Source organism: Meles meles, chromosome 5 (genome assembly GCF_922984935.1).
Source record: "Meles meles chromosome 5, mMelMel3.1 paternal haplotype, whole genome shotgun sequence".
Lineage (NCBI taxonomy): Eukaryota > Metazoa > Chordata > Mammalia > Carnivora > Mustelidae > Meles > Meles meles.
The window spans coordinates 119,850,207-119,960,727 of NC_060070.1; the positions used below are offsets into that span (position 1 = coordinate 119,850,207).

General features: G+C 48.1%; 1 protein-coding gene and 1 pseudogene across 4 annotated transcripts; both read right to left on the reverse strand.

Annotated features, from left to right (window-relative positions):
* Positions 1-19,394: 19,394 nt before the first annotated feature.
* On the reverse strand, positions 19,395-101,950 carry PPARD (peroxisome proliferator activated receptor delta). 4 transcript variants are annotated; one of them, XM_046006427.1, is made up of 8 exons: positions 101,826-101,950; positions 97,938-98,021; positions 33,416-33,646; positions 25,230-25,384; positions 24,340-24,478; positions 22,858-23,060; positions 22,245-22,695; positions 19,395-21,498 (listed from the first exon to the last, which is right to left on the reverse strand). In XM_046006427.1, exons 3-8 carry the CDS (start codon positions 33,543-33,545, stop codon positions 21,251-21,253), a joined length of 1,326 nt encoding a protein of 441 aa, XP_045862383.1. In that variant the 5' UTR covers positions 33,546-33,646; positions 97,938-98,021; positions 101,826-101,950; the 3' UTR covers positions 19,395-21,250. The 4 variants fall into 4 exon arrangements, with proteins under 4 accessions (XP_045862383.1, XP_045862384.1, XP_045862385.1 ...); XM_046006428.1 differs by lacking the exon at positions 97,938-98,021; XM_046006429.1 differs by lacking the exons at positions 97,938-98,021; positions 101,826-101,950 and adding an exon at positions 76,826-76,897.
* LOC123942483 lies at positions 55,990-56,686 on the reverse strand (annotated as a pseudogene).
* Positions 101,951-110,521: the final 8,571 nt, after the last annotated feature.

A 110,521-nucleotide genomic window follows, 5' to 3' on the forward strand; every position in this document is an offset into this window, starting at 1 on the left:
GGGGCGGGGCTTCGTGGGGCAATGGGTTGTTGTCTGCGGACCCTCACCTACATTCCCGCACTGCTCCCTGACTGTAGGGTAATGAGAGGTGGACGCAGAATGTATGTCAGCTATCCTGTTGTTCTTCAGGACCCAGGCATCGTTTAATTTTTCTTGATGTCCATTTTGTATGTAGGGCATGGACTTTGCGATAGGATTTAATCAGTTTGCCACCCTACCTTGACGTCACCTCTTCCACAGGCCATCAACTGTTAACCACATCAGGGTTTCAGTCCTCTCCAGAAATATTTGATACACAACTACCCCTGAGAATGGGGTGGTAGTAAAACCCAACACTACCTACATGGCCAAAGTCCTTGCTGTGAACTTCCTCCGGAGGTCCAGGAAGCCGGCTTGCTCCGGGTTTTTTATCAGGGGCCGGGGGGGGGGGGGGGGGGGGGGGGGGGGGCTCCACCTCCCAAGGTTTCAGTTTAAGGAAAGCTGCTGGAGAAGGCGGGTTTCCAGGGAAGTGGAGGGAAAGGAGGAGGAATCACTGCAGAGGTTAAAAATAAAGAGAGAGAGGATGGGGTGCCTGGGTGGCCCAGATGGTTAAGCACCTGCCTTCAGCTCAGGTCATGATCTTAGGGTCCTGGGATTGAGCCCCACATCGGGCTCCCTGCTCAGCAGGAAAGAAGAAGAATCCGCTTCTCCCTCTCCCTCTACCTCTACCCTTGCTGGGCTCTCTGTCTCTCCCTCAAATAAATAAAATCTTAAAAAAAAAAATAGGGGAGAAGAGCCCCCACAGCACCTGTAAACCTTACTCTGGGTTCCAGTTTCTAGTTACCGTTCCCTCAGCTTCTGCAGCCACACACATCCATTCATTCAATAGACCTTGACTGAGCACCTAGGGCTGGGGATTCAGGGAACAAAGCAAAGACCCTCCACATTGTCGCTGACATTCTAGAGAGGAGAGACAACTACTAAGGAAACAATAGAATGTTTGATTGTGATTAGTGCTTTCAAGACGAATATAGCTGGGAAGGGAGATAGGGTGAGGTAATTTTAAGTAGGTAGTCAGGCAAGATGAACCTGAAGAAGATAAGGGAGCAATTCAGATAGAGATCTGTGGGGAGGCCATTTCAGGCAGAGGGGACAGCACGTGCAAAGGCCCCAAGACATAGTGTGGCTGGAGCAGAATGTACTTGCTAGAGTGTAATCAGAGAAGAGATCAGAAAGGTAACTGGGCTAGATCTTGTGAAGCCTTGAGGGCATAAAGAGGACTTTGTTTTTCACTCTAAATAGTATGGTAAGCCAGAAGAATATCTATTTTTAAGTAATCTCTATACCCAACGTGGGACTTGAACTCATGACCATGAGAACAAGAGTTACATGGTTTAGGGACTGAGCCAGCCAGGTGCCCCTGAACGGTAGGGTAAGCCATAGGAATATTTTGAGCTGGATCGGATTTCCACTGAAGCCATTTTTTCCCCCAAAACAATTTCAAGGGAGGTGTTGAGAAAGACTAAGGAGTATTTCCTAGAGAGTGACTGCTTTGTAAAGGCTTAAATAGCAGGAAAAAAGTTTTTTGCCAACATCTCTATCTCAGGTTGGCTGTTCTAACTTCATAGAAAAGGTCTTTGGTCTTCAAATGACCAGCTGTTTGGGGGGAGTGGGGGACAGGCCCTGACAAGTAGTGGGTAGGGTCAGGAATGCTAAATAAACTTCAATGCCTTGCCAGTTCTCCACTCTCAGCTTTATACCATGATGGTGGCTCTGGCTCATGCCCACTAAGGTGGACATTCTAGCCAATGGGAAGGAGAACAGGAAGGAAAGTTCTAAGAGTGGTTCAAGAACCCTGGAGGCCCTTTCATGGGATCCATGATGTCATTACTATTTTCCTAATACTAAGATGTTATTTGCCCTCTCCACTCTCCCACTCTTAGGAGCATAAAGTGAAGCTTTGCCAAGGTCAAGTGATAGGTGGTATTGCAACAGAATGAAGGCAGAAACAACCCTTGGTTCAGGGGGAGGGCATCTGGGCTATGAGCACTCTTTAGATACCAGCAATGATGGCTTAGATGCATTTTATTGGTTTTCTTTCAGAATCTTACAAAAGAGCAAAGTTAAAAACCAAGTCCCTGGCAAGAGAGTGAACCTTTTGTCTTTTGCGAGAGCCCTCCACCTCTTCCCTTGCTCCCCAGCTGTGCTGGTGCTACGCTCCATGGGCATGGAGAGTTTGCTCCTTTCAGCCCCCACCAAGCCCTGAGAGGGAAAAGACTTACCACCTAGCAATCCCTGCCCCTCAGCCCCAATCCCCACATGTTGATCCTGGTTACAGAAGGCCAAGGTAGGAATCACTGGAATCCAGTAAGAGTTCTGAAACCCAGAAGGCCATGGCCAAGGCACAGTCCATGAAGAACACTTCGTCTTCCTGCTCGGTGCCCCCCGGGAACCCTGCTGGGCCCAGCACCTGGGAATAGAGAAAGAAATCAGTGAAAACCCATCAGCTTCAACCCCATTGCCCCAGAAACAAGGGAGTCAAGGCTGGCATGTAAGATCGGGCAGGTTGTACATAGTACAAAGATGCTGCATCCCAGCAGGTGCCTTTATCATTATGGACATGATGTATGGCTTTTACATTTATCACTGACATTTATTGTAAACATGACCAGCAGACTCCCTGTCCCATATCCCTGATGTTACCACCTCAATCCCAGAGATCAGCTGCATACTCTCAGTCCAGGGAGGATCAGAGGTCAGGGCTTCATCCGGGAGCTGGTGCAGATAAATGCAATCAGACTTGAAGGGGCAGTGGCCATTCCCTTGCATGAAGAATCGGCACCGGATCTGGCTAGGAGAGGACAAAAGGAGAGAAGACTGTTGCCTTCAAGCCCTGTTGCCCCAGGGGGAAAAAAATGCTAACATGTAAGGTTGGGTATGTTGTACAATACCACAAGGGTACCACTCTTAGGCAGCCAACACTGGTTGGTGTCAGGATATAGATTTTACTACATTTATTACAACTATTTTCCAGCAGATGGCAGTAAAATGTCTTAAGGGATGTCTTTCTCTAAGTCCCCCAAGGTCTACTTGGGGGCAGCAGTGACCCTGGGAATCTCTTTTCCTTCTTTGAATGAAGTTTCAATAATACCACCAAAGGAGCGAAATGTCAAATACAGGAGAAGTTTGTGGGCCACCAGTGATCAGCTTATGTAAGACCTGTTTCCTTCTTGCCGAGAAGGATGGATGAGAGGGAGAAAGAAAAGGATAGAGGGCCTGTTAATAGCCTTTTCTCTGCATTATCACTCCCTGCTCTACACCTTTGAGTCTTACCCACTTCTTGCAGCCCCAGGCTGAGTGTAGGACCCCCCTGCATTTCTCTTCTTCCTCCTCCTATTTACCCAAACCTAGCGTCAGACAGGACCCCCTCCATCTGGACAGCCTAAAAAAACCATGCTCTCAACCTGTCCAAATCCCCCATCAGCTCCTCTCTCTCTGCGCTCAGGTGATAGTGCCATTCTGTGGCCACCTATGCTGAAAATATTCACTTTTTTTTTTTTTTAAGATTTATTTGAGTGAGAGAGAGAGAGCGTGCACAAGAAGGGTGGAGGGGTAAAGGGAAGGAGAAGCAGATACCCCACTAAGCAGGGAACTCAATGTGGGGCTCAATCCCAGGACCCTGAGATCATGACCTGAGCCGAAGGCAGACGCTTAACCCGCTGAGCCACCCAGGTGCCCAATATTCATCATCTTAAATCTTCCTTCTCCACCTCACGGCCAGTTGGCCACCCAGGTTGAGCCCTTTTTCCTTTTAAGTCCATATCCCCCCCGACCCCCTTCCTCCCAGGATGCACTAGGAGTCAGAACGCCTGGGTTCCAGCCCCACTTTCTCACTGAAGTCATAAAGACATGCCTCAGTTTCTTCTTCTGCAGCACAAGGATCGTAAGACACCCTACTTTATGGAGCTGATAATATGCAAAGTCTGTTCTCCAATTAAGCTGTACCTCTTCTCCTAGCACCCCCGGGCCTGGGTGCTCCCTTCTGGTGACTCCTGACTGGTACCCCAGATGCCAGTAGTTGCACACTTTGGCCTGTCTCTGCCTGGAGTGCTCTCATTTCTCTCCTCCTGAGGGGCCCCTACTTCTCTTCCAACACCCAGCTCAAATACTTCCTCCTCTTTGAGATTCACCCAAGAGTTTTGTCTCAGTCATTTTGTTGATCTAGCTGTTATAATCCACAGACAAAATCCAGGTGCCTTCTCAAGGAGGTTGTATGTCTCACAGGTAGAGATAAGATCTTTTTTATTTACCCTTTATCCAAATATACTTTGCATATGTCATGCATAAGTAACCCTTTGGGAAGGTGGCATTAAGAAGCTTTAATTGTACCTAATTCCAGATATAGATGTGTGCCCACCCTCCCCAATGGATGAAAACTTACCCACCTTTTCCCTTGCTCCAAGGGCTGACCTTTTGGTCTTCTCAGAGACCCCATGTTTTCAAAAATCATCTATGCAACAACATGTATTCATATCAATCTACCGTCTTGCTTAAAAAACGAACAAAAAACAACAAAAATCAGAAGTAAGAGCCAAGCAGGGCTTCTCGTTTTGCTGAGAAAACCAGAGTTGGCCAACATTGACCTTGAGCCAGGCTGGAAGAGACACTTGGGCTTGATCTGCTGCTGCCATCTCAGCCAATTTCCAAAATAGTGGAAAGAGCTCACAGCCTCATCTGCCATCTCCATCACTCTGAACTTCTAGGATTTGGGGGATCCCAGGCTGGGAACCAAGGCTGTGCAGGAGTGGAGCAGGGGCTGCCTTCCCCTCTCCCCTAAGTGGTTATGGTCCTCCTGACAGGCTCACCTGGTCCGAGCCTTGAAGTTCCTGATGAGCTGCTCCTTCTCAGCCCCCTTGCTCACCCAGAATTTGTGGGGGATGATGTAGCTGGAATGGACCCGGCACTGAGGACAGGCCCTATAGACATGGTAGGGGCGGAAAGTAGTCATGAACCCAGACCTCTCTGAGGGGTTTCCTCCCTTCCTGCCTCCCTCCCTGCCTCCCGGCTCCTCCTGAAACTGACTTGATGACGTCCAGCGGGAAGTTCTGCTGGCTCTTCCTCCAGGTGCGCAGGCAGCTCAGGCAGTGGGCATGGCTACAGTTGGGCAGGATGCCAAACATCCGCTCAGCCTCTGGCTTGTCCCACACCTTGTCCATGCAGATGCCACATACAATATCCCGACTGTCCTGCTCCCTCTGCAGCCACACGAAGGGGCAGAGCACATCCATATTCAGCCCCCCGCCTCCCGCCCAGACACACTGCCGCCCCAAATACAGCCCCGGGGACCATGGAACCCTCCTTCGGCAGGGCTGGGTGGCATAGAAGTCCAGCCAGGCATCCTCTGCCACTGCCCCGCCCCCGCTACCTGCTGTACCTTCTGGTCCAAGCTCTGAAGTGGGCCCACGAGCTCCGGGACTGGGTCTGACAGGGGCTGATGTTCCTGGGAGTAGCTGTGTTCGTCATCGGCAGCTGTTGGGGGAAACTGGATCCATTCATTCATCTACTCATTCAGGCAACATCTACCCAGCATCTGGTGCACACCAGTCTCTACAGGTACGCGACGTCCGGCCTCCAAGTAGCTCAGAATCCAGGCAGCATTGTAAGTCTCTAACACAACCATTGAGGACCATGCTGTCCAATAACAGCTGCGTGGCTAGTGAGCACCCGAACGGCAGCTTGTCTGAACGGAGAGGTGCCGAAAGTGTAAAATACACAGGAGATTTTGAAGCTGAGTACCAAAAAAGACTAAAATATTCCATTAATAATTTTTTATATTGATTACAGGTTGGGATAATATTGGATATATACTTTTTGATAAATTGGGCTAAATAAAATATGGTATGAAAATTAAACTTCACCTATTGCTTTTTACCTTTTTTTTTTTTTTAAGTAGGCTCCACACCCACACCCAGCATGGAGCCCAACACAGGGCTTAGACTCAAGACCTGAGCTGAGATTCAGAGTCAGACGCTTAACCAGCTGAGCCTCCCAGGTGTCCCGGCTTTTCACTTTTTTAACATGGCTACTAGAAATATTTAAATTGCATATATGAATTGTGACCACTTCGGAATACAGTTTGGCAGTTCCTCAAAATACTAAACATGGAGCAACTATACGATCCAGCAATTCTGCTTCTAGGTATATACCAAAGAGAAACGAAAACATGTACGTCCACACAAAAACTTATACGTGCACACTTATATCAACATTATTTGTAATAGCCAAAAAGCAAAACAAATGTCCATCAACTGATGAAAAAAACACAAAAGGCAGTATTTTCATACAGCAGGAGATTATTCGGCCATAAAAAGGAATGAAGTACTGGGGGTGCCTAGGTGGCTCAATCAGTTGGGCAGCTGCCTTTGGCTCAGGTCATGATCTCAGGGTCCTGGGATCGAGCCTCACATCAGGCTCCTGCTTAGCAGGGAGTCTGCTTCTCCCTCTGCCTGCTGCTCCCCCCCACCCCCGCTTATGCTGTTTCTCTGTCAAATAAATAAATAAAATCTTTAAAAAAAAAAAGGAATGAAATACTGATCTATGCTTCAACATGGATGAACCTAGAAAATGTTATGCCAAGGAAAAGAAGCCAGCCATAAAGAGCCATATGGTGTGTGACTCCATTTATATGAAATGTCTGGAACAGGCCGATCCGTAGAGACAGAAAGTAGTTTCGTGTTTGCCAGTGGCTGGGGGGGAGGGGGGAGGGGAAGGGACTGCTAATGGGTTTCTTTCTGGGGTGATGAAAATCTTCTAAAGTTAGATAGTGGTAATGTTTGCACAATTCTGAATATACTATAGTACATTGGATTGTATACTTTAAATTGGTGAATCTGAATTTTATCTCAACAAAGCTGGTAAAAAATTATATGTGTGACTTCTATATCAGCTGGACAGCGCTGAATTAGAGCAGTAATTTAAAAAATAACCACTCACATTTACTGTTTACTCTGTGTCCGGTACTGTGAGCTAAGTACATTACATTTATGAACTCACTGCACCTCATAAAACCCTATGAGACAGGTACTGTTATCAGTGTCCTTTTGTAGATGAGGACATGGGTGTCCAGAGAGGTTAAGTGACTTATCCAAGATCACACAGCTGCTAAGAGGCAGAGCTGGCCTTTGAAACTAAGGTGGCTTGACTCCACAGGCCCCATGATACTCTGCTTCTAGAACATAAAGACAGAGCTGGAGGAAAGTTTCCCTCTAGCTGGGAAACATGAAGTGAGAAAGGGATAAAAGAAATATAAACCGGGGCACCAGGGTGGCTCAGCCGGTTAAAGCCTCTGCCTTCGGCTCAGGTCGTGATCCCAGGGTCCTGCAGTTGAGCCCCGAATCAGACTCTCTGCTCCACAGGGAGCCTGCTTCCCCCCCTCTCTCTGCCTGTCTCTCTGCCTACTTGTGATCTCTGTATGTCAAATAAATACAGAAACATAAACCTTGCTCAGAGATAACACAGGAACCTTGGTCTTGGATCCCACTTGGGCTGCCCATCCCACCCCCCCACCCCTGGAAGGGCCCCTGATGACTTACATGATGGTGAGAGGGATTTCCAGGAACCGTCTTCAACCTCATTAGCCTTGCTGGCCAACCCTGCCAGGCCAAACTCCCTGCCCCAGCAGGCCCTGGGCCAGTCCCAGCCCATAGCCACAGAGGGCAGATAGGTAGGCTCGGAGCCCCTGCGGGTCAGCCCCAGCCGGGGTCTTGGCAGGGTGACACGTGGCTCCGAATGGCGCCGGCCCCATTCCAGGTGGCCAGGGGGCTGAGGGTGCTGATAGCTGCATTGGGAAAGAGAAGAGTGAGGAGACACAGACACCCCCCACCCCCCCCCACCCCCCCACCAACCCAGGGCTCAGAGCTAGCTCAGCCTAGAATTTGGAGCCGAGAGGGGAGAAGAGGCTTTGGGAAGATGGATGGTGAATGGAGGGGGGGTGGTTCTTCCTGTGTCCCCAGTCCTATTCCCCACTCGGGGATAGCAGTGCTTACCTGCATTGATCTCCATGGAAGCAGAAACCTCGATGGAAGTATCTGCAGACCTGGGACTTCTTTCTGCCTTGTGCAAAGTAGTAGCTCATTGCCCAGCGACGGGCCCCTCGGGCAGAGGTCCTAAGAGATTGCCTGAGTCAGGCTCAGCCCCGTTTTTAGCTCCTGCCTTTGTGATCCTTAGGCAGAGGCTGTAGGATCTGAGAGCACAGGCTCTGGAGTTGGTCCTGTGTTCAGATCCTGACCTTCTGGGGTGCCTGGAGTGAGCAACTCATCTTCCCTAAAGCTTGGTTTCCTCATCCTTAAAATTAGGTTAGCAATGCCTCATTGTTGTCTCAGGGTTGTTGCAAGGGTTCTTTAAAGATTTTTGCATAACGCACGTAGTGGGTGCTCAGTAAATCACACTGATTACTCTTCCTTCCTCCAAGCAGAGTCTTGTGGGCTCTGGAGTCAGAGCTCTGGGTTCAAATTCCAGTACCAGGGCCAGCCTCATGGGCACAGATCTGTGTCGTCACACAGGGGTCCTGCACTTGCTTTAATGATCTGCTCTATCCTCTTAAAAAAACACGTTTTGTTTATTTGAAAGAGAACAGGGTAGGGGGCAAGGGAAGAAGGAGAAGGAGAAGCAGGGTCCCCTCTCAGCAGGAAGCCTGATGAGGGGCTCGATCCCAGGACCCAGGGATCATGACCTGCGCCGAAGGCAGATGCTTAACTGACTGAGCCACCCAGGCGCCCCTGAAATGATTACATGTTTGAACAAGGGCCCTGATGTTCATTTTGAACTGGGTCTCACAGATTCCTTAGCCGGTTCTTCCTGATACTGCTACTCTTTGGTTGTGTGAGCTTGGACAACCTTTCCATTCCTCAGTTTCTTTATCTGTAAAATGGGGATAATATTAGTACCTATTTCATGGGGTGAGGTCAAATTTAAATGACACAATATATTTAAAGACAATATATGGAGGCATCTGGGTGGCTCAGTTGGTTAAGCATCTGCCTTTGGCTCAGGTCATGATACCGGGGTTCTGAGATCGAACCCTGCATCGGGCTCTCTGTTCAGCTGGAAGTCTGTTTCTCCCTCTGCCCCTCACCCTGCTCTCATGCTCTCGCTCACTCAAATCTATAGATAAAATATTCTAAAAAAATTTAAAAACAAAGACAATATATATAGTAAGCCCTCAGTAAACATTAGCTCTTTTCATCATCATCACTACTACAAGGGCTTCTGAGGGAGAAGGTGGGAGGCAGAAAAGGAAAGGAGGAGGATGGGTTGGGCAGGTGTTTATTGAGAATCTACTATATGTTCAGGCCCGGGCCTGGGAATGGGGACAGTTGTCCACTCTTGTCATGTGCTTCTTTGCTTTGAGGTCAAATGAGACCACACATGAGGTGCCCAGGGCATCAGGAATGGGGATGGTCTCAAGAGAACACAGACCACTAGCCCAAGTTGACGGTCCACCTTAGAGCGGCCAGCACCATTGCCCAAGAATGGCCAGTGCTGAGCCCTGGACAGAGAAGCAGGCAGAGGGAGGGGATGATGGACGATAGCTCCCGCCTGCTCCGGGCTTGTTGGGGAAGGTGCCAAATCGTGGGTCATATGGTCCTTCATTTACAACAACAGCATGGAACTCCCAGATGAAGAACCTGCTTTTGGAGCTCCTGTTGAAGCGACCAAACAGAGAACCAAGAAATAGGGCCACGACTAGTGGGTGGGGTGTGAGGCATTCCCCTCAGACACAAAATTTCAGGGGATGCCCCCCAAAACCTAACACAAGAAATCCTATCTTAAAGATCAAAATACATGCCCAAGAATTTCTACCATGACCAAAATATTAAACTCATAAACAAAGAGAGGATTCAGTCCCACACAAGTTACTTGATTTGCCTCCCCAGTCCAGGCCCCTTAAGAAGGGCACAACCAATCCAGGCCAGCACTGGCCGTGATGAAGACTCAGCCAGGGACAAACAGCAGGCAAGGTGGGGACTGACTTTTGACAAGGTGGCTGGGGAAGGCCTTGGAGGAGGCGCAAGAGGTAATAATTATTATTCCAGATAGAATGTTCTGTTGTTACATAATATAATGATAATAGTAGTATTGTTGCTTTTTTTTAATTGCCTTGGAAATGTGGGAAACCACTGCATTTCCTTTTTTTTTTTTTTTTTTTGAAGATTTTACTTATTATTTGACAGAGAGAGACACAGTGAGAGAGGGAACACAAGCAGGCAGAGAGGGAAAGGCAGAAGCAGGCTTCCCACTGAGCAGGGAGCCAGATGCAGGACTTGATCCCAGGACCCCAGGATCATGACCTGAGCTGAAGGCAGACACTTAACGACTAAGCCACCCGGGCGCCCCAGTATTGTTGCTATTTTTACGGAAGCTATTATGAGGGCCAGGAGCGTAATGTAAGATCATTAGACAGTAATTTTTTTGATAGACTGCTACGTAAATTTTGGCATTTAATTCAGAGGAAATTCAAGGAATATTCTTGGGTACGTGTGTGCTCTCTCTAAAATAAATAAATCTTTTTAATTTTTTTTAATTTGAAAATTATTATTTTTTAAAGATTTTATTTATTTGACAGAGACATAGGGAGAGAGGGAACACAAGCAGGGGGAGTGGGAGATGGAGAAGCAGGCTTCCCACTGAGCAGGGAGCCTGAGGCAGGACTTGATCCTAGGACGCTGGGATCATGACCTGAGCCGAAGACAGACACTTAACCAACTGAGCCACCCAGGTGCCCCCCAAAAATCTTTTTTTAAGATTTTATTTGCGTATTTGTCAAAGAGAAAGCATAAGCAGGCAGAGTGGCAGTCAGAGAGAAAAGCAGGCTCCCTGCTGAGCAAGTAGCCTGATGGTGGGACTCAATCCCAGGATGCTGGGATCATGACCTGAGCCCAAGGCAGTGGCTTAACTGACTGAGCCACCCAGGCGTCCCTCCCAATAAATCTTTTTTTTAAAATTGAAAGTAGGGAATGTCTGGGTGGCTCAGTCAGTTAAGTGACTGCCTTCCGTTTGGGTCATGATCCCAGGGTCCTGGGATTGAGTCCCGAGTTGGGCTCCCTGCTCAGTGGGGAGCCGGGTTCTCTAAGCCTGTGCTCGCTATCTCTGTCTCTGTGTCTCTCTCTAATAAATAAATAGAATCTTTAAAAAATAAAAAATAAAAATTGGAAGTAGAAATTGATGTTGAACCCTGGCTTATTCTAACAAAAAGTAACATTTATCCTGGACACATGAGCTTTTGGAGGTGGGGAAGGGTCAGGGGGTGGGGAGAGAAAAAACGACTGTCCTATCTCAGAAGAAAGTTTTCTAAAGAAAATTCTTTGTTATTTAAAGCTGACAAAGTATGTAATATATCTAAGTTGTTTTGATCAATTGAATACTACTAATAACAAAATCCAAAAAAAAGTAAGTTTCACAAGTATTTTTGTTACAGGAACATAGACTATTGTCATCAGTAAAAGACGGAATCTGAGAATAGAAACATGTTAAGATAAAATCCTGTGGGGCAGTGAAGTAGAGAAGGCATTCAAGGAAAAAAAGGAATTATGTAAAATTGTAAGAGCCTGTATTTGGGGCACCTGGGTGGCTCAGTCAGTTAAGCATCTGCCTTCGACTCAGGCCATGATCCCCCGGGATCCTGGGATCAAGTTCCAAGTCAGGCTCACTGCTCAGCAGGGAGTCTGCTTCTCCCTCTGTCCCTCACCCTGCTCTTGTGCAATCTCTCTCTCAGATAAATATTTTTAAAAAACCTGTACAGCCTGTGTGTGTGTATACACACTTATAAAATACATATATTATATATATAGTTAGATGCCCCTGGATAGATGAAAGAAAAATGTACTTATCCATAGCCACCCTGCTCACCTGCCATTTCCGGTCAGCTGCCCACACACCAAGTTCATTGGCAGGACCCACAGCCAGTGGCCCGGAATACCTTGGAATGAGATTTCTACCCAGAACTACAGATTGCCCTAGCCCAGTGCTCCGTGATGCCTGCTTATCATTCTCACTGCCTGGCTTGGAAAAAGTGAGAAGCTGCTGCAGGACTGAGGGCAAGTTCTTGTGGGCTCGGGGCTTTGAACACATCCCTCAAAATCTCGCCTCAAGGGCCAGGCTTGGAGAGGAAGGATTCAGAAATGGCAAAAAGCATGTGATTTAGTGATGTAACTTCTCTTTAAACACATCTTTTAAAAAGCTCTTTTGGATTTTTTTCCCCAAAAGTAATTGTTTTATTATAAAGTGGGACTATTTGTAATACTTGAAGACATGATCCTCTTTGCAACAATTTATGTGATGATGCAAACCACTAGGTAACTTGGTGCCTGGACGGGACATGTGGTTTTCCAGATTTCTTTTAGGAGGTTTTGAAAGAGGCCTAGTCTGTAGGTTTCTGCTCTCAGTTACAATGTGGGGAGTAAACCAGAAGAGGCTGGGCTGGGGTAGGGACCAGACCAGTGGGTGACAAAGTTCGGCAAGGTTGGGGAAGGTGGAGGGAGGGGTGAGGGGTGAGCTGTTAAAGAGAGCCACCATGGAAGGTGGGGGGAGGTAACCCTAGAAGAGGAGCCAGTAACCCTCAGAGGAAGCACTTTTGGTCTCCTCTTCAGTCCAAGGATGGAAATCCGCTGGAAGGGGAGATGTGCTGGATGGCTTTGCCTTTCCCCAAGGACCACCACTGAGGCCAATCTCCAGAACTGTCAAGAGCAGGGCCACCAACTATCTCCTTCACAGGCTGAGCTCAGGTCATGATCTCGTGGGATGGAGCCTCTGTTGGGCTCTGTACTCAATAGGAAGTCTCCTTGAGGATTCTCTCCCTCTGTCCCTCCCCCAATGCTCTCACACACTCTCTCTAAAATAAATATATCAATCTTAAAAAAAAAAAAAAAAAAAAAAAGGCTCTGGTAAGTCCTGCAAAGGAACCTGTTCCATCTAACCCAGCATTGCTTAAACCTGTTTTTACTGTTATTTGTTTGGGCCCTCCATCCACACACATTAAGCATACCAGTGAAACACATTTTGCTTGTGGAAACATCAGACCAGTTTATTTAATCCTCGAAACAAGCCTTAAAAGTCAGGAGTCATTTTTTGTTTTCCAAATCTGAGGCTCAGAGAAGTAGGACTCAGAACAAGAGCTAGGACTCAGGTGTCCTCATTCAGCTCAATTTTTCTCTAGGTAACCAAGATTGGCTTGTCAAGGGCAAGGGCTGCCTGTTTTGGGGAATTTCTCAAGCCAAGCTCTGAGGCCAAAGGGGAGGGACAGAGCCAAAAGGCACAGGTAATCCAGGCCTGGGGAGACAGCAAAAGGGGCTTGGTGCTTGGGGTGCTGAAGCAGTGAGCATACCCAAAAGAATGACTTTCTCATGGTGTAATGTTCAACATGACCTGTTTCCATTCAAACATTTATGAACATCTGGCTCCCTGCAAAGTGCCGGGGCTACAGAGGTCATAGGACACCAGATCCCACCCTCTGTTTGGGGTTTCTGAGCAGAGAAATCTTTGCTGAGTTGAAGAGAAAGAAGGCAACTGGGGAACGGTCAGACCATGAGCTAGCCCTGACTGAGCTGGGCAGCCTTGGTATACCTTTTCTCCTCTCTGGTCCCAGTTTCCTCCTCTGGACTATGAGGGTATGGGAAATAATCTCTAGACCCTTCCAGCATCGGGGTGGGGGCAAGGAAGCCCCTCCTCCCCCTGATGCACCCCACATTCTTAGACACTGGGCTTTCGAAAGCTAGGCCAAACCTCAAAGCCTTTTCCCCCACCTTCCCTGGGTTCCACTGAGACCCCGAGCCCTACCTGCATGGCCGCTGGGAGCTGGGGCTCTCTCTACCGTGGCGGCTGCCATCTTCCTCTGTGGAGTCCATTCCAGCAGCAGCCCCTAGTGAGAATCAAGCAGGCTCCTCAGGTGCACCTTTATCCCTCCCTCCTCCGGCAGGGCCAAAAGGAGGAGGGGCTCCACAGCCAGACCTGCCCCCTCCCAAGGCTCCAGGCCTGCCGGGATGGAGGGCAGAGGCAGGAAAGCTGGGAGGGTTTAGGGGCCCAGCCCAGGCTCCAGGAAGTGGAAGGGATCGGGCATGAGGACCTTCAGGGATCCCTAGGTGATTACTGGAGGAAACTGGGAAATGGTTAAAATTTCAAAGATTTGGAGGGACAGGGTGAGGAGGATATGCAAGGACCTGGGACCTAGGACCAAAGGCCCAGGAGGCTGGGAGTCTCAGGGCTGAGGAAGTGCTTTGTGGTGTCTCAGAGGGCTTTACAACGGAGGAACCCAGAGCGGGGCCTCGCTCAACTCCAGGGCTACGTAAACCCCACATGTGGAGCTGAGCTTGGTGGGGAAATCAGGGTAGGGAGGGAGACTTTGGAGCGTTCAGGAGGTGGCGGAAGCCAGGCGTGGGGTCCAGGGAGGGCCATCCAGAGCGGCCAGGTCCTGGATAAAGGCTCTGGGGACCTCTCTCCAGGACCAGGATGTTCTTTCTCTAGAAAGTCACCGTGGCCTGCTCTATGCCACTGAAGCAAGTTTGCTCTCCTGGGCACAAGAAATTGGACTAGAGTCGGTGCCTCGGCAAGGGTTACCACGAGAGGCAGCCAGGAAGGGGCTTGGCAAGCCTTTATCCAACAAGGAAGCCTCAGATTAGATGACAGGCCATCCGGCAAGCAGAGCCTCTCTCTCGGGCAGGATAAACGCCTGGTGGATTCATAGCTTGTCATGGGGAGAACCACGGGATGGGCCCAAGGAGGGTGGTGAGCTAGGGAGGGGGACTGTGAGGTTTAGGAGTCTTTCCTGTTCTATTTATTTTATCATTTTTTTAAAGTAATCTATGTGCCCAGTGTGGGACTCGAACCTCAGGACCCTGAGTTCGAGTCACACTTTTCTGACTGAACCAGCCACGTGCCCTTTCGTGGGTTCTATTTCTAAGCCACCCCTGCCCCAGTTCCATCTTACTCCTCCAAAGCCCATGCTCTCTCCACTTGACTGCACTGCCCCCTATGGTAGAGAAGTTTTAAAAGACCAAACGAGGAATTTCACTTAAAAATTAAAGGAACAATTTAAGAATTGAATTTAAACAACTTATGTCTGCCAGTAAATTGAGATCATAGATTGGGACCAATATTCTTGGACATCTTTGTTATTTCCTTTACTTTTGCTGGATCAAAATTTTTATAAGACCACTGCTCCGAACACTGAGCTATGGAGCCCACTTTGGATCGAAATTATTTTTTTTTATATCCAGTTTTTATTTTAATTCCAGTTAATTAACACACAGTGTTATGTTAGTTTCAGGAGTACAATATAGTGACTCAACAATTCCATACAACACCCTGTGCTCGTCACAAGTGCCCTCCTTAATCCTCATTCACCTGTTTCCCCCATCTTCCCACTGCCTCCCAAGCAAATCATCAGTTTGTTCTCTAAGAGACCTTTCTTGGTTTGCTGATTTTTCCCCCTTTGCTTGTTGGTTTTGTTTCTTAAACTCTGCATGTGAATGAGCTCATATGGTATTTGTCTTTCTCTGGTGGACTTAATTTCGCTTAGCATTATACTCTCTAGTTCCATCCATGTCATTGTAAATGGATTGAAATTATTTAAAAAAATTTATAGGAGCTGCCGATCTTCCCTCTGTGGAGGCTGTGCCCATTTATATTCCCACCAACCGTATGAGAGTGCCTGGTTTTGCACACCCTTGCCAAAATGATGTTATCATACTTGTTAGTGTTTCTTAACTTGGTGATTTAAAAAACAGTATGTCATGTAATTTTAATTTGTGTTTCTCCTACTATGGGTAAAACTGAGCATCTTTTCATATGTTTGTTTTTTAGGTAGACACTATACCCAGTGTAGGGCTTATGATCAAGACCCAGAGATCTAGAGTCAAGAGTCATATGCTCTATTAACTGAGCCAGCCAGGTGCCCCAGGAATCTTTTTTATGTTTAAGAGGCATTTCTTTCTTTTTTCTATCTTTACCCATTTTTCTATCAGTTAGGGACCTTTTACTTATTGATTTGTAGGTGTTCTTTATATATTAAGGAAATTAGCTCTTTGTCTGATTATGTCACACTTTTTTTACAAGATTAATTTAAAATGTCTTCGGGTTTTAGTTCTGGGAATTAATTTCTAAGATGTATATATGGTAAGGTTTTTCATTTTTTATTTTATGGACTCTGAGTTTTGTGTACACTGCATGAAACTGAGAAACTTGTGTGTGTGTACAATAGACTTTTGAAAGGTCTATCCAGTTGAAGATATATAAAAATCTTTTCCCACGTGTTTCTTCTAGTTCTTTTTTTTAACACTGTAAATAGTGTATTTGTTGACTGTTTATGACTGAGCCCAAGTGTATCCATTTTCCTATTGATGAACGCTCTTTTGTTTCCAAGTTTTTGTTATTGCTGCAGTGAAAACCTATGGGAGTCTGCTGTGTAATTTGGTGGTTTTCACCCTAGACTATGGGGTCAGGTCGGCTTCTCCAGGAAGTACATTTGAAGGTTTACCTGCAGGACACTCAGGGCTGGGTGCTCTTTGGAACAACAGCTGTAGGGAATTGGAAGGAGGCAGGTTGGGGTAGAGAGAGAAGTTTAACTACAAGGCAGTTGCTGCGAAGCCTTGCCTCTGGCGCTGGAGTGATCCTTCAAGCTGTCCTGTACTGGAGCTAGGTGGCTTGGCCTCATACCCCCTGTTGGCTATAGGCTGCCCCTGGGGGGTGGACTTATCCGGGGCAAGGCAGCTGCCTTCAGCAAGAGCACTTTCTTGAGAGGAAGTGGGCTGGGAGGCCTGCAGCCATGGCAACTAATGGCTAGGTTCTGAGGAATGGAACCTCCCTGACCGCTGCCGCCGCCGGCCCCCACCCTCCCAGCAGCCACAGGCACTTTAAGCATACTAGGTTTTGCCAAGCTGCTTTTCAAGATCATACCATTCTACTCCCTTCTCAGTGTCTAGGAATTTGTGCTGCTATTCTTCCTGCTGATGTTTTCCATCTTGGGGTTTTCCCATACTATTTTCTGGGTAATTTCAATAGGTCTTTCGTGAGGTGCAAAAATGACTTCTGTGGTGGTGTCTAACTTGCTTCTTCTTTTTAAAAAGATTTTATTTATTTATTTATTTGAGAGAGTGAGATAGTGAGAGAGAGCACAACCATGGGGGGGTGGGGAGAGAGAAACAGGCTTCCTGCTGAGCAGAGAGCCCAAAGCAGGGCCTGGATCCCAGGCTCCTGAGCTCATGACCTGAGCCGAAGGCAGACGCTTAGTCAACTGAGACACCTGGGTGCCTCTTAGCACTGAAGTTTTTTTTTTTGTTTTTTTTTTTTTAAGATTTTATTTATTTATTTGACAGACAGAGATCACAGGTAGGCAGAAAGGCAGCCAGAGAGAGAGGAAGGGAAGCAGGCTCCCCGCTGAGCAGAGAACCAGGCTCTCTGCTCGATTCCAGGGGCTCGATTCCAGGACCCTGGGATCATGACCTGAGCCGAAAGCAGAGGCTTTAACCCACTGAGCCACCCAGGTGTCCCTAGCGCTGAAGTTTTAAAAAGCTATTACAGAGGAAGTAGCTCCTAATTCTCTTAAGGTCACTTTCTTCTCTTTTAGTCTAAATATTTGATTCATTTGTCCTGAGCATCATTAAAAAGAGATGGACTTGCTCCCCAAGTTTTACTCCTGGGGAAAAATCAGGGGTCCTAAGGCCCCAGATCAATATGCCTCTTCCCAGCTGAGTGGCCCCAGGCACACCTGCGAAATCTCATTGTGCGTCCTCAGCTGTAAAGGGCAGGTGATAATATTTGCCTGTAGGGTAGTGGTGAGAATTAAGAGGTGAGTATGTAGAACGGCTGGCACGAAATAGGTGCTTAATAAAGAATATCACTTAGTGATACTAACAATACTTCTCTTTGCAGCCCCGGAAGCCAGGTACCAACAGAAAACTCATACCGAGACGTACCTTGTCCCTGAACCGAGCGCTATCTGGTTATCTGGTATCCTGTGTTCTTACCTCTTTAGCGCTGCTTAGAGGACTGGGAGTTAACAACTGAGGCAGTCTTCCACTTGACATGAGCAAAATAAATCAAGCAAACCAGAAGATTCCATCCTAAGCAAGACTATCCATTTCAGAGCCGCCCCTGTTCCAAGCATTCCTCTTCCTCCTCCTCAGGTCCCCCTGTTCCCCTGGGACTATCACTCTCCTGGCTGAGATGAACCTGGGTAACTGGGACTTGACAGGGTTCAGATCGCTGTGGATCTCCCAGACAACAGGGAGGCAAGTGTCAGACTTCACCATAGCCTTAAGCTTGAGCCTACTGGGGCCGCTCACCTCGAGCTGGCGTCTGTACTTGTGCTGGCTTATCGCTGTCTCTGGGCGCCTTTCCCACTCCTCCCTGTGCTCCTCTGTACCTTTGGGGCTGGAAGTCTGCACACTACATTTCCCAGGTTTCTTTAAGGTTGTTTTTTTTTCAATGGGAGGTCCAGGGAACAGACTGGAAGACAGGAGGAAGGGAGACACTGCCTCTCCAGCCTGTACTCTGATGGTGCTTCTGGCAGGAGCGGCTGAGATGGCCCTCCAGACTTCCTGCTCAGGGGAGGAGGTCCCGGGGACAGAGCAGCATTGGTGATCGCCAGTACCCTGGCAGCCCTCAATGTCCTGTGTGGCCTCTGGTTCTGCAGTCACCCCGGAGGGTGGCTTTGGGCTCCCTATTCCTGCAGTGTCCTTGGGGATTCTAATGATGTTGGCCACTAGATGATCCCACTTCCCACACAGCCCTGGGGCTGAAAGCATCTGCCCAGCTCCTAACGGATGGCCTCCATTTCCCCTCTTTGGATCTTTCACGCCTTTCAATAGTTCAGTCACACTTTCCTATAGTAAATTACCCACTTCGAAATGCTTTGGGGTGCCTGTTTTCCTGGCTTGACAAGCACCAGTCTACCCTGAACTTGCCTCTGCCATCGAGCCCATGGGCTGCAGAGTGCCGAGCTCTCCTGGAGCCTCTGTGAAGGTGGCCCCCCAGGAAGTAAACGAGGAAACTGGGGTGCTGGCTGAAGAAAGTCCTGGTCTCTTGTGGGGGTGGTGCCTCCTCTAGGGCCCTTTGGAGACGCTCCCCCGGCCCTCCTCCCGCTGACCAGGTTGGTACCACGACACCAAGGACTCATATACTGTTCTCCCCCTTGTCCTCCAGATGCTCTGTGCAAGGCAGGGACCTCGGTCCTCCGCCCTTACTGACATGTGGTGAGGAACAGGTGATGGGGAAAGACAGATCAGCCCTCCTGGCCTGTGCCCCAAAGTCGCATTTGCCCAGCCCAGTTTCCCTCTTCCTCACTGGATAGGGAAGAGGGGGCGGAGTCCAATCAGCCCCCAGGAAAAATACCTATACAAAACAGTGTTGGCCTACATCAACTCTTAAATATTTAATTCCCATTTATTTAAAGTTCTGTCAGTCTGTGTACACTATTTATATTAAAAACACAGGAAGCTGGGGCTCCTAGCAAAAATATACATTTCGATTTTGGAGATTGTGTTCAGACACTGAGAAGAGCTGTATCCTCAGCACCAGGCCTGGGTGGGGGAGGGGGTGCGTGGTGGCGGGTGGCGGGCGGGGGCAGGCACAGTATCCCTCCCTTCACAGCGCTGGCTCAAAGGGAGCACCCCAACCCCAATCCTTGGTCAGCTGAGCGTGGGGGTGGGAGAGAGAAGAATCTTGTCAGTAGAGAATGATCCTGGGGCCTGGAAGGCAGGGACAGACGGACAGGACTCTAACCTCAGGTCTTCCCTAACCTTTCTCAGAGACCCTCCACCAGTCCCTGACCCTTCCAGGACAGTTTCCTTCCTGGAGAAGCAGGTTGGGGGCGGGGTGGGGGCTCTCTGACTTTCTGCTCAGACACAGCATCCAAGCTGGGCTGCAGTCTCTCCCCTGAGGCTGAGTACTTCACTTGGGAGGAAAGGAAGGGCAGACCCGAGGGCCAGAGAAGTAGGACTGGGCCTGCAAGGTCCTAGGGTCACCAGAGGCTGTGTAGGCGGAGTTCCCAGCGACTGGCTGGACTGAGTGTAGGGGAAGGGGAGGGCAGCACGACTATTGGGACGACTATTAGGACAAACGGATGTCACACTGAGCGGGATCAGTTACCCCTGGCACCTCCCCGCTGAGCAGGTGCTGGGCTAGTTCAGCAGGACACCCCTGCGCAGGGCCCTCTGGCCCATCTGCCTGGGGGAAGGGAAGGGAGGGGTGCAGAACCAGGTAAAGTGATTCAGTGCTTGTGTGTGCTGGAGTGTTGTGGGTGTGTGCACGGGGAGGTGCGTGAGCTTCATCAGGGCTCCTGGTTGAAGCTGAGGCCCAGGAACTCCTGAGAAACAGGAGTCATGGTTGGTGGCTGCTGCAGAGTGGTAGGAGAGGGGGTGCCCATGACCCCCAGGCCTGGGCTCAGAATTAAGTCCGCCACCTGCTGCATTTTTGGCCATTTTGGCTCTGCCTCCCTCGAGGCTTGCTCCTCTTCAGTGGGGGCCCCCACCTGGGAGGGAAGCCTGTCTCCTTCCAGGCTGGGGGTGTCCCCTGGCGGCCAGCGCAGGGGACCATCAGGGATACTGGCCTGGCAAACTGGTGAAAAGAAGAGAGGGCGTTGCTATCAGTGTGGCTGGGGTGTGTTGCTGGAGAGGGGTTGGCTGGGTAGGGGAGGGCAGTGACAGTCTGGGGGGGCATCCTGGCCCTCAGGGCAGGGCCCCGGTGACTCGGGGTCCATTGCTGCAGTCAGCCCAGGGCCCACATGGCTTCCCCAGGAAACCGGGCCTAGAGAGCTTAGTGTTTCTTTGGCTGGCCCGAGTCCTTTGCTGTGCAGACAGGAGAAGGGAGGCGCCCACCCCTGCACGTACTGTTGGTGCCAAGGGCAGGCCCATTCCCCCCTGTTCCTGGGGAACAGAGGACGGGAGGGATGAAAGCAGAGGACCTGTTCCATGCTGCTGGTGAAGTAACACAAACTGTCTCCCAGAAAGAGAACGGGGACAGACACAGGGATGGGGAGAGAGAGAAAGGAAGGCAAGGGAGGAAGGAAGAGGGAAACCTACAGAGAGACAGAAAGAGAGAGCGAGGGAGAGCAAGGAAATCAGAGAAGAAAGAGGATCTGAGAGAGAGAGGCAGGTGAAGAAGGGGAGGCAGGGAACGCGGGAAGCAGGAGGCCGTGTGTCTGAGTGCAGGAGCAGGGGGGTCACGGTCCGGAAAAGTCCCGTGGGTGACTTTTCAGTCCCAGCGCCGGTGGCCTGCCCCCTCAGTACATGTCCTTATAGATCTCCTGGAGCAGGGGGTGCAGCGAGGTTTCCGTCTCGGTCTTCTTGATGCGCTGCATCATCTGCGCGTGCTCAGTGACCAGCTGCCGCAGGTCGGCCATCTTCTGCAGTAGCTTGGGGAAGAGGTACTGGGCGTAGGGGTGGTTGGCCTGCAGGTGGAACTCGAGGGCACGTAGGATGGTGTCCTGGATGGCCTCCACCTGGGGCACATTTATGAGGCCTGGCCGGTCTGTGGGGACACAGGGCAGAGGTATGGGAGAGAGTCGCGGAGGGGGAGGAGGAGTTCCCCTACCTCTGCCCTGGGTGGGTGACTTGGCCCAGAGGACAGCAGACCCGCTGCCGTGACAGACCCGAGCCCCGTACTATCAGTGACTGCTCCACAGAGAGTTCTAGTCCCTCCGGCCCATCCCCTTTGCTTTTTTGGTTTTCTCTTCTGAGAAAGGGGAGTATGACCTCATGGTAAAGAGACTCACTGTCTGGGTCCAACCCCCATTCCCACCATAGACTAGCGAGGAGACTGTGCACTGGCCACTCCCTGCAGGCTCTCTGACTTTAGTTCCATCATCTGTAAAATGGGGTGATAGAAATGCCTTCTGCACAGGCTGCCATGAGAACCAAGTGAGTCATCATCTAGGAAAACGAACGAGAACAGTGCCTGGCACGAAGTAAGCTCTATAGCACTGTGAGTGTGACGATTATTCTATTTATTGCATTGGGATCCGAAAAGTGGAGGCAAAATACGAAGAATCATCCCCGTGAACATGTTAGCGTATTTCTTCAGTCTTGTCTGCCTCCTCTCCATTGGGAAGAGGGAGCTGGTCCTCCACGCTATCAGCACCTCATGTGTCGCGCTGCCATCATCACACGGGCACCGCCCCACACTGTTTGGGTTCAGGCCGGTGCCCCGCGGTGAAGGCCCAATCCCCAGAAGGGCTGGGTGTGTGGGGCAGGCCCGCCAGCCCCAGCCTCACTTACCTCCACAGAGAATGATGGCCGCAATGAAGAGAGCCAAGTCACTGTCGTCAAGTTCCAGGGCATTGAACTTGACCGCAAACTCAAACTTGGGCTCAATGATGTCACTGAAGGGCTTCCGGAGGCTCCGCAGGAACTCCCGGGTGACGAAACCAGTGCCGTTGGCCACCAGTAAGCCATCCTTGTTGACAATGGAGGCCAGCATGGCGAAGATGGCCTCGTGCACACCATACTTGAGAAGGGTCACCTGATCGTTGAGGAAGAGGTTGCTGAAGCTGGGGATGCTCTTGGCGAACTCGGTGAGCTCCCGCACGGTCTCAACCGTGGTGTACTGGCAGCGGTAGAAGACGTGCACGCTGATCTCCTTGTAGGGGGGCAGGCCGTTCACCAGCTGCTTCCACACCAGGCCCTTCTCTGCTTGCCACAATGTCTCGATGTCGTGGATCACAAAGGGCTGAAAACCAGGCCCCATTAGAGGCCAGGCCTTGGGGGGACCCCTGCCCATGTGCTCCCCATACCCCCGGCCTACCGGGAAGTAGCCCAGTTCTCCCAGAAGTCAGGCGGGCGGCAGGCAGGGCCTAGCGCCCAGGCAGCCAGGCTGAGCAGTGACACTCACCGCTGTGTGGCTGGCCTTGCCGGTGAGGATGCCACGGGCTTTCTTTTTGGTCATGTTGAAGTTCTTCAGGTAGGCATTGTAGATGTGCTTGGAGAAGGCCTTCAGGTCAGCCACCTGTGGGTTGTGCTGATTCCCCTCGCTTGCCGTCAGCCCCGCCACCAGCTTCCTCTTCTCGGCCTCTGGCATCCGGCCAAAGCGGATGGCTATGTGTGGGGTAGGGGGTGAAGAGAAGTCATCGAGGAGCCCAGGCAGGAGCCAACACCTCCAACCTCCTTGTCTCACAACAGGTACGGAGGCCAAAAATGGAGACCCACTTTTTGAGCCCAGGACCCTCAGAAGCTCTACAGCCAGCACATGGGAATACTGGGGGGAACCCTCCCGAATGTAAGCTCCAGGGGGACAGGGATTCTGTCTTGTTCATAGTGCCTGGCACATCAGGGCCCTAATTCAGGGAGTTGGCTAAGCCACTGTGGCTGGAAGGCAGTGTGGTGTGACAGGTGGGAAGACAGTCTCTGGTGTCAAAGGCCCATGCCTGAGTTCCAGGAGGCAGGAAGAGGAAGGCTATTTCACCTTTATTCATAAGAAAAATGGGCTAATACTGAAATCTCACTGGATTGTCAAACAATTAAATAAGAATATTCATACAGTTAGCACTAAAAAATTAGTTATCAGTAATGAACAGGATACAAATCTGGCTTCTCTACGAGAAGTGAGAAGAACTGAGTTGGCCTTGAGATCTCCTAGGAAATCTGCTCAGCCCACCTAAGGAACAGAGCCTGGGAAGATACAGACTGGAGGGAGGGACCAAGCCCCAGACCTGCCAGGCCCCAACACAGAGGAAAGGCTTCAGTTGGAGGGCTCAGGTCCTGCCACCATCTAAAAGGCAAGACAAGGTAGCTGTGGGTGGAGGCATTTAAACAAAAAGTTCTCCCCAATCCCCCGAGGTGGGGTCTGACTCAAGACAGGCAGAGTGGGGGGCAGATGGGCCTCTGTGCAATCCTACTGTATGGGATCTGAAGACAATACTGTAGGAGGCCCAAAGTGCAGGGCAGTCTCTGTCTCCCAGGAGTGGTCAGCCTCCAGAAAACTCCTGTCTGGCTGTTGGCAGCGGACACCAGTGGTCACTCATGGCTCCTGCCTGCCTTCACTAACCAGCAAGGGCCCAGGGGATCCCAGGCTTTGGCAGTGGCTTTTTCCGCTGTCAGGTCATCTGAGACAGGCTTGGGGTGCTGGGAATGGTGTTTCCAATGCGACTAGAGCTGGGGTCAATTCCCAGTGAGCCTCGGGGATTGAAAGCGGGTGACCACTCTGGGCCCGGGCCCCAAAGCGGGTGTGGAGCCGTCTGGGGAAGGCACTTTGGTCTTGGAATTCCTGCACATTGGGCATGGCTCTGAGGGCACCCTCACCCCACCTCAGCAACCCCTTCCCCTGCCACCGCTGAGCCTGGTTTCTGGCCGTGCCGTGCCCGGGGCCGGCTCTCACCATTGTGTGACATGCCCAGGGCCACGCATTTCTGGAAGCGGCAGTACTGGCACTTGTTGCGGTTCTTCTTCTGGATCTTGCAGATCCTTTCGCACTTCTCGTACTCCAGCTTCATGCGGATCGTCCGACGGAAGAAGCCCTGGTGGGGGGTGGTCACAGAAAGCTGAGAATCCTGCTCTGCACCCTGGATTCTGGGATGTCAGGGGCCCCAGTGCTGTGTGTAAATGTCAGAATTCCTGAATTTTGGAAGTTACAGGGGGAAATTTCTTTTGGAGGGGAGGGAGGAAGATAGAAAATAACGCTAAAGTCTTTGAGATATATCTATCTATATCTGTATCTATCTATCTGTCTAATTCTTCATTTTAAGTGCTTCTTTGTGTGTTTGGTAACATAAAATTGTATCATGGCTAACCTGGTTTATTCGTAAATGTATCCGGTTCCAGGTATTTTCTAGGCAGTGGTTTAGTAAAATAATATGTACCATTTTAATGGGTGTGCAGTTAGGAGGATGAACCCAAAAGCACCCCTGGAGAAAGAAATGTAAATTTTCTTTTCCCTCCAAGAGGCCCTCTTGAGCCTTGAGGTGCAGGAAGCACTTGCCATCAGCGTGATGGCTGAGCCCAAGCCCCTCGTTCTGTTCTAGAGCTACGTCTCCAGAGGGCGCCAGCAGCCAGCCAGCCCACGTGAGGGGCTGGGGCGGTGCCCAACAGGGCAGGCCAACAAGGGACATGCCGGACCCAGAGCGGAGGCCTGGAAGGAGCCCAAGGGCCTGGCTGCCTCCGGGGTGGGAATTCCGCAGCAGGTACTGTGAGGGCCTGACTTCTCTGGCCGGTCAGCTCTCCATGTAAACACAGCCCCAGCTGCCAACCGCCACCCGCCACGGGCCCTACCTTGCACCCCTCACAAGCGTGAACACCATAGTGGAAGCCTGATGCCTTGTCCCCACACACACGGCACTCCATGTTGAGGCTGCCACACGAGGCCCCGTCACAGCCCATCTGCAGCTGGTCCAGCAGGGAGGGTGGCGAGGAGCTCCGGGAAAGGTCTGTGGACACACGACACAGGGATGCCTTCACCTTTGGCTGGGACGAGGGCCAGTGAAGGTGACCAGAGCCCACAGGGGCACGGTGAGGGTTGTAGGGGAGAGCCCACATTTCCCAAGCGGCCCTCACTCAGCTCAGACACTTAAGAGCTAAGTACCGCAAGCAGTCAACCTTTCTGAGGGGTGGTTCCTTCATCGAGAATAGGAGGCTCTTCCCTGGACCTGCCATATAGCAGGTGTTTGGGAAATGGCACTATCATTACCAGGGGGAAGTCAGAGCCTTTCTGGGCTGTACTGACCACTGGGCAGGAAAGAGGGGTTATGTGTGCATGCGTGTGCATCGGGGAGGATGACTGTGTTTTGGGGGGAAGGGAGCAAGAGGAGGAAGCAGACAAGATCTCTTTAGACTGAACTTGAGAAGTAGCTCTCATAGCGTGAGAGGCTCCACCGTCTGGGCCCATGTGGGGTTGTACGGAATGTGTGTGAGGGAGACCAACCCTCTATCCACCTTTCCCAGGAAATTCGACTCTTGGGTGGGCTCCAGAGATGCTATAAAGGGTCTCTCAAGAAGTTCCAATCTGTTCTTTTTTTCTTTTAAAGATTCTTAAGTTATCTATTTGACAGAGACACAATGAGAGAGGGAAACACAAGCAGGGGGAGTAGGAGAAGGAGAAGCAGGCTTCCCACAGAGCAGGTACCCTGATGTGGGGCTCGATCCCAGGACCCCGGGATCATGACCTGAGCCAAAGGCAGATGATTAAGCCACCAGGTGTCCCAAGAAGCTCAAAGCCACTCTTACGAAACTTCTTGCTCAAGCAGAAAGAAGGCGGTATCAGTCACGTCAACTGGGCAGCAAACTGAATTTCCCCAGGTTTTTTTTTCTATTAAGGGTATGGGACATTTGAACCAGGTGTTATGAGTGGAAGCAAGGAAAGCACTAGACCACACAATAACTTCAGGTGTAGGTGCTGTCAGATGACACGGTAAGAATCTCTGGGATTCTCTTTGGAATCTCTCCCTTGGACACTCAGCAATGAGCCCAGCCCGAGCCTCAGTCTCCCGGTCCAGGGCCAGCCACATGACCCCACACGCCTCCTGTCCTGCTTCTGCCACGCTGGCTAGAATTTGCTGTTCTCTGCTCTTTCCTGATGACCGAGCAACCTCCTCAGGGGCGGGGCCGAATCCCCAGACCAGAAAATCACTGGCTCAGAGCGGGCCGGTTCTCAGGGAGACCCACACCATGGAGCTGAGCCCAGGCTGAACATTTCCCAGGCTGGTACTGTCCCCTGTCTGTCATCCAGAGAGCACCAGGGAGTCCCGGGCTGGCAAGAGCAGGGGCCTGAGGTGAAATGGCCTGTCCCTCCTAGGGTCTTCACTCCCAACCTTCGGTCATTCCAAGGGGTGTAACCATCTGCCTCAGCCTGCAGATGGGGGAGAGTGGGCTCCGTCTCCTGGGCACCATGCCTGGGAGGGCAGAGCCCCTCTGGTTTTCTGCATAGCCACCACATGACAGTCCGTGTGCATTCACTCAGTGCTGGGAGCCCTCTACCAGAATGTAAGGGCCACCGGGCAGGAATGCTGCCCCCGGGTGCTGCTGCGGGACAGGGAGCAGGCATGGAGCAATGACTTTGGTGGAGTGAGTGGACTTCGAGCTCCCTGGATCGGTCTTGCGCTCAGTGCCCACTGGCTGCAGGGGCTGGGCAGTCCCTGCTGCGCCCGGAGGCAGCCGAAGAGAGGCAAGAGAACTCACGATATGAGCTGTTGTGGGAAAATGAGATCACGTGTGAAAACCCTTGGTAGAGATGAGCAGGAGAGTTTCTGGCACTTCCTCCTCCAACCTGTGTGGTCTGTGTGCAGGTTCACTTTATGTCACTTCTTGTAAGCAGCTGTGTTTTTGTGGCTGACACGTCTGCCTCCTCTGCTAGACGGGGACATCTCTAATCACACTGCCTTTGGACCTCAGAGCTCACCTCCAGCAACGAGTCCTATCTGCAACCACCAATCTCTTGGTGGTGCCCTCCTTGCTCTCCCTCCTGGCCCCAGAGACTGGGCAGGCATCTAGGCATTTGCACTGCACGTGGCCAAGCCACCCTCTCCCTTCATGCAGCAGACATTTGATGAGCACCTGCTGTGTGCAGGGAAGGATCCAGACCTGCCCTTGACCAGTTGAGGCCAGAACGAGGTGAGAAAGCTGGAGTATGGTGTGGCCAAGGGCAACATAGGCCAAGAAGCAGGCAGATGGTTCAGGACTTGGAAGTGCCCACCATTCAAGCAAGAGGCTGTTGGGAAAGGTGACTGCTCCCCTCTCTGGGCTCAAAGATGAGATCCTTGGGAGACTTCCAAGTCGGCTTCCAGATGCTTGGGAAGAGCAGGCATGAGGGTTAAGAATGTGACTGAGTTCAAACTGGTGTCTTCGGCTCAACCCCCAGCTCTGCCCTCTGGGCCTCAGTTTCCTACTCTGTAAGATGGAGATGACAGAGCATCTACCTGAGAGCCATGGTGAAAAGCAACAGAGGTACTACAGAGAAGAGCCCTAGAACTTGAAAGTGCACGTGAACAGCATCATGAGTTAGGACAGTGCTTGACAGAAAGCTGCAATTCTGCACTCCCCAAGCTGTGTACCCTACACAGGCAGGGACCGTGACCTGTCCTCCTCCTGGGTTGTACCTCCTCCCCAACAACTTCATGGAAATTCAATGTGGTGGGCGGGGCGGGGGCGGTGCCTGGGTGGCTCAGTGGGCTAAAGCCTCTGCCTTCGGCTCAGGTCATGATCCTCAGCAGAGAGCCTGCTTCTTCCTCTCTCTCTGCCTACTTGTGATCTCTGCCTGTCCAATAAATAAATAAAATCTTTAAAAACAAAAAAAAAAAAAAGAAAGAAATTCAATGGGGGGGATGTCTTATGAGGCCCAGAGAGTCCCCAGAACCAGACCAAGCCTCCTTTCGTATCCCCTGGTCTGCCACTGGCCCGGGGCTCAGGAGCACTGGGATCACTGGGAACCTTGGGAGAAGCCAAGAAGCTCCAGTCCCACCAGCCCCTGGGGCAGCCTGAGCTCTGGATCCTGAGGAGATACCCGGGGCGAACATCTCAGAGGGAAGTGCCAGAAACCGGACTGTGGGGAAACAGGCCCAGGGCAAATATCAGGTCGCTGGGCTGTGGCTGTCCTGGCTCTGAGTCATGAGCAGACACAGGCTGCAGAACCTGAAAGCAGTTGGTGATGCTTGGTGGTGGCCGGTTAGGGGGACGGGGGCACCCCCTGCCTGTATGGAATAAATTTTGGAGAATAAAAATAACTGCCACAGAAGGCGGAGCGAGGCAGGGGAGATGAGGCGCTGGGGTAGGCAGAAGCGTACGTACCCTCTGGGGGTAGGCTCTGTGCTGGAGTGCATGTACAGTGGGGATACGGAAGTGGTGGCGGCTTGAAAGCGGGTTTTCTTTTTCTTTTTTTATTTTTTAAGATTTTCTTTATCTATTTGACAGAGAGAGAGATAGAGATTAAGAGAGAGTACAGATGCAGCAGAGAGGGAGGGAGAAGCAGGCTCCAAGCTGAGGAGGGAGTCTGATGTGGGGCTTGACTCCAGGACCCTGAGATCATGACCTGAGCCGAAGGCAGGCACTTAATGACTGAGCACCCAGGTTCCAGGAGTGGGTTTTCTAAAGATAAAGGTTCTGTTTCTTTCTGGCTGACCACCTGGCTTAAGGGTTTATTCCTGAATCTTACCCAAAAGTAATGATGGCAGAATGCTCCTCATTCTAGGGACCACGTTCTGAAGGCCCCACTGCCTTGCCCATGACCTCCCGGTGTGAGACTGGGGTTCTGAGAGGCCACCCCCCCTTACCAGGAGTCCCTGCCTTGCTGCCTCTCAGGTATGTTGGGTGGGGACATGGGCCATACCAGTCTGAGGGCCGTCTGCCAGCACGGCGGCTCTTCCCAATCAGGCCAGCACCATCCTTCCCCTGGCTCCTCCTCAGTTCTCAGGAAATGTACTTGCTCACCCAATGGCCATCATCTGACCCTTTCATAGGTGAGGTTAAGTAACATGCTGACAGTGGCATTGGCCAGATTGTTAATTTTATGTGTCACCTTGGCCAGGCCATGGGACCCATGATGACCAGTTTTTGGTCGAACACCAGTCTAGATGTTGCTGTGAAGATATTCTTTAGATGTGAGTAACACTGAAATCATTACTCTCCATAATGTAAGTAGGCCTTGGGCCAATCAGTTGAGGGTCTTATGAAAATAGACCAAGGCCTCCCTAAGGAAGATGGAATTCTGCTTCTGGACTGCCTCCAAACTCAAGCTACAGCATCAGCTGCCCTGGGGTTTCTGGTCTGCTGGCCTGTCCCGCAGAATTCAACTTGTCAGCCCTCACAGTTGTGTGAGCCAAGGCCTTAAACACACATACACACACACACTCTCTCTCTCTATGTGTGCACACATCCTATTGGTAATAACCTAGAACCATCCGACCCCTGGGGCTGAGCTCGTACTATTCATTACTACTAATCAATAATTCATGACTATGACAAGCGATGAGACAGGTCACTGCTGAGGATGACACCAGGCCATTATTGGAATGTTCAGACTCAGCGTAAACACTAAGCTCAACACCCAGGGAGTGAACTATCAGTTGTACCATCTTGGATTGCAAGTTCAGCAGACACTATTGACCTTGCTTGCATCATTTCCGCATGGAGGGGAGTTCTCTCGTGTATCTTATCTCTGTCACTGGAAGTATGCTGTTGCCAGAGCTGTGACAGTGGCCAGGAGGGTCAACACTATTTACTTCGCTGGCAGAGTCCCACAGGCAACTAGCTGCTGAAGACAGGGCCAGTTCTGTGGGACTCTGGAGCTGGGTTATTAAGCAGCCTCCTTACTTCTGTTGTCCTGTTCACTTGCACAGTGGGCTTCTCAGGGCTAGCATGCAGTCTTGTCCTCCACTGAAAGGCCAGCCTCTGCCTGGACACCCACTGAGTGCCTGCTGAGAGAGGAGGTGCCAAGGCCAAGAGGAAGGACACTTGGTCTTCCTCAGCCCCAGCTCCATATTAAGACCCCTGACCTCCTCCTAGGGTGTGGATGGGATGCCCATCACTGAAGCAGGAGGGGACAGCTGCCCCCACCCTTACCCAGCTGGGGGACCCTGGCATGTGAGTTCCTGGTTAGAGTGCTCATGGTGAGGCCTGTCCTGCCTGCCTCTCTGTCAGATGCTGAGCTCGGGACAGAGCTGCAGAACTTCTGAGGGGTCAGAAGGGAAGCAAACTGCGGGACCTTCCTGCAGTTTCAAGGCTCAAGGCTGTGTTCTATCCTCCTGAATTCCTGAGGATTCCAGAGGCCCAAGCCATAGACTCATGGGGCAGGGTAGAGAACCTCACCCGGCCAGCCCTTGAGGTGGGCAGACTTTAAAGGGAGAGGCTGAGACTGGAGAAGTGATGGCACCAGCGAAAGCTATCGCTGATGGTCATAGGCTTGAGATCCCTGCCCTGGTTTGTGTGATTCCTGACACAGGATGAGGCTGTGTCCCCAGGGCCCCTCACCTGCCGGCCTTTTTTGGGAAACAAAATTACTTTACTTTTTAAAGAAAAGTGATGCGTTTGTTTCTTAAATGGTGAGAGTACTGCAGACTTGAGAAGAACACGTAATGGCGCACACCACCGCGTGACCCAGCCTCTCCACCATGATCCTACTCCTCTGAGTTAATGGCACAGCCTTTTGCATGTACACTCTTCTAGTGCCTTCCATGATACTTAAAGAAAGATTTTTAAGCAATGGTATCCCCCATTTGGCAGGAGCTCTTTCTCCCGCTGGTAGATTCAGACCCGCCCAGTCCTTGTTAATGACTGTACAGCATTCCACAGTCGGTTTTTCCCACAGTTTACATAACTGATTCCCCACAGATGGGCGCTTGCCCATTTGTTGCTTCTCTGAGCAGCGCTGCAGTAAGTGAGTGTGGAAATCTCTGTGCGCTTGCAGCAAGTATTTACATGGGATGCATTCCTAGGACAGGGGACTGCAGGGTCAAAGGAATGAAAGAAGTGCTTGCTTGCATAGCCAAGCCGCCCTTCCACCCTGGGTGGCTGGAGGGCCATGTCTTCCGCCTCTGGCCGCAAGAGTCTTCTCTGTTAATCTGACAGGCTAAATGACATCTCATCTTGAAGGTATCTTCTTTGATGAGTAGACTGAAAAACACTTTATTTTCCGGCCATCTGTATTTGTCCAACCGTGAACTGCCTGTTTCTATTTTTCTGTTGTTTATCTTATAGAATTTACAGGAACTTTTCCTATATAATGGCTTTAACACATAATGATTGTGTTAACCCCCTCCTGTTTCAATTATTGAACAGGGAAGTCTTTCTAGCTCTACTTCATCGATTTATTGGTAAATGGAATTCATTAAAAATCACATCACATATTGGGGGGGTTGGGCAAATTTTTTCCCAGACAGCTCCCTGTGTGCCCTAAATCCCACTGATAAAGCTCCCCGAGAAGCCATCACCATGTCCACCTTGCCCCATCTGTGCACCCAGGCCTTGCACTCTGATCTGCCATTAATAGCAGTATCATGTGGGGATAGGGTCCCTACAAGGATGTAGGGAAACTCCAGGACAGGTCATTACTGTGGAGGTAACTTCTGTGGGCCTGGCCCCAGATGTGGGGACAGAGTGGGCCTGGCCAGGTGGTAAGGCCACAAATTCCATGGCCTTCTCTTCCCTTTTCACTCTTCCTCAGTGACAGACCTTGCTCATTCTTAGCCTCTGGTGTCTCTCCTCTGCTGCCTAACCCTTCCTGCCCATCTCAATTTCAGAACAGTACATGTTATGAGCACTGAGTGATTGATCACCAGTCAGCCATTCCTCTTCTGGGAAAGGCTCTAAATTCATCATAGGGTCTCTAATTTCATCCCAGTGACCAGCCAACACACAGGTTACTGCAGGGGTTGGGGGAGACTTTCTCTTGAGTCCTGAAATCACACCTAGCCCACTTCGGTTATTCCTGGAAGGTGGGATCAGAGGGATGGGATCATGGCCCTTCCCTTACTCTACCCACCACGTGCCCTTAAGAGGAAGCAGCTCAGCAAAATCCAGGAACTTGTTTTACAGGTTCAAAGTAGTACGGCTCCAGGATTTGGGCCTTTCTTAACTATAGGCCAGGCAGGAACCTGCTCACCTCAGCAGCCCTGCCCTACCTTAACTCTGACACAGCCCTCCAGAGACCATCCTGTGGGGTGGGCCTGCTCCTCTGCCCTCAATCACAACCTGTGGCTGGGATCTCCTGCAGCTGAAACCCGCGGCCAGACTGGGATGTCCCCTGCTGGAAGTGCATCCTCTCGTGACCCTGAGTTCCCCAAGAGGGTAAGGGAGCAAGACTCAGCCGAATGTGCTGGCACTTAGGTGGAGAGAGAAGGAGAGAAGCTGGGGAAGGGGCAGCATCAGCAGCAGGGAAAACCAGGGGCCAAGGAGTGGATTCTGGGTGCCCCTGAAGGTGGACATAACACGATGATGATGAAGATGGGGAGAGAACAGCACACGGTCCCAGGGAACCGACAAGTGCGATAAGAGAAGCTAAAAACTGGCTCGCTGCACAAAAGTAACCTTAATTACAGTCATTCAGATGGGCCGCTTAGCACTTACTCCTAATTACAGGGCCGCTCCGTGATGTGTGTCATTAGCACCAGATCAGTGGAGCTGGGCGCTGCGACTATTTGTTACGATCACAGGTACAGCTGACCTTCCCAGTGTAGGTTAACGCAGACTGGCTCCAGGTCCCCTGGGCGGCAGCAGGGGAATCATATGGATGACGACATGCATCCCAAATGCTAACTCACTGAATTCTCATGAAAGCCCCTGTCCACATCCCCTACAAGCTGTCGGTTTCACAGAAAGAAGAAGTGCACTGGCCTGAAGTCCTGCTGCCGAGAAACACCAGCACAGAGCTGTGAACCCCGGCTGCCCGGCTCTGCCCCTCTGAGCCCCATGATGCTGCCTGCTCGGCCCACTCGGTGTCCTCTGCCCTATGTTCCCTGTTGCCCACTCCTCACCTGTATAGCTGCTGGAAGGAAGAGAGCGCTCTGGTCCTCCATTGAGTTCTGGGGTTCCATCTGCCTCTGCCACTTCCTTTTTCTCCTCCTCTTCCCGGATCTCAGGGGCTTCCCCCGGCAGCTGCTCCATGGCTGATTTCCCCTCGGCGCCACGCCTGCAGGCCCGCTCATAGCTCTGGCATCATCTGGGTCTGAACGCAGAGGGACCTCTACAGGGCAGCTGCCATCAGCCTGGGCCAAGGGGCAGACAGGAAGAGCGTGAGAGGGTGAGAGAGGAGGGCATGCGAGAGGGCTACCACTGGCAGGGGGGCAGTATGGAGGTGAATCCCCTGCTCCGCTCCTTCACGGCAGGCACGCCTCCTCCCTGTAGCTCTAGCCCACGGGCTCCGCTCCTTGTACCCCGTGTCCCTTCTCCTCCTGCCCTCTGTCCACTTGGTTCCCGAGGCAGGTCTGGGGGGTTTGGAGCAGTCTCCACGAACCAGACAGGGTGACACACCCCTGCACCCTCTTTCCCTCCTCAGCCCCATCCTGCTCTTTGTGCTAGAACAGAATGACTTCAGGGGCTTTTTCCAACTCTGCAGTCCTCCTCGAGATCCTAACACGCATCATGCCTCCTAACCCCCGTCCTTCCCCTCCAGCACTCAGGCTCTCCTATGCCACAAGTTTTTTGTTTTTTTTTTAAATGATTTTATTTATTTGACACCGAGAGATCTCAAGTAGGGAGAGCAGCAGGCAGAGAGAGGGGGAAGCAGGCTCCCCGGTGAGCAGAGAGCCCGATGGGGGGCTCGATCCCAGGACCCCGAGATCATGACCTGAGCGGAAGGCAGAGGCTTAACCCACTGAGCCACGCAGGCACCTTATACGCCACAAGCTTTGAAGGGAGTAAGTCCTGTCCTTCCTGTGTTTGGGTGTGGGGGGAAGAAAAAAGACCCAAGGCTCTGTTAGGTGTTAGGCTTGCAGCTGGCAGATTTGCAACTAGACCCTCAGCAGCACAGCTGGCAGGTAAGGGGCCAGGAGCTCTGTCCAGGAATCTTTCCAAGGTGGGGTCCTGGGTGGGGACTCCTGCACGGAGGAGGCAGTTCTGACCCTCGGCAAGTGACATACTGCCCACAAATGCCACCACTGGTAAGACTATGAGGTGTTGTCGGGGGTGGGGGAGTCATCCTGGCAGGGACCAGCAGGGAGACGCCTTGAGAGTGGAGTGGATTTTGACAAGAGATGGCATGGAGCTTGTGTTGAGAAAAGCATGAGAAAAGACTCAGAGGCAACACAGCAGGGAGCAGTGAGGATCCCAGTGGCCACAGAGCGAGCCCTGTGAGAGCGAGGATTTGGAGGGATCGCTGGGAAGGTGGGCTGCATCCAGGCACGCATGAGCAACTGACTCTATCCCAAGGCAGTGCAGGCTGTGGGAGGATTGAGAGCATTATTAAAGACCTTAATGCTTTAGGGAAATCTAAGCATCTGTGGGCTTTCTAGATGTGCCACAGGCAGCTTGAACATAACCTATCCAAACAGAACCCACCATCTGCCCTCAAACCCACCCTTCCTCTGGTAATCCCTACTTTAGTGATCTGCATTGCCCATCTACCCACTTAGCAAATCCAGAAGTCAGGGGTCAACAGAGACTCTTCCCTCTCCCACGCTGCTCCACACTTGCACACTTGGCCGGACACTGCAACTACTGGGGAGTTTTTCAAAATAGGGATGCCTGGGCCTGTCCCCAGAGATTCTCATCAAATGGTCTGGGGGAGCTGCCTGGGCACTTGGGATCTTTGTTTTTAATTCTCCTGGTGATTGTCACGTGCAGCCAAGCTTGAGAACCACTGCTGCACAGCAAGGCTGCTTCCAGCCGACAGTAAATCTTCCCTCTCCCAGCAATCCTTTCCAGGAGGCTTTCATTTTCCCTTGTTTGGATGGACAACAACCTCTTCCAGTTTGTCCACGAAAGGCAGTTTGGAAATTTGGCCCTAGAGTCTAAGAGCTGGGAAATTGGGAATGTGGAGATGTGCTGGGCATCCTTGTTGATCTGATTGATGGTCATGGGAAGGGATTCAGTTCACCAAAGGAAAAACAATGTGTCAAGGGAGGTCAGGGGCATAGGCGCCAGAACCAATTGAGCACTGGCCAGGCGCAGGACAGACATGGGACAACCAGACAATGTGGAGTAATGGGAAGGGCTGTTTCACCGGGGCGGGCTCAACCGTGTCAAAAGCTGCAGAGTTGAAGGCTGATAAACTGACACATGACCCCTGGGTTCAGTGACCGCCAGGTCATCAGTGACCTTGTGAGGCAAGTTTCAGTCAAGTGGTTAGGATGGAAACTGGGACTCTGGAGAATAAGTGGGAGGGAGGGAGGCAGTATGGCGAATGGAGACTCGGTTTTTGGTAAATATGTCAAGGAAATAAATGTACTGGCTGGAGAAAGTGGCAAAGTCAGGAAGAAGTTTTTTGGACTAGAGGAGACTCGAGTAAGCCACGGGTAGAGGAGACTCGAGTAAGCCATGGGTAGAGTAGAGGTCTGCAGAGAAAGACCATCTGAAGATTCAAGGCGGGGAAGCTGGGACAGAATGACTGATGGGAGGGGACGAATTCAAGGGCACAGGAGAAAGAATATACAAAGAAGTATCATGGCAACTGGGCAGGGGGTTGTTAAAGCTCATACCGGATGGGATGGCCTCAGTCTTTTAGTTAATAAAGTAGGAGGGAAAGTTGTCCACTGAGAGTAAAAGATGGGACTTGCAGAAAGCAAAGAGGCTGGGTGGAGGCACTTGGGCAAACATGACACAGAATTAGTTGGAGAAGAATAAAAAGAAGTATAGCAAAGCCACGATAATTAAAACAGTGTCACACTGGCACACGAATAGACAATCAATGAAAGAGAATACAGAGTCCATAAATAGATGCTAACAAATACGGAACGTTAACACGTTATAAAGACAGTACTTCACATCAAAGAGAACAAATGGGTTCTCCAATAAATGGTAATGGGACAACAGAGTAGCGATCTGGAAAAATTAAGATGGACCCCGACCTCAAATATTCTATCAAGATGAGGTCCCAGTAAATAAAAACAATTTTTTTTAAGTTAAAACAAAAATACAGGGGTTCCTGGGTGGCTCAGGGGGTTAAGCCTCTGCCTTCAGCTCGGGTCATGATCTCAGGGTCCTGGGATCGAGCCCGACATCTGGCTCTCTGCTCAGTGGGGAGTATGCTTCCCCCTCTCTCTCTGCCTGCCTCTCTGCCTACTTGTGATCTCTGTCAAATAAATAAATAAAATCTTAAAAAAAAACCCCAAATATATGCATTATTGGACACCTCACTCACTCAGTCCATGGAGCATGGAACTCTAGATCTCAGGATCATGGGTTCAAGCCCCATGTTGGGCACAGAGACTACTTTAAAAAATTATATATATGTACAAATATACACACACACATATATACACTTTCAACATGGTAGAAACAATCATAACAAAAAAAGATAATAAACTGGGGAAAATATGGGCAACTCTCATCAAGGGGCTAATTTCTCTAAAACATTTCCTATAAACAAGAGGCCAGCAACTTCACAGATAAATGGGCCTGAGATATGAAACATGTATACAGAAAAGGTACCCATTTGAAAAGCTGCTGAGCATCACTCATTAAAAAAAAGAAATACACAATACTCAAATACACTTTTCAGATCAGATTAAAACAAATGGTAACATGTTGCTAAACACATGGGGAAACATAATCTCACACAGCCCTGATGGAGAGGTAGGCTGGCATGACCTCTGAAGAGGGTAACTTGCTTACGTTTATCTAAATTACAGGTGCACATTCCCTATGACCCAGAAATGCCACTTCTGGGTTTTATCCTACAGTTTTGTTTCCACTTTAGCAAAATAACAGAACTCTCCTTTAGTACACGGTTATCCATTACAGTACTATCGGACTAGTAAGAGGCAAGGAACACACCAAATGTCTATAATCAGGGGACAGGAATTCTATGCAGCCACAAACAAGAATCATGATGTTTATGGACAAGAATGGAAGTATCTTCATATCTCCATCCATATATTAAAAAGGGAATAGAGTAACTTGCAGAAGGAATTGAAGAGCTACACCTCATGCAAAAAAGATAAACCAAAGTTTGTGTTTGCTTGTGTGTGTATGAGCATGTGTAAGGCAGGAAGGCTCCAGAAGAAATGGGAATACTGGTCGCCTCTGGGTTGCTAGCAGGAGAGAGGTTTTTTCACAGTATCTTTTGTGCCTTTTAAACTCTGAACTACAGGCATGTTATCTGTTCTGAAAAGCATTTAAACTGGAATAAAGAGGCAAAACCTACAAATGATAATGTGGAAGAGGAGAGGGAGACAGCTGGAGGTGCTCAGGCAAATACAGATGGAAAAACGTCTGAGGTAACCACTACGATACCATAAATAGCATGTGTGGTTGCCAAATTACTACAGTAGAACAGGAAAACTTAGAAGTCATGTAAAACTCTAGCTTTCTGACTGCAAAAGCCTCACAGATGGGACACTATGGAGACACAGAAACTCAATGTGATGTAAGGTGGATTGGATCCTAGAACAGAAAGAGGACAGTGGTGGCAGAACTGGTAGGACTGAATAAAATTCTCTTTAGTTTGTAGCACTGAAACCATGTTCATTTCTTAGTTTGGTTAAGTGTCTGGCATTTTTGTACGATGTTCACATTAGGGGAAGCTGGATGAAGGGCACATGGGAACTCTGTGCGATCTCTGTGAGATTTCTGTAACTCTTCATTTTTTTTCAAAATAGAATTTTTTTTTTTAAAGCTTGAAAACTCCTGGCTTTCTGTCTTCTCTTGAAAATTGGGCAGACCTGACCACTGGGTGCCCGCATGGTGCCGACACCACCCTGGGAGCTGAGCAGTGGCCTCCCCTTTACCTAGACAGGTGCTAGTCACTGACACCCACGGTTCTGGCTATTTCCTGCAGGGTCACTTCCCTGGCTGCTTTGCTCATGCCCACTGTGTGAGGTGTCCCCTCCTGCAGGAATCTGAGTCTGGTTAGCATAAATCAGTTCCTCAAGGATCAATCACTGGTCATCAAATTAGACCCGGAGCATGGCGGTTCCCGCCATGTGGCTCTAATTACAAGGGGCAGCCTTCTTGTCTGCCCAACGCCATTCCCCCTTCTTCCTTACTGAGGCCCAATTTTTTGGATCAGGCACGTGCTTAGTCAAACACTCCATTTCCCAAGCTCCCCTACAGCTAATGTGTTCACGTGAGACAATGCTGACCAATACATAAACAGAAATCTACTGGGAGGGCCTTCTGAAAATAGGTTTTTCCCTGATCAGAAGAGACCAAAGTCTACCTTCCCCTTTTCCCCCCTGGGCCAGGAATACTGGCTCTGGAGCTGGAGCAGCCGCAGACAGGTTAAGAGGGTGGGCCGGGAGGAGAGAAGGGGTCCCGAGCCGCTGTTCCCCTAGCCCTGGAATGCCTGTCTCCGGACTCCCTGCTGTGGGAGACAAGGAAACGCCTGTTTCACAAGCCCTGTTTGCCAGATTTCAGCTGCAGGCACAACCCTGACGGAAACAACGTGGTATCAGACACTGAGCTAAGAGGAGAATGGGCTCCTGGGAGGGGGCTGGCGCCAACACTGGGAAAAGGACCTTGGCCATGATCACCGGGAGCAGTCTGTGGAGATGGTGGCATGTAGTAAACGCTCCAAAAACATCAGTAATTCTCTGAGTAACAAGGACCAGGGACACTGATTCGTCCTGCTCCACAGGACTGAAGAGGGGGCAGCATGCTGACAGAAGGCTCAGATGTGACTCCCACGAGCTGCAAGCACAGTGGTGGCAATGGCCACAGGGTAAGTGGCGTGAGGCTGAGAACAGACTGTTTCTGGCTCTGCAAAGCTTGGCTGTCAGTGGACACAGGGAAATGCACACCAGACTGTGGTGATGAGAACTGGGGAGGAAGGACATGAAGATTTGGGGTCCCCCTTAGCAGCTGGAAACAGAGGAGGGAAAACTATAACACGGCCTCATATAGATAATTTGACAAAACCTTTTCTCGCTCATTCCCTCACACCCTCTGATCCTCTGAGTAACTCTGGGGAGATGGGACAGAGTTCATGGTCAGTCCTGAGTCCTGGAAGGGGGTGGTGGGAGCTGACTGAGTGCCCACTACACATCATGTCTGGTGCATGGAAATGAGGCTCTGCTCCATTCTCCCAAGGTCCCGCAGCTGAGTCTTGTGAGCTCCCCTGGGGAGGGAAGTGACAGAAAGCTCAGGCCTGTGGAGCCTGTCTCTTGGAGAACATGCCAAGGATAAAGCAGAAGACCACAGGGTCTCAGACATGATGGGGTCTGAGGCTGGCCAGGCTTCCGAAGAACTGCGGGAGGTGGGCCGCCTCACGCATCTCTGACACCTTGAGCCTCCGCTTCTGCTTCTGCCACCGGCAGAAGGTTATTTCACATGACCAGGGGAACTGTTATCAGTTTTGGGGGGATGGATGCTTCTTGAAACAGATGTGGATCTGGGCTCTGGCTAGAGTTCTGGATTTGGGGCCAGGGGCCCTGGATTCCAGGCGGATGCTCCTCCCCTGACTGGAGCTGTCCCTTCTGGTTGTGACCAGCAAGAGGGGGAGGGGAACAGCAATCTGGTTGTTCTAAAGCCCACGCACATCCCTTGGGCTGTTTCATATTTAGATGGAACCGCTGTGCTGTAGCCCATCCTTGCTTTTTTGCCAGAAACCACATTTTCACACAGCCCCAGCTGCTCCATTTACAGCTGAGGTCTGCCCATCTGCCTGCAGCCAAGGCCACCCCACTGCCACTGCTGTTCTCAGCTTGCTTGGTCAGGGGTTACTCTGATCCCAGGGTCCTCTCCTGACCCTACTGGGCCCAGACCCGCAGGCTGGCCATTTCGCAGGGGGCTGCCACCCCATTACCATTATTCCTACAGTGGACCTTACTTCCCTTCCTTTCTGCAGCCCTAGCATTGAAGCAGAACACGCAGGCGCCAGGTCTAACTTCGGTGTGGCTGGGAAGCCCAGGGTTTTCCTGCTGCGACCCCCCATTACTGGGCCAGAGCCAGAAACCCCTGATTGTGTCCCAGTGTCAGCCCACTTACGAGGTTGGTGCTGTCATTAGACAGGACAAGGGTCCTGAAGCCAGAATGAGGAGGTGCTGTTCTGCCGCCCTCAGACACAAAATGGAGTCTCTGGCGAAAGAACTTCTTGTAAAACAAATGCCCTACCACCCTGATTCTGGCACGTACACATGTGTGTTGTTTGTATTCATGCTCACACAAGCCAACAGGGCAAGCAAACCCAGTGCTCCCACTCTGGTACCCACTTATTTTTTTTTTTTTAGATTAGTTATTTGAGAGAGAGAGTGTGTGTATGTGAGCAGGGGAAGGGGTGGGGGAAGAGGGTGAGATTCTCAAGCAGACTTCATGCTGAGCATGGAGCCCAACGTGGGGCTCGATCCCATGAGTGAGATCATGGCCTGAGCTGAAACCAAGAGTTGGATGCCTAATTGACCAAGCTACCCCTCTAATACCCACTCTCTTCCCCCAAGAAGAATGCCAGACCTTCTGGGAGGGAAGGCAAGGGAGGCGCACACTGCATCCACTTGCCATCAGGCAGGTCTAGTTCATGGGCAAAGGTAATTAGAAGCTTAGCCCAAATGACCCAGAGCTGTACAGAGGCCTGGTCTGGTGTCCAAGCAACAAAGCCGCCTGGGGCCCTAATCCATCCCCCAAGGTCTAGACATCCTCAGGAGGCGGAGCGCCCCTGCCACATACCGGCAGGCTGCCTGCTCAGACTGGGGTCAGGCAAGGTGCTGGAGCCCCACTCATCTCTCAGAGCTGTGGTACAGCCTGACAGGCTTCTCCCTGCACCAGAGCCCAAGCTGGGTCACAGCTCTAAGCCTCCAGCTCACCACCTCCATCCCAGCAGTACTGGCTTCCCTTCTCCCGGGGCTTACTATACCCCAGGCTCTTTGTGTCTGGACATATAATCCTCCCAACAACACTAACAGTCAAATACTATTACTACATCCATTCAACTGATGAGGAATTTGCGCACAGAGAGGGAAAGTAACTGGTTCAAGGTCACACAGAAATCAGAATAAGGTCACAGTAATTGGAACAGCAGGACTGGAGTCCAGGCAGGTTGGTTCAGGTGTTAATCACTGCACTATGGGCCTTGCAAGCGGTGCTAGGTAAGTCTGGTATGTCCAGAAGATGGTATGTCCCTGCCCTGCTGGATCTAGAAGCTGCTCTTAACCACGGTCTGGAGCTATCACTGTTGAATTCTTTGTCTAGCCGCCAATCCCCAACTGTTTATCTGTCAAGAGTATCCTGGGTCAAAGTCCTTCTGGATACTCCCTGCCAGAAAATGACTGCTGTGGGCTAAAGACAGCTATAGGCTCTGGTCCCTGGCTCCTTCTCCAGGCATCCCACTCGCCCTGTGTGCCGTCACCACTTTCTGACCGTACAGGCTCGTACTGGCCTCAGCCTAGAATGCTGCCCCCTCCACTTCTTTCCTTCAAGAGTGGGCTCTCCTGCACCCCCTCCCTGAGGAGGAAACGCTCACCGACCAGCCTCATTCTGTTCCTTCCTAAGGCAAACCTGAGCCGGGCCCTCCAGATCTGCGATCACTGCAGCAAAGTGCAATGTCAGGCAGCTGGTCTGGCCTCACCATGCTGTTACCAGTTTCCCAGACAATGGCCTCTGTCTTGCTGAGGTAGGTCCCTAGCACCTGGCACGGGGCCTGGCATTTAGTGGGTGCTCTGCACACACTTGCTGGACGAACTCACAGATGTTAACCTTAGGCATAGTATTTTCAGTCCTACTTGCCATTGCCACGGTGCCAGTTTCTGTGTTAATTCCAGACGCTTCTGCGTCCGGCCTGGATTCAGATCTTGGCTCTGCTCCACCCTCTTTGGGACTCCGGGAAGAGACTAACTCTTCAGGAGATCCTCAGCCCAACATTTGGGATGCTATTCCCCAAGCTGAACAGTTGTCAGAAGGATTAAATAACCACACAGCCAGGGCTAAACAATGCTGAGTATACGGTATATGTCCGGCAAAGAGGGACGGTGGCTGTGGCCACGATCGTCACGGTTGGCTCATCTTAAGGGATGATAGGGAGCAAGTGACACTGCAGATCTAGAAATGTGCTAGCCCCATTAGGAATATTAGGAATAGTCCCATTAGGAATAGGGAAATGTCCCTATTCCAGGGACCTAAGCAGACCCAGAACTTCCCAATCCCCTGCCTTATAATCAGCTGTGTAGAAGAGAACCGACAGGGAGTGCCCTACTCTAGGCATGTGCCTCTCCTTCAGAGAGCTGGACCCAAACCTTCCTCTACTTCTTGTGCTCCCCCACCGCAACGCAGATGACCAGTTGCTGCTCTTTCCCCCATCACGCCACTCCAGGAGGATGAGGGTCAGCAGTCTCCAGATCAAGGGCAGAGGTTGCCCCATTTCCCTGGCAAGTGCTTTCAGGATCAGCAGTGAGAGAGGCCATGGAAGAATGGGCCTGCTTGACTCTGTCCCAAGCTTCCCAATCAATCATTAATCCGGGCACTGACCCAGTGCCCTGGTTTTCCAGGTCAGCAACTCCATGGGGCTCTTTGCTTCCCATTTGCCAATCCAGGTCACCCCACTCCTTTCAGGGCATAGGAGAGGCCTGTGTGGCCAGGAACAGCTGGCAGGCCACCTGAAGCCAACCCCCGAGAAGTAGTGTGGGGGCTGGTTTTATTCAGAGAGATCGGGAACCAGAGAAAAGACAGGCAGGAGGCCACCCTTGTCCCTTACATTATGTAATTTTTCCGGTAAGAGTCAGGCCCCTAAGCCCTGCAGAGTGGAGCTAGCTAAGCTAAAATAGAAAGAAAAGCCACCTCAGGCAGTTACAGAGTGTGGCAGAGAAGAGATGGGAGGTGGGTGGGAAAGAGAGCTCTTCATCCAGGATCCGCCCTGCCTGAGTATGCTGGGAGACCCGGACCCCCAGCCATCACCTTTTCCGCTGTAAGGGTTAAGGCGCTGAGCACTGCCCTGGCTGTCTTGGGCTGGAGCTACTGAAGACCAAGGACGTATCAGAAATCTCCAGTTTGGGGGCACTGGGGTGCCTTGGTCAGTTAAGAATCTGCTTTGGCTCAGGTCATGATCCCAGCGTACTGGGATCGAGCCCCGTGTTGGGCTCCTTGCTTGGCAGGGAAGTCCACTTCTCCCTCTTCCTCCCCCCAGTTGTGCTCTCTCATTCATTCTCTCTCTCTCAATTATATAAAATCTTAAAAAAAAACCTACAGTTTTTATAGACAACAGAATCTCAGCGATGTTGAAACACATACACAAGGCAAAAGAAACAAAACTGGAAAGACATGGCCCAAACTGTGAATGGTACTTTTCTCAGAGGGGTCCAGCTGGGGGTGATTCTTATTTTCTTGTATTTTTCTTGTGTTCTCCAATTTCTTCACCAAGAGCATAAGTTACATTAATGATGGGGGTGGGGGAGATGTTTAAAGAAGTGTGGTGAACAAAGAAAACTGAATCATACGCTGAGATACTAATGAGGTAAGAGAAAGGCCTGCCCAGAAAAAGACCCAGATCTCTCCTCCTGGAAGCCTGAGGGAGGAAGGAGGATGTATCACTGCTCAGAGAAGCCTCCTGAAGTAAGGGTGGTTGTGCCAGCAGGCAGGGGCCACACCAGGGGACCTTTCCAGAATGTTTCACCCGAGGACCTCAGGTGCTATGGCTGCTGGTGCTGTCAGTGCCCCTCCACTCTTCTTCCGGGCCCTGCCAGCTGCTGCCAGCTGCTTTCATTCACTTATTTAACAAATATTTGTTTAGTACCTACTATCACACGCCGGGCTACATCAGGCAAGTAACCAACACAAATATGTAACTAGGAATGACAACCAGTGCTCCGAAGGACAAAGACCAAGCACAGCAGGATCACACTCAGAGCGTGGTAGCCTAGTGTGGGTGCTCAGTGGATGCCTCTGACTGCGACGTGGGCCTGCAGGGTCCTGGGGCGGTGAGGAGGAGAGATGTGATAAGGCCCCACGGAGAGAGGAGGATGGCAGGGCCCCTCTGAGAGCACTCTAGCTGGTCTAGCTGGGGCTGGAGATCACCTGGGGCTTCAAAGGGCAAGCTGAGGATGTGGGTGTTTATCCAAAGAGCAGCAGAGTGCCTAGGAGGGCTCTGAAGAGGATGGACATGGGCAGCATCCAAGCTGCATTTAAACATGAGCTGCTCTGGCTGCTGTGGAGGGCCGGCTGGAGATGGTTTCAGTCGGGTTGAAAAGCCAGGGTAACAGCAAACCTAGCTGGGCCACCAATGGGAAGGAGAAGGCTGCCTCCCAGAGCCCTGGAAGGCTGGGCATGGGACGCAGCTGCCTATGCATTCCCGGGAAGATCAGTGTGACAGAGCGGAGGGGCGAGGCTCCTGCATGGAGCTATGTGCTTCTCCAGCTGCCCCATTTGTGCCTTCCAAGTAAAACATTAGTGCGGGCTTAGATGACCTCCAAGGCCCCTTCAGGCTCTGACATCCTTCGTTCCAACCCCCTCACACTGTCCTGGTCTTACTGATTCCCAGCTGTGACAAACACACACGCGTATCTGAGGAGCAGATGTGGCACTTGCTATGAGGCTGACTGCCACAAGTGGCCATGTTCCTGGGCCTGACCACTCCATCCAAGACCCCCAGACTCCCAACACATAGCTCTCGTGCCCCACACACTGCACTGTGGACCAGCAGCCCTGCTCTGGGAGCTATGTGGTTATAACGCAGGGGCCAGAGGTCACTACACATACCCTTTTCTTTTTAAAACAACAAAGACCGGGACACCAGCCAGCTCTTTAAAGTTCACAGAACGCCTTCATGTACACAATCCCGTTTAATCAACCCTGTGGGAGGGCGGCAGACAGCACTACTGTGTGTTGAGCACTAGAATGGATTATTTCACTTTAACACCGCGATGACCCTCCAAGGGAAGCTCTAATTCCTGCTGGCCACGTGAACGAACTGGGTGAGGGAACAGAGGCTGGTGGTAATGGGGGGATGCGTAGCACATGGAGGCAGTGCCAGGTCTAGTGAGAGGGAACGAAACTCGGCCCAGCCCAGGAGAAATGAGCCTCACAGTTGGAAGGGGGAGGTCAAAATGGGGGTCGGCAGGCATGAGTGACTTCTGAACCTCTCTCAGGGGAGGGGAGACAGGAAAGAACCCTATAGCTAAGCCAACATTGGTCAGTTCTGTCCAGGAGAAACTGTGGCACCCAAGTTCAAGCTTCACCTTTAACAGTGTTCATGTCCTTTGACTCTGTAATTCCCCTTATAGGAAAATGCACTGGGCTGTTCAGTGCAGTGTTATTTATAATAATGAAACAATATTTTATAATTAGGAGAAATATTTATAATGAAAAAGAACAGAAATGACTCAATGTCCAATAGAGGAATGGTTACATAAATTAGGCATCCCCTGACAAATGGAGTACCACTCAGCTATGAAACTTACACTTCTGGACAATATTTAATAACTTCTTTTTAAGTGAGAAATAATAAAATACAGAACTACACAGATAGCAGGATTCCCATAAAAATGACCAGAGAAAGAACGGAGGCAAGTTTCCTCGTATGCGTAGATGGTAAGTGATTTACTGCTTTTATGTGGCTGTACTTTTTGAACTCGATATACCAAACACGTATTACCTTCACCTTACACTTATCCCATCACTATATGCAATACCGTTGCTGGATCCTCCCTCCTTACACCTTTTCTTACTTGGCTCCTAGGCTTGCTGGCTGCTCCGACACAATCTCTTTTGCTGGTCCCAGTCAACTCCCAGTCTGAAGGTGTCTCTCGTTTTCCAGCTACACTCGCTCCCTGCATGATCTGAAGCTGGCTCGTAGCTTTCAATACCTTCAATAAATGTGTTGATGACTCCCACATTTAGTTCTCCAGTTCCAGCTTCTCTGACATCTCCACATGGATGCCCAGTGGTATCCGAACAGAGCCCTTGACCTTCTTCCAAGGTCTTTTCCATCTCAGTGAAGGTCATCTCCAACCTTCTAGTTGGTCAGGCCAAAATGTTGGAGTCAGCGAATCCTATGGCCTCTGCCTTTAACAAATATGTAGAGCCTAATTACTTCTCACCACCTCCACTGCCATGATCCTGGTCCAAGCTAACATCCTCTCTTGCCTGGATTATTCCAACAACCTCCCAACTGGCTTCTCTGCTCCAGGCTTCGCCCTCTACTCTCCACGCAGCAGACTGATCCTTTTAAGTCCAATATTGTCCTTCCTGTGACCAGATCCCTCCAGGAGCTTCCTGCCCATCTCTACGGTGGCCTGTGAGGCCTTCCAGAATGGGTGCCCTGCCCTCTGGCTCCCTTCCTGGCATACTGTGCACAGGCACATGGCCTCCCTGCCAATGGTATTGAATGCAACAGGGATAGCTTGCTGCAGTGTCTCCGCGGCTGTTCCCTCCAGCTGAAATGTACTTCCTCAGGGTTTTGCTCCCAGGTGACAGTCAACCCAGCAATGGACCCATGAGCCAGACCCAGGTGACTGAAAGCTCCTCACCCCCTTCCTAGTCTTTGGAATGTGGATTCTGTTTGCCTCTCCTGCTCCCCAGAGGCTGTTCCAAGGACACAGCCTTGAGATAGTGATGTTATTGAAAACACCTGCGTGGTGTACATGACTGACTATATAGTTAAGGTCTCCTGGTAAGCGTTCAAGATTTGGTGGTGGGGTGGGGATCCATTTGTCTTGCTGCCACCCACATAAGCCCTGCAAGCAAGCTCCCTTTCCTTATTCAAACTGTCCGGTGCTAACCTGGAGTGGCCTGCCTCTTTCTTCGGCTCTCTGCCCTCTGCTCGAAGTGACACCTGACCACTCAATTTAAAACCATCCCAGCCCACCCTCAGGTACTTCCATTTCCCCTCCTGCTTCAATCTTCTCCATAGCTCTCACCACTGTCTGGAATGGTGTAAATACACCCATATATGTATATACATACATATACATATATGTAAGTATTTTAAAAGACTCATTTGTTTACTGATTGTCTTTCCCCAAAAGAATATAAACCCCACAAGGCAAAAATTTTCACCTGTTAGAGTCACACTGATCTTCAAGTCTTACAGCCATGACTGGCTGATAGTAACTGCTCAATAAATATGTGCTGAATGAATGAATAATTTTTTATAATTGAAAAAAAGATTTCCATTCATGACCGGGCCTCAAACAGCCCCACAGAGATCTGGTCTCAGTTTCAGTTTTCCAAGAGTATCTGAGCCTGCTCTCCAGACCCTTCCAGTCAAGGGAGGAGCTCATCAGGACCACAATAAACTAGCAGAAATGCAGTGCAGGGGAGACAGGGAGTCCAGAATCAGCTGGCTGAGGGTACCTCATTGTGGTCGAGGCCAGCTCTTTTGCTAGTCTGTCAGGTGACTTTGGAAGGCAGTGGTTCATTTTTCTTGGCTTAATTCTCTCCCTGGGGAGTGAGTATTGGGGCATCTATCTCCTACCTCCTGTTGATTCTAAAATCCTCTCACTGAGCAGACCCCATGGGTAGTAGTCACTGGAAAATGGCTCAGGTAACTCATAGGCTTCGGCTCCTCTCAGGGCAGGGGTGGGAAGATGGTGACAAACCCTCCAGTATCTACACTCCAATCATGGAGGAAGGTAGGCTGTACCTACCACAACCTCAGGGAAAGCTGCACACAGACGGGGAAGGGGGTGGGGAGAGTGGCTACGTCTAGAGGAAGAAGAAATGATTTCTGTTGGAGGCCTCAGGGAGGGTTCAAGGCTAAGGAGAGCTGGTTTAAGATCATTAAGAAATGATCTTAAAAGTAAAATGTGCTCAAGAAAACATTTCAGAATTCAGAGAGGAAAATAAAATCAAGGAGGGGGGAGACTGCTTTTTAACTATAGACTGAGGGCTGGTTGTTCTAGGTGGGGGAAATGCAGGGTGTTGGGCCCAGGAAGGGGGTGGGTGGAGAGAGACACAAGCAGACAGGGTGGCAGGGACCAGAGAAGGCTGGGGAAGGAGGTCATAGCCAAACCACAGCACAGAGATCCTCTTGCAGCTCTCACGTGGGGCCTACCCAACTTCTGCGTTAAGCGCACTGTACAAAGTGTTCCTACATGTCAGGCATTACTGTAAGCTCCTTACATTAGTGACTCCCTGGGGCTTCGCAAGTGGGAACTAGGAAGCAGGTACTATTATCATTCCCATTTACTGATGACAAGACAGAGCAGGGAAGGCTGAAGTAATTTCCATGCGCAACAGAGCCAGGATCAGGACGCAGAGCCATGAGCCAGTCTGCCTTCAGGGTGGGAGCTCTCAGCCTCTCTACTGGACTGCTTCTCGCCCCCACTCCTGAGTTCCTCTGATGCTAAAAAGGCTCCTGCATCCTGGCGGGTGAACCCATACTCCAACAAACCTCCACTCCTGGTCGGGTCCATTTCCTGGTCTCTGGTCATCAAGTCCTGACCTGCACCTCTCCCTCCCCTCAAGCCATCCTGTCCAGAGGAGACCTCAGTTACCGAAGCAATTGTCACTAGACCTGTTCCTGACCCTCCTCCTCCTTTGTTTATCATGCTCTCCTATTGTGTGGCTCCCAAAACCTCCAATGGTCAAGATGAAGCTAGAATGTTGGAGTGGTAATACTTTAAACCTATCTTTTCTCCTAAATAGTAAGGGGCCAAAATGTCATGAGATGCTTTCCTCTAGGTGCTGTTCATTAACCTCTGGATAAAGCAACTGGACAAATTACAGTGACTGCCCCGGTCCTGCTGAAATCCAGACCCCCAGCATGACTCTTCTCTGTCTGGAGATGAGAAGAGAGTGGAGCAGATACAGGAGAGGGGAGGCAAGTAGAGTGTTATTTCAGGCCTATATGACAAGTGTACTCCCAGCTCGGTCTCTACTATGCTGTGTACCTCTGGGTGACCTTCTAACCTCTCTGTGCTCCAGTTTTCCCAACTGTGAGATGGGGTTAGTATCCACATGCCATCCTGAACGGAAGAAGCAAGGCTTGGATAAGATAATCAATGTGAAAAACATTTGTATTATACAATTCGCACACCAAAATATCAATGGCTGTGATCTCTTAGGGGTAATATTTGTTTCTTCTCTTATTGCTTATGTGATTTTTCTAAATTTTCTATAACGAACATGCGCTATTCAGTAAGCAAAAAGAAAAAAAAGTTTTAAAAGCATGATCAAACACGAGACATCGTTATTTTCGAGAAACGAGATGAAGCAGAACAAGCCGAAGAAGTCAATCTCATGATGTGACATTCTGGCACATTCCTGCCACGGAACTCTCTGCAGAACCCCAACCCCCACCAGAGCAGCAGACGGTGCACATGTGTGGCCACGGCAGGATGGCCCTGACACGCCGCTGGGAGGGGATGGCGAGGGGTCCCTTCTCACATCTGCCACATACCCATTTTGTTTAAGACAATGTACACAGCCGATACATGTTTGCCCAGAAACCCAACAACTACTAAGGGAAAACAGTCCGGAATGGGAGAGAGGAAGGAGGAGTGTGATGGTGGGGAGAGTAATAGCTTTTAGAAGTATGTAGTTGCAATTGTTTTTAAAAACAGGCATCAAGGGGTGCCTGGGTGGCTCAGTGGGTTAAGCCTCTGCCTTTGGCTCAGGTCATGATCCCGGGGTCCTGGGATCGAGTCCCGCATCGGGGGGGGGGGGCGGTAATCTCTGCTCAGCAGGGGGCCTGCTTCTCTCTCTCTTTCTCTCTCTGTCTGCCTCTCTGCCTACTTGTGATCTCTGTCAAATAAATAAATAAAATCTTAAAAAAAAAATAAAAATAGAGGGGCACCTGGGTGGCTCAGTGGATTAAGCCACTGCCTTTGGCTCGGGTCATGATCTCAGGGTCCTGGGATGGAGCCCCGCATCCCAGAGCAGAGAGCCCGCTTCCTCCTCTCTCTCTGCCTGCCTCTCTGCCTACTTGTGATCTCTCTCTCTGTCAAATAAATAAATAAAATCTTAAAAATAAATAAATAAATAAATAAATAAAATAAAATAAAAATAGAAAAATAAAAACAGGCATCAATGTCTTTTGCAAGGGAGCTGAGAAGAGCCAGGAGTCTCCTTTAAATACTTCTTGCTTTCTCCCTAACGAAAGCTCTGGATCTCACTTGAGTGAAACCAGCTTGGGAACCAAGGGTGAATATGGACACCAGAGGAGTCAAAGCTTGTCTGGTGTTGGATCTCAAAAGACATTTTCAGAACTTGCTCTCTGTTCTCCCTGTCCTTTTCCTTCTTTTTAAGATTTATTATTTATTTGAGAGAGTGAGAGAGAGAGAAAAGGGGCAGAGGAAGAGAATCCCAAGTAGACTCTCCTCCCTGAGCAGGGAACCCAACATGGGGTTCAATCTCATGACCCAGAGATCACGACCTGAGCCGAAACCAAGAGTCGGACGCTTAACGGACTGAGCCACCCAGGTGCCATCCCCCACCTTCAGCGCTTTCAAGTGCACACCTATGTGGTTGCTCTCTAAGGTCCTAGATAAGGGCTCAGTTAACAAATATTTGAAAAGCATGAAGCCCCCCCAAAGAGGAAACCAGAACCAGAGGTGAAGGAATGAAAGCGCAAATCAAACAAGAGTCTTCAAGTCTCAGGAACACCAGTACATACTTTTTCAACATCAAAGCCCCTTGGAGAGTCAGAAAACTGGCCCACGCCCTCGCCTTCCAATTTGCGTTATCGTTTCGGCGGCAGCTTCTGGATTGTACACCTGCACGACAGATAGCCTTCAGAGCTCTCAGTGGGAAAGCTGGTTAAAAAAAAAAATCTGCTGTCTCACTTCTCAGGACTCAGAGCCAGGACGAGGGATGCGCAGGACAAGATGGGGAAATACCGGGCGTGGAGCGACAGAAGGAGGACACCTGGGGAATTCATCCAGAGAGCGGAAGGCCTCACATGTTGGGTCATGTCAGGCTCGCAGTGTGGATTTCTGCCCTCTCTGGCAGGAGGAAGAAGGAGCTCTCTTGGAAAGAATCAGGTGAAGTACTACCACTGTTCCCTGAGTGCTACTGCACTCAGTAGTCTTGTCTATAGACACCTCTGTTCCTCTGGGGTTCTCTCCAGGGGGACCCTCTGTCCCTGCCGACCTGGCTGCCAGAGCCCTAAGGGGTCTCTCCAAGATACAGGGCCCAGGGAGGCCATCAGCTGAGGTAGAAGAACTCCCCAGAATTCCCCTCTGGGCCCACAAGGCATAGCTTGCTCCTGGCCAGGCCACTGTGGTCCTGCCCTGGATCTGGCCACTTCCCGGGAGGACTGTGAAGATGAACAACTCAAGGAGAAGCAGCAGGAACTCAGGAAGGCTGAGTCTCCTGGACTCTCAGCTCCACAGCAATAGGACAACAGGGTCCTGACACACCACATCCTGCCTGAGCCGGAGCCACTGTTTTCCTCACAACTGCTCACTGGAAGGGCATGAGGAACAGATATTACTCACCACGTGCTCAGGTGCTACTTGCTTTGGAGAGAGCTAACTGGGAAGATGTCGGGTGGTGGGCTTGTGGGCTGCCAGAGCAGAGGGCCGGCAAAGCGGCCCCAGAGGAGTCCAGAGTCACTGCCGTAGCCTTCCTTTCTTCTTGCCTCCTTGAGAACCTCCACCCAACTCCTAGGGCGTCCAGAGCACGCAGACAGTGTCTCCCCGCCCACAGTGACCTGCTTGGCAAGGTTCTGCACACCTTTCTCCCATTAATACTGCCTGTCTCCCTCCCCACCCCCAGGAACCCGGGCGGGCTGAGGGAATATCCCCTCCACCCATCTCGACTGCCCTTGGAATTCACGGGCCAGTCTGGGGATCCTGGGCACTGACTCCAGCATAAGCCAAGGCCGCGTACGTGAAACCTGCACTTCCCTGTCTAGGGAGGCAGGGGCTGGAACTGCGCCAGGGCCTCACCTTTGTAACATCCACACAAAAGCATTTATTCCAAAGGTGGCTGAGTAGAGTCCGAGAGCCCGCTTACCAGCTTGCCTGAGTTGCCCACGCCTTCCTACAGCACAGCCCACCACATGCCGGAGAGGCGCCTCTCTCTTCCCTCTCGCCTTGGATCCTGCAAGGGCTGGTGCAGTGCTGTGTTCTGAGCAGCACTAACGAGTGCCTGGTGCCACCAAAAGAACGATGGGGCGCCTTCGAGGCAGCAGACTGTCATTAAGGACAAAGGCAGGGTTCTGGTTCTGAAAGAACAGCTTGGGAATCCTAGCTTTGTCACTCACTAGCTGAGTGGCCTTGGGCAAATTGCTTTACCTCTCTGAGTAGTGATTTCCTTTTATGTACAACTACTCACCCCAGAAAGATGATGTAATTTGCCTACGGTTTTGGGGAGAGATGGCTGTAGAACTTGGTCCCCCGCCCCAGTTTCCTGGCTTCCAGGGCCTTGTTGACAACACCAAGATGCTTCTGAGCAGCAGGTGCAATTGACAGAGAAACGCATCGGTGGAAAGTTCCTTCCAAAGTGCTCTGCCTTACAACAAAAGCAGCCTTCCCAGCCAGCAGTTTAACTAGGTGATTCAAGTTGGCATCACCTTTACTGGGACCAACTGGGGCCATCACACTGCCTGATGTGGAAGAACAGGAAGCACTCATTACCTATGTGGGTTTGCACCAAAAAATGATAACCGGAACTCTATTCGCAAGGAAAGGACCAAACAAATATGGAATGTGGACAATCGATGACACAGTGTCAAGCAAATGCACAGACTGTTAGCACCTGATGAATCTTAGTGAAGGAAGTAAGAGACATTCACCACACTCTTCTTTCAACTTGCCTGTAGCTTGGACCTTTTATTAAATGAAAAGCAGAGAGGAAAAAGGCTGTTCTACCTTCAGCTCACCCATGACTCTCAACAGAGACTCGGATGTATCGTGTTCCATTCCCTACCCAGTGTCGGGAATATAAAAATTCAGGCTTCTCTGCTTGTTGTGCAAAGCTTGGCACAATAATGATCTCACAGGGTTTTTGAAGCTCATCTTCCACAAAACTCTAAACCATGAACCACCGTCAGCCACAGCTTTTTACACACTGCTTCCAGACAGCCAGCCATTAGCTGGAAACCCATTTATTGAGCCAACAACTTTCACAGAGTATTCTCTAAGGGTCATGCACCCACCTTGGGTAAAGGCACCAAACTGGGCCCCAGAGGCATTATAATGGACCAGACTTGGTGGCTGCCCTGTGGAGCTTACCTGGTAGGGAACCATACAATAGTTGGCACAAGAGTTGGCTTTTGTCAAGTGCTGCCCTGTGATCTTGTTCTCTCTCTCTTTTTTTGAGTAGGCTCCACACCCAGCATGGAGCCCAATGTGAGGCTTGAACTCATGAGCCTGAGATCAAGACCTGAGCCAAGGTCAAGTCAGATGCTTAGCCAACTGAGCCACCCTGACTTGTGATACCTCTTGACTATACTTCCATACAAAACTTCCTTCTCAACATTTCTTAGGAAATTTATCTGTTTTATTTAATCCCCAAACTTGAGAAACATCAACTGAAAAGTTGGGAAAACAGGAAAAAGTATGATAATCCCCTGGTGAAAATTAAAGCTTAAAAATCAATCTGGAGATATTACTGGTTTGAAAGACTCCACTGACTTCAAGCCAAAGCAGGAGCAAGAAGCTAACATGCAGAGTTGAAGGTTAAGGCTGGCAACCAGGACAGGAGTGTGAAGGAGAGAAGTGGTCACAATCTAATCGAGTCTTGCTTGTAGCCACTGCCATGCTGTATGTGTGTATTTATGGCCCTGTCTGCCATTAATGGTGAGTCATTCTTGCAAATATGTATTAATATATTTAAATACATAGTATGTACAAATCTTACTAGTACCTTCTAAGAAATAAGTCTAGAAGCAAAGAAAGCCCTTAAATGGGCAACTTTGACACATGATTTTTGTGTAGTGCTCTTAATTTTGTTAGGAGATCCACCTGTTAGGTTATCCAAATACTACTTAACTACTCAGTAATGTTCAGTGGCATTTTCCAGTGTCTATTTGATATGGGAGAGATACAGACAAAATATATGAGTATTGTGGAATTCTAGGACACAAAATCAGAAATGGATCTAAAATCTGAACTAATAAAGCATCACTGATTAGTAAAAGCATTAACTAAATCAAAATTGGGGCAAGCAAAGTATTTTCATCACTACAAAAGGAAATGAGCCTATATGAAGTAACGTGTGCCTTGATGTCCAACTTGAAGATGCTTTTGGAAACATGCTTAACAAACAAATAAACAAAAAACAACCTGATTTGGGGTGCCTGGGGGGCTCAGTCAGCGAAGCATCTGCCTTTGGCTCAGGTCATGATTCCAGGGTCCTGGGATCGAATCCCACATGGGGCTCCCTGCTCAGCAGGAAGTCCACTTCTCCCTTTCCTTCTGCCTGCTGCTTCCCCTGCTTGTGCTCTCTCTGCCAAATAAACAAATAAAATCTAAACAAACAAACAAAAGAAATGGGCAAAAGATTGAACAGATACTTCACTAAGGAAGATACATAGATGACAAGCACACAAAAAGATGCTCAACATCCTTAATCATTAGGGAAAAGCAAATTAAAACCAGTGAGAGACCACTACATACCTATTAGAATGGCCAAAATGAAACAGAAAGTGACAACACTAATTGCTGATAGGGTTAAAGAGCAACTGAACTCTCATACATTGCTGGCAAGGATTCAAAATGGCATAGTCACTGTGAGAAAGAGATTGCCAGATAAATATATTCTTACCATAGATCTAGCAATCCACTCCAAGGTATTTACCTAAGTGAAATGAAAGTCTTTGTTTAAATCAGCATATGAATGCTTTTTCAAAATTGTCAGGAACTGAAAACTGAAAGGTCCCTCAAGTGAAGAACGGATAAACTAACTTACCAGGGACTACTATTCAACAATAAAAAGGAACAAATGAATGCAGTAGCAACAGATGAATTTCAATACATTGTGCTAAGTGAGAGGTAAAAAAAAATGCTATGTACTTTATGACTCCATTCATATGACATTCTGCAAAAGGCAGAACTATAGGAACAGAAAATGGAGTAGGAGTAAATGATATGGGGAGGTTTGACTATGAAGGAGTGGGCCAAGGGAATGTCATTGTTTTGAGGGGGTCACTGCACAGTTCTTTACCTGAATCATGGTGGTGGTTCATAACTATAAATTTGCCAAAACTCACAGAAGTGCACACCAAAATGGGTGAATTTTAGTGTCTGGAAATTTAGAAATAAAAATTTATAATGATCTAAGAATGACTTTTATATATTAAATGTTTATAGTAGTATCCTTAAATCATTCCATTATTTCCATTTGGCATTCATTTTGTGTTAATGTTCTCATCCTTTAACATTTTCTATGATCAAATATCTAGATCGGGTAGAGATCATTTTTACATGTTAATAAAATATATAGTCTTGTCACAATAAAGCGTTCCTCGTAATAATAAACCCTGCATTTAATATTATGTTTTTTCATTTTTTACAGAAAACCTCTGAAACTTTTACCACAGAAAAATAAATCAGGTTATGGCCTCTCGTTCTTTTTTTTTTTTTGAGGCAGATAAAAGTTTGTTTTGTTGAATAACTGATCTGTCTTATTGCCGAGGCCACTATGTACAGACAAAAAAGAGGGAGTTTTATTTCTTGGTCTCTTCCTCCTTGGACAGAGTCTTGATGATTTCCTTCTTCCTGGCCTGAAGCCGCTCTTCATGGCGCTTGCGAGCCTCCTTGGTCTTTGATCTGCGGGCCTCAGCCTGGTCAGCCAGAAGCTTCTTGCGAGCCTTGTCTGCCTTCAGCTTGTGGATGTGTTCCATGTTCCATCCGCTTGTTTTTGAAGACATTACCCTTCACTTCCAGGTACAGGCTGTGATACATGTGGCGATCAATCTTCTTAGATTCACGGTATCTTCTAAGCAGCCGGCGCAGAATTCTCATCCTCCTCATCCAGGTTACCTTCTCGGGCATTCGAGCATTGGCAGTACCTTTCCTCTTATCAATGCCCATATGCCTAGCTTTCTGGTGGGCCAAAGTGTTCTTCTGGCACTGAGCCCGGGAATGGACAGTCACAGGCTTCCAGATGATCAGCCCATCTTTGATCAGTTTTCGGATCTGCTGACGGGAATTGGCATTGGCGATTTTGTTGGTCTCTTTGGGATCCAACCAGACCTTTTTTTTGCCACAGCGGAGGACACTGGAGGCAAGCCTCTTCTGAAGCCTGAGCATACTCACGGTGGCTGCCACAGCGCCGAAAGAAAAAACCTGGCCTCTCATTCTTATTTAAAAACTCATACATGTGAAAAAAGACAAGTGTTTCTACCCTACAATCCAGTAATCATACTCCTGGGTATTTACCCAAAGAATACAAAAACAGCAATTCAAAAGGAGACACACACTGATGTATGTTTATAGCAGCATTATTTACAACAGCCAAATCATGGAAGCAGCCCAAGTGATCATCAAGTGATGAATGGATAAAGATGATGTGGTATATATATACATATAATGGAATATTACTCAGTCATAAAAAAGAATGAAATCTTGCCATTTGCAACAACATGGGTGGAGCTACAGAGTAAGATGCTAAGTGAAATAAGTCAGTCAGAGAAAGACAAATACCATATGATCTCACTCACTGTGTGGAATTTAAGAAATAAAAAACCCAAACAAATGAAAGAAAGAGAGGGCAAGATAAACAAACCATGAAACAAACTCTTAACTACAGAGAACAAACTGGTGGTGACCAGAGGAGAGGTGCGGGGGGGGGGGGGGGGGGCGAAACAGATGAAGGGAATTAAAGCACGCACTTGTCACGATGAGCATGGAGTAACATGTAGAATTGCTGAATCACTATATATTGTACACCTGAAACTAATATAACACTATGTTAACTATGCTGGAATTAAAATTAAAAACTTAATAATTTTTTAAAAAATATGACTAAAAACTCATAAATGAAATGTTATGAAAAATACAGAATAACTTATGATTTGGGGAATTCCTAGGAAACACAATTCCTGGTTCCCAAGTCCTGAAAAGTTAGGAGACATTGGGAATTCGGAAGTACCAGAATCTTGACACTTTGCCAGGCAGGCTTTGCTAGGACCCCACCAACCTAGCAACCTTCCACCCACCTCTAGCCAGAGACCCTCTATTAAAAAAATTGTTTACAGGATTGATTTGGGAACTCTGTGCACCAGCACTGACCTAGACTCACTCCTACAGGGGGATGCCAAAAGGAGTTAAGTGAGAGACTGCCCCTGAAGACAGTGAGCACACACAGGCTGTGTGACGGAGGCCACATGGGAGGTGGGCACTTCTGACGAAGAAATATTTCTAACTCGGGATGAGCAGGGATCATTTTGGAGTAGTTGCTATGGTCCTTCTTCCAACGGGGCCAGAAGGTTGGGAAAGGCACTCCCAGGGAAGGCCAAGTGAGCAGACAAAGCAGCTGAAAACACAGAGCAGCTCTGGGAACAGAGGGGTTCCCCGCTTTGGCTGGGGAGTCCACCTCTCTGATGGACAGATAAGGGGCCCCAATATGGATGGCCCTGACTTCCTACTTACTAAGTTGGACTTAATTCTGAGGCAAGGGGGAGGACAGAAGCAGAGAAGTGCTTTGGTTCCAATGCCTGTAAGACCAGAGAGAGGCTGGCAGACTCTCACTAGGGGGTTTCTGAAACAACTCAACTCTCAGCCCTTCCAAACACTACACTGTGTTCACCCAGAATTTTCCAGCACATCGGGCTCTCTACCTCTGGGCCTCCGCACAGGTTGTTCCTTCCAACTGGGACACTTCACCTTTCTTAACCTGACTAATATCTCCTCATCCTTCAAATCTCAGCGAATAGACAATTTCCTCAGAAAAGCCTCCTGCGATGTGCTCCTAAGTCACTGTATTTCCGCAAGCACAGCCCTTCCCACACTTTCCGGCTACTGCATTTTACTGACTTATTCTGGGGATATGCTATTTATTTGCTCCTTTCCTTACTCTGTAACAGGAATATTACACACCTAGGGTCACAGGGTATGGTTTGCATTAATCTTCCACATGTAGCCCCGTGAAGTCTTACATTTCTCAACAAGATCATCACCCAGCTCAAGATCCCAAACATTTCCAGCACCCCAGAAGGTTCTTCAGGCCCCTTTCCCAGTCAGGAACCACTAGTCTGACCCATACCAACACCAACCAGTTTTGCCTGCCATGCACACAGTGTCTCCTGGCTGCAGTGTGAGCACCCACGGAGTTGTTCTGCTGCTCTCTGGACCCCAAAAGGGCTGAGCACAAAGCAGGCCTGTGAGCATCTGCCAAATGAATGACGAGACCAGGCTAGACGGGGAAGCAAGAGTGCCTGGGGCCCCGAACCCCAGCCAATGTTTGCAACTCCATGCCTCTGCTCATACCTGAAATGTCCTCCCTTTTTTATTGGTCTCATTCCTACCACCAACTCTTGGAGAGGTTTGGCTCAAGTTCCACTCCCTTTGGGGAAGCTTGCCCCAAGGCATCCTCCGCCCACCACATTCATTCCATAAATGCTGCTTACCAAGTCCTTTCTGGGCACATATGTATGGACCTCTCAATCCTGCTCCCCAAACAATTGGAGGACACACGCTGTTTTACTCTTCATTAAACAAGAACCAAGCTCTCTCACCTCCTCACTGCTCACAGAGTATCCTGAGCTCCAAAAAATTTCTTCCGGTCTGTCTTCCCCCTAGGGCTAGGAGGATCACACCAGAAAACAGCTGTAAGAATGTTCTATAAGCCACAGTTCACTTGACAAATCTAAGGCACTGCTGGAAAATTATTGGCTATATGCACAACAAAAAAGATTGGAAAAAAAAAAAAAGAATGCAGTGGATCTGTACCTACTGATGGGGAAAGAGGTCAAAGATATACTTAAGCAAGGAGCCAGGTGTCCAAACAATTTCTATGCTTCCCACTGCCACAGAGGATGGGAGGAGGAAGAGGAGAAATACATATACACTTGAGTCTGTGCATGGAAAATTTTGGAAGAATACACAAGAAACCAAACACCCTTACTTGTACCCCCCGGGGAGTAGGGCTGCGGTCCCACAGTCATTCAGCCGCTTTTGGTCCTATAATTGTCTCACCTGTCGGCAGGGTATTTTTATATAAACAGACATTTTAACATAAAACAAGGTAAAATGACTGAAGTTCATCCTGAGCGTAAACTGAGGACAGCCTGTTGACAACTGGACTCTGGGCCCCAGAGTCCAAGCACACACCGAAACAGGCCTGGCAGCAGAATTTCAGCACAAGTCAGAGAGATGACAACAGCCCGTGGCTCACCTGTGCCAACCCCTGGGGCTTCGGGAGGAGCAGCATCTGATGCAATGCTACCTTCTGCTTAGCAGCCCAAAGCTAGGAGCTCAGAGCCTAGGGCCACAGGGGGCAAAGTGCTGCTCACCCTGCTGTGCGGCTCAAACGGGTCTGGGCCTCAAAGGGGCCTGGCTTCCCCACCTCCCAATGAACATGCCCAGGCAAGGTTGGGAGAAGCCACCTAAGGGGGAGGGGCAGAAGGACAAGGGCCCCCAGGGGGGCTTCTGGGCTTCCCGGCTCTCCCAGAGGTGGGAGAGAAGACTGCAGCAACCTTTCTTCAAGGGCCTGTCTCTTTCTCTCATCTGCAGCACCACCCACTCTGAAGCCTTATCCTTGACTTTGAGGAATTACAGGAGCTTCAAGGTCAACCAAGAAACTCCAGCTGCCAGATGAGCAGTGAGGTGGGTTCCATTATCACCTTCCTGGTTTATGCTTGGGTGGCCTCTTGGTTGACATCTCAACCTTGAAGTCAGACTCCCTGAGCTATTCCCTCATCCCCTAAGGAGCCCCCAAGATCCAAACAGTCCAGGAACCCAGTGAACAAAGTACTGTCCATCCAAGTGCCCAGTATCTCCTGGTTCACCTCAAATGAATGACTACAACAATCTTCTAAAAGGGTGCCTGCCTCCATTCTTTGCCCCCTCCCCAGTCTACAGCCAGAATGACTTTTGAAATCACAAACTGAATCACATCCACTTTCGTGCTTAGGACTCCTCAAAAACTTTCTGCTGCCCTAAGAATGAACTCAAGCTCCTGGCTGGGTCGTACAAGGCCCTTCTTGATCTGGGCTCTGCCTCTCTCTTCAGCCTTTCTAGGGACTGCCCACTCTGCTGCTGGCTCTTCCTTCAACAGCCTTGAAAATGATGGCCCTCCCCTCATGCTCCTCCCTGGCTTTGTCCCTGGCTGGCTCCCCTCCTTGCTGCACAAACCATCACTGTTGTTTTCACACAGTGACCACATCCTTAGATCTCCGTCCTGGGCTTCTCACCTGCTGACTGCCTCAACAGCACACAGAGGCCTCACAGGACCCTGTCACACCTCCCAAACCCAGTGATCCCTAGGTCAGGCCCCAGGCAGCCCTGCCCCTCATGCCCAGCAGGCAGCAAGTGCTCATGTCCTCTCTGGCTACCTCCCCCTGCAACTCCTCCCACACTCCTTGTCCCTGTCAGTGGGACGCCATCCCTGTGTCACATGGGCTCAAACATCAGCATCAGGTCCTTCCTTACTACTGACTCTTCAACTGTCCTTTGTCCCCTTTCCCTGGCTTTGCTGGCTCGGGCCCTGGACACCCCCACCCCAAACTGCCCCCAGGTACTCCCTTGTTGCAGTCCAGACTCCATCCTCCTTCCGGGGACATTTCTTAAGTCTGGACACGATCTGTCACAGCCCTACTCGCAAATCTCTTGCAGCTCGCTGTGCCGAAAAAAGAAAATCCAACTCCTTCCTGTGGCATCCAAGGCCTCCCACGCCCTGGCCCCAATCTATCGTTCCAGGCACCGTGTGGAAGGGCAGTCACAAGAACCGATGTGGGCCAAGTGCTTCCCACGTGCCTCTTAATCTCTGTAACAACCAGGATCACAATTTGGCAGGTGAGGAAACCGAGGAGGGCCGAGTTAAGTCACTTGCCCAGGATCACAGTGAAGCTCATGAGTGTGCTGGGTCATAAATGTCAACCTTTTAACCCATTAGTAATCCCTGAAAGATAACATCCTTAAGGACCAGAATACATCTTTAAAAATAATCTTGGCAGCAAGCTCCCTGGGGGACTCCCTGAATTCCCAAAGGGAACTGGGTGAGGGGCGGAGGAGGAGAGAGGGCCAGCGGTATCCCTGAGATCAAAATCAAAGAGACCACAGGTCAAAGAGGCACCTGATTACTTCATGAGGATGAAATAATCATGCCTATCTTATGGGACTGGGAGAAGGATTTTACTCCTCTAAAGGTTTCATTTGATGAAAAGCTGCCAGGGACACAGCAAAGCATAGCCAATGTCAGGGGGCTGGTGAGGAACACCCCTCCTGATGGCCACCCTGTTCCCGGAGTGAGAGTGGGCCATGTGCCTGCCCCTGGCCTCTAACTGCCTGTGGGCCTGCAACCTGGATCTCCAGATGGGTGGCCTCAGCCCAGAGCTGCCCGCTCAGCTGCCAACTGTTCCCACTTCCTCAGGTCCTAGGGGCTGTGGCTGGGGCCAGAACGAAGGGGCAAAAACAAGCCTGGCGACGATGACCACGCTGGTGACGGCAATACAAGTGAGAGTGAGCAGAGGAGAAGGCACAGAAGAAGGCTGGCATGACAAACTCAGGAGAATGCCTCGGTGGCCCGGCGGGCATGTGGTGTGCGAGGTGTGCTTGCTTGTGCCTTCCTCCATGACACCCCTCTTTTTCTATGACCCTCACGCTGGCTGTGCTTGTTAACATATCTGTATCTCCCCTCTGGAACGGGGACTTCCTCGCCTGTCCTAATAACTAGCAGACCGCAGGTGCTAAATTCATGCTGAATGAATCGTGGCAGACTCTCCTTACAAGTCGTTAACCCAATATCCACTCTCCCCTTTCCCCTTAGTTATAGAATCTGGATTTTATTTCAGGTGGCAACATGTCCAGCTAAAAGATTTCTCAGCCTCCCCTGCAGCTATGGGAGGCCAAAGAGGGAAGTGGAAGCTACTGGGGGTAGGGGGACTTCCAAGAAAGCTCCTGAAGAGGGAGGAAGACAGCTTGGCATACGTCTTTTCTGTTTCCCCTCACCACCCTCCTTCCTGGAAACCTAACTTGATGGCTGGAGCTCCGCAGCCATCTTAGATCATGATGCAGGTCTGGGCTTGGAAGCCACACACTAAGGATGGCAGAACAGAGAGGCTGGCCAGGCTTCCCCAGATTTCTTTTAAAAACCTAACAGAATAAACTTCTACTGGTCTAAGCCACTGCTCTTTCTGATCTCTGCTTACCAACTGCCAAATGCAATTTGCAACTGATTCATGAATAAACCAATTAAACATGTTTTCTTAACTTACTCATCGCTGACTTGCAGTTCAAAGGCCAGTCACCACCTCTAACCTCTCTGGCCCTTGCAATACAACAATGATTTGCCATTAATTTGGGACACCAGGGAGACAGAGGGACAGAAACAATGCAAGGATGAGGTGGTACAAGGTGGTAGGGGATAAAGGTGGCAGCAGGAAGGGGAGCAGGAAAATGAGGGGCAGAAAAGAGAGGGATGTGGGGGGAAGGCAGGGTAGGAATACAGGGCGAAGTGTGTCAGAGAAAAGGAAAGGGGAAGACGAGAAGCAGGGCAGAGACCATGCAGGGAAGGGGAAGGGAACGGTGTCAAGATGTGCTGCGACAGCAGTCACCATTTAGAGAGCATGTGCCGTGGCCTGGGCATTATGCCAGACATGGATGATCCTCTCTAATCCTCATCCCCCTGAGGTCAGTGCTATCATGCCCATTTTACAAATGAGGTAACTGTGGCTCTGAGATATTAAATAATTTCCCCTCAGTCACAGAAAGTGGTAGAGGCAGAAGACATTCCTGATGTAGCCTTAAAAGGGAGGGAGGGGAGACATCACTCTTCCCTCTTTCTTTCTCTATCCTGCTGCCTGGAATGCAGATGTGACAGCTAGGCCCATGACAGCCACATTGAACAACAGTCACACCCTAAAAATGAGAGAGCAAGGAACGGGAAGGAACTTGGGTCCATAATTTATGACTTAGTGGAGCTTCCACACCTACCTGAGACTACAGACTACCTAAACCACTTGGAGTCCCTATCCATAAATCCACCTGTAGCAACTTCAGACCTCAATTTGCTCAATTTCCCCCCAATCCTCAATAACAGATTCCAAGGTCCACTCCCAGAGATCCTGATTCAGCAATCACTTTGAGATGTACTCTCCTAGAAAAATGGAGTCAGATTAGAAAAGGCAAAGGAACAATCTGAGAGTCCATGGGAAAATCCTTGATGCCTCAAAAGCAGCAATTGCTGGCTGCTGATCTGCCCCCAGGAGACCAGCAAGTGCCACTGTAAAACTAACCTGCCATTATGTAAAGAAATGGGATGAAGGACAAGTTCATAAAGACACATTTGGGGCCATTCCTCAGAAACCTAAAAGGTGGCCCTAGACATCTCAGACCAGTCTGTAACAGTGCTAGCAAATCACCCAAGAAAAAATATACTGATGGTCCAAACCGCCCAAAGCAGGAGAACTAGGCTGTTGTGAGGGCCAGCTTTGCACAGAGAAGCACCACTCTGAGTTGGTCTCCCATGGTCGCCTGCAGCTTCCTGTGTGCTAGAAATTCTCTTCAACTCATGTCCCAGGAGAGGGGCTGTGTTGTTACTGTTTTGGTGTCTTCGGGAGGAAGGCCCAGCACAGCAGTGAGCATACAGGTTCTTAATTCACGGCTACAGACTGAGAATGGTCAGGAAAGAACTAAGAGAACTGAGGTGTTGGCCGAGCCATCCACCAACCCCTAGCCCTATGCCTCCCTGAGTTGAGGTTGATTCCTAAAGCCCCAGACATGGGGACTTAGAGTCAGTGCGGTCATTCCTCATCCTCCCACCAGACTACTGTCTGCCAGACACCCTCTGGGGAATCTTCGAAGATCAGGTTCCCTTCTCTTCTGAAGCTATTCCTGTTTTGGAGTCCCAGGAGTCCAGAGGATTCAGGCAAAGCCAAAGAGGGCCGGCACAGGCCTGTTTAGCTCTGGCCCAGGCCTACCCAAGCTATCCTTTCTAAGGGACAGAAACCTGAACTGGGCTTTCAGTCATGGGCATAGGTGACACGTAGCTCTGAACACCAGAGTTTTTACACCCTGGTCTCCTTGGAGGCCCCGACACAGAACCGTCCACTCCTAAAGCAACTGTCCTGTTCAGAACTGCAGTCTTATTCTTAAGTTAGAGGTTCTTAGGGTCCACTAGGGATTATAATTAAATTATAATTATATAAATTTATAATTATATATACTATATAAATTAAATTATAATTATAATAAAGTTTGTATTACTCTCCCCGGAACTTGGAGAAGCAAGTTTGGGGACGGAATGTGGGCATGCATCCTTAAGGCCAGAAACCACTTTAATTTGCAGGATTCCGTGGCTTTTTTCTGGCTTTAAGTCTTGCTTTAAGTCTCTGGCACCAGCAGCTAGATTGAGAACTGCTACCTCGTGTCCCCCCGCCACACTGCCATCAACTGGGCATAAAACTTATAAAAAGACGGGGGCGCCTGGGTGGCTCAGTGGGTTAGGCCTCTGCCTTCGGCTCAGGTCATGGTCTCGGGGTCCTGGGATCGAGCCCCACATGGGGCTCTCTGCTTGGCAGGGAGCCTGCTTCCCCCTCTCTCTCTGCTTGCCTCTCTATCTACTTGTGATCTCTCTCTATATACCAAATAAATAAAATCTTAAAAAAAAAAAACTTATAAAAAGACGAACTCCCTGCTCTCTCTACCTGCTCTCTCTCTCTCTCTCTCTCTCTCTCTCTCTCTGCATTGGTATCTTTTGCCACTCCCAGCTTGCTTCTATTTGACTAGAGAAATTCGATGCAGTTCCATTCCACAGGCAATACGGAGCAGCCACTAAGTGACAGACAGAACAAACACCAAGAAGAACAAGACCCTGTTCAAAAGGGGTCAGAGGGACACATATAAACAAGCAGCCACCCACAGAGTGATAATTACTATAGAAAGAGACCCCAAGCACAGACAGAGTAATGGCCACTCTGCCAAGGGGAATCAAGGAAGGAAGTCATGGGGAGACAAGCACTTCTCAGGAGGGACAAGCATGTGCAGGGGTCGGAGAGTATGGCCTGCTGGAGACAGCATCCATGGAGGGAGTTAATAGGGATTAGCTTACTATAATGCCTGGTGCTGCCATTTTACAGATGAGAACACTTGAGGCACAAAGACAGTAACTTGACCGAAATCACAAGTTACAAAAGGATGAAGACAGGTTCCAAAACTAACAGGTGGATTCTAAAATCTAAGCTTTTTTCAAACATCACAGGACACATTGTGTGCAGAGTTCAGTTGGCTGAAGTGTAAAGTTTAAGAGTTAAGTTTATGCAGGGGCGCCTGGGTGGCTCAGTTAAGCGTCCAGTTCTTGATTCTGGCTCAGACCATGATCTCAGAGCAGTGAGATGAGCCCTGTCTCGGGCTCCATGCTCTGCATGCTTAAGATATTCTGCCTCTCTCTCTGCCCCTTCCCCTGTTCTCTCACCTGTACTCTCCCAAAACAAAAACAAAAAACAAAACACAAATTAAAGAGCTAAGTTGCTGCAGGACAGGCAGAGGCTGACCACGAAGGGCTTCATACACGATGGGAAGAATGTGGGCTTGATCTTTCAGCAATAGAGTAGACTGAATTATTAAGAAAGACCTTCCCTGTCCCACTACAGTCACACAGAAATACTAGAAAACAGATATTCTTAAACATACAGCCAAATCTGAAAGAGAAATAACCCTATGTGCCAGAAATGACAAGAACAATGGAAACATGAACAGTAAGTGGAACTGACACCAAAATGACCCACAGACGTTTGAACCCACATCTGAAGTGGTTTTAATGGCTGGCTGTGGCTGCGAGTCCCAATACCAAGATGAGAGCCTCAAAGGGCTGCCCAGTTTAGGAAAGCAACAAGAAGCTGGCACTTTCTCCAAGGCTCTACTGGAGGACAGGTCACCTATAAGAAGCTAAACTGCTCAGCTAGCCACACCCATGGAACTGAACCTGATTTGACACTCACAGAGCGGTGAAGAGGCACCAAACCGAGAAATGAACATAAGAACTGAGCCAGAGGGTGTCTGGGTGGCTCAGCCAGTTAAGAATCTGCTTTTGGAGAGAGAGTCAAGTATCATATGGTCTCACTTATTTGTGGAGCATAACAAATAACATGGAGGACATGGGGAGATGGAGAGGAGAGGGAGTTGAGGGAAACTGGAAGGGGAGATGAACCATGAGAGACTATGGACTCTGAAAAACAACCAGAGGGTTATGAAGGGGCGGCAGGGGGGTGGGGGTGGGGTGGGAGGTTGAGGAACCAGGTGGTGGGTAATAGGGAGGGCACGTATTGCATGGAGCACTGGGTGTGATGCCAAAACAATGAACACTGTTATGCTGTAAATAAACAAATAAAAATAAATATTAAAAAAAAAAAAAGAAAAAGAATCTGCTTTTGGCTCAGGTCATGATCCCAGGGTCCTGGGATCAAGCCCTGAATCAGGCTCCTTGCTCAGCAGGGGGTCTGCTTCTCCCTCTGCCTGCTGCTCCCCTGCTTGTGCTCTCTCTCTCTGTCAAATAAATAAAATCTTAAAACAAACAAACAAATAAAAAACAAAAAGAAACACAAAACTGAGCCAGGACCACTGAAACAACAATGTCCCCACCAGAAGCAAACTGCTCTTAGGGATAGTTTCACAACCCAAGACACAACACTTACCCTTAAAGCAGAGTCCTTCCTGAAGATGAGCTCACAACCCAAAGTCATAAACCATGCAAGGAAATAAACCACCAAGAGGAAGAGACCAAAAAGGAGTAGTATCATCCCCCAAACCAGAAATAATAAAACAATCTGAGCCTTAGTAATGAGAACATTTAAGATCATTAAAGAGCTAAAACAGCAAAAAAAACAGATACGGAGACTTGAATGGTAGAACGGTCAACATATATCTAAGAGGAATTCCAGAAAGCCAGAGTAGAGAAATGGGAGAGAACTGAAGAGATAAAGAAGAATTTCCAGAATTTATTTTATTTTTATATATTTTAAATTTTAAGTAGGCTCCATACCCAATGTGGGGCTTGAATTCATGACCCTGAGATCAAGAGTCACATGCTCTAATGACTGAGCCAGCCAGGTACCCTGAGAATTTCCCAGAATTTAAAAAAGTATTAAATATAAGATGTTACAGGGCATCTGGGTGGCTCAGTCGGTTAAGTGTCCACCTTTGGGGATGCTCAGATCAAGCCCTAAGTCAGGCTCCCTGGTCAGTGGGGAGTCTTCTTCTCCCCCTCCCTCTCTCCCTGCTCATTCTCTCGCTAATAAAGATAAAGTCTTTATAAATAAATAAATAAATGTATGATGTTAAGTATCCTGGACTTTAAGAGCTGCATGCTCCTCCAACCAGCCAGATGCCCCAAGATGTGTAATTTCCAAACCAGTAAAGGGAATAAAGAAAACTCCAGCAATCTAACAGAAGGCAGGAAAGGAGAAAAATAGGCAAAAAAGGGAAAGTATAAGGAAAGTATGCAAAAACATGATATATTTAAGTCAAATACCAAAAATGTAAATAATCATACTGACTCAAGACAGATTTTCAGATCTGATTTAAAAATTTAAATGCAGCCACATTCTATTTATGAAAGAAAACTCCTGGAACATGAGGAAACAGAAGGTTGAAAATCAATGCAAATAACAAGCCCCAAGCTGAAGTAGCGCTAATGTCATCCAACTTTAAGGCAAAAAGCAGAAGAAATATTTAGAAGGAAATTAACAAGACTTGGTGACTGAATAAAAGAGACCATGGAGAGAGGGAAAAAATGGAGGGCCACTACGAGGTGACCAGGGGAGTGGGGACACTCCCAATAAGGCAGGGACTCTGGAAGAGGAGGGCTGGCAAAAAATACAGGGGTCACTTTGGGCCTACTAAATTTCTGGAACCCTAGAGACCCCCAGGTGATGATGTTTCATGAGCAGTTACAGATAGTCACAAGTTCAGTGTGGGTTATTCTGCAGTTTTCCAGAGAAGAATCTTAACACTCAGTATTAAGAATGTACATAATTCCTGGGGGCGATTGTATGGCTCAGTTGGTTAAACATTTGACTCTTGATTTTGGCTGAAGTCATGATCTCAGGGTTGTGAGACTGAACCCCGAATCAGGCTCCACACTCGGCACAGGGTCTGCTTCTCTCCCTTTCCCCCTACCAAAAAAAAAAGGAATGTATAAAATCTTGTTTCTTAAAAAAAAAAAAAAATCCCCCAAACAACCAAATCCCAGGTGCTAGTCCCAAGAATTACAATGACCTTGGCATTAAACCTGTATCTCCTTTTGATGCTTGGTCCATCCAAACAATGCCCCTGTTGGATGGTGAGAGAGGCAGCAACTGACTCCAAGAGGGGCAGTGCACAGGGCTTCAGGAGCCACGTCAGGTCCCATGTACAGAGTGGAAAGCTCTTTGGAAGAAGGAACCCTGCATCTCATGGCCACGGGAAAAAGACTCGCTAGAAGTGGGGGTCAGGAGCCAGAGGGTCCCCCTGGTTTGCTAGCAGTGGGTTGACTACTCCCACTGCTGAATCCCCCCAGGTTCAACTCCAATAATCAAATAGTTACCCAGTGCCCAATCCTGCTCCCAGGGGGTGTGCGTTGGTATAAAGAACAACCATAATACAAAAAAGACTAGAACAACCCCCAGAAGAGAAATACCAAGAGCTCTGGGTTTAAGAATGACAAGCTCCCCTGTGCAGTGCAGGGGAAGAATCTTGAGTTCACAGAAGAGGCAACATTGGAAATGTTCTTTCTGCATGTCCCCTTGTTACATAATTCTAGGAGCACCAGGATTTCTACAATTGTGCCTCCCAGGGGCTCAGGGCCTCAAAGCACTTACTGCTCTCCATAGTGGGAGCTGGTCCTTTCTAACAATATTTATTAGGGCTTATAAAGAGGCAGGCACGCACCAAATGTTTTTTATGAGCATGCTTTCATTCAATCCTTTCAATTACCTTCTAAGGTGTGTACCACTTATTCTCAGTTCACAGGTGAGGAAACTGAGGCTTAGAAAGGCAAAGAGAACTTGCTCAAGGTCACTGAGGTATGGTCACTGAGCCTGAATTTGAATCCACCACGTCAATCTCCAGAGCCCACATTCTTTTTTTAAAGATTTTATTTATTGGGGCGCCTGGGTGGCTCAGTTGGTTAAGCGTCTGCCTTCAGCTCATGTCATGATCCCAGGGTTCTTGGATGGAGTCCAGCATCAGACTCCCTGCTCAGGGGATAGTCTGTTTCTCCTTCTCCTTCTGCTCCTCCCCACTGATTGTTCTATCGCTCAAATAAAAAATAAAATCTTAAAAAAAAAAAAAATTTACTTGTTTATTTTAGAGAGCGAGTGCGAGCAAGGAGGGGACAGAGGGAAAGAGAACCTTGAGCAGATTCTGTGCGGAGCACAGAGCCCCACAGGGGGCTCAATCCCACGACCCTGAGATCATGACCTGAGCCAAAACCAAAAGTGGGAAGTTCAACCGACTGAGCTGCCCAGGCACTCCTCCAGAGCCCGTACTTATAATTGCTTTGTCATACCACATCACGTGTATACATGCTCTGCTTACGCTCCTAGACGATCACATCCTCATAGACCCCTGCCACAGCTAGCACCAAGCACAGCACATGGATGAGAACGCTGCAGCAGGACGACAGAGGGAGGGGCTGGCTTTGAGTCAGAGGTCCTGGGCTTGCCCCAGCTTGAGTGCTCGCTGTAGAAGCTCAGTGAATCTCTCCAGTTTTAAACAGTGTCAAGCACAGTGCTAGACACTACCACATAACCTAACCTGCGTGACAATCCATCAGCCCCATTTTCTTGAAGAGGAAACTGAAGCTCAAGGGGGTTCATAAACTGTCAAAGGCCCTCAGCTAATGAGTGAGAGAACCAGAATCCAAACCTAGACTGCACTTGTAGCTGCTAGACAGACATAAAGCCTTGAACATCTTCTCCAGACCTAGGAATGTGGAGGAAGAGGAAGGCAGAGAACCCTGCCTTTGGACTTGAGAAGACTGAACGAAATAAAGAACATGGAATCACTGTGCACTGGGAACACTATCCCTATTCCAGGCTGAGGGAAGGCCCAGAGGTCAGCAAGCACGAGCTTGTACCTAGCCACAGTGTAGGCAAGAATCCCGCAAAGAACCATTTTCCAAAGAAGGTCACATTCACAGGTTCTGTGGATTAGGACACGGACATGTCCCTTGGGCAGCCACTATGCAAACCATGAGAGGTGAAATCAGAAGAGTGGGGATACACACTGATAGAATGGGAGGGACACCTGTGGATGGTAGAAGAGAGAAGGGTTCAAGCCGTCACTCAGCTCCCAGGAACTGAGAATGGTATGTTCGGAATAAAACGGAGACAAGGGAAGGAAGGGGACAGAGGTGAGTTCTGCCTTGAAAACTGAGCACTCCAGTAGCCAGGGGGACATATAGGTCTGGCATTCAGCAGAAAAGGATTTGTGGCAAGAAGTTCAGTATTTTGGGGCACCTGGGTGGCTCAGTCAGTTAAGCGTCTTGCCGTCAGCTCAGGTCATGATCTCAGGGTCCTGGGATTGAGCCCTATGTCGGGCTCCCTGCTCATCAGGGAGTCTGCTTCTTCCTCTCCCGCTGCCCCTCCCCATGCTTGTGTTCTTTCTTTCAAATGAATAAATAAAATCTCTAAGTAAAAAAAAAAAGGGAAGAAGTTCAGTATTTTTCCCTACAAGGGAAGAAGTTCTTAGCCAGGAAGGACCAAGAGGGTGAGAGGAGCCGAGAAAGGACAGAGCACTCAGCACACTCACGGGCAGACAGAGGAAAGAGGAAGAGGAAGGAGGATAGCAAAGGCACAGAGAGGAAGGGACCCGGGGCCAAGGCAAGGAGGGAGATGGTTCGCCTGGGAGAGGGCAGGCCGATCTCTTTCTGCTGCCTATTTCTACAGTCTAACACGGCAGTGGGCACGGAGCGAGCTGAAGTACGACTCAAACAGTGAACAGCTGTGTAGGAGACCAAGCAGGAGAAATTTAGGAGACACAAAAAACAGAAGTGATGGCATCTGTAGCACTTGTGATGTCCGTGGTTCCAAGAGGCAGGATCCCAGGAGAGAGACGTGGGTGAGCGGGCGAAGGGTTGGCACAGACTCTACGTGGAATGTGATCTGAAAGTCATAGGAGGTGAATAAGAGGAGAAGCAGCCAGCATTTGTGGGAGAAGGTGAACTGCCAGGGCTCTAACTGACCCCACACAAGGACACATGGGCTCTCTGCTACACACAAGCACCATCCCGGCCAACCGGCTCTTCCTTCAAATCCCGTGTCTGTTCCACATGCTTCCCTAGAAGACACGCAGATGCCACAGCTCATCTGCAGAGAAAAGGACTGCCGCCCCGACCTGGGGAGACCTGCCTGCAGCCCTGGCAGCTCTCGGGGCAGCTCATCCGCATGGGTGGGTAGCCGGCTTTCCCAGACAGGAACTGTGTAGACAGGAGCAGGGCCTGAGGCCTGCAGTGACTCGGGCAGTGTCTACCAGCCCTGGCGGTGCCCACCATCCTCAGAGGGGGCACACTGGGCTGACTGTGTCACTTCCTGGAAGCATTTCTTCAGTTCTATTTGTGAAGACACATGACTTCCAGAGTGATATCTCTCCCGATGACTTCAAATGATGTTTCTTTTTTTATTTTTATTTATTTGACAGAGAGGTCAGAGAAGAAGGCAGAAACAGAAGGGGAAGCGGGCTTCCTGCTGAGCAGAGAGCCCGATGAGGGGCTCGATCCCAGGATCCTGAGATCATGACCCAAGCTGAAAGCAGAGGCTTAACCCACGGAGCCACACAGACGCCTCTCAAATGGTGTTTCAATCAGCAGCTGGAACCAATGCTCTATACATACTTAACCAATCCAACTCTACTCACTCCCCAGCACATCCACACACCACAGGGCACGTGGTCAGAAAATGCCTCGCAGCCTCTCTAAGGGCAATGGGGAACCACACAGTACCACAGGGCCATGAAGAAGACCCAAGAGGTCAGAGCCGCCATCTTACCCAACAGACAGAACTTCTGAGGCCCACAGAAGGGGACAGATGAGTACGTACTCCTAAACTAACTGGCTCACAGGTCAGAGAGTGCCAATTTACAAAACATCACAGGGCTTCCGCTATAAATTAGCTTTATAAAGTCAAGCACTCTTGCAGACTGCAGACAGGTAAATTAATATACCTCTCTGGAATTTGGCAGTTTGGTGAAGTTTATCAATGGCCTTAACATTCTGGTTCATTCAAATTATATACAAACAAACAGACACTCTTAAAACTGAATACCTACCAACTAGCCTGGAACAAGGCTGGGGAGTGGGGAGACAATGTTAACAAGACAAAGTGGGTATCCTCAAAGGGCTTCTGTTCTAGTGAGGAATTCAGACAGATTAGCAGTAAGTTTTGTTGTTGTTTTTTTTTAAGATTTTATTTATTGGGGCACCTGGGTGGCTCAGTAGGTTAAAGCCTCTGCCTTAGGCTCAGGTCATGATCCCAGCGTCCTGGGATCGAGCCCCACATCAGGCTCTCTGCTTGGCTGGGAGCCTGCTTCCTCCTCTCTCTCTCTCTGCCTGCCTCTCTGCCTACTTGTAACCTCTATCTGTCAAACAAATAAATCTTTAAAAAAAAAAAAAAGATTTTATTTATTTATTTGACAGAGAGAGATCCTAAGTACACTGAGAGGCAGCCAGGCAGAGAGAGAGAGAGAGAGAGAGAGAGAGGGAAACAGGTTTCCCACTGAGCAGGGAGCCTGATGTGGGGCTCGATCCCAGGACCCTGAGATCATGACCTGAGCCAAAGGCAGAGGGTTAACCCACTGAGCCACCCAGGTGACCCTAGCAATAAGGTTTTTTAAAAAGATTTTATTTTTTTATTCTAGAGAGAGAGAGAGTGCTCACGTGAGCAAGGAAGGAAAGGAGCAGGGCTGGGAGAGAGGGAGGTAGAAAGAATTTCAAGACCCTCCTCCCCAATGTGGGGGGCCTCAATCCCACGAACCCAAGATCATGACCCAACCAGAAACCAAGAGGCCGACACTCAACAAGTGAACCATCCAGGTGCCCTAACAGTTAAGCAATAAATTAACAAACAAGATGATTTTTGAGTACAGGAAGCATTAGATATAATAGCAGAAGATGATAAATAATTATCAGCAGAACTGGTTATATAAGCTCAGATACACTCATAAGACGGAATACTATTCTGCTTTGTTAAAAATGCATTCTTGGGGCGCCTACGCCCTAGAGGGGAGGTCCCTGCTCAGCGGGAAGTCTGCTTCTCCTCTCCCTCTTCCCTGCATTACCCGCTCCTTGTGCTCTCTCTCTCAAATTTCAAGTAAATAAGTAAAATCTTAGAATAAAACAAAATTAAATTAAAAATGCATTCTTGAAAACTATATCCAAATTGCTAGTGATATAAATGTTTAAAGTATCACAATTATGTTCGGTGAAAGAAGACAATCACAAAAGACGACATATTGTATAACCCCATTTCTATAAAATGTCCAGAGAAGGCAAATCTGTGGAAACAACAAGTAGCTGAATGGTTGCCTTGGGCTGGGGGCAGGGGACGAGATAATGGGGAGTGAATGCTAATGGATACAAGACTGCCTTCTAGGATGATGAAAAGGTTCTAAAATTAAATTAGAGCAATGGTTACACAGCTCTGCAAATATACTCAAAACCATCAAATTGTACATTTTAACTGATGAGCTTCATGGTATCTGAATTCTATCTCAGTAAAGCTACTAAATAATAGTATCACAATATGACTTCAACGTGGTTTTCAAAAAGATAGTGTAGGAAGGTATGTGTGTGTGTGTGTGTGTGAGAGAGAGAGAGAGAGAGAGAGAGAAGGCAGGAAAGAATGAATATTCATGAAAATATTGACCGTGGTAATTCTCTGGGAGGAAGATTCTAAAGTAGCTTTTATTTTCTTCTTTATATTTCTCTGTATTTTCCAAATATTCTAAAATGAAGACGTTAGTTGTTTAACTGACCAATCATCTAGGGTTTCAAAAGATACAAGAGGACCTTAAGTAGATCCAAGATGCAGAACTAGAAAGGTCTGACTATTGTCTTAACTTGGCTATATCTAGGGTTGTCACAGTCTTTGCACCAAAGATAACCAGAGAACTGGGGCGCCTGGGTGGCTGGTACATAAACCCTCTGCTTTCGGCTCAGGTCATGATCCCAGAGTCCTGGGATAGAGCCCTGCATCGGGCTCTCTGCACTGGTACATAAACCCTCTGCTTTCGGCTCAGGTCATGATCCCAGAGTCCTGGGATAGAGCCCTGCATCGGGCTCTCTGCACTGCAGGGAGCCTGCTTCCTCTTCTCTCTCTGCCTGCCTCTCTGCCTAGTTGTGATTTCTGTCAAATAAATAAAATATTTAAAAAAAAAAGATAACCAGAGAACTAAGCCAACAAATTGTATATTCCAGATAAATCAGACCAAGTAGGTCCCAGTTAAGAAGGGTCTGCCAAGGGGCGCCTGGGTGGCTCAGCGGGTTAAAGCCTCTGCATTCGGCTCAGGTCATGATCCCAGGGTCCTGGGATCAAGCCCCGCATCGGGCTCTCTGCTTGGCTGGGAGCCTGCTTCCTCCTCTCTCTCTCTCTCTGCCTGCCTCTCTGCCTACTTGTAATCTCTGTCAAAAAAATAAAAAATCTTAAAAAAAAAAAAAAAAAAAAAGAAGGGTCTGCCAAGGGGTGACTGGGTGGCTCAGTGGGTTAAAGCCTCTGCCTTCGACTCAGGTCATGATCCCAGATTCCTGGGATCGAGCCCAGAATCAGGCTCTCTGCTCAGTGGGGAGCCTGCTTCCTGCTTCCCTTCCTTTCTCTCTGCTTGCCTCTCTGCCTACTTGTGATCTCTGTCAAGTAAATAAATAAAATCTTTAAAAAAAAAAAAAAAAAAAAGAAGGGTCTGCCAACTGCTGGCAGAACTTACTCCCCTCTGCAAATGCTTTAAAAGAAAACCAGTGGGGCGCCTGGGTGGCACAGGTGGTTAAGCATCCGACCCTGACTTTGGCTCAGGTCATGGGACAGAGTCCCACGTCAGGCTCCATGCTGGGCATGGAGTCTACTTCTTTCCCCTTCTCTTTCCCTCTGCCCTTCTCCACACACCCCCACCCACAAAAAAAGAAAGAAAACCAGTCGTCACCATAAAGTTCAGATACTATCAAAGAATGCAGAAGAATGTCAAAGATTTGAGCAGATGCGGTCAGAAACCTCCTGGATGTGTTCAGGAGTCATTTCTGGTTGTGAAGTATGAGGCCCTCAGGACCATCACTGTCAGGTCCCACTGACTCCTCTGACCAACGATCTCAGAGGCACCTTTCTGAGAAGTCAGTGGTTTCCCCAATCAGGTTTGCTGCCTCAAGTCTATGGGGAGCTTTATAATGCAGATTTCTGGACATCATTCCTAGAAATCCTAATTCAAGAGGCCTGAAACAAGGGCCAGGAATCTACATTTTTCTACAAAATTCCCTGGTGGATCTGCCGGCTGAGCCATGTTTCGGAATCATGGAACTAGATACTTTCTGAGACAACCAGTGACAAGGCTAGCCTGCACATCTCGCTGCAAAGCCACAAGGATCCCACAGGGCCAGTGCTGGGGATCAAAGGCTACTAAGTGCAGAAAGGGAAACTCCATGGGGGAAATTCCATGCATGTCTAGCAATAGGTGTTAGAGCCTGGGAAGGCAGCTAGCAAATCCCTATGAAAAAGTCTGTTCTAGACAGTTCTCTCAGGGTGATCTTGGATGTTCCCCTGGGAAAAATGGGTAACCAGTGCCACTTCTACTCTGGGAGACTAAAGGAAGAATCATTGCCCTCTAACAACACAAATACGAGCCAGCAAGCTCTGCAGCCCCCAAGGAATCAGCAGCAGAAAGGGACATGGTGTGGTGTGGCAGAAAGAGCTCTGGGTCAGACTCATAGATTTGGGTTCAAATCCCTGCTCTCTATCACCAGCTATCTGTGGATTAAAGATAGCTACCATCCCCTTGCTACTCCTGCCTCAAGATGCAGAGTCTAGTTCCTCTCCTTGAATCTGGGCTGGCCAGTGACTGCTCTGACCAGCGGCCTTTGGCAGAGGCCCCACCATGGAGTGTACAAGCTGCTGAGAGAACGTGTAAACCCAGTGTTCGACCAAACAACAGCCCCACAGTAAGTACCCTTTTACCAATAAGCTCCCACTTCTGGAGCCCTTTTTGGCCAAGGGCACCTCATATACAAAGTACAGGAACTATTTATGATTCCCCTACAACTGGGAGGGACCCTGACAACAAGTACCCAGTGTTCCAAGGATGACTCACCTTCTCCCACCACACCAGTGTCCCCTCTGGTCTCTCTTCTTCCTGTCACAGTGTCTTCTTTGTCCTAGTCACCTAGGTTCAAAAAGTCAACCTCTCAGACTCCTCTGTCTCTCTTTAGCACCCAGGAACAGCCAAGACCTTACCTCTCCAATCACCCCCATCTCTCTATCTCCATGGCCCCCAAAAGGCAGTCTTCAAGGCCAGGCAGATAGGAGTGCCACTCTGCAACTTACTAGCTGGGGACCATACACAAGCTTCTTATCTCTTTGAGGTTAGTCTCCTTAGCTGCAAACTAAATTTGTAGTCCTTTCTAAGATAAGAAAACCTAGAGCCCAAAGCACACAGTTCAAAGAAAGTGCTCAGTACAAAGCAACCTTTTTCACCTAAGTTAATACAGATATCTCCTCATCTCATTCTCCTGCTGTGTATCTCTCTCCATTTTGACCTCTCTAGCATAATGCTAGCGCTTTAATTGTCCAAGATGACAGCTACCACATTACTCTCCTACTCAAGGGCCCTCGCTGGTTCCCACTGTTCTCGCATCAATCTCAGCTTCTCAGCCAAGCATGTCAGATTAGCTACAATAATGGCTGCACACTGTCATGCTGGCCTGCCCTAGCAAATCCCATCCTCACTACGACTTGCTGCTGGCAGCAGTCTTCTAAAACGGCTCACTATAATACCTTCCTCCTGACCTACAAAAACCGCAAGATCACAAATGTCGTTTTACGCCACTAAGTTTTGGGGTCATTTGTTAGAAGGCAATAGATAACTAATACTCTTGATTTTCCCAAACACATCTGAGCTGTTGCTCCTTTACTCACATTTGCCCTTCCCAAATCTCACCTAGTGTGACCTTCCCAGCCCGCCAGGACTACCTCCCATACCGGTGTTCAGCCTGAGGCTTTTCTTAAAGTGCCATCTACCAGCCTTGTCCAGGAGCCTTTTCCTCTTCCCCCAAGCTCTTCCAAGGTCTCCATCTCTGCATCTGTCACACTGTATCACTGTCAATCTGTTTATCTGTGTGCAAAATGACACATGGCAAGGTTACTCACTAGAGCCAAAGACTGGAAATCACCTGGACATCGTGACTAGAGACTGACACACCCACACAACAAATGAGGGAGAAGGAAAAAAGAATGAGGAAGCTCCACAGTGTACTAGTATGCCAGCAGGCACAAGATACAATATGTAAAGCAAGCAGCAGACCAGTGAACAAGGCAGACGGCCATCTGCCTGAAAGGTAATAACATAATAATAGAATAATATAAAGTTACATGCTCATAAATGAAAGTGACCAAGAGGGCTGCCTCCATGAGGGGAGACTGAGCAGCTGAGAGACAGGGGAGGGAAAGAGGGAACACCTTGTGAATTTTGTAGCATGTCAATAATTACCTATTCAAAAATAAACAGCTCCAAAGACTGCGAGCTTTCCCCCTGAGATGAGGAATAAGACAAGGATGTCCACTCTAACCATGTCTGTTCAATACTGTACTGTAGATTGTAGCCAAGGTAATTAGGAAAGAGGAAAAGAACGAAAAGTTATCTGGATTGGAAAGGAAAAAGTAAAACTATATTAGCAGATGACATGATCTTACATGACATGGTCTTAGAAAATCCTAAGAAAGTCACTAAAAAATCTACTAGAATGAATAAATAAATTTAGCAAGTTTGAATGATAAAAGATTGATATATAAAATTAATCAAAAAATCCTCAACAAAATATTAGCAAACTGAATTCAACAATACATTAAAAAGATCAGACACCATGATCAAGTGGGATTTATTCCAGAGAAGCTAGGATGGTTCGTTATCCACAAATCATCATAATACACTACGTTAAACAAAATGAAAAGTAAAATCATAGAATCATCTCAATAGATGCAGAAAAAGCATTTAACAAAATTTAACATCAGTTTATGATAAAAACTTAACAAAGTGGATATAAAGGGAACATGTCTCAACATAATAAGGGCCATATATGACAAGCCCACAGCTAACATCATACTCAGTGATGAAAAGCTGAAAGCCTTTTCTCTAAGATTGGAAACAAGACAAGGATGCCCAATCTTGCCATTTTTATTCAACACAGTATTGTAAGTCCTAGCCACAAGAATTAGGCAAGAAAAAGAAATAAAAGGCACCCAAACTGGAAAAGAACAAGTAAAACTGTCACTCTTTCGTAGATGACATGATACTTTCATAGAAAACCTTAAAGCCTACACCACGAAACTAATAAATGAATTCAGTAAAGTTGCTGGATATAAAATCAATATGCAGAAATTTGTTGCATTTCTGTATACTAATAATGAACTATAGGAAAAAGAAATTAAGAAAATTTACAATTGCATCAAAAAGAATAAAATATCTAGGAATAAATTCAGCCAAGGAAGTGAAACACCCATACTGTAAAAACTGTAAGACACTGCTGAAAAATATTGAAGACAACACAAATAAAGGAAAAATATACCCTGCTCATGGATTGGAAGAATTACTATTGTTAAAATGTCCATACTACGAGGGCGCCTGGGTGGCTCAGTGGGTTAGGCCTCTGCCTTCGGTTCAGGTCATGATCTCAGGGTCCTAGAATCGAGCCCCACATCGGACTCCCTGCTCAGTGGGGAGTCTGCTTCTTCCTCTCCCTCTGCCTCCTCCCATAATGCTTGTGCTCTTGCTCACTTGCTCTCTCAAATAAATAAATAAAAACACTAACTTGAGAAGACATATGTACCCCTATGTTCACTGCAACATTATTTACAATAGCCAAGATATGGAAACAACTTAAATGTCCACTGGTATTCCACACAATGGAATATCATTTAGCCATCAGAAAGAATAGAATCTTGCCATGTGTAATAACGTGAATGGACCTACAGGATATTGTGCTAACTGAACTAAGTCAGACAGAGAAAGACAGATACCATGCAATTTCATTTATATGTGGAATCTAAAAAGCAAACAATCAAACAAAACAGAAAGGGATTCATAGATACAAAGATCAAAGCTGATGGGTCCCGGGGCGGGGATAGATCAAACAGGTGACAGAGATTAAGAGGTACAAACTTCCAGTTATAAAATAAACAAGACATGAGGATATACTGTACACATTGGGAATATAGTCAATAATATGGTAACAATATTTGTTTGGTGACAGATGGTAACTTGACTTACTATGGTGACTTATTTTCTAATGTCTATATTAAATCACTTTGTTGTACACCTGAAACTAATACAATATTGCATGTCAATAATCGTTTTTTAAAAATCAATCACCTTTCTACACACTAGCAGTGAACCAAAAAGTCCAAAAGTCCAAAGTCTATTCAGAGTTCTAGAAGTAGAGGTTAGGGACACTGAAGAAACAAATAGTAGAAAATTTCCCAAGGACTCTTCAGCCATTAGGGCCCTGCAGATATTAAGGAAAGAAGATAAATACCTGGTTATATCCTGGTGGTATGCCTGAACTCCAAGAATAAAGAAAATCCTGACATCTTTCAGAGAGGAAAAAAACAGATTACCTACTACAAAGTACCCAAAAGCCAGTTAACTTCATTATTCATACTAAAACATAGAGGAGTGACCTCAAAATTCTAAGGATTCTATACTCAAACTATCAATCAAGAGGGAGGGCATGGGAACTCTTGTACACTGTTGTTGGGAATGTCAAACAGCATAGCCACTATGGAAAACAGTATGGCGGTTCCTTAAAAAATTAAAACTAAAATTAGCACATGACCCAGCAATTCTACTCCTGGGTATATAGAACCCAAGACACTGAAAACAAGGACCTAAACAGATATTTTTACATCCATATTTATAGCAGCACATTCACAAAGCCAAAAGCTGAAAGCTACAGATGAACGGATCATCGACAGATGAACGAATAAACAAAATGCGCTGGAGGCATACCTCCCAGATACTTGTAGGTTCAGTCCCAGACCACTGCAATCAAGCACACATCACGATAAAGTGTTTTTGGTTTCCCAGGGCAAGTAAATTCTGCTTACCCTATAGCGTAGGCTAGTAAGTGTGCAACAGCATAATGTCTTAAAAAATGGACATAGCCTTCAGACACATGAAAAAATGTTCATCATCACTAGCCATCAGGGAGATTCAAATTAAAACAACATTGAGATACCACCTGACACCAGTTAGAATGGCCAAAATTAGCAAGACAGGAAACAACGTGTGTTGGAGAGGATGTGGAGAAAGGGGAACCCTCTTACACTGTTGGTGGGAATGCAAGTTGGTGCAGCCACTTTGGAGAACAGTGTGGAGACTCCTCAAGAAATTAAGAATAGAGCTTCCCTATGACCCTGCAATTGCACTGCTGGGTATTTACCCCAAAGATACAGATGTAGTGAAAAGAAGGGCCATCTGTACCCCAATGTTTATCACAGCAATGGCTACGGTTGCCAAACTGTGGAAAGAACCAAGATGCCCTTCAACGGATGAATGGATAAGGAAGATGTGGTACATATACACGATGGAGTATTATGCCTCCATCAGAAAGGATGAATACCCAACTTTTGTAGCAACATGGACGGGACTGGAAGAAATTATGCTGAGCGAAATAAGTCAAGCAGAGAGAGTCAAGTATCATATGGTCTCACTTATTTGTGGAGCATAACAAATAACATGGAGGACATGGGGAGATGGAGAGGAGAGGGAGTTGAGGGAAACTGGAAAGGGAGATGAACCATGAGAGACTATGGACTCTGAAAAACAACCAGAGGGTTTTGAAGGGGCGGGGGGGGGGGGGAGGTTGAGGAACCAGGTGGTGGGTAATAGGGAGGGCACGTACTGCATGGATCACTGGGTGTGATGCCAAAACAATGAACACTGTTATGCTGTAAATAAACAAATAAATGAAAAAAAAAATGGACATAGCTTAATTACAAAATACTTGATTGCTATGAAATGCTAAGCATCATCTGAGCTTTCAGTGAGTCATAATCACTAATCACAGATCACCACAACAAATTTAATAAAAATGAAAAGGTTTAAAAAATTGCAATTATTACCAGAATAGGACACAATGACATGAAATGAGCAAATGCTGTTGGAAAAATGGGGCCGAGAGACTTGCTCTCAGCAGGGCTGCCACAAGCCTTCACTTTGTGTAAATAAATAAATAAATAAATAAATAAATAAATAAATAAAAAAGGAATTTCTCTCCAAAGCACAATAAAATGAAGTGCAATAAAACAAGGTATGCCTGTATACAGATATAGGGGAGTTTTTCAGCCTTAAAAGGTAAGGAAATCAACTTAAACAATAACATGGATGCATCCTGAAGCCATTATGTTAGGTGAGGTAAGCCAATCACAAAAGCAAAACTATTGGATGATTCCACTCATGACCTACTGAGCCTAGTCAAATGCCTAGATACAGAAAGGAGGGCAGTGGTTGCCAGGCGCTGGGGGCAAGGGGTGGGGTGGGGCATTACCTACAAAGTTTCATTTTCCCAAGACGAAAAAGTTCTGGAGATGGACGGTGGTGATGGTGAACAACAGTGTGACCGTACTTAATGCCGCTGAACTGTACATTTAATGAAGGGATAAAATAGTAAATTTTATGTTATGTCTATTTTACAATGAAAAAGAAATAGCCAATAAACATAACAAACAAATAAATAAATACAGTGAGGGCGCTGTGCCGCCATTTTGGTAGTTCCTCAAAGTGTCACACACAGAGTCACACATGACCCAGCAATCCCAGCCCTTATTCCCAAAAGAACTGAAAGCGTATGTGCACACAAAAGCCTGTAAAGGAATGTTTATAGCAGCCAAAAACTCGAAGCAACCCAATGGATAAGCAAAATGTACTTTACATCAAGTAGAAATAAAGAAGAATGAAGTACCATTACGTGCTACTGAGCAAGCACACAGATGAACCTTTACAACATTATGCTGACTGAAAGAAGACAGACACAAAACGCCACATGTTGTATGATTTCATTTATACGAAATGTCTAAAATAGGGAAATCCCTAGAGAAGGATAGATTAGTGGCTGCCAAGTGATGGCTGAAGGAAGTGTAGTACTGGGACTAACTATTAATAGGCATAGGGTTTGTTTTGGGGGTGATGGGAATGTTCTGGAATTAGTGGTGATACAACATAGCAAACCACTGAAGTGCACACTTTAAAGTAGTGAATTTTATGTTATGCGAAGTAGATCTCAATTTTAAAATGCTGGAAAAAAATATGGAATGTAACATGAACCGGGCGCCTGGGTGGCTCAGTCGGTCAGGCATCTGCCTTTGGCTCTGGTCATGATCCTGGAGTCCTAGGAATGAGTCCTTGTTCAGCAAGGAAGTCTGCAGTCTGCTTCTCCCTCTGCTCCTTCTCTCTCTCTTTCTCAAATTAAAAAAAAAAAAAAAAGTAACATAAGCCGTTCACATTCTGCCTCGTAGTTCAGTGATTCAAAAGCTTGTCCCCGTCCACGCCTTCTCACCCTGCAAGGCAGCCGGTCCTCCTCTACCCTCTGTGTCCCCTGGCACTCTCTGGCTGCTTACCAGCCCTTCATCACCCCCATGGCTTCCCACTTTTTGACTCTTGGGCAAGGCCTGCCCTTGCCTCACCAGACCCACCCCTTTCCTGGCGGGTCTCCACCTCCCACACAGACCTACCCAGGACCGTCTGGAGGCTGAGACACCAGCCCCAAGAATCACCCCAGACGAGCTGCCCAATGACCAGGACTGCCGTTACAAGCGTGTGTCAGCTGAGGGATTCGGTTTCACGGAGGAACTTAATTATAGCTCAGGAGTGGAGGAAGGGAGAGGAGCAGGGCAGCCTTGAGGGGACACACAGGAAGCTAGCTTGCTCTGTGGCCCAGACAGCATCTGCCAGGTCGCACCAGGACTGGGATCCCACAGGAAAACAAGTATGACCCAGTCAGGCCCACAGTGACACACAGCTTATGGAAATCATCCTGTTCATAGCCATGAATTCCTGGCCCCGCCATGCAACACCAGCCCATGTGCAGACCAGAGTGGTCCAGAAGAAACCTGAGATGTCAAGTCTCACTCACTCTCAGGGCCCAGATAGGCCTTCTCCTCTCCTACTGCCAGGCACCCCCATTTCACTCTGTAAGAAGTAAAGCCCCATCTTCAGTTTTCTCCCTGCCTCTGGGCTGTTTTTCCAGAACAGAATTGGAGCTGTTGAGGCTGGGAACATCCTCCCTTTGCCGGACTACTATGCTCAGACCCCTGCCCACGACCCAGCAAAGTGCCACACAGCAGCTGCGAACATGTGGGCGTCAGCAGGGCTGGGGCCACCAGACCTGTCAAACCACTTGGCCTGGGCACTGCCAGGTGGGGAAAGCAGACCAGGTGCAAGTTCATGGAAAGAGCAGAGCCTCGGCGGAGGAGCATGTCCCACTGAGACCTATTTCCTTCTCCCTGTTTCTGACTCATATCTGGGCTCCTTATTTTCTAGGTTTCTGCCTGGTCGCCCTGCCTGCTCTCTGAGTGAGGAGATCCCATTACCATCTGCCACTGCAGCCAACGATCCAATTCCTTCTTGTTTCAGAAAAGAGGTAGGGACCCAGGCCCTGCTCTCTATTATTCTTCCCAAGTACTCCCCCTGCCCCAAGCCAAGGCATGATCCTTCCCACCTCTTCTCTGTGTACCTTTTTTTCTGAAATCATGAGAGGGTTCTCCCTAAAAGCCATGAAAAGAAATCTTCAGACTGGAGGCGGTATCCTTTCTGGGTTTTGTTTGGAAGGAGGGGGAGAAAAAGGCAGGGGGTGGGGAAGGGAGAGCAGATGGGGGGGGGTTGGGAAAAATAGGCACCTTTTTGCCTTCCGCCCTTTAAACCATCACAGCAATGAACAGTCATACTGTCCTTCCCAAATGCACTCCTTTGGGCAAGACGCCTTTCTTTGCTCACTCAGAAAGGGCAGGGAAGGTTAGAGAGCAGAAAGAAGAAGCCACCTGAAGAACAGGAAAGGCAAGTCCCAGAATGGAATGTTAAATAATACCCCACTTTTCAAAGAAAACCAAGTAAGTACACACATAGTAAAATCTGAAAGAACACAGAATAAAATTTACACCAGCCACTTATAGATGCCATGATTATGTATGACTTTTAGTTCCTTGTCAGTGCTCAGCTGTATTTTCTTTTTTTATTGAAGTATAATTGACATACATTAGCTTCAGGTGTACAACATAATGATTCAACATTTATATCCAATGCAAAAAGATTTCTACAGTAAGTTAGTTACCATCTGTTACCATACAAATTTACAAATAATTTTTTTCTTCTGGAGATTAGAACTTTTAATATTTACTTTCTTACCAACCTTCGAATCTGTAATACAATATTATTGACTATGCTGCATGCTATCCATTCTATCTCCATGACTTAAGTATTTTTTTCTTTTTTTAAAAAAAGATTTTATTTATTTGACACAGACTGAGTGCATGGGAGCGTGCATGAGCGGGGGAGGTGGAGGGAGAGGGAGCAGTAGACCCCCCACTGAGCACGGAGACCGAAGGATGATGGACAGACGGATGGGTGGACGTGGGGCTCCATCTCAGGACCTGAGATCATGACCTGAGCCGAAGGCAGATGCTTAACTGACTGGGCCACCCAGGCACCCCAACTTAAGTATTTTCTAATTGTCTATTATGAATAAGCACTATTTATCTAATTAAAACATTTTCAGATAAATTAAAAACCACACACGTGGAAATGCTTGGGCCTGAGTGCCAGCTCACATTCTAAGAAACACTGCCTCCCAAACACCAGTAATCCCAGCAGCGATGGTATCTGATTAGCTTCTCAGCCCCCAGGTACAAGCTTCCAAAGATGTCTTTCACTATTACTAGCTAAAACCATTGGCCAGGGGCAAGCTCCTCCTTCAAAACCTTTGGCAAAAGCACCCGGAAGCATCTGCTACTGTCCTCACCCATGGGACACAGTCCCCAACCTCTCTAGAGCTCACAACCCAAAGCCAGAGCCTCAGAAAGGTACAAAACCAAACACAAGGCCAGGGGCTCCTGATGTCCTCAGGTTGGAAGACTCCTCTTCCCAAGGCCCAAGTCAAGGCTGGAGGGGGTGGGCTGCAGGCAGCTGCCAGGGGAATTACTCCATGGGGTCCTGCAGGCCATCACTGACTAGACCCAACAACCACCCCAGCCAACGCTCAGGTGGAAACAGGACCCAACCAACAGTCTTGAAGTTCTGCTCGGTCCTATCAACAATTACTGGCAACCACCCCTTGGCGGGAGGTGTCCAGGGTCCAGACACAGGCTAACAATAAAACAACCAACACCTAATGAGTGCCACAGCTGTGCTGTACCTGTATGAGCTCTTTTAATTCTCAGGTCATCCCTGAGAGGTCTATGGTTAGTGCCCCCAAGCTACAGATGAGGAAGCCATGAAGGCACAAAGTGACTTGCCCAAAGCTACCAGTAGAGCCAGACCTCAGTCCCACGTATTCTGGCTTTTAACCAGTACCCCATATTCTCTCAAAGTTCTTAGCCTCAGAAACAGCCAGTGAGCTAAAAATATAAAGAGTGCCACATGCTACTTCCTGTTCTGCTCCAGGGGAGAGTTCATTCCCTTCTGAGAAGGCAAAGAAATGAGAAGGGCAACTGTCCCCTTGTCCAGGATCCCCGGGAGCCCACAGGTGACCGGAGGAGAGGTCATCAAGGCAAGCAGGTGAGCACAGTCCCCAGAGCCCAGCCGAGTGTGCCGCTGAGATGCCGCCTCTGCCTCCTCTGATTCCCCATGCCTTCCCTGCACCCCAACCCCAGCCTCCAGCCAGGGAAGTGGGAGCAGAAATAAAAATAGCTCTCTAAAAATAAACCAGGGATGGCAAGGTACAAGAAAGGGGAAAAATATAAGGCCACTGCTGGTTTGAGCCCAGGGTCCTGCTGGACTAGGTAGGGCCCACATTGCTGAGCAGGACAGGTAGCCAGAGCTCTGGTTTCCCCTCCGGCCTCTGCTCACGGCCTACAGATGCACACGTGCACACATTCGTAAGAGTGACATGAGCAAGAAAAGCCGGCACTGAACTGAGAAGCACAGGGGGATCAAAAGGCTTACACCTCAGGCCATGATTTGTCAGGTGTATGACCTGAGTAAGCTGTTTAACCTCTGTGATCTACAGTTCCTCACCTGTTAAATGGGTATACCGATACCCGCTTCTTTTTTTTTTTTTTTTAAAGATTTTATTTATTTATTTGACAGAGAGAAATCACAACTAGGCAGAGAGGCAGGCAGAGAGAGAGAGAGAGGGAAGCAGGCTCCCTGCTGAGCAGAGAGCCCCATGCGGGACTCGATCCCAGGACCCTGAGATCATGACCTGAGCCGAAGGCAGCGGCTTAACCCACTGAGCCACCCAGGCGCCCCCCGATACCCGCTTCTTGCAGGCTGGTGTGAGGGACAGTGAGCTCATCCACGGCATGACGTCTGGCCCAAGGGAGAAGCCAAATAAAGGCAATTTCCCTTCCTTCCTTTTTTTTTTTTATATATATATTTTATTTATTTGACAGAGAGAAATCACAACTAGGCAGAGAGGCAGGCAGAGAGAGAGGAGGAAGCAGGCTCCCCGCGGAGCAGAGAGCCCGATGTGGGGCTCGATCCCAGCACCCTGGGATCATGACCCGAGCCGAAGGCAGAGGCTTTAACTCACTGAGCCACCCAGGTGCCCTTCCCTTCCTTTCTTTCTCTCCGTATGTGCCCCACCAGGCCCCGTTCTCCTTCTTCTCTCCTTTCACCAGACTGAAAACAGGCTGATTAATCACTTGGATCAGAGACTAGTTTTTTTCTCCTACAAGTCCCTTCCACTCTACATGCCTGGCCCACCAGCTAGCTGGTTATTTCTTCTGGTTCTATGTGGGGGTGCTCACTGCCTTGAAGAAGATCCAGGGAGACACTAAATGCAGCCATTCTCAGGACCTCCTCTTCCCGCTGGCCTGGAACAAGACTCTGCAGGGGGCTCTAAAGCCTGCCAACATTTGGTTCTGGCTCAGTGACCAACAAGACACTTTGCTGTGCTCGAAAGCAGGGAGTGTTCTTGGAAGCCAACACCAGTCTGGCCAGTCAGGCAGGTACTTTCCAAACTGGAAGAATTAGATTCAACAGCCATCCTCCTCGGGGAGGCCCTCTGTGTGGTAATCAAAGACACAGCTTTACACACCTGGGTTCAAATCTCAGCTCTGCCATTTATTAGCAGTGCAGCTTCAGGCAACTGTCCTAACCAGTCTGAGCCTCAGCACCCTCATCTGTAAAAAGGGTATGAGGATTCCAACCTCTCAGTGTTGTGTGCGTTAAACAACGTGATATATGGGAAGTAATTAGCACAGTGCATTCAACACGTGAGAGCCACAGCTTACTTGGCTCCTGGATAGCTACTGACTTCTGGCAGTATGGGAATGGGAAGGGGATTAGACACAGGTAAGCCCAGCTCTCAGAACTCACAGTCCCGCCTGGAATGCAGGCAATAAGGCAATAACTCCACCATAATATACTACGGTAGGTACTAAGCCAGAGGTAGGAGAAAGGACCCTTACTAGACCCCCAGTGGAGGAAGCGGTGAGAAGGAGGCATATGGAAAAGACTCTGCCAAAACCAGAAACCTCAGCTGTCTCCACTAAGCTTCAACCAAATGGAAGAGCAACAACTAGGAAAGGGGGTCTTAAGTTTCCATCTGCCAATGTCTGATTGCTGGCCCGTGAAATGACTTCCCAGACAGGGCTCTGGTGTAGGTCAATGCCAAGCCCATCCTCAGAAGCAAGCCACTTAGGCTGGCCATCCAGGCACTCTTCCGTCTGACAAGCGCCCGGTGAGCACCTCTTGCCCATCCAGGAGCCAGTTTCTGGGGAAATGGATCTTTGATTGTGGCTAATGAACACACGTCAGGACTGAGAACGTGAGGGCACACTGCAGCTGCTCCCTTGCGACTCAACAAGGTCTCTGACTCATAGAGAACATCAGAGGAAAGGACCAGTTCTTTCTCCTGATGGAAACAGAAGGCAGAAAGGAGGGCAAGGTTCAGACCACAGTCCACAGAGAAAAAGCAGCATAAGGACAGAAGCCCTGGGAGCACTGGAAGCAGCTCATGAGTGGTATTCTTGGTTGTCTACAATGTGCCCAGGATGGAGGTACAAAAGCAAATCAAAAACAGATTGGGGGCACCTGGGTGGCTCAGTGGGTTAAAGCCTCTGCTTTCGGCTCAGGTCATGATCCCAGGGTCCTGGGATCGAGCCCCACATCTGGCTCTCTGCTCAGCGGAGAGCCTGCTTCTCTTTCTCTCTCTCTGTCTGCCTCTCTGCCTACCTGTGATCTGTCAAATAAATAAATAAAATCTTAAAAAAAAAAAAAAAAAAAAAAAAACCAGATTGCCCTGGGGCGCTTGGGTGGCTCAGTGGGTTAAGCCTCTGCCTTTGGCTCAGGTCATGTTCTCAGGGTCCTGGGATCAAGTCCTGCATTTGGCTCCTTGCTTGGAGGGAGCCTGCTTCTCCCTCTGCTCCATCCCCCTGTACATGATCCATCTCCCTCTCTCTCTCAGATAAGCAAGATCTTTAAAACAAACAAACAAAAATAAACAAACAAACAAACAAAACAATGGGGCACCTAGGTGGCTCAGTGGGTTAAGCCTCTGCCTTCAGCTCAGCTCATGATCTCAGGGTCCTGGGATCGAGCCCGGCATCGGGCTGTCTGCTCAGTAGGGAGCCTGCTTCCCCCTCTCTCTCTCTGCCTGCCTCTCTGCCTACTTGTGATCTCTGTCTGTGAAATAAATAAATAAAATCTTTAAAACAAACAAGCAAACAAAACAAAACATGGTAGCATGTGAAAAGACAAGGCTATGCTAGGCTTGCAGGGGACAAAAGACAGGCCTTGACCTGGGTGCAGATAAACCTAGTAGGTCAGGGAATGGGCTAAAGAATGAATACAATATTTTTCTGCAAGGTGTCAGACTGTGAGGATATGAAAGGCAAATTTTAAGTAGCTGTTGTAAAATACACTGGGACATTAAGATGCCTGAAAAAAGAAACATCATAGAAATCATACACTGGGATAGAATATAAACAAGACTATGGGGCACCTGGATGCCTCTGCCTTCAGCTCAGGTCATGATCGCAGGGTTCTGGGATTGAGCCCTGGTCGGGCTCTCTGCTCAGCAGGGAGCCTGCTTCCCTCTCTGCCTACTTGTGATCTCTCTCTCTCTACTTGTGATCTCTCTCCGTCAAATAAATAAAATCTTGAAAATCTATGTCAAATAAAATCTTAATATATAACATATATTTTTTTAAGATAAACAAGACTTTAAGATTTTAAGATAAACAAGACTAGAATAATACAAGTTTGATTGTATACATTCTGCAGTTAGAGAATTTATTCACCTAGTGATTTTCACTTGGGAGAGAGAAATTATTATTGGTCAATTTGTTTGTTAACAAGCATTTTAAATTTTTCAGTAACAACTTGATGCCATTATTTAAAGCAGGTTCTGGGAAGAGTCACCTAGGACTACAAAATGAAGGAACACAGGCATGGAGGATTTAATCTATGGAGACAATTTGTAACCGACCCCAGATGACCATGAAGCTTACCATGAACTACGAGCAGGCTATCATTTTGGAAAGTTGCACAAGGACTATCATGGGGTCACCACCCGGGGAGAGCATGACTTTTCAAGCTGAGCTTACTTGACCTTTTGGGATCGGGTTCTTAGAAACCACGTGATGCCATGAGGACCTGGAGGAGGCAGAGCCCTGAGGTTGGGAGTGGGGCCCTCTCAGGAGTGGGCAAATTAAGGGCTCTGAGACATGGGGTGGTGGGGGGGTGGGCATGGAGGAGGTGAATCTAAGGGATAACCATGTATATGCAGTGGCCCAAGCTCCTGTCCTTGGCTCTCTTATTCTGGCAACCCTCACCCTCCTGGTTGGGCAGCTGGGGAGAAGGCAGGCTATGGGGCCGCTCCTGGGAGGAAGGGCAGGGAGGTGCGCAAGCTGTAAGAAAGAATATCAGGTGGGCAGCCATGGGACCCATGCTGAGTAGCCCAGGAAGAGTGGAGTGGGACAAAGTAGCAGGCATGGCAGCCTGGAGGTCCTCATGGGGCTGAGAAGGAGGGTGACTGAAGTGAGGACCCCCAGGGACCCTCCAGAACTGCCTAGGGAGAGCAGAGTGGCCAACCTGCATTTCTAGGAACACTGCTCCATGCCTCCATGGACAGTGGAGCTGCCTTTATTATTCAGAAAGAAAAGGTTGCTTTCTTCTCCCTCTCCTAGTATTTTAAATTGACTATATTTACCTGCCGATGTGCCCTAGGTATGACATGGCAAATATTCGATGGGAAGGAATTGAGGAACACAGGCATAAAGGCTGAGAAGGGGTGTGAAGAGGAGGAAAGAAGGGAAGAGGCTTAGAGCCAGGTGAAGGGAGAGATTTTGCAGTTCTTCAGGGTCAACGGTGATCAGGCCGTCAATTCGCTGACCTCATCTCATCACCTTCTAGGCTCTTCTCCCCTCATTCTGCTCCCGCCACTGTGGTCTCCTGACTATTCCCCAAACACACCAGCCATAATCCTGCTTCAGAGTCTTTGCACTTGCTTTCCCTCTGCTTGTAAGGTTCTTCCCACACATGGATCGTTCTTCTCTTTGAGCTCAAATATTACCTTCTCAGCGAGACTGTCCTCAAGCCCTCTATTTAAAAGTAATACTACTCTTTCCTGCCTTTTAAGAAAGACTTTATTTATGTATTTATTTATTAGAGAGAGAAAAAGAGTGCGTGCACACGAATGGTGGGGGGGCGGGGAGCAGAATCTCAACCAGACGCCAGAGTGCGACACCAGGCTCAATCTCACGACCCTGAGATCATGACCTGAGCCGAAACCAAGGGTCAGACATTTAACCAACTGGGCCACTGAGGCACCCCTTGTTTTATTTTTTAAGTCCGCTCCACACTGAGCTTGAACTTATGACCCTGAGATCATGACCTGAGCTAAAACCAAGAGTCAGACACTTAACTGAGCCACCCAGGGCCCCCCTGCTACTTTATTTTTTTGATATAGCATTTACCACCATCTGACATGCTAACTACATAATTCTGGCTCTCTCCTGGTTCTTGACCATAACCACCATGAAAGCACAAGACTTTTTTTTAATCTGCTTTGTTTACTTCTTCAGCCCCAACGCCTAGCACATAGGAGGTACCCGGTAACTGTACATTAATGAGTGGAAGATGGAAGTGGGGTCAGATTTACACTAATCCTGGATCCTCAACAGTCTGAAGGAAACCCCCTCTTACTCAACTGACTGAAGATGTGAGGTGACTTCCAAAAGCAAGGATCAGACATTACCTGAGGCCTTTTCTTTGACTCCCAAGAACTCCCTAAAAGGTTCCCTCAAAGAATGTACTGCTTCAAAGATTAGTCTAGGAAAGGGCAGGACCTAGAAACTTGAAACGGGGTGCTCTAAGGCTTGAAATAAGAGTGAGGGCCAGCCAAGTCACCCCCTGGGCCTGGAGGCAAATGAGCCTTGGAGTGGTTTCCTATTGCCACTGCTACAAATTACTACAAACGTAGTGGCTTCAAACAAAACATATTTATTCTTTTACAGCTCAAAGTCCAAAATTGGTTTCACTCCAAAATCAAGGTATTGGCAAGGCCACACTTCCTCCAGAGGCTCTCAGGGAGTGCTTGCTTCCTTGCCTTTTCCAGCTCTTAGAGCTGCATTCCTCACACTCCCTGGCCTCTTCCTCCATCTTCAGAGCCCGCGGGGTAGCACCCTGCAGTCCCACTGCCCTCTTCTATATCAAATCTCCCTTTGCCATCCTCTTCACAGGACACCCGTGACTGCACTTAGGGCCCACTCAGATAATCCAGGATAATCTCCCCATCGCGAGATCCTTAAATTAATCGCCTTGGCCAAGTCCATTTTGCCATATAAGGTAGCATCCACAGGTCGCCAGGGTTACAGCCTACATACCTTTGGGGACCATGACCCAGTCTACCACCATGGCAGACAGACTGCAAGAGTGTGGAAGAAACAGAGTTCAGACCTCTGGTCTACATGAAAGAAAGACCAGAGCAGGAATCTTGGCAGTGTCCTGAGCCAGGGGCTTTCTTTTGCTATCATTGCTTGCTATTGTCTATGGGGTGGGGAATTAATTTCTTAGAACTGAGCATTTTAGCCCTTGGAGGGCCTCCTTGGAGATCTACCCTTGAAGGATCATCTCCAATCTGTGGCCTCCAATGGACCACGCAGGAATGCATCCCAAGATGCAAGTGCTGAGGGCCCAGAGGAAGCCACCAGGATCTCTGGGCTGTCTTGAAGGCTTTTGCAGGAGGGGAAGCTGGAAAGAAATGGTCTTGACCAGACAGACAAGCTCACGATCAGCAATGGCAGGTAAGCCTTCTTTCATGAGAACTGCCTTGGGTAGAGGGTTCTGAGAACCCCTGTGGCTTTGGCGAGGGGAGGAAGACTGCTGTGATCAGAGCAGCCGATCAGCTGGTAATGTCTGATGCCAGGAACAGACAGGTTAATGGCAGTCTACCTGCGACATATCATGAACTCTATTCTACTTGGCGCCTCTGAGATCTATAGAAAGATGGTTTTGGCACAGACACTGAAATATTTGGATAAGCCAGCCACGACAAACACAACCACTCCAGGACCTTGCTTTACACCTTGGGCACTGTCCCTCTGTTATGCAGACATCATATGTCTTCTTACTGAGTTGGAACATGCCAGCTCATTGTGAATTATTTCACTACTCCCCAAAGCCCTCAAGGACTCAGTGAGATGACTGAGGAGGAGAATTTTCCAGTGTAAGAACTGCATGCTTGCCGTATTGGTTCTACTGATGTCATGTTCACCAGGGGACCCAGCTGGCCAGAAATACTTAGTGGGTAAAGCAATGGAGCAGTGGCTGTCAACCAGGGGTGAGTCTGCCCCGTACTGGGGGATGTGGCAATGTCTGAAGACATTCTTGGTTTTCACAACTCGTACAGAGGGAAGGGAGGCAGAAGCAGGGGAGGGTTGCTATTAACATCTAGTGGGTCTGAGCCAGGAATGATGCTAAACATCCCACAACACACAGCCTACTCAATGAAGAATTCCCCAGCCCAAAATGTCTATAGCACTGGAGGTGAAAAGAGTGAGAGACACGAACAAGGCAATGTGGGAAGCAACGAAGGGACACTGAGGAAAGTGTACCTTCTTTGCTTGTTTGGGAAAGATGATGAGAGGTAAAGCTCTGGGTTCTGGCAGAGTGAAGGACAGCCTGTTTCTGAGGAGTGAGTGGGCCCACAGACTGTTGGATATGTAGGGTGGCCTGCTTGGCTTCAGCTGCCACTGGGAGAGCAAAGTTGGCCTGGACTTCCACAGGAGTGGAAGCCAAAGAACTGTGTGCCTCTGAGGTTACAACTCTTGGACGAGGGAAGTGCCAAGAGCAGTACTAAGACAAGGATCAAGGAGTTACAGAAGATTGCAAATGAAGGCAATGAAAATCTGCTTTGAGGCACCTATTGGCCTAACAGTAGAGGAATGAACTTAAACACGAAGTGGTTTTCCCACAACACAGGGAGCCTCTCCCTCCAGTGTCCTTCCCGTGGGAGAACTCTTTCACAGGTGTGGCACTATGAGCTGTGCAGAATTTGCCAATGATCTCTGGAGAGCTGTGGAGATGATGACAAGGCTGGGTGCAAGTTAGGCTTTGAAGATCGGACTCAAAAAATAGAATAAAATAAAATAAAAGAAGGGGTGTCATGTTGCACCGCCCAGAACACTCAATTGTTGAAGAGAACCTGGCGGCTCCCCCACACTGAGGCCCCCAGGGCCACAGCTGGTAAATCAGGGAAGGAACTGCTGGATGAGACAATGAAAACTGACTTTGTTAAATCATGACCCTTAAGTATGTGTCTTTTAAATATTCTTTGTAAGGAGAGTCATATGGTTGTCTCAAGAAAAATTGTGAGACTGAGTTGCAAGCTAGTCATTTTCTTCTTGAAACATTTTTACTTCAAAGAAAAGAGTAACACGTTATAATTATTTAGACTTTGAGTATTTGACGGACTTTTTCTTGGAAAGGGAGATTCAAATAAAAAGCCTGACAGTGTGGGGGGGCACCTGGGTGGTTCAGTGGGTTATGTGTCCTATTTCTGGTTTTGGCCTGGGTCATGATCTCAGGGTTACAGGACCGAGCCCTGTGGCAGGCGCCGCACTCAGTGGGGAGTTGGCTTGAGATTCTCTCTCTCCCTCTCCCTTTGCCCCTCCCCCCACACATACACCCATGCTCTCTCTCAGTAAATAAAATCTTTAAGCACAACAAAAAACCAACCAAACAAAACAACCTGAGAGTATGTTACCAGTGATAAAAATCAAGCTTTCAAGAGAAAATCCAAATTATGGAAAACTTGTATCCACCACTCTAAGCTTAACAGCTCCCCAACACTTAAATGCCTTTCTGTTGAGATCAGTGGTATTAAGATGATTTATTGATATTGTAAAATGAAATATGTCAACATTTAGAAGATTTATGTGACTTAGTGAACCAATATTTTCTGGTGACCAACTTAAAGTAAAAGATCCATTCAAAGCACAAGAGGAACCCATGGATTTTAATGTTATAGTATGAAAACTCCGTTGGTAAGGTTTCAGACTCCACACTCCAACTACCCTTTAAGAAACTACCATTTTGTTTTGGTATCGTATCAAAGAATATCCACAATTATCTGCAAAAGCTATTAAAAGCTATTACCCCCTCTTTCTCAACAACCTATCTGTGTGAGGCCAGATTTTTTTCATGGCCTTCAAATAAAACAACATATCTCAAGAGACCAAAGCAGATTGAAGCAGTTATGAGAATCCAGCTGTCTTCTGTTAAACCAGACATTAAGAGATCGCCAAAAATGTAAATCAATGCCACTTCTCTCAACTTTGTTTTGAAAAATAACCATTTTTTCTTAAACATGTCATTTGTGGTAAATGTAATGGGTTTATTATTATATTAAATGGATTAATAAGTTAGTAATTAAAAAAAATTCCTCAGTTTTTAGTTTCTACTAAAATAAATAGAAGTTCTTGAGCCCCTAATAATTTTCAAGACTGTAAAAGGGTCTTGAGGTCAAAAGGTTTGAGAATCATTGTTTATGATGTTTATAACATTCATTGTTTATGACAACACAGCAGTTGACTTCAGGGGCACATGGGTGGCTCAGTTGGCTAAGTATCTGCCTTCAGTTTAGGTCATGATCCCAGGGTCCTGGGATCAAGCCCTGTGTCAGGCTCCCTGCTCAGCGGGGAACCTACTTCTCTCTCTGCCTGTAGCTCCCCCTGCTTGTGTTCGTGCTCTCTCTCTGGCAAATAAATACAGAAAATCTTAAAAACAAACAAACAAACAAAACCACTGAGGCGCCTGAGTGGCTCAGGTTGTGACCCAGGCATCTTGGGATCAAGCCCAGCATCAGTCTCCCTGCTCAGCGGGGAGGCTGCTTCTCCCTCTCCCTCTGCTGGCCACTTTGCCTACTTGTGCTGTTTCTCTGTCAAATAAATAAATAAAATCTTAAAAAAAAACAAAACCCTGACCTCAAAATAAACCAACTTTCTTTCAAGGCCCAATCTGAAACCCAGTTTCTTTAGGAAGAAAGCTGATCCAAAGTGATGATCAGCTCCTCTAAATGAGTATCCCTGCCATTATCCTCGTATCCACCAGCTCTCTTCATATTTTCAAAATCTTTTTGTGCATATGTCTTCTCTCCCCAGCCGGACTCCACACCCTTGGTGGGGAGGGAGGGGGAGCAGCCAAGGACTGAATCTGAAACATCTGTCACAGGACCTGACCTCAGATGGGAAAGACAAAGATAACGACCACACCACAGACTTCTGAGATTAGCACTGAAAAATCTGATAACGCCCCAGGCTCACCTTTGCCAGTGGAAACTAAGAAGGAAAACTTCTGGCTGGGACTGTTAGCTCAAAGCTCAGGGATAAACCGGACAAGTGAACTCTGGACATGTGGCTCTGTGGCCAGCTGCTGCTGGAACGAATGACAAAGCCATGAACTCAGTGGCTCTCCCTTCTACCTGATCCCCTCTCAGGGAACCTCAGCGGCTTCCCACACCCCTCTTCTTCCTCATTCACATTTCCTTCAGAGGAAGGACTGGGCATGGGTTTGACAACCAGAGGGGCCCCTGCCTGAGGCCTTCCTGCAAGATCCACAAGCGAGCTGGCCCCCACAGACAGACAGACGTGTGGGCTCAGCACCCTGTTTCGCAACAGGAAAACCCACAGGGTGTTAAAGGCAGAGAAAGGGAAGTGAAGCCCATAAACAGCTGCTGGAACCACTGAACTTCAGAGATTAAAACAAATCAGACAGGAGCCCATGTTTCCCCTGGCCCCCAGCAGGGACCTTCCCACAGCCCTGGCGGCCCAGATAGCTGAGACAATGAACATCGAGTTCCCTGCAGCTCCCTTTCTGAGAGTTTATAAAATCTACCAGGCATCCTGAGAACAAACAGGGAAACAGTGATGAGAGGCCGACCACATTGTTCAGACACTGGTGAGGACCTGCTATGCCAGCAGAGATGGAAGGAAAAACCCTTGCGTATTATGCCCAGATCTCATGTGTGCCAACAAACTTTGGACCCATCAGGCAGGGACTGAATCTATTCTTTTTCCTATCATCACTTCCCAAGTGTCTAGTACTGTGTCTGGTACCTAACAGACACTCAGGAATGCCTGCTGCATAAATGAAAGAGAATGAAAGGCACCATATTTGTGGCCTGGCACCCATATGGACAGAGAAGAAAAGTTTGTGCACTGATTCATTCAACAAATATTAGCATCTCCTCAGCACTAGGCAGTCCTAGACACAACAGGAAATAAGTCCCTGCCCTTTGTGGATTTTACGTTTTAGTGGGTGCAAAGATGAGGAAATATCAATACTCCCCAAAAAACTACATAAGCCATAGACATTTAATAATTATTTAATAAGCGCCCACTATGTGGAAGCAATGAGTACCACATGTTATGACAGGCACCTGGGATCTGGGAACTCAGTCCTAGTGAAACTGTTCCATCTTTTAGGCCAGGATCCTAAACCTGGGATGTCTCAGTCGGTCATCAGAGGTCCTGTGTAAGGAAAACGGGATTACCTCTTTGGCGCATCTGTCCTCATCTATCGGTGAACAGAAGCCACTGCGTGAGTACCACGTGCATGCCCAAAACGCCACACAACGCTACAGGACAGAAAGAAACCCAACATCTTTAGCGGAGAGGCACCAGGATCAGAAAAGCAGCGTTCATGTTTTAAGTAAACACGAGAGCTCCAAAACTGCTCTTAGGTAAGCGGGTTCTTTCTTTGTCCCTCATACACACACACATAGCCTGAGATGTTATTCTGAGCCTGAGTCAGCAAATATTTCCTGATCCTGGAAGGAATCTGCTCATTTCTCAGTAAGCAGACACCGGCTTTGCTCATTTTCCCTGGGCGAGGCAGAAGGAGCTGGCCAAGGGAAGAAGGGACCTGGAGCCCAACAGCCCCCACAGGTGGCAGCTCAGAAATGGAGATGCCCTGAGTCATGCTTGAGTCCTTGACCAAAGCCTTGTGGCAGCAGGACTAGAGTCACACCTGAATCACCAGCCTCAGAGCCACGGAGGCCAGGAACCATCTGCCAAGAAGACCCACATGGCTGAAACCTGATGCAAGGGGCCATCTCCTCCCTGCCAGGTTCGAGCAAGCACCCAGCTCTCCTCTGACTTGGTGAAACACAGCTGCTGCAAGTGGCTCCTCCCCCTGGATCCAAAGGCACAGCAAAATACTCAGCTACATCAGACCGTCCCCAAAGCAGAAGCTGCCGTGCCATGTGTAACAACGTGGCACAGACAAGGGCATTGCACAGAGATCTGACATGACACACGCCAGAGCCTAGAGGGACAGACAAAGTTCGTGGAAACACTGGGCGGGGAGGAAGAAGAGAGTGATCCCAGCGTGGACACTGCAGGGCAGTGAGGCAACTCGTGGCACCTGCAGGCCCTGCTCAGGCATGGATAATGGGCCCTGCAAGTGGGCTCCCCAGCCAGCAGGGACCACCCTGGGAGGTGGGCCGCAGTAACGGACTCTACAGCTGAGACCTTGAGAAGCGAAAGGTACGACTCCTCCTGAGAGAGGAGCTACACTGTCCTAGGACATGCCGGGATCTGCAGGCCCTTGGGACAGCTTGCACAACAGCCAGAACAGCAGCACTCTATCGAGAACAGAGGCCTACCTGCTGCCCAGGCCAGCATGCAACCCTGGCTGGCCTCTATCATGCCCTGAGGGACCACAGGTGGGGTAAGGGCCATTCTTCTGGAACAGGTAGAGACCTACACCAAAGGAGGAAAACAGTGGTGGAGAGGCAAGAAGAAAGAGCCAAACAAAAAGAACTAAGGAGCTGATGGGCTACACCCTCTGTAGAATAATGTCAGGGGCCTGTCTGCCCACACCTTTGAAAAACAGAGAAGGCTGACTCAAACTCTATAAAACTCACTGAATGGGAACTTGGTCACTGATAACCCTGACCAACGCCAAGGCCACAGGGTGGACAGATGGCAAGAAGCTTACCAGCCAGAGCTGGTGGTGCGGAAGCTATTCCATAAGGACTGGGCCTGACCTCTTCTTAAGCCCCTCTCACCTGCTGTCTCAGTGGAGAGTACCACTAATGGGTAAGCAAAGACAGAAGAGCAGCAAACCTCTCGAAAAAGTCAGGTAAAGTCCTTGGGAGTCAGACTGGACTAACTTACTGCCAAACGCACAACCTCACCTTCATCAGAATGACACACTAAAACTCTGGAGGGATGCTTTTTGTAAGAACAAGCGTTCTTCTACCTGGTCCATTCTACCCAAATCCCACCCAGGCACTGCTCAGGGAAGGACTCAGGGGTCAATGGAGAGGGGAGTGGCTCCGACGTCCATAGTCCTATTCCTTTCACAGAAAAGGGTCAGTACACAAGAGGACTCCCAAACTTTAAAGTCTGGTCTAAGCTGGCTCACTTGGCTCTGCACCACAGCTCCTGAAGGCTGCCAATTCTGTGTCCAATTCTGGCTCAAAGACAGAGAGCACGATCCTCAAAAGAGGAGACCTAGAAACCCGGAGCCAGGTGAAACAACAGGGCTTCATTTCTAAATGTGAGAGTGGGTCATGCTTTCAGAATCCTCCAAGATCAGTCTGGCCAGAAACAGGATAATGTTATTTCCTAAAAATCTCTCCAGGGGACCAATGCCAAATAAAGGAGCTCAAATTGAAGGCATCTGAAAAGAACTTTCTGCCTGACAAGAAGGTTAAAACCCCAGACACACCAGGAAGGTGGTGGGCTCTCTGGCCCCAGAGAAGATATCTCTGTAAGTGGCCAGAAACATTGACACTGTCCACCTAACGTAGCCCCACCAACTCCCCAGGCAGATATCCACCTGACAGGGCAAAGGGACCAGAACTTAGGGGTCAGCCTTCCTCCTGGATCCACAGGAAATTAAGCTCTCAAGGAAAACGGGAGGGAGAAGAACCTTCAAGAGAACCTACTACTCATCAGAGGCCCTAATATTCAGTATATGTGCTGCCGAAGCGAGCACAAGAGGCCCTAATATTCAGTGGATCAGAGATACACGAGTGAAAATCAGAAGCTGGTTCAGGTGACCAGTAATAAATGGGACAGATGCCTGCCAGCCCCAGGGCTATCAGGCTAGCAATCTATTTCAAAACTCAAGTAGGAAAAAACTGTCTTGGAGCCAGTACAGAGGAAAAAGGTTAAGGGATTCTTTGGGACACAACTTCTGGAGACTCCTCTTAGCTTTTGGGGATGGGGCAAAGGGTGAAGGGTGGGAGTGAAGTCAGAGATAATCTGGAGTATCATGGTGTAACTGTGCTTGGTACATCCAGAGTGGAAAGACAGAGAGCCCTGTTTCCTGGAAGGGGAAAAGAGTTGGATGAGGCCTCCAGCTACCCCTGGCACACACCCAAGTCAGTGGCTGCTCTCTCCCCAAGGGTTCCTGGAAGTCAACAGACCCATAAAGGGGAAGTATTAAAGCTGAGATTAGAATGGTCTACAAATTGGACACCATCCCTGATGCAACACCCAAGTAAATGCTCCCACACAGACATGCCCGCTACTTACCTCAGCTCTTACTTCAGTCAGGGGCTGGACACCCTCCCACCCCACCCCCACTCCCAGAGGTATCTCAATAGCAAATTAAGGGAAAGCAGAGTAGTGTGTGGAGCTCATGCTTCTCCCTGAAATAGAGGTAAGGGACTGGAAGGGAATGAGAGGCAGGTGACAGGAATGCAGCGGACAGAGCTTAATCAGAAGGAAATTAGAGAAAGAGGCAAAAATTGGGCCTTTGAGGGTAGCCAGGGTAGAAGGGGCTTAGGTAGACAGGGATTGTTGGCAAAGGACAGAAAAAGCCTAATAACACCGCAAAGATGACCGGGAGCGGTAATCCTGAGAAGGGCCAGGCAACGCGGGGGTAGGAAGGGACAGGGACGGAAAAAGAGAGCAAAGATAGGGCAAGGGTGGGAGGACGAAGGCAGGAGATGACGAGAGGGACAGAGAAGGAGACCAAGGAGACCCTGGGTAGAGGGGGCAATGGATTTGGAGACACCAGGGAAGAGATGACGGAAGAGGTCAGAGACAACAGTAAGGAACGAGAGAGGACCCCGAACCTTAGACCCGGCTCTCGGGTCTCGGCCACAGAAGTGGGAGGAGACGGAGTCACTAGGCCCAAGAGGGGGCACAGAGTTGGGTGGGGGAGGTCCGCGGTTCGGGTTCAGTGATGGGGGTCCAAAAGGCCGGGGGCGCAGGGGCGGCGGGGCGCCAGGAGACCCACAAACCACCGCAGACCTGCCGGGGCCGGGATGTCGGGAAGCCGCAGCTGCTCCGCCGCGGACCGCTGCCGCTCCCCCCATTCCACTCCCCGCCGGGCCTCGCGCCCCGGCCCCGCGGGCCGCCTCATCCCGGGCCAGCCACCTCCTTCTGCCGCCCGCCTACTGCTTCCCCCGACCCGGGCTGACCTGTCCTGGCCGTCTCCCGCGCCGCCGCTGCCGTCCCGCAGGCTCCGCAGGATCCTCCGAAGCCTGCCAAAACTTTTCCCATTAATCCCCAGCTCCGCGGCGGCCGCGGCGTCACACGCTGCGCGGCCCGGACCCGCCCCCACCATCCTGACGTCACCGCGCACCTCGGCCCCCTTCCTTCTCTCCACGCCCCCTTCCGCCCCAGTCGAGGCCAATCACAGAGCCTCCTGGAGACTCCTCCGATTCTGCACTCCGCCCACCGCGCACTCCGCCCACAGCACGCTTCGCAGGGCCCGCCTGCAGCGCCCTCTGGTGCGGGATGCGGGCGCGGCCGCTGAGGGAGAGGCAGGAGGAGATGTTCCAGGGCCACTAAAACAAGTCCAGTAAGTATCACAAAAGATAATTTAAAGCTGGAAAGGAGTTTAGAGGTCATCTAATACAGCCTCCACGTCCTTGCAGTGAAGAAACAGTCCCAGAGAAGGTGAGTGACCTGCAGTGAGAAGCAACGCCGAGGTTAGAACCTGGGTCTCCAGACCACCCTGAAGGAGTCGGTGCTGCCTGTAATTTTAATGAAAGGGTTTTCCTCCCTCTACAGGCTTCTGCAACTAGAAATTTATGGTTATGGAGTTTTTAACCTATCTTCCTGAATATCTATCTAAACTGGGAGCATTCTCCTTACCGTTGTAGCAAATTCTGCTCTTGCTTCCTAAACTAGTTTTTTGAGACCCAGAAGGGACCTGTTATCCCAAACCTGTGCCTTCAGGTAGACCATAAAAAGATACCTAGCAGCTAGTAGGCAGTATGGGAGAAGTTGGGTTTGTTATTTAGTGACGAACAAAACTTGACTTACAGGTATACCAGCAATGTGTAACTCCCTTCTCAACACCGCCCTTAAATTAAGGTTACCCCTTCCCTCTCAAATACATTCCTCAGGTCACAACCCTCAGATGTCTGGATGATAGAACCCCGAGTGATTTTTTTTTTTTCCTGCTTCTCTCTCTATCTCTCTCTCGTACTTTTTGAAATAAATGTGCATTACTTTGTAATGTGCATTCAGACGCCAACCTCCTTGCAATTGAAGTAAGAGTGAATCGTGGAGGTCAAAGCCTTCCCTAGATTTCTGCCTGTTTCCCGGGATTTGTGTTCTTCTAAATCTTGATGCCTTCAGGCCCTTGTTTCTGCCAGGCTGTTGTAGTGCCACGGTTCAAAAATGCAGAGATGAAACTCAGCCCTTCCTGAGGACTGCCCACATATCTTCCCACACAAAACATTCATGGGTAGAGAAGACATTCTGATGCTCTGAGCCCCGGAGCAGGATCCCATGATGCATTGCAAACAGTTGAGGCTCACACACCAGACATTCTTTAGAGTCTTTTCTGAACAATGCTTTTGAGGTTTTTCTAACTGGCCATTCACTGCTTAGGATCTTGCCTTCTCCCAAATCACTACCTCCCCTCCCTGCGCTCCTCTATCCCACCCTCTCTGGAGAAAAACAAATTCTTCCTGATTTTCAGGCAGATAGAGACAACTTAACCCCATTCTTCATTGCTAGGGTTCCTGCTAACACTTGTGCCCTAAAGATCTTCCTTTGTACCATTAAGAGTCTTATTTCTCCTAATAAAAATAGCTCCCTTCCTTTTTAAAAAAAATATTTTATTTATTTATTTGACAGAGATCACAAGTAGATGGAGAGGCAGGCAGAGAGAGGGAGAAGCAGGCTCCCTGCTGAGCAGAGAGCCTGATGCGGGGCTCGACCTCAGGACCCTGGGATCATGACCTGAGCCGAAGGCAGAGGCTTTAACCCACTGAGCCACCCAGGTGCCCCAATAGCTCCCTTCCTTAGAGAAATTCTGGGAGTGTTCTCAAGATACTACATTTTCCACCTCATTTCATATTTATATTTAAAAGATATATATTGAGAGAATAATATATTTAATAAGTATGCATTTAATATTGAGACCACATAATTCCATTGCTCATTGCGATATTATTTAAAAAACAAAAACCTGGGGGCTAAGGTCATTGTCAACGACAGAGAAATGTTTAGTAAATAATGTTGTATGCTCCTGATGGAATATTATGCTCTGCAAAGTTGATTTAAAAAAAATAAGGGTGGGGGAAAAAATGTTATCATATGATATTAGTGGGAAAAGGCAAAATCTGATGAGATATGTATAGCATCTATAGCTATGTATACTGTTTGGGAAACAAAAAAAGGATAGAAAAAAACTGAGAGGAGGGGCGCCTAGATGGCCAACCGACCGACCAGCAACCCTCAGTTTGTTTCATGAGATTAAGAGTCTCTTGTGGTTTGTCTCCCTTCTGATCCCATTTTTCATTTTTTCCTCCCCTACACCCTAAACCCCTCAATTTGCCTCTCAAATTCCTCATATCAGGGAAATCATATGATAATTGTCTTTCTCTGATTGATTTATTTCACTCAGTCTAATACCTACTAGTTCCATCCACGACGTTGCAAATGGCAAGATTTCATGTCTTTTGATGGCTGCATAGTATTCCATTGTACATATATATACCACCTCTTCTTTTCCATTCATCAGTTCATGGTCATCTAGGTCATCTCAGTTCTTTCCATAGTTTGGCTATTGTGGACATTGCTGCTATAAACATTCAGGTGCACATGCCCCTTCGGATCACTACATTTGTATCTTTAGGGTAAACACCCAGTAGTGTGATTGATTGCTCAGTCGTAGGGTAGCTCTATTTTCAGCTTTTTGAGGAACCTCCATACTGTTTTTCAGGGTAGCTGCACCAGCTTGCATTCCCACCAACGGTGTAGGAGAGTTCCCCTTTCTCCACATCCTCACCAACTTCTGTCATTTCCTGAATTGTTAATTTTAGCCATTCTGACTGGTGTGAGGTGGTATCTCATTGTGGTTTTGATTTGTATTTCCCTGATGCTGAGTGATGTGGAGCACTTTTTCATGTGTCTGTTGGCCATCTGGATGTCTTCTTTGCAGAAATGTTTGTTCATGTCTTCTGCCCATTTCTTGATTGGATTATTTATTCTTTGGGTGTTGAGTTTGATAAATTCTTTATAGATTTTGGATACTGGCCCTTTATCTGATATGTCATTTGCGAATATCTTCTCCCATTCTGTCAGTTGTCTTTTGGTTTTGTTGACTGTTTCCTTTGCCGTGCAAAAGCTTTTGATCTTGATGAAGTCCCATTAGTTCATTTTTGCCCTTGCTTCCCTTGCCTTTGGTGATGTTTCTAGGAAGAAGTTGCTGAGGCTGACGTCAAAGAGGTTGCTGCCTGTGTTCTCCTCAAGGATTTTGATGGATTTTTGTCTCACATTGAGGTCCTTCATCCATTTTGAGTCTATTTTTGTGTGTGGTGTAAGGAAATGGTCCAGTTTCATTCTTCTGCATGTGGCTGTCCAATTTTCCCAACACCACTTGTTGAAGAGACTGTCTTTTTTCCATTAGACATTCTTTCCTGCTGTGTTAATGATTAGTTGACCATAGAGTTGAGGGTCCATTTCTGGGCTCTCTATTCTATTCCATTGATCTGTGTGTCTGTTTTTTGTGCCAGTACCATGCTGTCTTGATGATTACAGCTTTATAATAGAGCTTGAAGTCTGGAATTGTGATGCCACCAACTTTGGCTTTCTTTTTCAACCTTCCTCTGGCTATTCGAGGTCTTTTCTGGTTCCATATAAATTTTAGGATTATTTGTTCCATTTCTTTGAAAAAAAATAGATGGTATTTTGATAGGGATTGCATTAAATGCATAGATTGCTTAAGGTAGCATAAACATTTTCACAATATTTTTTCTTCCAATCCATGAGCATGGAATATTTTTCCATTTCTTTGATTCTTCTTCAATTTCTTTCATGAATACTTTATAGTTTTCTGAGTACAGAAATCTTTGCCTCTTTTGTTAGGTTTATTACTAGGTATCTTATGGTTTTGGGTGCAATTGTAATGGGATCAACTCCTTAATTTCTCTTTCTTTGTCTTGCTGTTGGTGTATAGAAATGCAACTGATTTCTGTGCATTGATTTTATATCCTGACACTTTACTAAATTCCTGTATGAGTTCTAGCAGTTTTGGAGTGGAGTCTTTTGGGTTTTCCACATAAAGTATCATAACATCTGCAAAGAGTGAGAGTTTGACTTCTTCTTTGCCAATTCGGATGCCTTTTATTTCTTCTTGTGGTCTGAGTGCTGAGGCTAAGAATTCTAGTACTATGTTGAATAGCAGTGGTGATAGTGGACAACCCCGCTGTGTCCCTGACCTTAAGGGAAAAGCTCTCAGTTTTTCCCCATTGAGAATGATATTCATAGATGGCTTTGATGATGTTGAGGTATGTACCCTCTATCCCTACACTTTGAAGAGTTTTGACCAGGAAAGGATGCTGTACTTTGTCAAAAAAGGATGATTTATCAGCATCTATTGAGAGTATCATATGGTTCTTGTTCTTTCTTTTATTAATGTAATTTATCACATTGATTGATTTGCAGATGTTGAACCAAACTTGCAGCCCAGGAATAAATCCCACTTGGTCATGGTAAATAATCCTTTTAATATACTGTTGGATCCTATTAGCTAGTATTTTGGCAAGAATTTTTGCATCTGTGTTCATCAAGGATATTGGTCTGTAATTCTCCTTTTTGATGGGGCCTTTGTCTGGTTTTGGGATCAAGGTAATGCTGGCCTCATAAAATGAGTTTAGAATTTTTCCTTCCATTTCTATTTTTTGGAACAGATTTTAATTCTTCTTTAAATGTTTGGTAGAGTTCCCCTGGGAAGCCATCTGGCCCTGGGCTTTTGTTTGTTGGGAGATTTTTGATGACTCCTTCAATCTCCTTACTGGTTATGGGTCTGTTCAGGTTTTCTATTTCTTCCTGGTTCAGTTGTGGTAGTTTCTATGTCTCTAGGAATGCATCCATTTCTTCCAGATTGTCAAATTTGCTGGCATATAGTTGCTCATAATATGTTCTTAAAATTGTTTGTATTTCTTGGTGTTGGTTGTGATCTCTCCTCTTTGATTCATGATTTTATTTATTTGGGTCCTTTCTCTTTTCTTTTTGATAAATCTGGCCAGGGGTTTATCAATCTTATTAATTGTTTCAAAGAACCAGCTCCAAGTTTCATTGATCTGTTCTACTGTTCTCTTGGTTTCTATTTCATTGATTTTTGCTCTGATCTTTATTATTTCTCTTCTCCTGCTGGGTTTAGGCTTTTTTTGCTGTTCTTTCTCCAGCTCCTTTAGGTGCAGGGTTAGGTTGTGTACTTGAGACCTTTCCTGTTTCTTGAGAAAGGCTTGTATTGCTATATACTTTCCTCTCAGGACTGCCTTTGCTGTGTTCCAAGATTTTTAAAAATTGTGTTTTCATTTTCATTTGTTTCCATGAATTTTTTTAAATTCTTCTTAGATTTCCTGGTTGACCCATTCATTCTTTAGTAGGGTGCTCTTTAGCCTCCATGTATTTGACTTCTTTCCAACTTTCCTCTTGTGATTGAGTTCTAGCTTCAGAGCATTGTAGTCTGAAAATATGCAGGGAATGATCCCAATTTTTTGTTACTGGTTGAGACCTGATTTGTGACCCAGGATGTGATCTATTCTGGAGAACGTTCCATATGCACTAGAGAAGAATGTGTATTCTTTTGTTTTGGGATGGAATGTTCTGAATATATCTGTGATGTCCATCTGGTCCAGTGTGTCATTGAAAGCCTTTATTTCCTTGTTAATCTTTTGCTTAGATGATTGTCCATTTCAGTGAGGGGGGGTATTAAAGTCCCATACTATTACTGTATTATTGTCAATGTGTTTTTTTTTATTTTGTTATTAATTGCTTTATATAATTGGCTGCTCCCATGTTAGGGGCATAGATATTTAAAATTGTTAGATCTTCTTATTGGACAGACACTTTAAGTATGATATAGTGTCCTTCCTCATGTCTTATTATAGTCTTTGACTTAAAAATCTAATTTATCTGATGTAATGATTGCCACCCCCAGCTTTCTTTTGATGTCCATTAACATGGTAAATGGTTTTCCACACCTCACTTTAAATCTGGAGGTGTCTTTGGGTCTAAAATGAGTTTCTTTAGACAGCATATCAATGGGTCTTGTTTTTCTATCCATTCTGATACCCTGTGTCATTTGACTGGGGCATTTAGCCCATTTATATTCAGGGTAACTATTAAGAGATATTAATTTAGTACCATTGTATTGCCCATAAGGTGACTGTTACTGTATATTGTCTCTGTTCCTTTCTGGTCTGTTACTTTTAGGCTCTCTCTTGGCTTAGAGGACCCCTTTCAATATTTCCCATATGACTGATATGGTGTTTGCAAATTCTTTTAACTTTCGTTTGTCCTGGAAGCTTTTTATCTTTCTTTTTATTTTCAATGACAACCTAGCTGGATATAGTATTCTTGGCTGCATGTTTTTCTCGTTTAGTGCTCTGAATATATCATGCAGTCTTTTCTGGCCTGCTGGGTCTCTGTGGGGTCTGCTGCCGATCTAATATTTCTGCCATTGTATGTTATAGACCTCTTGTCCCAAGCTGCTTTCAGGATTTTCTGTTTGTCACTAGTATTTTTAAGTTTTACTGTTAGATGATGGGGTTTGGACCTATTTTTATTGATTTTGGGGGGGTTCTCTGTAACTCCGGATTTTGATGCTTGTTCCCTTTGCCATATTAAGGAAATTCTCTACTATAATTTGCTCTAATATACCTTCTGCCCCTTTCTCTCTTTCTTCTTCTTCTTCTGGGATCCCTGTTATTCTAATATTGTATCATCTTATGAGATCACTTATCTCTCGAATTCTCCCCTCATGGTCCAGAAGTTTGTTTGTCTCTTTTTTGCTCAGCTTCTTTATTCTCCATCATTTGGTCTTCTATATCACTATTTCTCTCTTTCTGCCTCATTTATCCTAGCAGTAAGAGCCTCCATTTATAGCTTTGTTAATTTCAACTCAGTTAGATTTTAGTTCTTTTATCTCTCCAGACTCTCCAGAAAGGGATTTTATTTTTCCAGAAAGGGATTCTCTAATATCTTCCATGCTTTTTTCGAGCCCAGCTAGCACCTTGATAATTGTCATTCTGAACTCTAGTTCTGACATATTACTAATATCCGTACTGATTAGGTCCCTACCTGTTGGTACTGCCTCTTGTTCTTTTTTTGTGATGAGTTTTTCTGCCTTGTCATTTAACCAGATAAGAATAGATGAATGAGAGAACAAAATACTAAAAGGGTACCAAAGACCCCAGAAAAATATACACTAACCAAATCAGAAGAGACCCGAAACTGGGGGGGAGAAGGAAGGGGGAAAAATTTAAAAAGAAAAAAGAAAAAGTATACAGAAAGAAAAAGTAAACAGAGTCACCCACTTGATTTTGGGTCTATTCTGGTCTCTTAGAAGAAACTACTTCCCAAGTTTTTAAAGAAAGAGAAAAAAAAATATATATATATATATATGAAAATAAGGGTAAACATGATGAAGGGATGGAATATGACTATAAAGGTGAAAATTTAGAAAAATTCTGAAATTTAGAAAGATTCTAAAAAAGGAATTGATTAAAAAGTTGGTTGGAAAAAGAAGAAAGAAAAAAGGAGAGAATGTGATCAGGCTGGAGATTAGAACAAAGCCATGTGCTAGTTTTAGGGTATATTTTGATCTATTAGAAGAAATTGTATCCTAAAATTTTAAAGAAAGAAAATCCTATATGTATACCAAAAATAAGGTTAAATACAATGAGGGAATAAAATATGACTATAACAATGAAAATTTTAGAAGATTTTTTAAAAAGCTATTGATAAGATGAAATAGTTTTTAAAATGCTAAAGTAGAAAAGAGGAAAAGTTAAGCAATATAGAATAAGAAAAAAATAAAATTAAAAAATTTCATCTTTGAAAGATTGAAGGATCATGTGGAAAAAAACATGAATTCTATGTGTTGCTTTCTTCTAGCTCTGGAGTTCACAGTATTCACTGATTGGTGAACTTGGGCTTGGCAGGATGTTCTTGCTGATCTTCTGAGGGGGGGTTGGCTGTTGCAGTGATTCTCAAATGTCTTTGCCCGAGGTGGAATTGCACCCCCTTGCCAGGGGCCAGGCTAAGTAATCTGCGCGGTTTTGGTCTCAGCAGCTTTTGTTCCCTGACTGCTTTCCATACCACTTTGGAGGACAGGAATGAAAATGCAGCCTCCCAATCTCCAGCCCGGAGGAGCCGAGAACTCGGGGCCCTGCTCCTCAGTGCACCCTCAGAGAAAAGCAGTCAATCCCTCCTGTCTCCCTGGTCTGAGCTCACCCAGCCTGTGACTGAGCATTTCTGTCTCTGGTGCATGGCCCTGTTTGGAGTCTCCAAACCCAGCAGATTCCTGTCACACGCTCCCATGCCACTCCTTCTGAAGGGGAAAGGAGGGGGTCTCTCCAGATCTGCCACTTGTGGGGTCCTTGCTTGAAGAACAGTGGCCCAACTGTGCCTCGGATCACAGTTTAAGGTAACCCCGAGCTGAGAGCCCCTTCCTTGGCTTTGATACCTGGCACCTGTGCTACACTCAGACTCGCCTGGTCTTTCTGTAGCCCTGCGGGTCCTGAGACCACACTGTCCCCAGGAGGGCTCCACCCCCACTTAGCCTCTGGAGTGACGTCTCTGTGGATCAGACTTCTAAAAGTGCCAATTTTGTGCTCCACCGCTCTGCCGCTTGCCGGGAGCCGGC

Bases quoted from the DNA above. Each gene is read 5' to 3' on its own strand.
- PPARD (XM_046006428.1), bottom strand. From the start codon at position 33,545: ATGGAGCAGCTGCCGGGGGAAGCCCCTGAGATCCGGGAAGAGGAGGAG. The intron at 24,479-25,229 runs GTAGGGCCCGTG...ACCCCCCACCAG, and splicing joins ACGCTTGTGAGGGGTGCAAG to GGCTTCTTCCGTCGGACGAT. The intron at 23,061-24,339 runs GTGAGAGCCGGC...CCCCACACATAG, and splicing joins CCTGGGCATGTCACACAATG to CCATCCGCTTTGGCCGGATG.